The sequence below is a fragment of the Gigantopelta aegis genome, chromosome 12 (genome assembly GCF_016097555.1).
Source record: "Gigantopelta aegis isolate Gae_Host chromosome 12, Gae_host_genome, whole genome shotgun sequence".
NCBI classification, from domain to species: Eukaryota; Metazoa; Mollusca; class Gastropoda; order Neomphalida; family Peltospiridae; genus Gigantopelta; species Gigantopelta aegis.
Window position 1 is genome coordinate 5,432,225 of NC_054710.1, and position 111,890 is coordinate 5,544,114.

Consider the following 111,890-nt stretch of genomic DNA (forward strand, 5'->3'; position numbering starts at 1 on the left):
GGTATTATTGACATTGATATGAGCAAACGATCGATGTAGACTAGGAAACGTGCCAGAACACGGCTATACCCCGAATTAATCTGTATTGTCCACCCGACTTTTATTTTAAGTTAGACACGGCCTTGCAGAAAAACCCCAAACAATCAAACTAGAAATGTTTCTACAGAGCCTAATAGTGTTCATAATATTATATTCGTCCTCATTCATTTATTTTGAGGGAGGGACGTAGTCCAGTAATACAGCGCTTGCTCGATGCGCGGTCGGTGTGGGAACGATCCCCGTCAGTGGGCCCATTGGGCTATTTCTCGTTCAAGCCAGTGCACCACGACTGGTGTAACAAAGGCCGTGGTATGTACTACCCTGTCTGTGGGATGGTGCATATAAAAGATCCCTTGAGTAGCCCACGAAGTGGCGACAGCGGGTTTCATCTCTCAATATCTGTGTGGTCCTTAACCATATGTCTGACGCCATATAACCGTAAAAACTAAATGTGTTGAGTGCGTCGTTGAATAAAACATTCTTTCTTTCATTTAGTTTTGTTTCATCTTTAAACACTATTTAAGTATTAATAGAATGTTCAGAGCTTCTAGGATTTTTATAAACTCCACTAACCATGGGATCAATAATTTAAAACATTTACTAGCCAGGACTAAAAATCCACTAGCCCTACCTTACTTTAAAGTAAATACAATTTTAATAATAGTAGTAATCAGATATGTCACCTAAAGAGTGAGTGAGAGCTTAATAACACTGATTCAAAAAAAAGGTAGGAGTGGGGCCTTAGTTTTCACTAGTCGTTGGGCATGGTAGTTATTTACTAGCCCAACATTGAATATCACTAGCCACGGGAGTGGGGCTACCAAAATATGGAAGCCCTGAATGTGAAGAGCAATGTTTTCTTAATTTAGTTTAATATCTCCATGATTCAGTAATATGTTTGTTTATGTCTGGTTTTGTAAACAATAATTGAAAATTGACATATATCGCGTTTTGGAACGAAACATTAATATAATATGTATCAGAAAATAAGAGGATTAGATTTGTAAAAAAATAATTGGTGTACATTGTAGTTATATTCATACTTGTTATAATAACATACCTTTACGTTATAATTCATACTTGTTATAATAACATACCTTTACGTTATATTCATACTTGTTATAATAACATACCTTTACGTTATAATTCATACTTGTTATAATAACATACCTTTACATTATAATTCATACTTGTTATAATAACATACCTTTACGTTATAATTCATACTTGTTATAATAACATACCTTTACGTTATATTCATACTTGTTATAATAACATACCTTTACGTTATAATTCATACTTGTTATAATAACATACCTTTACGTTATAATAACATACCTTTACGTTATAATTCAATTGGTGTACATTGTAGTTATATTCATACTTGTTATAATAACATACCTTTACGTTATAATAACATACCTTTACGTTATAATTCAATTGGTGTACATTGTAGTTATATTCATACTTGTTATAATAACATACCTTTACGTTATAATTCATACTTGTTATAATAACATACCTTTACGTTATAATAACATACCTTTACGTTATAATTCATACTTGTTATAATAACATACCTTTACGTTATAATAACATACCTTTACGTTATAATTCAATTGGTGTACATTGTAGTTATATTCATACTTGTTATAATAACACACCTTTACGTTATATTCATACTTGTTATAATAACACACATTTACGTTATAATTCATACTTGTTATAATAACATACCTTTACGTTATAATTCATACTTGTTATAATAACATACCTTTACGTTATAATTCAATTGGTGTACATTGTAGTTATATTCATACTTGTTATAATAACACACCTTTACGTTATAATTCAATTGGTGTACATTGTAGTTATATTCATACTTGTTATAATAACATACCTTTACATTATAATTCAATTGGTGTACATTGTAGTTATATTCATACTTGTTATAATAACACACCTTTACGTTATATTCATACTTGTTATAATAACATACCTTTACGTTATAATAACATACCTTTACGTTATAATAACATACCTTTACGTTAAAATACAATTGGTGTACATTGTAGTTATATTCATACTTGTTATAATAACACACCTTTACGTTATATTCATACTTGTTATAATAGCATACCTTTACGTTATAATTCATACTTGTTATAATAACACACCTTTACGTTATAATTCATACTTGTTATAATAACATACCTTTACGTTTTATTCATACTTGTTATAATGACATACCTTTACGTTATAATTCATACTTGTTATAATAACACACCTTTACGTTATATTCATACTTGTTATAATAACACACCTTTACTTTATATTCTTATTTGTTATAATAACATACCTTCACGTTATAATTCATACTTGTTATAATAACATACCTTTACGTTATAATTCAATTGGTGTACATTGTAGTTATATTCATACTTGTTATAACAACATACCTTTACGTTATAGTTCAATTGGTGTACATTGTAGTTATATTCATACTTGTTATAATAACATACCTTTACGTTATAATTCAATTGGTGTACATTGTAGTTATATTCATACTTGTTATAATAACACACCTTTACGTTATATTCATACTTGTTATAATAACATACCTTTACGTTATAATTCATACTTGTTACAATAACACACCTTTACGTTATAATTCATACTTGTTATAATAACATACCTTTACGTTATAATTCATACTTGTTAAAATAACATACCTTTACGTTTTATTCATACTTGTTATAATGACATACCTTTACGTTATAATTCATACTTGTTATAATAACACACCTTTACGTTATATTCATACTTGTTATAATAACACACCTTTACGTTATATTCATACTTGTTATAATAACATACCTTCACGTTATAATTCATACTTGTTATAATAACATACCTTTACGTTATAATTCAATTGGTGTACATTGTAGTTATATTCATACTTGTTATAATAACATACCTTTACGTTATAATTCAATTGGTGTACATTGTAGTTATATTCATACTTGTTATAATAACATACCTTTACGTTATAATTCATACTTGTTATAATAACATACCTTTACGTTATCATTCAATTGGTGTACATTGTAGTTATATTCATACTTGTTATAATAACACACCTTTACGTTATAATTCAATTGGTGTACATTGTAGTTATATTCATACTTGTTATAATAACACACCTTTACGTTATAATTCATACTTGTTATAATAACATACCTTTACGTTATAATTCATACTTGTTATAACATACCTTTACGTTATAATTCAATTGGTGTACATTGTAGTTATATTCATACTTGTTATAATAACACACCTATACGTTACAATTCAATTGGTGTACATTGTAGTTATATTCATACTTGTTATAATAACATACCTTTACGTTATAATTCAATTGGTGTACATTGTAGTTATATTCATACTTGTTATAACACACCTTTACGTTATATTCATACTTGTTATAATAACACACCTTTACGTTATAATTCATACTTGTTATAATAACACACCTTTACGTTATAATTCATACTTGTTATAATAACATACCTTTACGTTATAATTCATACTTGTTATAATAGCATACCTTTACGTTTTATTCATACTTGTTATAATGACATACCTTTACGTTATAATTCATACTTGTTATAATAACACACCTTTACGTTATATTCATACTTGTTATAATAACACACCTTTACGTTATATTCATACTTGTTATAATAACATACCTTCACGTTATAATTCATACTTGTTATAATAACATACCTTTACGTTATAATTCAATTGGTGTACATTGTAGTTATATTCATACTTGTTATAATAACATACCTTTACGTTATAATTCAATTGGTGTACATTGTAGTTATATTCATACTTGTTATAATAACACACCTTTACGTTATATTCATACTTGTTATAATAAGATACCTTTACGTTATAATTCATACTTGTTATAATAACACACCTTTACGTTATATTCATACTTGTTATAATAACACACCTTTACGTTATATTCATACTTGTTATAATAACATACCTTCACGTTATAATTCATACTTGTTATAATAACATACCTTTACGTTATAATTCAATTGGTGTACATTGTAGTTATATTCATACTTGTTATAATAACATACCTTTACGTTATAATTCAATTGGTGTACATTGTAGTTATATTCATACTTGTTATAATAACATACCTTTACGTTATAATTCAATTGGTGTACATTGTAGTTATATTCATACTTGTTATAATAACATACCTTTACGTTATAATTCAATTGGTGTACATTGTAGTTATATTCATACTTGTTATAATAACACACCTTTACGTTATAATTCATACTTGTTATAATAACATACCTTTACGTTATAATTCATACTTGTTATAATAACATACCTTTATGTTATAATTCATACTTGTTATAATAACATACCTTTACGTTATAATTCATACTTGTTATAATAACATACCTTTACGTTATATTCATATTTGTTATAATAACATACCTTTACGTTATAATTCATACTTGTTATAATAACACACCTTTACGTTATATTCATACTTGTTATAATAACATACCTTTACGTTATAATTCATACTTGTTATAATAACACACCTTTACGTTATAATTCATACTTGTTATAATAACACACCTTTACATTATAATAACACACCTTTACGTTATAATTCAATTAAGCAAAAAATAGACACAAAGTTACTTTTACTTAATATTTAAAAAATGAGGATATAACTCTTCATATATATAATAAAACTTCAATAACTAGAACTTGAATTTCGAAATTAATATATAGGAGCTCAAAGTGCTGGATGATTTCGTTTGATATTGTAAGGACCACACATATATTGAGAGAGGAAACCCGCTGTCGCCACTCCGTTACTCTCTGCCCACTCAAAACTATGCATGATCCCCAGGTGAAAATCGAATTAAAATACAACTGTCACCCCCCGCCACACACACATACACACACACACGAGCGCGCACACACATATCCCCCCCCCCCCCCTAGCTGTTATTACCGCGTTACCAGGTCATTGCACGATATGAGATATATCAGGTTTTAACATAACTAAATGGCTGGTAATTGATAAACATAAAAGGCTGGTAGGTACAGGGTTCACAGCCCGGTATCGGCTCCCACCCAAAGTGAGTTTTAACGACTCGGTGGGTAGGTATAAGACCACTACACCCTCTTTCTCTCACTAACCACTACCAAACTAATCACTAACTCACTGTCCTGGAGAGACAGCCCAGATAGCCAGTGTGTGCGCCCAGGACAGCGTGATTGAACCTTAATTGGATATAAGCACGAAAATAATTTAAAAGGAAAAGCACATACATGTGCTCTTTGACGTTAACCAGGCTGTATCTGTAATTATGTATTACGTAGCGAGGCCCTCAGCCACTGTGACGGTACATGCTCTTAATTTTTGTTTTCGCCTGTGGCGATATTAATTGTTTTAGAAGGCCGTGTGCAGTTCCAAATTGCACTTATCCAGGTGGGCAACTTGTTACGTAATACTTCTGCGCGACGGTCCTCGAGCTGTACGCCTAATACACACCCAGAGCAGTGGTGGAGGCCATGTGGCTAGTAGTTACGTAATATCTCCGGTAGTGCTGTTTATGGCAGGGGATTGCTCGCGGGATGGCGACAGCCAGACTGACGATCAGAGAGAAATATACCGACTCTGTGAGAGGTGGAATATCAGATGATAGGCGAGGTACCGCGTTGTACCCCCAGGCAATATTCGCTGTCTCTGAGAGTTTTGAATAAATAGCTAGGGTTTAGAGATATCCAGGAGAACCATAGGAAGGTATCCCGGGGGAACGTTGTCCGTCCGGACTGGTAATTATATATTATTTCTGCTCTGTTGTATAACCTTGATGTGATTGATGTGACTTTACATATTTTAATACTGTATTATACCAATATTCTTTAGACAGTGTCTTCGGTCATCTGACCAAGTAAATCGTAGTCTTACTGTTCTATATTTATACGAGTATTTGGTAATATAAAGCTTAGCCAGTCATCCTAGAAGACCTAGGTAAACTGTAGGTTATTGTCTTTATTGTGATAGGTACCAGTATTAATTCTGTATTACAAGGTTATTGAATGAGTAGTTAGGGTTAATTAAAAATTAATCAGTTAGGAATAGTGTTGTAATTCCTTTATTAATTAAGTTCCCCTAGAAGCGTTTCTCAATTATCACACGTGTGGGTGTTGTGTCACGGTGAAGTGATTAGTATATTGTGTAAACTAGACACCTAGAGATTAACTAATTAAGTGATCAGTTCTGGGTTGTTATTATTGTTGTTATTAATTAACTACTGCGGCTGTACATTTGTCAGCGTAGGTTAATACAGATTCCAAAGTGTATTGTGTTTTGTTGTTTTTTCTAGTGAACTAAACGTGCTATAATAATATATACTTTATATAAGATCGTATCTCTGATCAGACCTAGACGAGCCATACTCGGGGACATACCGCCCGTTACAGAGAGATCTAATAGATATACAGTTAGGAGAGATATTTGGACAATCGTGTTTTATTCAGTTACGGGTATTATAGAATCCCCGTGACAGCCACGTACGAACACCAACAAACAAACACAGGATCAGTTCGTTCCCCTAGTGGGTGATCTATTATTTAATTATCACCTTAATCATCGATAGCCAAGAGCAGCCTAATTGACCTGATTCAGGATTCTTTCCTCTTGAAAATACTATTGTCAACGGCAATTTGATTAATCCACACGTGCCTAGTTTTAGAGGTGCATAACCTACTAAATCTTTATGGCGGGACCAAAGAATGTGGTGTGAGAGATCGAGGATTTCGAGTTTTCGAAAGCCGTTACTAGTTTGTATAACAATTCGACCGTCACTTCAGTTTGAGACATTGAAGTTTGAGTTATCGACGATTGACAGTAGAATGAACCACTATGCATTTGACAATCCTAACGGTATATATGAAAAAAAGAGAGGAGAAACCAAAAAAGAACAAAAACACAACAAACAAAGACATCTATAACACACACACACACCCCCCCCCCCCCCCCCCCCCCCCCCCCCGTCTCTCTGCCTCTCTGCACACATACATACACACACACACGCGCGCTCGCATGCACACACACACAGGCCATTGTAAATATAAGCGTGTTTTGCTTCATTTGTTTTTAAACTTTTTTTGTAGACAGGGTTCTTGTTTGGGTCTTCCTCTCCTGTCAGAGTTGTCAAATTACTTTTTTGTTGCCCACTAGTGTTATCATATTTATTTTTATTCTCTTGTAAGTATAGTATTATACAACAGCCACTTCATTTTCCTGTTTTGCGTTCTCGGTGTCGTCCAACATCACTGTATCGTCTGTGGATTTCGCACTGCGTTTCCATCTGTGAAGGAAAAAATTATTAGACAATACATGTGCTGAATGGTAGAATGGACTTTTGTTACAACTAATTAAAATCCTATTGTGTGTGATACGGGGTATGAATGATTACAAAGTACAACTCCCCAATTAAAGCTCTATTCTTAAGCTGTATCCTAATCGGCCGCGAGCGATTATTTTACAAATAATTGATTTCAATTGCCGCATCCTAATCGCACGCGTGCGATGCGACAGTTGTCGCGTCCCACGCGTCCGGTTAGGATACTGCAATTGAAATCAACGATTTTAAATTAATCGCTCCCATCGCTCACGTCCCGTTAGGATACAGTTTAAACGGCCCCGAGCGACGCGAGCGATGCGAGCGATTAGGATACGGCAATGGATATCAATGATTTCTAAAATAGGATACGGTTAGGATACGGCAATGGATATCAATGATTTCTAAAATAATCGCTCGCGGCCGGTTGGAATACAGCTTTATGGTGCATCCTAACCGGCCGCGTGTGACGCGAGAGACGCGAGCGATTTGTTTTAGAAACCACTGATTTCCATTGCCGCATCCTAACTGCACGCGCGCGACGCGACATATTTACATGTCGCGTCGCACGCGTGCGGTTAGGATACGACAATGGATATCAATGATTTCTAAAATAATCGCTCGCGGCCGGTTAAGCTGTATCCTAACCGGACGCGAGCGACGCGGGTGATGCGAGCGATTATTTTTGGAAATCATTGATTTGAATTGTCGTGTCCTGAACCGCACGCGTACGGCGCGACGGATACATATGTCGCGTCGCTCGCGTCCAGTTAGGATGCGTTAATTCAAATCAATGATTTCTAAAATAATCGCTCGCATCACCCACGTCGCTCGCGTCCGGTTAGGATACAGCTTTAGAATACAGCTTTAGGCGGATAAGACGTGTCTGGACCTTTTTTGGATTGAGGCACGTTAACAGAGTTTACGATACGCTAGGCAAACGTTCATTCATTTGTTTCAACTTATTTACGTGCTTATATCCAATTAAGGTTCAAGCACACTGTCCTGGACGCACACCTCAGCTATCTGAGCTGTCTGTCCATGATAGCTGTTAGTTGTTTTTGGTTAGGGAGAGAGAAGAGGTTGTAGTGGCCTTATACCTATCCATTGAGCCCTTATGAACTCGCTCTGACTTAGAGCCGGTACCAGGCTGCGAACCCTGTACCTAGGCGAACTTATGAACGGACGAATGAAATAACAACGAACAGTTAAAAAAGTATATGTTTTGCTTAACGACACCACAAGAGCATATTGATGTATTAATCATTGGCTATTGGATGTCAAACATTTGGTAATATTGACATATAGTTTTAGAGAGGAAACCCGCTACCTTTTTTCCATTAGTAGCAAAGGATCTTTGATATGCAACATCCCACTGACAGGATAGCACATACCACAGCCTTTGATATAGAATGAACGGACGCATGAAATAAGAACGAATAGATGAATCAGACTACAAGATAAAAAAAACTACAAAACAACCAAAAACAGCAAACAGCAAACAACAAACAACAAAAACAAAACAAAACAAACAAAGAAACAAACAAAACAAAACATCCGGGCAAATGGACGTGAGGGGCCTTGAATGCATGGGCGGAACAACATATACGCAATGTACTCAATTGAGTACACAACGTTTCCGCTTTAACGCGATTATTTGTTTGAGTACACTTTCTCTCAGACGTCTAATACTTGAAACACATTTCAAAATTCTATCGTATAACATCGTTTAGCACTAGAAACACCACTACGTTTGAATAAACCCGTGTACTTTTACTATCAACATGTATTATGGACAACTGCCTTGGCACAACAAGTGGCACTACTGCCGTCCTTTTAATATCATTGCCATGCAGTTGATAAAGTGTCCCGTGTGTTATGTTACACAAAGGTCTACTGTCGGAATCGATTTACTGGAAAGTGTGTCTAGAATGTTCAAGATCTTGTGTTTTGCATTCACCACTCTCGTGTATTTACTTAGCTTAGCTTAGCTTAGTAACTGGTTTAACGTGTCCATATACCACTAGGGTTTCGAACACGCCTATCCCGAGTCCGGCCTCCGATAAGATCGAGGGTCTGACTCGGGACAGGGATAGTGTGTATTTACCATTGGTTGATACCCAATAGCCGATGCATGTTTTCGTGCTGGGGTGTCGTTAAACATCAATTATATTGTATTCTATTGTATTCTATTTTATTCTATTCACTACTCTCGTAGAACACCACCCCGATACTGTGGTCACGTGCATCACGGTTTTTCATTTAATTATGGGATATTACACGAGTTTCCATTTCGTATCGACCATGCTTATATCCCAGGTGAAATAATTGTCAGTTGTCACAAGCTTTAGTGAGTGATACTGGATATTATTTCACGAGGAACATACACATGATACGAAATGGTATCCTATTTATTACCCATAATCGATCTTAATTTATGCATATAGCACACATATATAATATAATCAATGATACACTACATCCATCTCTGAAACCAAACTGAAACTCGCTGAATTTAGTTTTGTCGTCACACCAGTTACTTAATTTGTGAAAACACTTTTGCCAAGGAAATCATAATACTTATGCCTTATGAAATGGGTCTCCGTTTTTTGGTATTGGAACAAGTACTCCACAAGACCAACTTTCGGGATAAACCCCAGAATGAAAACAAAATGTTTGAAGAGTTGTAGTAAAACAGGAGTTAACACATTTTTACAATCAATAAATATTTCATAAATTAATCCATCCAGTCCTGTACATTGGTTCCTTTTCAATGAAAATAGTGATATATATATATATATATATATATATATATATATATATATATATATATATATATATATCCTTTCCCGTTATAGGTTCATCAAATTCATTAATTTTAAAAGAAACACTGTTTTCATTTACATCATTCAGAGTAGTATTTCTGGAGTTGCTGCTTCTTAGTTCATGAGTGATAAATAAATACTACCACCCCTCACCCTTAAAGTGAATCAGAAAAAAATTGGGGGTCAAGCTGGTCATTTCTGAGATATGAATACTCTAGTGCCGCAAAGATTTAAGACACCAACAGAAACACCACACAAAACGCTAAGTGATAGCAGATGTAAAGAGCGCTTAAACTTTATTGTCATCGTTGCCCATGATTAATAGCGTCCATAAATCGTCCTGTTTCCCACGCTAGTTGTATTAATATATAGTATTAACTAATGTTGAACAGTTGTGTATTCAGTAGTCTTAGAACCAAAGAGCGCTATAACTTTATTGTCATCGTTGTTCATGATTAATAGAGTACATAAATCACCCTGTTCCCCACGCTGGTTGTATTAATATATAGTATTAACTAAGGTTGAACAATTGTGTATTCAGTAGTCTTAGAACCAAAGAGCGCTATAACTTTATTGTCATCGTTGCCCATGATTAACAGCGTACATAAATCGTCCTGTTTCCCACGCTAGTTGTATTAATATATAGCATTAACTAAGGTTGAACATTTGTGTATTCAGTAGTCTTAGAACCAAAGAGCGCTATAACTTTATTGTCATCGTTGCCCATGATTAATAGCGTACATAAATCGTCCTGTTTCCCACACTAGTTGTATTAATATATAGTATTAACTAAGGTTGAACAATTGTGTATTCAGTAGTCTTAGAACGAAAGAGCGCTATAATTGTATTGTCATCTTTGCCCATGATTAATAGCGTACATAAATTGCCCTGTTCCCCACGCTAGTTGTATTAATATATAGCATTAACTAAGGTTGAACAATTGTGTATTCAGTAGTCTTAGAACTAAAGAGCGCTATAACTTTATTGTCATCGTTGCCCATGATTAATAGCGTACATAACTCGCCCTGGTCCCCACGCTAGTTGTATTAACCACTGGATACTGAGCCCAACCTTCACCCCATCACGGAGGCGGGACGTAGCTCAGTGGTACATCGCTCGCCTGTTGCGCGATCGATCTAGGATCGATCCCTGTCAGTGGACCCATTGGGCTATTTCTCGTTCCAGCCAGTGTTCCACAACTGGTGCAACAAAGGCCGTGGTATGTGCTATCCTGCCTGTGGGATGGTGCATATAAAAGATCCCTTGCTGCTAATCGAAACGAGTAGCCCATGAAATGACGATAGTGGGTTTCTTCTCCTAATATCTGTGTAGTCCTTAACCATATGTATGACCCCATATAACCGTAAATAAAATTGTTTAAATTCTTAGTGAAAACCTAAATTTATTCTGTGCATTCATTAATTTTAGAAAAGCTTTTAACACTACTATATCTCATACGTTTTTATGGTCTAACATATTAAATTATGGAGTAGGAAATATATTTCTAACGATGTTAAAGTCAATGTAAACTCAATTACAAAATTGTGTCAGACTCTTTTCTTATGTTTCAGACTTTATAGACGTATCACTAGGAGTTAAGCAAGGTGAACCTGTATCACCTATATTATTTCTTATATCCGTTGATATGCAGTATAAATTTTCTGATATTGTCGATCCAATTACTAGATGACGTTTGTTTATTTATGTTTATGTACGCAGACGATACGATTTTATTTTCCAAATCGAAAAATGGTTTGCATATATTATTAAATAAGTCGGCAATTTGCTGTTATAAGTGGGGCCTCGAAGTAAATGGAAACAAAATAAAAATATGTGTGTTTCAAAGTCGTAAATCTACCAATGTGCGCGCACCTTGCAAAAAAAAAAGTAAAGTTTGTTTTATTTAACGACGCCGCTAGAGCACATTGATTTTTAATATTATCATCGGCTATTGGACGTCAAACATATGGTCATTCTGACACTGTTTTTAGAGGAAACCCGCTGTCGCCACATAGGCTACTCTTTTTTACGACAGGCAGCAAGGGATCTTTTATTTGCGCTTCCCACAGGCAGGATAGCACAAACCATGGCCTTTGTTGAACCAGTTATGGATCACTGGTCGGTGCAAGTGGTTTACACCTACCCATTGAGCCTTGCGGAGCACTCACTCAGGGTTTGGAGTCGGTATCTCGATTAAAAATCCCATGCCTCGACTGGGATCCGAACCCAGTACCTACCAGCCTGTATACCGATGGCCTGCCACGACGCCACCGAGGCCGGTATGGTGATAATAGTGATTATCATGATGATGATGGTGGTTTTGGTGTTGGTGATGATGATGATGGTTTTGGTGATGATGATGATTGATGATGGTGTTGGTGATGATAAATCACCTTGCACTCTCCCGGAGAGCCGGAGTACTCCGCACAGCAATGGAGTGCTCCGCACAACAATGGAGTACTCCGCACAGCAATGGAGTGCTCCGCACAGCAATGGAGTGCTCCGCACAGCAATGGAGTGCCTGTTGATGCTGCTACTAATAATAACAACAATAAGAAAAGGAAATGAAGAAGGAAATGTTTTATTTCACGACGCACTCAACACATATTTTGTTACGGTTATATAGCGTCGCACATATGGTTAAGGACCACACAGATATTGAGAGAGGAAACCCGCTGTCGCCACTTCATGGGCTACTCTTTTCGATTAAGGGATGGAGGGTTCTTTTATATGCACCATCCCACAAATAGGATAACACATACCATGGCATTTGATATACCAGTCGTGGTGCACTGGCTAGAGTGAGAAATAGCCCAACGGGTCCACCGACGGGGATCGATCCCAGAACGACCGCGCATCAAGCGAACGCTTTACCACTGGGCTACGTCCCGCCCGAACCTAATTGAGGTTTATTATGGCATAGTCAACATGGTCAGTGATGGACTATCATCATCGTCGTCAGGCATCACGATTGCTGCAGCAGCCACTTCCTCAACAGAAGCAGCATTGTTGATGAAGTATCCTCCTGTTCGAAACTCGTTTCTTTCTTTCTCTGTCCAGGATAGAACAGTTGGAAAATGTCCATAAGAGGCGAAATGAGTGCGCTCAATGTATCTTTGGGATTCTGAGGGTGTATTGTCTGTGTCACCACAAAGCATTAAACAGAGACTTCGAGATCAGTTTATGCAAAACGTGTTTGCTGACATCTCAACGTTTCCACGCTTAAGTAACTATTACAAGTTCAAAACTGATTACCGTTATGAAGCATATCTATGTAGTACCTGTTGTACAACGTATAGGATTGCTTTGTTTAAGTTAACGTGTGGTGTGTTAGATGTCAATATTTAGACTTGACACTATTCCCAGGCAACAACGACTATGCACTCTTTGCAACTGATAAAAGACTGAAGATGAATATCACTGTTTACTTGTTAGCCCTTGTTATGTTATCGTGATATTATTACCCCAGCAGGCACTCATAACGGGGAAAATAAAAATCATAATTTCTCACTGAAAAATTATCATGCATTGGTCTAACGAACAATACTATTGGATAATTTGACGCTTACAAACCAATGACCTTGTCGGTACTAAATATGACGTCATTTTTTTTTTTTTTTTGGCAAACGCACACAATGACGTCATGTAGTTTAAAGAGTTTGCATTTACGGCTGTCTGATTTTGGTGTTAAATTTATAACAAAATGTCATTTTAATGCAATTCATTATAGATTTTGTACCAGAATAAAGAGAACTTTTGTTTTTGAAAATTATCTATGAACGTAATTAAATTACAAAGTTATAAAAATACTCAGAACAGTGCGTAAAGTGGCGTATATCGTTTCTATACATGTACGTGCATGTGTGTGTCGAAAATAAAGGCTTTTAGAGAAAAAAATAGCTCCGGTAATAAATAGAATAACAAACTCGGCACCAGTTATTATCAAATTTATGTCCCTCACGAAATAATTTTAATTTGTCACTCGCTAAAGCTCGTGACAACTGAAAATTATTTCACTCGGGACATAAATTTGATAATAACTGGTAACTCGTTTATTATCCTCTATATAGATCACGATTCGTGAAGAAATATTATTGTTTTTGGTCTTCCTATAACAAGTTGGTAAATTTATTAACATCACATATCAAATAACTTTGTATAAGCTGCAATGCACAGACGCAAAACATTACTGTTAATAGTTCCTCCTCTTCTTCTACTCCTACTACTACTACTACTACTACTACTACTACTACTACTACTACTACTACTACTACTACTACTACTACTACAACATTATTACTAGTTCTAACATTACTATTAATTAATCATTAATTTATCTTGCAATGCACAGACGCAAAACGTTACTGTTAATAGTTGTTTTCTCCTCTACTACTACTGCTACTACTGCTACTACTACTACTACTACTACTGCTGCTGCTGCTGCTGCTGCTGCTGCTACTACTACTACTACTACTACTACTACTACTACTACTACTACTACTACTACTACTACTACTACCACTACTACTACGACGACTACTACTACTACATTATTACTACTACTACTACATTACTACTACTACTACTACTACTACTTCTACTACATCATTACTACTTCTAACATTATTATTAATTAATCGTTAATTTATTATGTATATTTTGTTTTGTTTTGTATTTTCTAATTTTTTATATGTAGTTTGGTAGTATATTTTATTTAGATGTAGATTTGTAACACTATTGTATTAACAACCACGCAATGTATTTTGTATGTTTCAGCCAATGGCTGATTTCAGCTTCGGCAGAATAAACAGATCGATTGAATAAATTATAATGCCTGCACCTAAGCCTCTAGTCTGGGGGACTTGGCAACATGATTGGGACGGTGCGGTAGCGAACAAGCTATAGACAGTGCAGGAAGGATGAGGTAGTCTTGTGTCGTACCCGCTTCGGTCATACTTATTTGACCGATTCATTTATCTTGAAGAAGGATCCTCCAGTGTCTTCTGACGGTGCGTCACATTTTGTGTTTTTATTTAAATCTTTAATTTTTATATTGATGTGATTCAACATTTAATGTTTTTCTTTTACCATAGTGTGACACCCAATAGCCGATGTATTTTTCGTGCTGGGATGTCGTTAAACATTCATTCATTCATTCATTTAGTCTGGAGTTCTGGGTTTGGGCCTGGGATAAATAAAAAATGTACATAAATAAGATAACATGAAATAATGAATGAATGAATGAATGTTTAACGACACCCCAGCATGAAAAATACATCGGCTATTGGGTGTCAAACTATGGTAAAATGAAACAACAGTTTCATGATCATCATCAATATAAAAATTCAACAGTTAAATAAAAACACAGTGTAAAGCACTGTGTAAAAATGCAAATATCACAGATATATATATAAATAATTAAAATTTTGAATAAAATTCAGTATCACGTAAAAATTGTAAAATAAGTTCTGGATAACATGAAATAAGACAAAATAATAAAATAAAATATAAAAAAATAAAATAAAATAAAATAAAGATGTATTAACAACCACGCCATGTATTTTGTATGTTTCAGCCAATGGCTGATTTCAGCTTCGGCAGAATAAACAGATTCATTGAATAAAATAAAATACAATAAAATACAATAAAATAAATGATTAGTGTTTGTAAGTTAGTTAATTTAAATTACCTCTTGCGAATTAACAACGCCGCTGGAATGGCAGCAGCCACCACAACTACAACCGCTATTAGTACTACAAATCCTGCACTGAGGCCTCCAGTCTGCTTCTCTGGAGTTGAACCCGTAGTATCTGGCTTTGGAACTTGTGTAGTATCTGGCTTTGGACCTCGTGTAGTATCTGGCTTTGGACCTCGTGTAGTATCTGGCTTTGGAGCTGTAGTAGTATCTGGCTTCGGAGCTGGACTAGGTTCTGGCCATGGAACAGGACTATATTCTGGTCTTGGACCTGGACTAGGTTCTGGCTTCGGAGCTGGACTAGGTTCTGGTTTCGGAGCTGGACTAGGTTCTGGCCATGGAACAGGACTGTATTCTGTGCTTGGAGCAGGACTGGGAACTAGAATACATAATAAAAAGAAACATTGTTCGAACCTATTGTAAATACGAGATGAAAATAATAACAATTATATATATATATATATATATATATATATATATATATATATATATATATATATATATATATATATATATATATATAGGCTATTTCATGTTTTTTTTCGCTTCGCAATTTGTGAAAATATGGTTATCACACATCAGTCGTTGACATAAAAATCGTATTCGGAAAAACACCATGAAATGGTCTATTTATTATATACACATTTCCTAATTTTTGACAATATCTTTCGCTCTTCGGTAATATCTTTCACTTATCCTATCGAAAACACGTAACGTCATGATATATTTCTTCCTATGGAACTTGGCCAGAAAATGTACTTTACCATAGACTTTTAAAAAGAAATTTGATTAAAATTTATCTTTATTAACATTTATTTAACAATACTGCGGTGCATACATACCTGACAAAGCGATCCTCTAAAAACTCCCACAAAAACAAAACGAGTCGAACACCGTTAAATTCTTACACTTACACTTACACTCGATGACACTACATTGTGTCATCATTATTTAGCTTCGTATTCAATTTGTTTTATATATTTTATCATAATTGCACTTCATATCCCGTTTTTATAGGTACACTTGTTTAAATTACATTTTTTATTTTTCAAATACGATCAGATGCATTGGTAATCATCAAATTTAAATACGAAGAACAGAGACAAAGGGAGATAATTTAATCATGCACTTTTACAAAAAAGTAAATACGACTTCTATATTTTCACTGTAGCTAAAATACAGTGAAAATATGATTTTTTTACAGGATATGACTTTTATGGTTTCCGTAGATCTATATATTTCATTGCTATGTATATAATATATATATATATATATAATATATATATATATATATATATATATATATATATATATAGAATACTATACGAGTTTTCGCTAGATATCATTTTTACGAAACGAGTGAACTTCCCAAACGTATCTGACCGAACGAAAGTGAGGTCAGATACGTTTGGGAAGTTCACGAGTTTCGTAAAAATGATATCTAGCGAACGAGTGAACTTCCCAAACGTATCTGACCGAACGAAAGTGAGGTCAGATACGTTTGGGAAGTTCACGAGTTTCGTAAAAATGATATCTAGCGAAAACGAGTGTGGTATTTTATTTATTACCCTCCTTTAAATGACGCAAATTATGAAAAATAAAAAAAAATCAATCAATCAATTTTGTAGCCTATTTCAAGACCGGATGTTGATTTGCATAACTAGCCGGTGCACGACTACGTACCGCCGTATTGAGAAATAGTTCGTTGTACTTCCGCTACTTCTCAGTGACGTTTTCAGGGGAGGTGTAGACGTACTTCCCCATAAATTTCCATCGGGTTTCTTTTTTTTAATTTAAAGAAAGCTGTAAGGTACATGCATCAATATATGTTTATTTTCATATTGGGTGAAAAATGGGTAAAACTAATGCATAATTCCATATTTTAACAAAAGGCCCCCAAGAAACAAATGTTCTCGTTACCCCACTGGTTATGCTAATAATGATGAATTCACAAATCGCAACTGACAATAACAATTTGTTGACCAAAAATCCAACCAATAAGAGAATAACAAGTGTTTTTGCAGTTAAAAACGTGTAGCTTGCAAAAGCAGCTGAGTTCACGGGAAAACTAGTTATAACTTTAAGGTCGACGACAGTCACTTTTCGCGCCCTTGTTTTGGCTTTCTTTGTACACAATAAATATAGCATATCTTACCGTAATTTCACTTGAAATCAATATTTCGTAAAAGGTACAATTTTTCAATCACAGAATTTTCTTCAAACACATTCAGGTGCTTCAGTAATGTTCGAAAAAAAATAAAATCAATAGGAATTTTGCATTGGATTTTTTCTAGCATTCTTAAAACGGAAACGTCATGTACCCAGTTTGTGGTTATTGTAAGGAGGTGCAAAGTGATGTCATTGGAATTCTGACGTCATTCAAATTCAAAATTAGCTATATTATTACAATGCATCGCCACATTAAAATAAAAACTGGTCTACTAACCTTGACCCCTGTTAAATTTCTACAACAAGCAAAAAACGCTGTTTACAGGTCGGTATATTTAACTTTTTCATAATTCTACAAAAAATATTAAGTTTAAGTTTAAAAAAATAAAAAACTACCTTTTGTCAAATATATCATATGATAAAATTAACGTTGGATATGTTTCATTTATTGTGTACGAAGCCAAAACAAGAGTCCAAAAAGTGACTGTCGTAGACCTTAATAATGATGAATTCACAAATCACAACTGACAATAATAATTTGTAGACCAAAAATCCACATAATAAATAAAATGAATATGTTTAATTATTGTTCTATTCATTCTTTTATTTTTATTTTTTATTTAAAAATATTTCTCGCGCGGTCCAGTTTACATGAACTTTTAATGAATGACATTTGTAGTAAAAGTTGTGGATGTTACTGATCTTGACATTAATTATGAATGAAAAAAATAGTCCCGTTATGCTAATAAGGTCGCTGTCCAACCAATTGAAATTGACTCTGTTCCCTGTTGACAAATCAAAATACAATTTGTAATACGCACCTGGTGGTGGGTACGAAATTTGTACGACACCGCTATATCTTCACCAGGAGGGTAATAAATAGATATATATATATACTATGTCAAAAAAGAAACACATAGGTGATAGGGAAAGATGAAAAGTGTTTGATTTTACAAAACATCGAGGTTTTTTGTAGAATGTTGCTGAATGACCATGTTTGTTGATGCACCCTAAATGAAATTTAACGCACGTTGTGGCACATTGTGCTACAGTTGCAGGAAATCGGCGTATGCACGTGAAACTCGGGGGAAAGATTGCGGTAGTGATGGGTATTTAAAGTTGCAATGCTCGCAATGATGCCTCATTTCCATTTCGACGTAGACGAGTTACAAGATGACAAGACTTAGCCTGCAGAATCGAAACATTGACAGATTCGGTGGAGTGAGTGTCATGATGTGGGGAGCCATCTCATACACATGTAGAAGTGAACTTGTGTTCGTACAAGGCAACCTGACAGCTGTACGTTATCGGGATGAAATTCTTCGCCGTCACATGCTTCCCATTTTGGATCGACAAAGAGAACTCTTTCAGCAGGACAATGCCAGCCCGCATACGGCACGTGTAACAGTGGATTTCCTACAGAATGAGAAAATTAATGTGCTGCCATGGCCACCAAGATCGCCAGATCTCAACCCCACTGAACATCTATGGGACGAACTGGACAGACGTGTACGCCAGCGTGACTCGGAGCCTCAGACACTTCCGCAACTGTCACATACTCTGCAGGAAGAATGGGCTAGGATTCCACATGCTCGGATTCAGAGACTCATTCAGTCTATGCCAAGAAGGTGTCGCGCAGTGATTGCTGCTGCTGGTGACCATCCAAGATACTGATTTAAGTGCCCTCGTGCGACGATGTTTGGTGACGAAAACGCCTCCACTGCCGTCAGTCCATAAAAAGCTATATTTATTTATTTGTCCTGTAACTTACCCATGATATCCATGTCATAAGCCCATGTGATAATTTACTTTATTAACCCGGTTAATAATGGTATGCAAATTTACAAGGTCTCTAGGTAATGTGTTGCTGTGGATGGGTCATTTGCTTACAAGCCAACAAGACCCGTGTACCTGAGCGTAACTTTTCAAAGATTTGTTTAAAATGCGTGACGTCAAACTAATCTGTGCTTATCGATTGCGGCGACTTTAGTACTGTGATTTACTAAACAATTAATTAGAATATTATTTTAGAAGTGTTATAGGATAAATAGAATCCGTACTCGTGTTTTTTAATATGTAAAATATCAACCTCGTCTAGTTAATCGGTATTTGTCTCGGCTAAGCCTCGACAAATACCGATTAACATAGACTCGGTTGATATTTTCCATATTAAAAAATACTCGTGACGCGATCCTCTATATATATAGAGGTTATTACCAAAGTGTTTTACGGTATCGTCAATATCATATAGGCCTATTAGGAATAAAAATAGTATTATGCGAGCCTCTGGCGAGCATAATACATTATTTTTATTCCTAATATATGATATTGACGATACCGAAATACACGAGGGTAATAATCTCTTTATCATATAAGCTCAAGCTTAATACAACGTCTTTTTGTAAACTGTACACGCAACTTTAATTCCAGTCCCCCATTACTAGATACTCAAATGACGTAAGAATATGTGGCGCGGTATTTTTGAATGGAAATGATGTGAAACTCGAATGACGTCATTTTGGATGTCCTTACATCAAAATAAAGTTATGCGTAACGTTTTTTGTTTTCTGAACGCTGGACAGCTTTCAGTGTCAAATTGCCATTGAAATGTTTTTATTTGACGACTATGAATGCATACGTCAATCATGGAGTGTCACCAAAGTATGTTTGCTTAAATGTCAATAAACCTAGTGCCGAGACCTCGACTAATTTACATCTAATTTGCAAAGTTATCAAATTCTCAAAGTATGTGACCTAAAAAATATCACATACTTTGATTGTACTAAAAATGTAAGATATTATATGATACATATATATATTGGTGTTGTTTGATAAAAATTAATTCTAGCAAACATCAAACTTTTGCAAATAAACAAATAAACCATCAACAACATTTGAAATAGTATATTTACCACTCTCAACTACCCATCTCCCCCCCCCCCCCCCCCCCCCCCCCCCCCCCCCCACACACACACATAACAATGATTGTGTTTTGCATCGCTGGGTATTGCAGTATCTTTATTTAGAATTATTCACCTTTAACAAATATTAGCTATTACATTACAATAGTTTTCTTTTTCTTTTTTTCTTCTACTTTTTCTTCTTCTTCGACTGCTCAAACAGGGACACTTCTTCTTTATCTACTTCTTTGAATGCTGAAACAGGTGCCCTAGTAATAGCCAAGACAAATGTGGCTGTACACTGCGGGTATGAGTCTGAATAGTCTCTGATTCAGGTTTTCATCTGAATGTCAAATTGTTTTGTTTGTTGTTGTTGTTGTTTTGTTTTGTTTGGGGGTTTGTTTGTTTTTGTTTTTGTTGTTGTTGTTTTTGTTTTTTTGGGGAGGTGGGTTTGGGGGGGTTGTTGTGTTTTTGTTTAGTTTTTTTGTTGTTGTTGTGTTGTTGTTGTTGGGGGTTTTTTTTTTTGTTTTTTTTTTTTGGGGGGGGGGGTTCGCGGAGGGGGTGGGCGCGGTTCCTGGTAGGTGGCAAATATTGTAAAAATTACCCACAACCATGAGAATCATGCCACAATGAAATGTTCCTGCATCTACCACCCGGAATTCTGTGTACATCAACAGTTACCAGTTTTGCACATAGTCGTCATAACCGGGTCTTCTCTTGAAATTGTGTAACATGCGACATCTGTTTTTGCTCATTTTGGTCCATTTACCCCATTCTTGGCTACTTCATCTTCTTATTTCTTCTTAGACATGTGTAATGTGATGCATCCACTGTAGTGTTGGGGCGGGACCTAGTCCAATGGTAAAACGATCGATTGATGCGCGGTCGGTTTGGGATCGATCCCCATCGGTGGGCCCATTGAGCTATTTCTCGTTCCAGCCAGTGCACCACCACTGGCACATCAAATGCCGTGGTATGTGCTATCATGCCTTTGGGATAGTGCATATAAAAGATCCCTTGCAACTAATGGAAAAATGTAGCAGGTTTCCTCTTCAAAACTATATGTCGAAAATGACCAAATGTTTGACATCCAATAGCCGATGATTAATAAATCAATGTGCTCTAGAGGTGTTGTTAAACAAAACAAACTTTACTTAACTTTACTTTATTGTGGACCATTTAGCTACTTCATGTTCTTGTATGTTTTGAGACATGTTGTGATGTGATGCGTCCACTGTACAGTTGGCTGTTCGATGATGCAGCATAGTACAGATAAAGTAGCCCGAATACTCCGACTGTAACAGAGCAAGACGAACCGTTTTGATGCTCTCATTGTGACATCCAAGAACTAAAGTAGCCCGAATACTCCGACTGTAACAGAGCAAGACGAACCGTTTCGATGCTCTCATTGTGACATCCAAGAACTAAAGTAGCCCGAATACTCCGACTGTAACAGAGCAAGACGAACCGTTTCGATGCTCTCATTGCGACATCCAAGAACTAAAGTAGCCCGAATACTCCGACTTTAACAGAGCAAGACGAACCGTTTCGATGCTCTCATTGTGACATCCAAGAACTAAAGTAGCCCGAATACTCCGACTGTAACAGAGCAAGACGAACCGTTTCGATGCTCTCATTGCGACATCCAAGAACTAAAGTAGCCCGAATACTCCGACTTTAACAGAGCAAGACGAACCGTTTCGATGCTCTCATTGTGACATCCAAGAACTAAAGTAGCCCGAATACTCCGACTGTAACAGAGCAAGACGAACCGTTTCGATGCTCTCATTGTGACATCCAAGAACTAAAGTAGCCCGAATACTCCGACTTTAACAGAGCAAGACGAACCGTTTCGATGCTCTCATTGTGACATCCAAGAACTAAAGTAGCCCGAATACTCCGACTGTAACAGAGCAAGACGAATCGTTTCGATGCTCTCATTGTGACATCCAAGAACTAAAGTAGCCCGAATACTCCGACTGTAACAGAGCAAGACGAACCGTTTCGATGCTCTCATTGTGACATCCAAGAACTAAAGTAGCCCGAATACTCCGACTTTAACAGAGCAAGACGAACCGTTTCGATGCTCTCATTGTGACATCCAAGAACTAAAGTAGCCTTTAAAAACAAAATATAATAAAACAAAATAGGGGCTGGACGTAGCCCAGTGATAAAGCGTTCGCTTGATGCGCGGTCGGACTAGGATCGATCTCCGTCGGTGGGCCCATTGGGCTATTTCTCACTCCAGCCAGTGCACCAAGACTGGTACATCAAAGGTCGTGGTATGTGCTATCCTGTCTATGGGATGGTGGATATAAAACATACATTGCTGGTAATCGGCTTTCCTCCCTCAATATCTGTGTTAAAACCATATGTCCAACGCCATATAATCGTAAATAAAAATGTATTGAGTGCGTCGTTAAATAAAACATTTCCTTCATTCATTCATTTTCTTCCTTCCTTCCTCTCATTTTAACATCCAAGAACTCCCGAATGCCTTCAAAACAAATTATGGCAGCCATTTCACAATATGAACGCATCATTGACAAAAAGTATATTTGATGCAATGCCTTATTGTGACTGTGTACGTGCCTTTTCATCGTTTGTTTTTTGTTGGGGTTTTTTTTGGGGGGAGGGGGGGGGGGGGGGGGGGGGGGGGGGGGGGGGGGGTTGTTGAAAATACAATACATTTCGCCTATGGATTTGATGGCTGTAGTCTGTGCTTATAACGGGTGCCACCGGTGGGGCAGGATAAGCTCATAATTCGCGAACACCTGACATCATCAGATTTTACAGTGATTAATGAGTGCATACCATCTTAGCTGTATATATTCCACTGGGTTCTATCCTGTGCAAGTTGGGTTTTTTTCTCAAGCTAGCCTTTGGAGTGGCAGTCCTTCTACAGGCGGTGCATAGGGGATAAAACATCCTGTTGCTGATCTCCTAGGGGTGACAGTCCTTCTATAGGCGGTGTATAGGGGATACAACATCCTGCTGATCTCCTAGGGGTGGCAGTCCTTCTACAGGCGGTGCATAGGGGATAAAGCGTCCTGTTGCTGATCTATGGCTGACAGTTCTTCTATAGGCGGTGTATAGGGGATAAGCATATTGTTGCTCATCTCCTAGGGGTGGCAGACCTTCTATAGGTGGTGCATAGGGGATAAAACATCCTGTTGCTCATCTCATAGGGGTGGCAGTCCTAATGAAGATAACTTGAAAATGGATCATGGACTGCATTGTGTAGAGATACGATGTTAATAATAAAATATGGTTTTGTCGTTCAGATTTGATGTTTCCTTCTATGACGCGCACAGAAACCCAAGTTGAGATATTATATTTCACCTCTGATGAAATTTTTGCCACGTGTGGAACATACACGCACATAAGTATTTGGTCAGTGATAAGAAAACTGATTGAAAATACTAGTGGCAGATCTTCGTTCTTAACGGGCGCGAGTGCTATCACGCCCGTGAACCCCCGTCAACTCAATCTGACATTATGGCATTCCAGTCCTCAACTGCTGGCGGAAAAACAAATTTCTTATACAGTTCTGTTCCAGTACGAATGTTTTTCAATTCATCAGTATTTCGAAGTGGATAATGTGTCACTGCCATTACTGTCAAGGGCACTACTGGTGACAAATAATTTGGAGTTTAATCATTTAATCTTTTTTCTGTTTTTTAAAGTACGGTACACGTTTTATGAAATTTACGGCGTTGGATTAAAGGAATAAATCCCTTTTTGTTATAGATTTTGTTGTGGTTAGCGCCCCTAACAGCCCCACAAATTGTTCGAAGTGCACCAAAATGAAATTGTTCCAATATTTCTACTTGGCCATCAGTACAGTTACCCCGAGGGCCATATACAGCCACAGTAATCGAACAGCGGTAAAATATATGATTTACAAACCATGGCTAGTCTTTCCCTATGTAAGAGATACTCCAGGCTACGGGAGCAATTTATTGAGCCAACCTTTGTAACCAATTGTTCAACATGACAATGCCACTGCCCATCATTTTGAAATGTTAGACCAAGATGTTATGATTTTAACGTCTTTTATTTTTGAATCACAATTACAAATCTGGTTGGGTACGAAATTGAATTTTCTTTGAAAAGGTAATACAGCCTGTTTTACCGGTAAGAACTTAACCTGTCATTTGTCTGCCCAGTTTGATATCAAGCGTAGATCTGAATTTATCGTACGTTATCCCAAAGCATAATCATCTAAAGTAACACAAAGAGAAGAATCATCGGCGAATAATCTAATATTACAAGTAACATTGTCAACAATATCGTTAATATAAACCAAGAACAGGAGAGGTGCCAATACTGATCCTTGTGGTATCCCTGCCGCGGACATAAACATAAAATATCACAACTTATTATATACATAGCAATGAAATATACAGATCTACGGCAACCATAAAAGTGATACCAGGTGAAAAGTAATATTTTCACTGTATTTTATTTATATTGTAAAACTTCATGATTAAATTATTTCCTTTGGTCTTGTTTCTTCGTATAGTTGTTAAAGGGACAGTCCTGAGTTTGCAGCCATTGTAAGCTGTTTGCGATAACAGAGCCATGTTGGCGACTACTATTTCATACTAAATACATTTTCTTGTTTAGAATACCAGTGTCTGTATATATCGAATGAAAGAAAGAAATGTTTTATTTAACGACGAACTCAGCACATTTTATTTACGGTTATATGGCGTCAGACATATGGTTAAGGACCACACAGATTTTAAGAGGAAACCCGCTGTCGCCACTGCATGGGCTACTCTTCCACTTAGCAGCAAGGGATCTTTTATTTGCGCTTCCCACAGGCAGGATAGCACAAACCATGGCCTTTGTTGAACCAGTTATGGATCACTGGTCGGTGCAAGTGGTTTACACCTACCCAGTGAGCCTTGCGGAGCATTCACTCAGGGTTTGGAGTCGGTATCTGGATTAAAAATCCCATGCCTCGACTGGGATCCGAACCCAGTACCTACCAGCCTGTAGACCGATGGCCTACCACGACGCCACCAAGGCCGGTATATATATCGAATGTGTTTGCGGTCGTATACTAACGTTTGTATCACTCAGTTTTCACTTTAATTCGTCATATATGTTTTTTCGTAGTACGAAATTATTGGGAGGTGAAATCCTATCTGGGCTACTACAAGCATTATGACAACAACAAACATCTTGTGAATACAGACGCTGATATTTTAAATAAGAAAATGTATTTAATTTGCATGTTACGTCGTCAAAAGGGCTCTATTTGTCGGAAACATTTTACAATGGTTGTAAACTCAGGACTGTCCCTTTAATATGCACCAAGAACAGGAGAGGTCCCAAGACTGATCCTTGTGGTACCCCTGCCACGGAAAATAAATACAGTATAAAATATCACAACTTATTGTAATAATAATAACAATAATAATAATAATAACAATAATAACGCATGGATGTAACGAATACAGGGCCCATATATTCGAAGCAATCTTAGTCTACGAAATCGAAAAAAAAAAAAATCAAGACCTATGACGTCACTATGGCGGGTGCTGTGGTGACGTCACAACCAACGATGGTTTTACGATTTTGTAGCGCTACGGACGCTTCGAAAATATGGGCCCAGGCCTTAAATCAGATTTTGTTCAAACCAACAGCGGAAGGCGCGCTCTTACGAGAGTTTTAGGTGGATGATAAAAAAAAGACAAAAAAAACAACAACAAACAAACAAACAAACAAAAAAAAACGCTCCTGAAATGGACACGCAAGGGCGATCGCGCACTTCAAATGTGAAGGATTGACAAAACGATTATATAAATCTTTTAAATCAATAGCTCATCAGTAAAATAGCAGCCAGCTACATCCTGTTTGTCCTAGTTTGTTAAATATACCTCGGGCTAGTGTTGATATCTGTGGGCTAGTAGATTTTTTTTATCTTTACTAGCCCGGCATGTTAATACAATTTGTACAATTTTACAGGCCTATCAATGTAAATTGTAATAATAATAATAATGTTTTCAATACTTCGCCACCCCCAAACCCCCACCCCACCCCAGTAGCGGATCCAGGGGTGCGGACCACCCCCCCCCCCCCCCTTTTTGAAAACCGACCATAATCTTTAAGGGGAAACGTGATTATATTAACTGTTCTGTGTAAAAGGGGATATCAGTCATCACATTTGGAACCCCACTCCTTTCAGAAATCCTGCACCCCCCTCCACACACACACACCACACACACACGATATTTGACGAAAAACAACGCATTCGTAACTTACATAATTGCGAGTTCGTGAAATTCATACCCAGAACCAAGAGTGTACCAACTCCAATGAGTGCACGCAAAAGTATCATACCTCAAGAAAATAGAACGAAAAACTAAAACAGAGGTACATACTAACATAAATAACATATATACAAGTATTGTTTTAAACCAATAATAGCTTCATCTTTACAAACTTTCCCGAACGTTTTTATACGCATATTTCTCATAACTTTTTCACCCTTAGACGGGTAATTTTTTTTTATTGTTTTTTTTTTTTTTTTTTTTTTTTTTTGGGGGGGGGGGGGGGTTGTTCGTCCCACCCACCCAACACCGGTTACTAGCTAGATTAATTTTGTATCATAACAAAATACTTTATATTCAGTTATTCACAGTTGATGTTAATACCTCTATTAGTTATGTTACTACCTCTATCAGTCATGTTACTACCTCTATCAGTTATAACACTACCTCCATCAGTTATGTTACTGCCTCTATCAGTTATGTTAATACCTCTATCAGTTATGTTACTACCTCTATCAGTCATGTTACTACCTCTATCAGTTATATCACTACCTCCATCAGTTATGTTACTGCCTCTATCAGTTATGTTACTACCTCTGTCAGTTATGTTACTACTTATATCAGTTACGTTACTACCTCTGTCGGTTATGTTACTACCTCTATCAGTTATGTCACTACCTCTATCAGTTATGTTACTATCTCTATCAGTTATGTTACTACCTCTATCAGTTATATCACTACCTCCATCAGTTATGTTACTGCCTCTATCAGTTATATCACTACCTCTATCAGTTATGTTACTACCTCTATCAGTCATGTTACTACCTCTATCAGTTATATCACTACCTCCATCAGTTATGTTACTGCCTCTATCAGTTATGTTACTACCTCTGTCAGTTATGTTACTACTTATATCAGTTACGTTACTACCTCTGTCGGTTATGTTACTACCTCTATCAGTTATGTCACTACCTCTATCAGTTATGTTACTATCTCTATCAGTTATGTTACTGCCTCTATCAGTTATGTTACCTCTATCAGTTATGTTACTGCCTCTGTCAGTTATGTTACTATTTCTATCAGTTACGTTACTACCTCTGTCAGTTATGTTACTACCTCTATCAGTCATGTTACTACCTCTATCAGTTGTGTTACTAACTTTATCAGTTACGTTACTACCTCTGTCAGTTATGTTACTACCTCTGTTAGTTATTTTACTACTTCCATCAGTTATGTTACTACCTCTATCAGTTATGTTACTACTTATATCAGTTATGTTACTACTTATATCAGTCATGTTACTACCTCTGTCAGTTATGTTACTACCTCTATCAGTCATGTTACTACCTCTATCAGTCATGTTACTACCTTTATCAGTCATGTTACTACCTCTATCAGTTATATCACTACCTCCATCAGTTATGTTACTGCCTCTGTCAGTTAGGTTACTAACTCTATGAGTTATATATAAGCTACTACCTCTATCAGTCAGGTTACTACCTCTGTCAGTCAGGTTACTACCTCTATCAGTTAGGTTACTAACTCTATGAGTTATATATATGCTACTACCTCTGTCAGTCATGTTACTACCTCTGTCAGTTAGGTTACTAACTCTATGAGTTATATATATGCTACTACCTCTATCAGTTAGGTTACTACCTCTGTCAGTTAGGTTACTAACTCTATGAGTTATATATATATGCTACTACCTCTATCAGTTAGGTTACTACCTCTATCAGTTAGGTTACTAACTCTATGAGTTATATATATGCTACTACCTCTATCAGTTAGGTTACTACCTCTATCAGTTAGGTTACTAACTCTATGAGTTATATATATATGCTACTACCTCTATCAGTTAGGTTACTAACTCTATGAGTTATATATAAGCTACTACTGCCAGTCAACTTGTTTACATGAATGTATCTGTCCACAATAGGGGGCGGTACGTAGCCCAGTGGTAAAACGCTCGCTTGATGCGCGGTCAGTTTGGGATCGATCCCAGTCGGTGGTGGGCTCATTGGACTATTTCTCGTTCCAGTTAAGTGCACCACGACTGGTATATTAAAGGTCGTGGTATGTGCTATATTGACTGTGGGTGGTGCATATAAAAGATCCATTGCTACTAATGGAAAAATGTAGCGGGTTTCCTCTCTAAGACTATATGTCAAAATGACCAGATGTTTGACATCTGTTTGACGTCCTAATAGCCTTATGCCTGTCAACCAATCCGTACCTCAATTTAAAGGACGGAATAAATATTATTTAAAACAAGTCTTACAATGAACACAAAGTAAAGAAATTATTAGTCATTTGCAACTATTTTATTGAAGCCTTTGTAAGACAAAACCACCACACCCACAATACACACACAGTTACGGTGAAATTTGGCGCTTTGAACCTCAATATCGTCACCAATTTGCCCAACTCTAACAATTGTTTTTGCTCATGCTGTTTCTTGTAACTTTCGAACATATACATGTAAGAAATATTGAAGCTGTTTGTATCCGTCCCCTCATAGTCACCAGTAGTGTGTGTGTGTGTGTGTGTGTGTGTGTGTGTGTGTGTGTGTGTGTGTGTGTGTGTGTGTGTGTGTGTGTGTGCATATATATATATATATATATATATATATATTCTGTTAAAAAAAGAAACGCATAGGTGATAGGGAAAGAAGAAAAGTGTTTGATTTTACAAAATATTGGGGGGGGGGGGAGGGGGGGGGGGGGGGTTGTACTGAATGACCATGTTTGTTAATGTTCCTGGAATGGGACAGCATGCCCAAATGCACCCTAAAACAAATTTAACGCACGTTGTGGCACGTTGTGGCACGTTGTGCGACGAGTGCAAGAAATCGGCGTGAAATGGTCAGATTTTGGCGAATGCACGTGAAACTCAGGGAAAAGATTGGAGTAGTGATGGGTATTGAAAGCTACAATGTTCACAATGATGCCTCATTTCCATTTCGACGTAGACGAGTTACAAGATGCCAAGACTAAGCTGCTGAATCGAAACATTGCAATAGGCCGCCTCCAGTTAGATGACTCGCAGTCAGCAGTCGCACGCCACATGAACGTCCATCAGAGCACCATGTCACGTCTCTGGGACAGGTACCAGCAGTCTATGCCAAGGAGATGTCGCGCAGTGATTGCTGCTGCTGGTGGTCACACAAGGTACTGATTTCAGCGCCCTCGTGCGACGCTGTTTGGTAACAAAAACGCCTCCACTACCGTCAGTCCATGGCAAGAACATTGTCACATAATCATGTCAATTTTTACTGTGATATGATCCTAAATAACGAAATTATGCCACTGTGCACTAAAGATATAATTCCATAAATATTTCGCCTATGCGTTTCTTTTTTGACAGAGTATTTATATATATATATATATATATATATATATATATATATATATATATATATATATATATATATATATATGTTTTTCGGTATCGTCAATATCATATACCGGTATTAGGAATAAAATTTGTATAATACATTACTTTTATTCCTAATATATGATACTGACGATACTGAAATACACGAGGGTAATAATCGCTTTATCATATAAGCTCAACCAATAATGAGTGTAGCCGATCGTTTCCAAAAATAAAAGTGACGTCGTCCGCCCAAGGTGTAGTAGAACGTGCTATCGCTGAACAAAGAAGAAAATACATCATTAAACAGAATGCAGGAATCCAGTATGTTACCACCTCAAAAATCGTACGCATGTAGTATGATGTGTGAACGGTCTGCTGAAGCCTCCTGGACCCATGCATCATTTACTAAAACAGTGAACGACTAGGCTATGGACTGCTTCTTGTAAGGGTGGATACAGGATGGTTCACTGACCTGTTTAATTCATGATTTATGGGAAATAATAAATATAGCCTATACACATTGTTGTCTTAAGTTATATATTATGTTTACGTTTCTAGTACAAAAACATACATCAGCAAGTTATGAATGTGTAAATGAATATAATATTTTGAGTATTTATTTGTTTGGCTGTAACCTGTCATGACTGGCAACATAAAATAATTCACGTATGTGCATAAGCCTGGCCATGGTATACATCACATCTTCATGTGGTAGGCTATTGTTGCCGTTGCATCGCAGTTCGGTGATACCGTGTGTTTACTCAAGCCAAACAGTATGGTAATCAAGCAATTAATAGTAAAAGCCATGTTTGTTTTGTTTAACGACTAGAGCACATTGATGTATTAATCATCGGCTATTGGATGTCAAACATTTGGTCCATTGTGACACATAGTCAGAGAAAACCTGCCACAGTTTTCCATTAATAGCAGGGGATTTTTTGTATATGCACTTCCCCCATAAACAGGACACTACATACCACAGCCTTTGGCATACCAGTCGTGGGGTACTGGTTAGAGCGGGAAAAAATTCAATCAGAGACTTGGTCTACCGAGCGGATTCAATAATTCGACCGAAGAACCTCATTGTCTTTAGTTATATATTACGTTTATGTTTCTTGTACAAACATATTGCAGCTAGTTCATTATATATAATATTTTGATTATTTATTTGTTTGGTTGTACCTTGCCACGACTAGCAGCACACTTGGTCAATTCGGATGACTTGTTTAAGTTATACCACCTTTAAATGAGTGTATATAAAAAGACGTATAGTTAGTTAGGCATGGCTTGATTTTTAAATAATTATTTTAACACCATATTAATATAATAGACAGACTGAGAGTGAGACACTCGGGGTCAGTTATTCGCACAACACAGCGTGACCTAGTTAGACCCATGTACACATTCCAGCAGATCACAATAGACCCGGTTTCGCACACGACTGTTTGTATTACAACTTCAGACACAACTAGATACTATCATACATCATAGGAATATAAAAGTGTAAACATACAACTAATAACAGTGACCTCGTTTTCGGCCGATAGCGTGTATTTACTACAGCGTGACCTGTATATGCCAGTGACGCGTGATCTTTATAGCGCGATGGGACATTCCCGCGATTGCACAACACAGCAATACGCTGGGACGTCACGTGATCAATTAGCCAATGAGAGCACCGTCCCTGAGAAAAGTGATGTTCAAATCTCATAATCTCTTCATCAATTTGCACCTCTTCCTAAATATATACTGCATTTTAATTATTAGTAGGCCCTAACTGGATTTTTTTTCTTCTTATAATCATGTATCTAATTTATTTTCATTATGATTTTATATATATATATATATATTATTTTATTTTATTTACAAATAAATATTTATTTTATATATTAATTTTATTTATTTATAAATATCAAATGATACACTGTTCTTTTTGTTTACAAAAGTACATGTAAGCGCAACGTTCGGTTCCAGAATGCCATGCGCGGCGAGGAGTTTCCCCCAATCTAAAAATAACGTCGCCGGGAAGTGAATAAATTTAAACGTGATTACCAATCCGCGTTTAGTTTTATCCGCTCCTCGTGCATACCGGCCCAGACCACTATTATCCTGTTCAATTATTTAGACCCAAAGTTTTTTGCAAATGTTACGTTTATTTCCTATTCGATATTTGTTTTCTTTGCATTTACATGAAAACAAACCCAAAAACCGACAGGTTTTATATACAAATCATCATATAAAATGCACGAAGTTGACTTAATTCCACTTTTTAAAAATCTCTGTGTCTTTTGAATGCACGTTATTTCTCCTATAAATAACTACGGTCATTTGCATATCAAAACATTGGGATCTGAGGCTACGTGAAGGCCATTATAGCTTGTTTCACTAAATCAAGGTTATTATTGTTTTGCAGTGTGTAACAGCATTGTCTAATCTTTCCGTTAAACATAGATGTAAACAAACAGAACATGTAACCCTTTCTTGTAGGTGCATTATATTTAATAAATTTAGCTAATGTATTATGTATTTTTATTTTATTATATCAATTATATATTAGCATACCATACCTAACCTAACACAACTGAGGTGTAGCATAGTAATAAACACAAATCACCTCACACACCGCAGGAATGTGCTTTCCAAATTTATAAATAAATTTAATGCAGGGCCGGACCCAGAAGACCGGGGGGGGGGGGGGGGGGGAGATAAAATGTCAAAGGCCACCAACATCAAATAATAATAAAAATGTTATTTAATTTGCCTCTAAATTGGGAACTCATACGTATATATATCATATATATATATATATATATATATATATATATATATATATATATATATATATAGTATTTATGGTAGGGTGGTGCTAGGGGCTGGGGGTTTGGGGGTTGGGGGTTACATTTGTAATGCGAAAAACCAAAGGGCTATTGTTCGGACTCGTATGGGTTCAACCACTTTTTCATCCCGCAAACAAAGCCCTGAATGTTCAAAATACGATAGCATTGCTTGGTCAATAACATCATTATTTCGATCTATGACTGCACGTGCTATTGTAGCAATGTGTAAACCATGTAAAAATACAAGTTAGGTAGAGTATATAAATTCATTGAAAATGTATTAGTCGACATTCTTGTTATTGTTATTTGAGGAAAAATATGGGTAAATCGAAAAACACTTCAGTTGATGTAAAATCGTGTATTAAGAACGTTTTCGATTATTTTGAAGATGAATATCAGCGCGGTAGACCTAGGTATGCTTCTTATCGAATTGTCGATAGAGTTGCCGCTGCACTTAAAGTTTCGGTTTCAACAGTAAAAAGAACTGTGAAAAATCTAAGCTCTACGAATCCAAGCACAGAAATCACTGTTAAAAAACGCGACCGAAAACTCATCGATTTATTTGATAAAGATGTTATTAGACGACGAGTATACAGATTTTATAGAGAGGGCGAATTACCTACATTACATAAGATTAACGTGGCTTTAAGGGAGGAATGTGGAATCAACATATCCATATCAACTTTACGAAGAACACTCCATGACCTCGATTTTAAATACCAACATATGTCTACAACCGGAAAAGTGATTTTTGAGGACGCCAATATATCAGAGAGAAGACTGTCCTATCTCCATGAAATATCCAGTTTACGAGAACAGGGGTATTTAATAGTGTATCAAGATGAGACCTGGGTGAATGCCAGCCACACAACATCCCACCACTGGACAGATATCCACCCGGGCACAAGTACCGCCAATCACCTGCCGAAATCAGACGCTGCTGATCGAGTTCCTGAACTCTGTTCGGTGACTGGGAAGGGAAAAAGACTTATTATTTGTCATGCTGGCTGTGATAAATATGGATTGATAGATGGCTGTGAATTGATCTTTGAGGCTAAAAAAACAGACGGAGACTACCATGGTGAGATGAATCATGAAAATTTCATCAAATGGTTTGCCTTCTCTACCAGAACCTTCTGTTATCATCATGGATAATGCAAGCTACCACAACAAATTAACTGAGATTACACGATGTCCTGCACTAAACGCTAAAAAGGAAGAAATTCAGTCGTGGCTACGAAACAAAAATATACCTTTTGAGAGTAACATGACAAAGCCAGTTCTTTATGAACTTGTGAAAAGTAACAAATGTGCAAAGCAATTTGTTACTGATGATATTGCTGAACGCCATGGGCACTTGTGTCTAAGACTGCCGCCAAGACATTCTGAACTCAATCCCATGGAACTGATCTGGATTCAAGTCAAAGGGCACATAGCTCGTCATAATGATGGTAAATTGACCACGGTGCGGAGAGAACTTGCACATGCACTGAACTCTGTCACACCTACACACTTCTCTGACGCAGTTAAACATGTAATAAACATGTAATAAAGATCGAAGAAGATTTTAGAAAACAAAATAGTTTTATAAGAAATATAATACCCCCTGTGATAGTCCCCCTTAACGAAGATAGTTATTTCTCCATACCCATCAGGAGTATTACTTTAATGTATGCATGAACTCTTTAACACCAAAAACAATTTATTTCCATATCATTCACTATCAAACAACCTAACAACCTATAAACTAATCGACTAGAAATGCATATAGACTACACATACATACGATAGAAATGTTTATTTAACGACACACTCAACGCATTTGATATACGTGTATGTGGCGTCAGACAAAACGGTTAAGGAGCATTATGATAGTGAGAAAGAAACTCGCTACCGCCACATGGGCCACTGTTTCCGATAAGCAATTTTGATAAGCAATAAGGGACGTTTTATATGCACCATCCCATAGACAGGATAGCACATACCACAGCCTTTATACATCAGTTGTGGTGCACAGGCTGGAACTAGACACAACCCAATGGGTCCACCATGTGGGATCGATCAGTCGACCTACCATGAGCGAACGCTTTACCTCTGAGCTACGTCCCGCTCCATATGCAAAAGAAGCCTTAAGTGGGGTTGGGGTTGTGCAGAGGGTCACACCTCCACCAATCGCATGCATACCATATTCTTCTCTCTCTCTCCCTATAACCATATAACCATAGATTAAAATATGTTGAGTGTGTCGTTACATAAATGACCTCTCTCTCTCTCTCTCTCTCTCTCTCTCTCTCTCTCTCTCTCTCTCTCTCTCTCTGTCTGTCTCTCCCTTCAGCGCGCGCGCTTGTGTATTCCACAATATAATTATAATATTTGATACATTTTTTTTTCTTCAACCTGAGGTTTTGTCACTTGAATCCGCGCCTGCTTCATGTTTACAGATATTTTCTTAAATATAGGTCATACTACGATTTGTGCGGATAGGACGATAGAACCGAACATTAGTTTGAAACGCACTATAGAATGATGCTTTTGTTATGCAAATGACCTTAGTTATTTATAGGAGAAATAACGTGCATTCAAAAGACACAGAGATTTTTAAAAAGTGGAATTAAGTCAACTTCGTGCATTTTATATGATGATTTGTATATAAAACCTGTCGGGGTTTGGGTTTGTTTTCATGTAAATCCAAAGAAAACAAATATCGAATAGGAAATAAACGTAACATTTGCAAAAAACTTTGGGTCTAAATAATTGGACAGGATAATAGCATCAGTTAGTAGTGTCTATCCACTGTTGACATATTTTACAAGAACATTCACTCACCTTTATGTTCTTGTTGTAAGATGTGGAAATCGGCGTTAGCAAAATTAATGACGTTTTAGGAATCCAAACATAATGTGACGTCATCTAAAGTTACCGGCCTCGGTTGCGTCGTGGCAGGCCATCGGTCTACAGGCTGGTAGGTACTGGGTTCGGATCCCAGTCGGGGCATGGAATTTTTAATCCAGATACCGACTCCAAACCCTGAGTGAGTGCTCCGCAAGGCTCAATGGGTAGGTGTAAACCACTTGCACCGACCAGTGATCCATAACTGGTTCAACAAAGGCCATGGTTTGTGCTATCCTGTCTGTGGGAAGCGCAAATAAAAGATCCCTTGCTGCCAATCGGAAGAGTAGCCCATGTAGTGGCGACAGCGGGTTTCCTCTCAAAATCTGTGTGGTCCGTAACCATATCTCTGACGCCATATAACCGTAAATAAAATGTGTTGAGTGCGTCGTTAAATAAAACACTTCTTTCATCTAAAGTTCTGCCTCTGGTCAAGAAAAATTGTCTTGTTTAATAGTGTTCGGTATTCGGCCTGGAAATGGTATTCGAATAGGCCTATTCGATGAAAACGACGAGCGAAAACATTCGAATACCAAGTGACTCATCCAAATAACGCGTTCTTTATATAGTTTGAAATGTGGAAATTACTTTTAATGCCTAACCACCACCCACACACCCACTCCAAAAACAAAACAAATAAGAGAGGAAAAAAAAAAAAGTTGGTGTTTCAGCCAACGCTAGGTTCCGTTTTGTCCAATTTTGGTTCCATTTTTGTTTGGGGCTGTTTTGGCATAGTTCCGTTTTCACTATAACCCGTTTCTTGCGCAGTTCTGAACTCCGAAGTCATCTATTGGCAATGCGGTGCATGTATGACATCCGTTTGATCCGTTTGTTTGTATGGTTTGGAAATATTGCATGTCTGATGCGGAGACGTGGAGTCAATGCAAAATAAATAAATACAATTATAATACAATCAATAAAAAAGAAAAAAAAAGAAAGAAAGAAATGTTTTATTTAACAACGCACTCAACACATTTTATTTACGGTTATATGACGTCAGACATATGGTTAAGGACCACACAGATTTTGAGAGGAAACCCGCTGTCGCCACTTCGTGGGCTACTCTTTCCGATTAGCAGCAAGGGAGCTTTTATTTGCGCTTCCCACAGGCAGGATAGCACAAACCATGGCCTTTGTTGAACCAGTTATGGATCACTGGTCGGTGCAAGTGGTTTACACCAACCCATTGAGCCTTGCGGAGCACTCACTCAGGGTTTGGAGTCGGTATCTGGATTAAAAAACCCATGCCTCGACTTGGATCCGAACCCAGTACCTACCAGCCTGTTGACCGATGTCCTAACCACGATGCCACCGAGGCCGGTTCAAAAAGAAAGATAGATCGCACGTCGAACGGGTAGTTCTATTTTTAAACTCGTCCGTCAGAAGGTTTACTCGCATTTGGCGAGCTGGCAAGTACTTTCTGCACCATTGTAAAACCTACAATTAAATACAACAGGGAGTTACTAGAAAGTAAACAAGTAAATAAACATAGCAATATGGTTTTAGTTTGATATTGGCTACAATTAATTTGCGATACTGCTACAAAAGCAACACACCTCACCCGCCCGTTTTAAAATTTCTAAACACCTCGGCTGATTACGAATACGAATAGGCCCGAAGTGTTCTGAATGATCGGAATATTCCGATAGACAGTACGAATTCCGCTTTTTCTGAACGAAAACCTTTGGTTTCAGTTTCAATTTCTCAAAACTTATATAAGTTAACAGTATAAAATTTTCACCTTGCAAATTTGTTAAGGGGAGCGGTTTTTTGCGCACCGAGATATGATTTACGGGCGCTATACGGACGTGGGCGCGATCGCGCCTGTCAAACAGCAGTTACTGGCCAAACCCCACCACCCTCCCCTAAATGTATTTTCTGAATACTGAATTATAAATATCAAAATAGGAAAAACACTAAAATTGTACGACAAACCGAAATATGTGCCGGAAACTCATACAGAAAACAACCAGACCAGTTAACGTTGTTTATTTTAATTTTTTTTTTTTTTTTTTTTAATGTTTTTTTTTTTTTTTTTTTTTTTTTTTTTTTTTTTTTTTTTTTTTTTTTTTTTTTTTTTTTGGTGGGGTGGGGGTGGGGTGGGGTGGGGGCTAGGAAATGGAGCATTCTGACTGCTCAGCTCTGAACGACTTTATACAATATGTAACAAGAGTAACACAGCGTAGTTTTTCTGATGAATTCTCAAGATGGTGATGTAGGATTCTTGTATTTTACTTTCCAAACATGATTAATAAATTTATATATAAAATATATATTGTCTAAGCTCTTAGGTGAACGACAGAGTTGACACTGCGACTGAGACCTCAGGGGTCTCCCCTTGGGTCCCACCTTCCCGGTCTATCTCTGAGTCTCTATATTCGTCTGTTTCTTTCTGTTTTTTTCTTTTATAAGACTCGGCTAAAATGGTTACGTCTTAATGTTCCTTGGGAATTTATTTCCCGTCAGTAGCATTTCCCTAGGCACATACCCAGAGTAAGACCTCTTTGTGAATTGTGTCACATGATAAATTATAATAGTTAACTGCTGAATAGTTAATTGTTGGCAGACCGGGTATTAGCTGGGGACTTCAATTACAAATCCGCAGTGTCTTGATTGCTGTGATTTAGTTTCGAACTAATTGGTCTGATTGCTAGCCCCTAAGTAAATAAAATCTAAGTTATTGCATAATCGACAGGTGACACCCTAACATATAAATTGAATCGCATATGAACGCTAAAAATATATAAAGTACATTTGAATATAGTTGTAAATCTTCCACTGTGATAAGAGGATAATGCAAATACGTGTGTATGTAGGTATAGCATCTCGTCCGTCACATGTTTTTGTCCCATTAGTTACACTAAACAATTATGCAGTATTAACAAGCGAAAGATATATTTCTCGTTCACGTGTTTTTGTCCCATCAGTTACACTCGTCAATTAAGCAGTATTAACAAGTGAAAGAGATATTTCTCTTTCACGTGTTTTTGTCCCATCAGTTACACTAGACAATTAAGCAGTATTAACAAGTGAAAGAGATATTTCTCTCAAAACTGATCTTAATAGAGAGTTGCAATTTGTAGCTAGTGAAAGGGCTGTAAACAAAACATCATATCATTCAGGATGAGATACTGATTACAACTTCAGTACACTGTCAAAAGACATGGTCCGTAAACGTCGCATACGTCACAATAGGATTGTATGCAGCGGCGGATCCAGAAAATCCATGTAGGGGGGCCCCAATAACATTAGGCGGAATGCCAAGGGAACTTTGGGGCGGGGTGTCTGGAGAAGGGCCCCTGCCCCCCCCCCCCCCCCCATCTCGATCCGCCTCTGGTATGTGTCTTCTTGACAAGACGAATCAAGTTACCATAAGATTTTATAATTTTTAGAAAGATAAACACCTTCCTTTCTATATATATATATTTATTTTTTTGTTCCAAATGTTCGCCTACAATTTGGTAAATGTTGATCAAATGTCTAATGTCACGATGGGAATTCACCAAATAAGTCACCCAAAATTATTTATGTTTGTTTGTTTGTTTCGTTTAACGACACCACTAGTGCACATTGATTAATTAATCATTGGCTATTGGATGTCAAATACTTGGTAATTTTTTTGCATACAGTCTTAGAAAGGAAACCCGTTACATTTTTCCATTTGCAACAAGGGATGTTTTATATGCACCATCGCACAGACAGGATAGCACATACCAAAGCCACCGACGGAGATCAATCCCAAACCGAATGCACATCGATCGAGCGCATTACTACTGGGCTACGTCCCGCCCCCTCCCCTCCCCCCGCCTCAAAAAAAAGAAAAAGAAAAAAAAAAAAAAAGAAAAGTAAAATAAAATAAATAAATAAATAAAGGACATCTTAAGCTTACACTGCAGTGATGTCTCTACTGGCTGATGACATCGCGAGACGTCACCACATCCAAACTTGAGTTTGGTAATCCCGCCAAGTTTGACTTTGAAATTATTAGTTTTATGGGTATGCGGTACCCAAACTAATGAACCAGGTTTGATCTTACCTAGAATTGCTCAACAACCTGATATTTATTTTTTATTATTATTATTATTAGTATTATTTGCTTCAAAATTACCATGCTTTGACAATGAATAACGATGCACATCAGCCAAGAAATAAAGCGGATGATTATGTTGTGTGTGAAGATGATTGTGAGATAAAGCCGACAGTGTACCAGATGATAACTAGTATGTGGATTCGAGGACGATAGTATGCATAACACTGTGTGTTGCAGGGGCGTAGCGTGATCTGGACCTTGGGGGGGGGGGGGGGAGGGCGGGTATGAACCAAGTGGATCCTTTTTCTATTTTGAAACTTCGTATGTATAAACCTGTATGTTTTAGTTCTGAAAGTGGACCATTTGCTTCAGCGCGGGGGGGGGGGGGGGGGGGGGGGGACGACCCCCCCCCACCCCCCCCCCCACCCGCATACGCCCCTGTGTTGTTAAATAAATCCATCCGAAGTCGTTTAGAGCTAAACAGACAGAATGCTCCATTTCCCGGCAAAAACAAAAACAAAAGAAAAACAAACACACACACACACACAATAAAAAATTTAAAAATTTAAAATCAAATCGTTAACTGATCTGGTTCTTTTCTGTATGAGTTTCCGGCGCATATTTGGGTTTGTCGTACTATTTTAATGTTTTTATTATTTTGATATTTATAACTCAGCGTTCAGAAAATCCATTTAGCGTGTGGGAGGGGAGGGGGGCAATGACACATGACCGAAGGGATTCCTCCGATTGTCCAACGTACATGTAAAACATGAAGAAAAAACAAAACAAAACCCACTAAAAATATAACTGTCACAAATTGTAGGTCCGGCACTGGTATTTATAATTTTGAGAAGTCAAAATATATAGCAAGGTTAGCTACCAGTCACTACTATACTATTATTTTTATTTGTAATACGTGTCGCAACTTTATTTTTCTCTCTTTTTTTTTCGGGTGGGTGGTGGTGGTGGTGGTATTTAACGTCATTTACACATTTTAAACTATAAAACGCCCGTTATTCTGTTGTTGTTAGACTACTTGGTATTCGATTTTTTTCACTCGTTGTTTCCATCGAATATGCCTATTCGAATACCATTTCCAGGCCGAATACCGAACACTATTAAAGAAATAGGGCAATTTCCCTTGACCAGAGGCAGAGGGTTCACCACCACCACCCCCCACCCCATTCGCTCCTGCAGATGCGCCTGATTAATTGTTAGTGTTTCTCTGACCGTTTTAAGTGTCCAGGGTCCCGTTCCACGAACAAATTGTAGCTAAGGTTAATTGTAGTGACTAAGGTTAATCTTACGGTTGGCATACGTAAGAATTACAACCGTTCCACGAAGCAACCTTTGATCGATCGTAAATCCTCTTCCCCTACTATCATGACGTAATTTACAATTAAAATCTTTTGTTATTAAATAACAAAAAAATCGATTGTACTCAGCTAGAGTTATGTCTCTTTTCGCATTTGTTTGACAGACGACAGTAATATTATTATCGTCTGTCAACGTCAAGAGTGAGGCAACATGTCAGGAGGTAAACGAGTGAGAAAATCCAACTATACTCATTCCGAATTAGAAATATTAACTGACGAAGTTATGAGTAATCATTCAGTATTATTTTCTTCGTTTTCTTCAACCGTGACGAACAAAAGAAAGATTGACATTTGGGATGGAATAGCAGAAAAGTTCGTGTTTTTAATTTTAAAATAATATTGCTTTTTTTGTATAGAATTACGTAATTTAGGGAACATTAAAAATAACTAAATAATAGTTGGGTGTTATGGGCCCTACACATTGCGGTGAGGCTATATTATATATAGTCCGTGTAATCATTCTGTAAGAAGAAAAAAATTGTAGGCGTAAATGTTACTTTGGTTCAACTTCATTTCCGCATTCTTGTAATACTACGTCACCGAAATCTTTCATTACGTCATGTATCGTTTATGAAACATGTCATCAACCAAATAAGCAATGAAAAGCAATGATTCCCCCCCCCCCCCCCCCCCCCCCTCTCTCCTTCCCTCTCTCTCTCCCGTCCGCTACCTATGGCCCTGAGCTAAATGATACCAACAGTAGAAATAACTAATCTTTTCCAGTTTCATCCAACAGTGTTTAAAGACGACTGCACCACATACATTTTGTAAAGTTGTTTTTTGCTCCACAATTCAATTTCAGGTAGCCATAATTAATGACATTTGCTCGAAAGTACTATCCGCCCCATATCGGTTTATACTGGTGATTATAGACCTAAACACTTGTTGACAACACCATACACACGTTCGTCGAAACTGCGTGTGCTCCTTCCCCTCCAAAACAAGGATTTTTTGGATTCCACATTATCAACTTACTTTCATTTTGTGACGGACTATAGGATGAATGCCAGTACTGCTGGTGGCAGGAATGGGCTACTCGTTCAAGTGAGAAAGAATGGAAGTTACGACTACAAGTAAGTCTGCGAACGTGTACCCTAAAATCTTTAAATTTAATGGATATATATTCATACTCTCTCCTTCCCCCCCCCCCCCCTCTCTCTCTCTCTCTCTCTCTCTCTCTCTCATGAAAGAAATTAATCTCTCTCTCTCTCTCTCTCTCTCTCTCTCTCTCTCTCTCTCTCTCTCTCTCTCTCTCTCTCTCTCTCTCTCATATATGTATCCATATCTCTCTCAAAATTATTTTCTGGTAAAATGCCTGTCTATATGTCTTGCCTTTTCACTTTGTAACTGTAATACCAAAGGCAACATGCATTATCTTGACTGACAATTTAAATGTATGTCTCTTTAGAGGTGAATGTATATGTTAAGTTAATTTTTCAAACACTTTCAGTTTCCTTTAGATAAAATAATGAGAGAAAAAAGAAGAAATGAAACAATAGTGGGAACAATTTTCTAAACATTTCTTGTAGAAAACTGATGTTCAAGTTAAACCGATGTTATTTCGAAATCAACATGCATTTCAATACATTTCATTCAATTCTTAGACAACAACTTGAGCATATCAGTATCAGCAGATGATGTCATCGCATCCAGCAATACGTCTTCGCTTGCACCTGTCGATGAATCTTCACCTGGTAATGATAACAAAAAACATTACGAAATGAAATTTTTAAAAATAATTAAGACATACCTTTGTCAATTATCTAGAATAAATAATTTAGATTTAACATTGCTTACCTTTAATGCTATATTTTGTAAATCATTCAATTGCAAATGAATTAATTTACCACAAGTTTTTACAATTTAATAATTTCTCGAAATTGATATAAGGAAATGTCATTTACAAATTATTAACGCAAATGTTTCTTTTTATAATATAAGTATTATTTTTACTTTTTATTATTTTCAGAACCATTGTCAAATGATGACAGTCACGACCAACAGAAGACACCGTGCAAGGTTTTTTTTACATTTTAGCTTTCACGAAGTAATTGAATTTAATTAATTTTAACTCTTGATTATATGTTGTTTCAAATAACATTACAAATAAGGCTGCAATCAATGGCAAACTATCAGAGACTTTCCGACAGGTGGCGCTCGTGCACTATACACCATTTCATACTGGTTTTGTTTTGTATTTTCTTGTTTTTTTACATGTAAGTAGAAATATAACAATGCTTTTTCATGCACATTTCCTTGAAATTAGAAATGATAGTGGTATTGTTTTGCAATATTTATAATTTGTTAATGTAAATAATTCAGTTTGTGTGTACATAATTACATAATCTGATAAGAAATTTGATTTCACTGAGCCTGTTTTCACATAAAGGTACTTGACATACCAGTATCTAAATATTCTACTGTTTCATGTTCAGTATATGATCACGATTACTTGCTTAGCATGTACAAGTACATAAATAATAACTATCTGGTATTTACATTTTCAGTCCAACAGTGTTTTTTTTTTCATGCCATGCTAGAATTTATCATAATGTAGTCAACATACTCCCCCCAAAAAGTAAAAGTATTATAACTGTTTAGAAAAAGATACCTTCCTTTTTTTAATACAAATGTCTACTACATTATAGCCCATTATTATTATATTATAGGTCTTCTATTATATATTTACAGCAAAGAAAGAAAAAACGTCTGACAAACAACCAGCTGAACATATCGAAATAATGATCGACTTGGAGAGAAAGGAGTTGAATATCCTAGAAAAACTGCTGGATGTCGAAACCAGACGATTAAAAGTGGAGGAAGAACAATTTGCTTTTATGCAAAACCAATCAATCTTGCAAAATATAATTATTTCTAATGAACAAGTATAACTTTAATTAAATCAGCATATGACAAGTTCAAGTTCAAGTTCTTTATTGCTTCAAGTTTGGACATTTTGAATATTTACCAAGAGCCTGATTTTGTGTCATAGTGAATCTTTGGAGGTTTATGTCGATGCAAATGAAAATATTATTTAAAAATAACTTTGTATTAAGTTTTATATAAGTGAAATTGTTAAAAACAAATTGTATTTCTGTAATTGTATAAGGAATTATATAAAAGTATAATTAAAAATTGAATAAAAAGTAAATACAATTTTTTTTTTAACTGTGTGAAGTATTTCAGGTCTTTCATTTCAATAAAAATTGCACACTCAGTCAATTAGTGGGTCGAATTACAGTACTTTCATTCGTTATAGATTTCCATTAAATTTTCAGTGAAATAACCTCTTTGTTGTAGAAATGTATTTATCACATATGTTTTGAGTACCACAATTTTTGAACCATGTGGAAGCGAATGGTATCCTTTATTGTAAATAGCGGAATACAGTATAATTTACATGCACAAACCTCAAGTAGAGAAATATTGCTCTATCAGTTGCCGTCTTATCTGCCGGCCCTCCTGCTGGTCTTGACAAGCATCCTGGTCAACTTGAAATGTGTCTGCATCTACTTCAGGAGGGTTAGGCAGCTTCAAATCCAAACAGAAGTTGTGGAGCTTAAAAGCTGACATGATCACATGGGAACATCTTGTAGGGCTAAAAGGGAGGCATCCCGTACTTTTGTGCAGACATCTGTTGGATTAACAAATGTTTACATACAAATACGGTTATTGTGGGATCGGGGTTTAGAATTTTCAATTTAATAGGAAACAAGCAATATTTTTGTTGGACAATTACTGAATGTGTGTGTATGCGTGCACGCGTGTGCAAAAATGTCTGAATGATATGAAGAACCACTTTGTGATACTATTACAAAAATTATGACTTCTAAGAGCCATTTTAGAGCAATATGGAATTAAAATATAACACAATCATGATTCGTCTGATATTTTGTTCTCAATTGCAGATTTAATCAGTCATAACTTTTGACAAATTGTCACCTAAATCTCGACTTCAGTAAACCAAATGCTCTTTCCACAGTATTCCGTGTCCTGCAGTGTGAGCTGTTGTACTTTTCCTCAGCTCTTGATGATGTTTCTGGTAATGGAGTCATCAGCCAGGGTTTGCAAGGATATCTGTTGTTCAAGGACAAATATGTAATGAAAAAAAAATAATGAGAGAAAAAAGAATAAATGAAACGGTGATAAATGCAATTAAATGAACGATAACACTAGAATTTTGTTTTGTTTAACACATTGATTTATTAATCATCTGCTACTAGATTTCAAACATTTTAGAGAGGAAACCCGCTACATTTTTTCCATTAGTAGGTATTGAACACACAAGCTGATCACATTTGTTCACAAGTCTCATCTGAACTCTCTCTTTTCAGACGAATTAGTAAATTTCTCGCCCAAGATTCAAAATCTCTATTCTATAATGCATATATTCTTCCTATATTTCACTATGGGTCAGTAACATGGGGTCGCTGCAATAAAACATACGTAGACCGATTAATAAAGCTACAGATATCTTTAAGGAATTACAGTGGTTGTGTAGGAGGGGAGGGGGAAGCAAGGGAGACATTTGTCCCCCACTTTGTAGGAGCAGCGATGGTTTTTGTAATTTATACATGTGTATGTGTGTATAAATATATATCAGTGTTTCTGCCAGAAAGAAATTTCTGGGTATGGCGCTAAGGAATTGAATGCAACAACAGTCAACTAGGGGTATGGGGAAACCTTCCCCAGAAAGAAAATGGGTTACGTTTAGGGTTAGGGTTAAGAAAATCATACAGTGATGATACGAGTTAATAATTTTGTCAAAAAGTTGACTTAAAAAAATAACAGCTGCTAAAATATTTCGATATGGCGCCATATCCGCTTTACCCACTGGAAGAAACCATAAATAATACATGCATACATACAAAAACAAACACCCGTCTATGTACACACAAGTGATATTTAAAATAATTGATAATCACCCAGAGTCCCCTAATAAAAATCCATCATCATTTATACCAGTCTCCAGCTCCCTCCCAAGTTCACTGTTGTATAGTATTGTGGAGTCATGTGACGATCCAGGTCATCTTGCAACAACATTAATGAATCTAAAAGAATGTTTAAAAAATAAAATAAATTTTTAATGATACAAATTTCAAATATGTATATATAGACCTACATCATGTCCTTCCTACGTAACGTGTTCAACAGTAGACCACTCCAACACCCTCTGAAAGAACATGAAGCATCCTGATGTATGTGCGAGACAATAGGTGCGTGTGTGGTTGGCGCAGATAATGTAGGTGAGGTCAAAGACGCAAACACACACGCGCACACCGAGAGAGGGAGAGAAAACCCCAAAACAACAATTATATTAACAAATATACACTTCTTAACTATGCTCTCTCTCTCTCTCTCTCTCTCTCTCTCTCTCTCTCTCTCTCTCTCTCTCTCTCTCTCTCTCTCTGCCATAAGATTTAATAAAATGATATTTTGTATTAACAATGTTTGGGGTTGGGGCTATAGCCTCCAGACACATGGGCGTACATAGGATTTTGAAAAGGGGGGTTCCAATACATAGAATTTTGAAAAGGGGGATTCCAATACATAGGATTTTGAAAAGGGGGGGTTCCAATACATAGGATTTTGAAAAGGGGGGTTCCAAAATAGATTGCAGAGATATTGGGCATATATTTCTATGTTGAGTAAATATAATAATGTCAGATATATTAAATTATTAAAAAAGCGATTTCAGGGTGGGGGGGGTTCGGTCGAAACCATCGAACCCCCCCCCCCCATGTACGCCCATGCACACACCACTTCTCCACCGTGCCTACAACACCACCACCACCAATAATAATAATAATACATTTAATTTAAAAAGAAACAAAATATTTACTTTTAAGTGGCCTTAATTCAATATGACGTTATATAAAATAATACAATGTTCACTTCTGACATCACAATACAGGAGAGGACGCCATGTTTTTAATATGTGAAATGTTTGGAGGTTTTTTTAGGCAGGTTTTCTTTTGTGTTTTTCCTTTAAATCTATCAACGATGTTTCAAGGAATTTTATTTACATTTAGCAGTAATGTAAATACACACGAGTGCAGGTAAGTGACTTTCTGAAATATATTTGTCAATTTCAACAGGCCTATAGACTATCACATGCAGGTGCTTTCTAAATTCATCAAGTTAAACAGATGCCGATGATGTGATCTTTGAATAATACAATAATGATACATTTTCAACGAAAAAATGTGGATATAATTAATGGTAATGTTATACCCATGTTACGGGACTCTGGATGATTATCAATGTTACTTTAGTTTTCTTTAATTATTATTTCTTTGTATCAATAACTAACCTAAGTTTGCAGTCACAGATTGCTTGAACGTTCATTGCACGAAACCCTTTCCTACAAACATACACTTCCTCGTCATGTGTTGGCCTTTTTATGGCAATTAATGTCCCATCAATAGCCCCAATTACCCTAGGGAACCGACAGATTTGATAAAAGCCATGTTTGATTTCACGTAGTGCATGGATGTTAAAGTTAATATTATCTAATGTGTCGCAAATGCGACGGACAGTACGGTGCAAACATCGACAAACACTTGACCGTGCCACTCCATGCAGATCCGCAATTTCCGAAAAAAACCCACCCTTACTCAAATAACGCAATGTTATTAATACATGAATCTCCGGTGATACGAGCTGTGAACGCCGAGTCGCCGACTGCAAACTTTCCCTCACCATGTCGGTCAGCGACAAAATAGCAATACGAGGCATTCTGTATCTAGCAATCAATTCATTATCGGAAAGAGTGTCCAGTAGCCTTGTCCTATCCCTAAAAACACGTTCCTTTTTATAAACTTTTTCTGTTTCTTCCGTCAATAGAAAAAACGTAGCCATTTCAGTTTTGCAGCGTTCAGTTTACGGTCGCGATAGTAGCAACTAAGGTTGCTCCTGACCTATTGTTAATTTTCACCGTAACTTACGACGATAGTAAGCTACGCCGCTTCGTGGAACGTGTTGGCCATCGTAGGAAAAGGTTATGGTCGCGATAGTAGGTACTTACGACGATAGTAGTGCTAAGGTCGCTTCGTGGAACGGGGCCTTGCAGTCTACTGATTCGACAAGATGACGTCACAATACGTTTGGATTCGTAGAACGTCATTAATAATTGCTAACGCCAATTTCAACATCCTGCAACTAGCAGAAAGGATAAAGGTGAGTAAGATTAATGTTCTTGCCAATGGAGGATCCAGGACATGTTGGGTTTTTTGTTGTTGTTGTTGTTGTTGTTGTTGTTTTGTGTTTGTTTGTGTGTTTTTTTTTTGGGGGGGGGGTTTGGGGGGGCAAGAAAAAAGGGCACATTGGCTCGTTAAATGGGCATCTTAATAAAAGTTTTAATATTTGCAGTCAATATGAAAAAAAGTTTGTTTTGTTTAACGACACCACTAGAGAACATTGATTTATTAACCATCGGCTATTAACAGTCATAGAGAGGAAACCGGCTACATATTTTTTTCATTAGTAACAAGGGATCTTTTATATGCACCATCTCACAGACAGGATAGCACATACCACGGCCGTTGATATATCAGTCGTGGTGCACTGGCTAGAACGAGACATAGTCCAATAGGCCCACGGACGTGGATCGATCCTAGCCCGACCGCGCATCAGGCGTGCGCCTTGTCACTGGGCTACGTCCCGCCCCGCAGTTAATATGAATGCGTTTGTGTATATATCACAGTGTACGAATGGAGGTGTACACTAAGTGACTAACTGCGGCTTGTGTATATATCACAGTGTACGAATGGAGGTGTACACTAAGTGACTAACTGCGGCTTGTGTATATATCACAGTGTACGAATGGAGGTGTACACTAAGTGACTAACTGCGGCTTGTGTATATATCACAGTGTACGAATGGAGGTGTACACTAAGTGACTAACTGCGGCTTGTGTATATATCACAGTGTACGAATCTTTTATACTGGACTAGTGCACCATGTACACTAAGTGACTAGGGGTTTGTGTATATATCACAGAGTACGAATGGAGACTAACTGCGGTTTGTGTATATATCACAGAGTACGAATGGAAGTGTACACTAAGTGACTAACTGCGGCTTGTGTATATATCACAGTCGAATGGAAGTGTACACTAAGTGACTAACTGCGGTTTGTGTATATATCACAGTGTACGAATGGAAGTGTACACTAAGTGACTAACTGCGGCTTGTGTATATATCACAGTGTACGAATGGAGGTGTACACTAAGTGACTAACTGCGGCTTGTGTATATATCACAGTGTACGAATGGAGGTGTACACTAAGTGACTAACTGCGGCTTGTATATATATCAGTGTACGAATGGAGGTGTACACTAAGTGACTAACTGCGGCTTGTGTATATATCACAGTGTACGAATGGAGGTGTACACTAAGTGACTAACTGCGTTTGTGTATATATCACAGTGTACGAATGGAAGTGTACACTAAGTGACTAACTGCGGCTTGTGTATATATCACAGTGTACGAATGGAAGTGTACACTAAGTGACTAACTGCGGTTTGTGTATATATCACAGAGTACGAATGGAGACTAACTGCGGTTTGTGTATATATCACAGAGTACGAATGGAAGTGTACACTAAGTGACTAACTGCGGCTTGTGTATATATCACAGTGTACGAATGGAAGTGTACACTAAGTGACTAACTGCGGTTTGTGTATATATCACAGAGTACGAATGGAAGTGTACACTAAGTGACTAACTGCGGTTTGTGTATATCACAGAGTACGAATGGAAGTGTACACTAAGTGACTAACTGCGGTTTGTGTATATCACAGAGTACGAATGGAAGTGTACACTAAGTGACTAACTGCGGTTTTCTCTAGCGCTAGCTGCATTAATAAATATTAGCTTTGAGGCTCGTCGCAGCATTGTTTTAAGTGGGGTGGGCTAATGATCAGGATTGTAGTTAAGAACGGCACGAGATATTTAGTGGGGCGGGGGGGGGGGGGGGCATGCTCCCCTGGGGTTAATTTTAAAAACGGATAGCTTTAAACGCCTTTTCTTGGCCTCTGAATAGCAAAATTATCTATTTGTAAACAATCATTCTAAAACTATTTTGAGCATTATTTTGCATAGTGTTATAACCTAAGAATGTGGTGGTGGGGGTTTTTCCCCCTTGGCATCTGATAGCAAAATTGCCAATTTTCAGACAGTGATCATTTCCTCTTTTGAATTTTCATAACCCAAAAATTATTATTTAGAAGCTTTCAAATTCGTTACTAGTACTCATGGCACCTTAGTCTGCGCGGCACAAAAGTCTGCGCACGTTAATGACGTTACATTACGTCTTGAAACAAGTGTCGGGGTGTTTGTAAACAAACAAACACGTTAATTTAATTCACAAAACCGTTGTTAAAACAACACATCTTGATTGTGAATATATGTATAAAACTGGTCGATAACATTTTAATGAAAAAAACTCTGAATTAAGGCACTAAACGTATACTTTTGCCAGCCTCGATCAGCGTGTTTTTCTATCACCTGTCAACACGTGTCTGTCAACGTTGTAATGATCAACCTTGCATATCAACTTACATAAATTTACATAGAAGCTTCAATACATACCTTATTGTAATTTATGAATCCATAAATGAAATGAATGTCTTATTTTATCTGTTGACGTAAACATTCAAGCATACTTTGAATTTCCCTCCGAGTGACACAATGCAAAATGGCTGCACACAGACTTTGAAGATTGCACTTACAGCATGACCTATTTTAGCTATAGTCTGTTTCAAAATTATCAAAGATTGTCCTATATGTCTAACGAACACTATTTGTGCTCATTTACAGTTAATAACAGACAATTTTTGTTGAATAATGATCAAATATTTTTACATTGGCTTTTTTTATATTGTCATTTTGTGTTGTCCAAACTAAGGAGCATGGAACACCATTTATATTTATCTCATTTGCTCAATCTAAATGTTTCTGAAACAGACTATAACAAGTGTTTGTTATTTAGAACTTATAAAAGTCGGATCCATTGTTTGTTGTGTTTTGTGTAAACATTAGCGACAGAAGTGGTTGTTTTAATGTTTGCTGCGCAGACTTATGTGCCGTCATGCAGGCCAGTAAATGCAAGGGGGGGGGGGGGGGGGGGGGGGGGGTCCCACTAAACATGCGCTCATTACTTGAGTTTAAAAAACATTAAAATTAAAATAACTTTAGTTGTAACACGTTTATTGTTCCATTGTACTGTAGCGGTGAAACAAATATTTTTAAAGAAATAGATCTCAATCAATAAATGGTGAATTTTAGCGCTGACCCGGGGCGGGAGAACGGGGACGAGGGCCCGTGGGAAATGCATAGAATTAACTTTGCTGTGTATATAATTAAGTATGACTATCATATATTTCATTGTAATTTGACTTTGACAACTTGTTTTTGAATGGCATTATTCCAGGGACGGATCTGTCTAAAGTCCGAACCAAAATGTTAACAACTACGAAAAACTGCTCTCCTACCTTTATTTTTCGTTAGATTTTACTCACATTTTGTCAAGACAGAAATCTAGGAAAAACCATTGCAATGACACAGATTCCACATACTAGATAATAACCATGTCACCTTTTTCGACTTCGCTGAGTTCGCATATGCTATAGGGCAAAAAGCATGTAATTTTGTGCCGGCTGCCATTTTGACTTTTTATGGTATATTCTCCAAGAGGGGTGAAAGGATATGACTTAATCTAGCAATGTCATAACATGTTATGATATAAAGCAAACGTGATGACGTCATATTAATTTTTAAAATTATTTTTTATTTGTTTAAATATACCACTAAAGATCATTGATTTTATATTAATTATGTCACATACTTTGGAGGCTTTCACACCTCTTGAAGAATATTCCATAAAGAAGCAAAATGGCAGACGGCAGAAAACTGCATGTATTTTGCCCTATGCTATCTCAGCAAACTCGATACTGGCGACATCGTTATAGTCTCATATGTGGAATCTGTGTCACTGTAATGGCTTATGTGTGGACAAAATTTGGGGGAAATGTAACGGTAATTAAACTAAAGGTAGGAGAGTCATTTTCTGCAGTTGTTAACAATTTGGTTCGGACTTCAGGTATGGCAGATATAGCCAAGGAAAATAAACAAACTTGTAAGCACTTGCAAATTAAAACTTTAAAAGGCACTATTCTAGGGATGGCTTTGTCTAGGTAGAGAAGTTACACATAAACAATAAAATAAAATACAAATACAAAGTGGCATTTGTAAAGTATATCTTTAGCTGGAACTATTCTTGGGACGGCTTTGTCTTGGTAGGGCAGTTATACAAAACAACAACAATAACAACAACAAAACAACAACAACGATAAAAGGGGCATTTGTGAAATTATAGCTGTAAAGGGCACTATTCTAGAGACAGCTGTCCAGATATACATAAAAATGACAGAGCCTATTCTTCTTTAGTAATTTCGAAAATCTATACAATTTCAAAGCAAAAACTATTAGGTTATCATTATGCAACTTTGATCAGGCAACTTAAGGCGCTTATTTCTTGCGTTAGACAATATGGTGAACCCCATTGAGACTCGGTAACGGACACACATCTGCAAGGTTGTGCATACACGCACATCTTAACTTCATGCAGCTAAAAATGCGTACATGCAAAACATTTTTTATACAAACAAAAAGGGCACTTGAACATTTTGAGGGCACTTGAAAACATCATCTCTTTTTGCCAAAACATTTGGGGGATTTTCTACATTGACACAAACAAAAATTATAATATATGAAAAATATGCTTTGAAAACTAAAACCAGACTATGGCTATAGCCTATATAGACGAACAGTGTTTTGTTACGTCACTGTCTATGTTTCAGCACTAAACCTGTCTTTAGTGACGTCACGCCATTGTCTTTCTGCCAGTTAACGAGTCTACCGCTGCCAAATATAGTGGCACTGGCGCTGCGTGCGATAATATAATTTACCCTTAAAATATAAATAAGTTATTTTCTATATACATTGAGCCATATTTATTAACAGATTATAATACTAAACGCCCCGTTTTTAAGACGTGTGCTTAAGATCCCAATCTGAATAAATTAAGGGTGGATTTAGTTAGGTCCTGCCCAGAACTGGAGGGGAGAAACTGGTGACCTGGCCCCCGACCCCACCCAAATATATTGATGTGTCATTTTTTTTCAGGCTAAAAAATAAATAAATAAATAAAGTAAAATAAAATCGTCAGGTTTGCGTTTTTACGCATTGGTCTATGTGCCTTTATTCCCTTAGCCCTTCTCCCAAATATTTCCTGGATCCGCCCCTGCGACCAGTTCATGACTGTCCACCCAACTGATGACGAATTGAACTTTTAACAGCATTGTCTCTCGCTCATATTTAGTACCAGTCTTCCAGTTAGCACATGTTCTGAGGCCTCATTTCATAGCCGGTCACCCCTTCCATAAACCGTGTATCCGCCCCTGAAAACAAGTAGGGAAGAATAAAACAAATGGAACTACATTTCTACACGGATAATAATAATAATATCATGATTCCGACTAGTCAGGTCAGGTCATAGGGTTTTACGTGCACATTCAGAGCAAGCTGTTGTAGCGCACGCCTGCCGTGGGCACAAGAGCCGGCCTTGGCCGGCCCCTCTGTCCAAGACAGGATCCGACTAGTGTACGGAGTTCCACTTATATGGCCTTTGTATTCATTGAAGGTTGTAGTCTCCTAGAATGAATGAATGAATGAATGAATGAATGAATGTTTAACAACACCCCAGCACGAAAAATACATTGGCTATTGGGTGTCAAACTATGGTAAATGCAACTCCTAGAATGAATGAATGAATGAATGTTTAACGACACACCAGCACGAAAAATACATCGGCTATTGGGTGTCAAACTATGGTAATGCAAACAAATAAGGTGATGATAACATCAATATAAAAATTCAAGATTTAAATAAAAACAGTGTAAAGAAAGGGCAAAAACAAAATTTCTAAAAAAAAATAAACAATTCCCCAACGCGAATTTTAATGCATTTTGGACATGTTGTTCTACCAGAAAATGCGCTTCAAATGATATCAAATTACTTTCTATACCATTTTTTTCCGGGTCAAACCCTTCAACGACAAGACTGTGTCTGTATGTCTGTGTGTATGTGTATGTGTATGTGTATGTGTGTATATGTATATATATATATACTCTGTCAAAAAAGGAACGCATAGGCGAAATATTCATGGAATTATCTCTTTAATACAAAGTGGCATATTTTCGTTATTTATGATCGTATCACAGTAAAAATTGACATGAGTATGTGACAATGTTCTTGCTATGGACTGACGGCAGTGGAGGCGTTTTAGTCACCAAACAGCGTCGCACGACTGCTCTGAAATCAGTACCTTGTGTGGCCACCAGCAGCAGCAATCACTGCGCGACATCTCCTTGGCATAGACTGAATGAGTCTCTGAATCCAGGCACGTGAAATCCTAGCCCATTCTTCCTGCAGTGCATGCGACAGTTGCGGAAGCGTCTGAGGCTCCGGGTCACGCTGGCGTACACGTCTGTCCAGTTCGTCCCATATATGTTAATGGGGTTGAGATCTGGCTATCTTGATGGTCATGGTAGCACATTAATGTTCTCATTCTGTAGGAAATCCATTGTTACACGTGCCGTATGCGGCCTAGCATTGTCCTGGTAGCGTACAGCTGTCAGGTTTCCTTGTACGAACACAAGTTCACTTCTGTCGGTGTATAAGATGGCTCCCCGCATCATGACACTCCCCCCACCGAATCTGTCAACTTGGGCGACGCAGTTGTTTGCAAAACGTTCATTGCGGCGTCTGTAAACACGTCGTCCATCACGTCGCTGTAGAAGGAAACGTGACTCGTCGCTGAACCATACTCGCCGCCAGTTTCCCAAGTTCCACCCATGTACATTCGTGCACCAGCGAACACGTAAATGTCGATGTTGACGTCGTAGGACGCGGCCAACATACGGTCTCCTAGCCCGTAAACCAACTTCTCGTAGTCAGTTCCGAATGGTTTGTGCAGACACCCTTCTCAAACCAGGTATGCGTCCAGCAGTGTTCGTTGCTGTGGCAGTTCGGTGACGCAAGTGCAAAACCCGCATGTAGCAATCTTGTGCTGCAGTTATGCGAGGTCTTCCATTTCTGGGCCGGTCTTCAGCTGATTGAAACTGCTGGTACCTGTTCCAGAGACATGACATGGTGCTCTGATGGACGTTCATGTGGCGTGCGACTGATAGAGGTAGTAACATGACTGATAGAAGTAGTAACATGACTGATAGAGGTAGTGACATGACTGATAGAGGTAGTAACATGACTGATAGAGGTAGTAACGTGACTGATAAAGGTAGTAACATAACTGATATAGGTAGTAACATATATCAAAAACAATTCACGTGACCTTCCGTAAATAGCGATATTGCCCCGAGACGGTCCCACCGGTCCATCGAAAGTGATATTGGCCTGGGAGATTTAATCAATGAAAATAAAGATGAGACAAAATTCTATCCCATTAATGAGTATGTAACGTAATGCAACGTCAACTGCTACATCTAATGCAAACAAGCACAATCTTTTGACAATGAATTGTAATGCAAACAAGCACAATCTTTTGACAAAACGCTGTGTTGTCCTGCAACCAAAAGATAACATCTTTATTCATACTGTGTTTAATTCCGCAAATACGACAAAGACAAGGTCAGTAATCGTCAAATTGTGTAAGGAATATATCGCAGATTTAGAAATGAACAGACATGGATTACAAAGAAAGAAAGAAATCTTTTATTTAACGACGCACTCAATACATTTTATTTACGGTTGTATGGCGTCAGACCCGCTGTCGCCACTTCATGGGCTACTCTTTTCGATTAGCAGCAAGGGCTCTACAGACAGGATAGCACATACCACGGCCTTTGGTGAAGTAGTAACATAACTGATAGAGGCAGTAACATAACTGATAGAAGTAGTAACCTAACTGACAGAGGTAGTAACATCATTGACAGAGGTAGTAACATAACTGACAGAGGTAGTAACATGACTGATAGAAGTAGTAACATAACTGACAGAGGCAGTAACATAACTGATAGAGGTAGTAACATAACTGGTAGAAGTAGTAACATTACTGATATAAGTAGTAACATAACTGATAGGGGTAGTAACATGACTGATAGAGGTAGTAACATAACTGATAGAGGTAGTAACATCACTGATAGAGGTAGAAACATCACTGATAGAAGTAGTAACATTACTGATAGAAGTAGTAACATAACTGATAGAGGTAGTAACATCAATGATAGAGGTAGTGACGTAACTGATAGAGGTAGTGACAATGTAACATGATAGAGGTAGTTACAATGTAACATAACTGATAGAGGTAGTAACAATGTAAAATGATAGAAGTAGTTACAATGTATCATAACTGATAGAGGTAGTAACATAACTGATAGAGGTAGTTACAATGTAACATAACTGATAGAGGTAGTTACAATGTAACATGATAGAGGTAGTTACAATGTAACATGATAGAGGTAGTTACATCAACTGTGGATAACTGAATATAAAGTAATCAGTTATGATACAAAATTAACCTGGCCCGTCACCGAGGGGGGGGGGGGGGGGTCGTATGTAACACACACACCCCTCCTCGAAGAAAAAAGGTTTACCCTTCTGAAGCGGGAAATATGGGGAAATATCCGTATAAAAAGAAATGTCGGGAATCTTTGTATAAATAAAGCTGTTATTTGTTTGAGACAATACTTGTATAATATATGCGTGTATTTATCTTAGTATGTACCTATGTTGTAGGGTTTTTTTGTTTGTTGTTTTTTTTTCTTGAGGTATGATCCTTTTACGTGCACTTATTGGAGTTGGTACACTCTTGGTTCTGGGTGTGGATTTCACGAACTCTCAACGAAGTAAGTTACTAATGCGTTGTTTTTATTCCAAAATATTTATTGGCCTGTAAAACTGTACAAATTGTATTAACATGCCGGGCTAGTAAAGATAAAAAATCTACTAGCCCACAGATATCAACACTAGCCCGAGGTAACAAACTAGGATAAACAGGAAGCAGCTGGCTGCTATTTTATTGACGAGTTATTAATCTGAAAGATTTGTATAATCGTTTTGGCAGTCCTTCACATTTGAAGTGCGCGATCGCCTTTGCGTGTCACATTCAGGAGCTTTTTTTTTTTTTTTTATATTATCCACCTAAAACTGTTGGTTGGAACAAAATCTGATTTAAACCCAGGGACCACATTTTCGAAGCCACCTAAAACTCTGGTAATTGCGCGCCTTCCGCTCTTGGTTGGAACAAAATCTGATTTAAACCCTGGGACCACATTTTCGAAGGCACGTAAAACTCTGGTAACAGCGCGCCTTCCGCTCTTGGTTGGAACAAAATCTGATTTAAACCCTGGCACCACATTTTCGAAGCCACCTAAAACTCTGGTAACAGCGCGCCTTCCGCTCTTGGTTGGAACAAAATCTGATTTAAACCCTGGGACCACATTTTCGAAGCCACCTAAAACTCTGGTAACAGCGCGCCTTCCGCTCTTGGTTAGAACAAAATCTGATTTAAACCCTGGGACCACATTTTCGAAGCCACCTAAAACTCTGGTAACAGCGCGCCTTCCGCTCTTCGTTGGAACAAAATCTGATTTAAACCCTGGGACCACATTTTCGAAGCCACCTAAAACTCTGGTAACAGCGCGCCTTCCGCTTTTGCTTGGAACAAAATCTGATTTAAACCCTGGGACCACATTTTCGAAGCCACCTAAAAGTCTGGTAACAGCGCGCCTTCCGCTCTTGGTTGGAACCAAATCTGATTTAAACCCTGCCGGCCCAGTATTTGATACATCCTTGAAAACAGGCCTCGGTGGTTCAGTGGTTAAGCCATCGGACTACAGCCTGGTAGGTACAGGGTTCGCAGCTCTTAAGGGCTCAATTGGTACGTGTAAGGCCACTACACCCTCTTCTCTCTCACTAACCATTAACCAACTAACAACTAACCCACCGGCCTGGACAGACACACAGCCCAGATAGATGAGGTGTGTGCCCAGGACAGCGTGCTTGAATCTTAATTGGATATAAGCACGAAAATAAGTTGAAATGAAATAGATCCTTGAGTTATAATTATTACTACTACTATAAATAGCGGCTGTTTCATGGGGGGGGGGGGGGGGGGGGTCGAATATTATACGATTTTTATGTCAATGAGTAATGTGTGAAAACCATATTTTCATGAATTGCGAAGCACCATGAAGTGGACTATTTATTATATACATCTTTCTTAATTTTTGACAATATCTTTCGCTTTTTGGTAATATCTTTCGCTAATACCTGGCGCAGACGAGCGTTTTTTTAACGTATGCGTCTGCGTTACAAAACGCAGACTCAACGCAGACGGATGCGTCTCGTGTGCGCCTACCTACGATGCGTTCCTGCGATCCACTGACGATTTCTTTTATTAATTAATTTATTTATACTTTACTCTAAGAAAAATAACAAAGATTAAATGTAATTTATTAATACATTTTAAAATATAATAAACTTTATTTAAAACATTATGTACAATATACTATTACGATATAAATCTTTCTTATTTCACAATTGTTTGTAATAATTTATATTTTTTAATTTCATCTATTTAGAAATGTCATTAATTATACATGCCTAGTCTTTGTTTCAAAGATGAGCAGTTGGAAATTATCTGTGTTGGAACATTTACATGTTAGTCATTTTTAATGATCGGGTCTCTTTTCACAGTTCTATTCATCGCTGAAACCAATAATTGTTAATTTCGTTATATACAGACAGGGGACTGGGGACTTTGATTTAGGGGGGCTGGAGGGGTTGATTTGCCCGAAATTTTACCCAGATAAATACTGCCCGAATTTTCCCCACTGTTTTGCCCGAATTGGGGGGGGGGGGGGGGGGGGGGGGTGTTTATTCGGATCGGTCTGCGTTCATCCGTTCAATATCATACATGTTTGATTTCTGAAAATGCATCGCAGCGTTAAAAAAACGCAACGCAGCCGCAACACAACACGGTGCGTTTTTACTGCGTTCATCCGATTTTTGCCGGATTGCGATTTTTAACGCACGTCGTTGGGGTTTTTTTTATCGCTCGTGTGCGCCGGCTTTAACGCCGTGATATACTTCTTCCGGTGGAATTTTTCCAGAAAGTTACTGTTAATTTTTTTTTTAAAGGAATGTGAATAAAAATTATCTATATTTAATTTAGGAGATAACCCTACTGTGTTTTCCGATTTGCGGACGTATATCGGTGGTTTTTATTGTCTCAAAGTTAGTTTTATTGGCGACGCGTTAGCGAACAGGCGAAGTTGACGATTCAAGGGTTTACAGTTAGATTGTAGCCAGATCTTTTTTTTTCAAGAAATACTAAATATACAGTTAGTTCCGTAGAAAAACGATTCAGTTTAAAATGGACATAACCATATGGAGTTTTTAGATGTGCGTGTTATTGTCTATTTGATGCCCGCAAATGTTTAATTTTTGACCTGAGGCTAACGCCTTCGGTAAAAAATGGCATTTGCTGGATCAAATACACAATAACACGCGCAAATCTAAAAACTTCATATGGTTATCTCCTAATTTAATAATATTGCTATGCAAACATACCTGACATAGCGATCCTCAAAAACCCTCGCAAAAACATATCCAATCAAACGCCGTTAAATTCTTACACTTATACTCAATGACACTACATTGTGTCATCATTATTTAGCTTCGTATTCAATTCGTTTTAGATATTTTATCGTAATTGCACTTCATATCCTTTTTTATAGGTACAATTGTTTAAACTGCATTTTTTTTTTAGTTTTCAAATACTATCAGATGCATTGGTAATCATCAAACTTAAATACGAATAAACAAGACCAAGGGAAATAATTTAATCATGAAGTGTTACAATTTTTTTTTTTTTTAAATACGATTTCTATATTGTCACTGAAGCTAAAAATACAGTGAAAATATGACTTTTCACCGGGTATCACTTTTATGGTTGCCGTAGATCTATATATTTCATTGCTATGTATATAATAAGTTGTGATATTTTATATTTATGTCCGCGGCAGGGATACCACAAGGATCAGTATTGGCACCTCTCCTGTTCTTGGTTTATATTAACGATATTGTTGACAATGTTACTTGTAATGTTAGATTATTCGCCGATGATTCTTCTCTTTGTGTTACTTTAGATGATTATGCTTTGGGATAACGTACGCTAAATTCAGATCTACGCTTGATATCAAACTGGGCAGACAAATGACAGGTTAAGTTCTTACCGGTAAAACAGGTTGTATTACCTTTTCAAAGAAAATTCAATTTCGTACCCAACCAGATTTGTAATTAGGTGATTGAAAAATAAAAGACGTTAAAATCATAACATCTTGGTCTAACATTTTAAAATGATGGGCAGTGGCGTTGTCATTTTGAACAATTGCTTACAAAGGGAAGGCCCAACGATAAATTGCTTCCCTAGCCTGAAGTATCGCTTACATAGGAAATCACTAGAGATTATTAATTTTATAAATCACATATTTTTTTCCACTGATTATATATGGCCCTTGGGATAACTGTAAAGAAGGTCAAGTAGAAATATTGGAACAATTTCATTTTGATGCACTTCGAACAATTTGTGGTGCTTTTAGGGGCGCTAACCACAACAAAATCTATAACAAAACGGGATTTATTCCTTTAATCCAACGCCGTAAATTTCATAAAACGTGTACTTTTTATAAAATGATTCAATGTATGACTCCTAACTACTTGTCATCATTAGTGCCCCCGACAGTAATGGCAGTGGCACATTAATAATTATCCACTTCGAAATGCTGATGAATTGAAAAACAATCGTACAAGAACAGAACTGTATACGGAATAATTGTCGCCGTCAGAAGTACGGGACCAAAATTAGCAAAAACAAATGTCGCACATTACACAATTTCAAGAGAAGGTAGGAAATGTTTTATTTAACGACGCAATCAACACATTTTATTTACGGTTATATGGCGTCGGACATATGGTTAAGGACCACACAGATATTGAGGGAGGAAACCCGCTGTTGCCACTTCTTTTCGATCAGCAGCAAGGGATCTTTTATATGCACCATCTCACAGACAGGATAGCACATACCACGGCCTTTGGTGTACCAGTCGTGGTGCACTGGCTGGAACGAGAAATAGCTCAATGGGCCCACCGATGGGGATCGATCCCAAACCGACCGCGCATCAAGCGATCGTTTTACCATTGGGCTAGATCCCGTCCCAACACTAGAGTGGATGCATCACATTACACATGTCTAAGAAGAAATAAGAGGATGAAGTAGCCGAGAATGGGGTAAATGGACCAAAATGAGCAAAAACACATGTCCATGTGAATGGACAGAATTTTGAAATTAGCAACTAGTAAAAGAAATTAGTAGGAATGAATGAATGTTTAACGACACCCCAGCACGAAAAATACATCGGCTATTGGGTGTCAAACTATGATAATGCAAATAAATAAAGTGATGATCAACATCAATATAAAAATTCAAGGTTTAAACAAAAACAGTGTAAAGAACTGTGCCAAAAATACAAATACAAATATCACAGAATTTTACGGACACCGAATTTTACTCTAAACTTCAATGTGTGCTGTATTGGCCATTCTCAAAGAGAATGTTACACCCCTGCACCACGGTGAGGTTACAGCACGCGCAGGGGAAATTAGTAGGATTAAAAAAAAAAAAATTACAAGCCAAAAATAAAATGAATTAACTGCTCGGCCGAATATTTATATAATTTGGAGCATTATTGAAGGACAGTCCAAAAATAAATAAGAGAAAGAAGAGAGGATCGGACTATTTAATAATAAATTTTAAAAAAAGAGGTAATTTCGACATACAATTTTGAACGAAGGTCTAAAAGTTTAAAATCCGATCTATGTGTCCACGCGCGTGGCCTCGTTAAGGCCGTTAGGGGAGAGGTTGGCGACTACGGCGAGCCGATGTCCGGAGTTGCAGTCAGCGATGGGATGAGTTGCTTCTTAAGCCTAGATCACATTATACGACGCGACTCAACTGGACAGTCGCGTCGCGTCGTGGGCCACGATCATTGACCAATCGGTCGTGTCTGAAATCCATTCACACTATACGACGCGACTCAACTAAAAAAAAAAAAAGTCTTGTTAATTACCCCTCTTTTAAAAATCTAAGATGGGGAGCTCGGACTGCTGTAGTTGACATGATGTTAAGACGACATCGCCTAAAGTGACATGGTACTTGTGAACGGTGTTTTGTTATACATTAATGTTGCCTGTCCCCAGCGACAATTAATTCATACACGTTCCTGTATATGTTTGAAATCGAAATAATGTACAATTTACATTGTGTGCGAGAGAGAGAGAGAGAGAGAGAGAGAGAGAGAGAGAGAGAGAGAGAGAGAGAGAGAGAGAGAGAGAGAGAGAGAGAGACACACACACACACACACACACACACACACACACAGAGAGACACACAGAGAGGGGAGGGGGAGAGACAGTCAGTCACAGGAGCCTGAAGTGAGTGGCAGGAATCTGAAAATAATAGGAGGGGCAATTAATACATTACTGGCACATCCAATTTTTTGGCATCTTCCGACAGGACTAATTTTCTTCTGACCATGCTGACCAGTGAGGTATTACATTCATGAGACAATACTTTCAAAATGCTTTAAATTCACCACTCGAGATCAATCCAAGTAATAAGAACCCCCAACTATTCACTAGTAGAAAAACGTATTTTAAAAGCTCCTTTTCAGACGACCTCCTCCCATAATCGTCTCGCTCCAGCCAGTGCACCACGACTGGTACATCAAAGGCCGTGGTATGTGCTATCCTGTCTATGGGATGGTGCATATAAAAGATTCGTTGCTGTCAATCGAAAAGAGTAGCCCATGAAGTGGGGACAGCGGGTTTCCTCCTTCAATATCTGTGTGGTCCTTAACCATATGTCTGACGCCATATAACCGTAAATAAAATGTGTTGAGTGCGTCGTTAAATAAAACATTTCCTTCCTTCCCATAATCGTGTGACCTTCTGTAACGCATAGGCCACTACTCGAAAATTATGTAACATTCAATGCATAACCTTTCCCAAAAGACATATTGACTAATATTATAAGATTTTGTATTTATGTTTATTTGGTAATAATACCACTGCATATAAAATCATCAGTTAAAAAACGCAACAGCAATGATTAGCTACATTTTAATTTATAAATAAATATGATAAAATTATTTTTAAAACATGATATATAACTCTTGACAACCACCTCCTCCATTCCCATGTTTCGTAACACTCCCATAAAATCCCTTCCCCTCCCCACTAGAATGTTACATTGCCTAATTCATGAACGGACCCTTGTACGAGGGTCCACTTAATCTAAGAGATGAGACTGCGGAATAAGTAACGAGTTAATATTTACCGGTAAGTATGACTGGGTGTTTGCCATATGCATACTTATCCACAAATAGGTTTACCCCCCCCCCCCACCACCACCACCACCACCACACACACACACACACACAAAATTCCAAACAGAAGAATAGCAAAAAAAAAGATAAGAAAAAGAAAAGACCAAACCAAACCAAACTAAACCTAAAACAAAAAACTAATTAAAAAAACCCCCAAAAAACAACCACCACACACTTACACTGTAAATTGTTTAATATCATGACTTACGGTATTTAAAAAATATATATATAATTCATATAAATGTATTACATGACCTGACATTTAATAGCTGCCTTCTTACATGGGATGGAAATCTGGGGGCTATAGGGAATTTGAGGCATGCTCCCTCAACAAAAGTTCGACTTTCAGGCGTTCTAGTACAGCATTCTCAGCCAGAGAACAATAACGGAGGAAATGCAGGCGAGAGGGCATGGGTCCCGCCCCCTCCCGCGTTCTGCACCCATAACATCTTTTTTTCAAATCTGATGAATTCCTTTATGGTTTCCATGAACGCACAAAATAATGTTTTAATACGGCGTAAATACCAGCCTCAATAGGCCTAAAATGTTATATCTTTAGAAAATGTATAAAAAGCAGTACAGTTCATTTTACGACTCCTCTGGTGACCACAGTTAAAGACAGAACAAATGTTGTGGAGCTCGAAGTGGCTCCCGTCTGGCAGCGGTCTCCAGTCCTGGTTGCAAAACAGGCCCCTCAGCTTCGCCCTGGACGTAGTCCCGGTACTGAGCCTTAAGTTTCCCCAAGGCCAGTTGCCAGGTATCTACGTCCTCCTCCGGGGGTGTTGTCTGTCGGACAGGCTGGCTTGCAGGAGATGTTGCTTTCCTCTTGACGGCCGCCGTCGCCTCAACAACAGCAGGGCGCTTCTCAACGGGAGCGGTCTGTATAGTCGACCGCTTTACCGGAGGCGCTAGAGTGGAAGTGTATCGAGGCGGCGGCGACTGGGCCATAGCAGTGTCCAACAGGTCGCTCGTCACCTCCGCGGTCGATTCCGCCGGTGGCGTCTTCTTCCTCTTCGGTGGTGAAGCAGGGGGCGGCGACGCAGACGGAACTGCCACTGGCGGTTGAGCTGCCAGCTTTGGTTCCCCCCGAGCCGCCCCTGCAGCGCGTTCCTTCCTCCGTCCTCCTCTTTCTCTCCTCTTCTTATTGGAGTCCGCGTCCCCGTACACCAAAGTCACGGTCGCCCGCGACCCGGTATACGCAACGCGGAACTCCAACAACATTCCAAAGCTTGTTGGGGGGGGGGGGGGGGGGGGGAGCAAGTTCAGTGCGCACGTCGACACGTCTAGCTTCATAGCCTTATAGCTTCAGTGGAATCCATAAATAGAGGATATTATATGAGTATCCATGACAGACGATGTTTACGACACGAGTGCCTAAATTATCATATTTCCCGAGCGAGACACGAATGTAATATTATGTTTATTACCGTAGAACTGTACTGCTAAATGAACATTCCAGTCATTTTTACAAAATAACGTTTCCTTAACGGCGGACTAATGTTTGTTCATTACTGTCTTGAAAAACCAAATTACAACCCGTTCTAAAGTGACGTCATATTTATACGCCCATAAGTAAAGAGTACACAACACAACATGTCGTAAACAGCTCGTGACAAGCTTCCACTCGTAGTGAAAATGTATGAATGAAGAAAGTAGTATCTGTGGAGTGTCGTGTCAGCCAATCAGAAATAAATGTACTCTTACAACAGCCAATCGTTAAACGACAATGCCTGGAGGACATACGATTTAGTTATGACATACGAGGGAAATCGTACGATAAATATGACCCTCGTTCAGTCCCTCCTGAATTCCGCGATTCCGCGGACGCGGAAAAATTTGCAGAATTTGCACTCTCGTGCAGAATAGTTGTTCATCCGCGGAAAATCACTTTTCGTGCAGAACACGTGCAGAATTCATAATTTTAGGCCGTGGAATTTGTCTTAAACACCGCAAAATGTTCGATGTTTCTGAATTGTAACATTAAACATGGAATTTTAATAGTGTTTACTTTCCATGCAGTAATAAATAGAAACATAAATCAATTGTTTCTTTTCTTTTAAAGCCGCACACCCTAGTTCCATCCAGCGAAAATAAATTATAATTTGGTTAATCTACAAACCTGTAACACACTTAGATCACGTTTTTATCAAATGGAGTGAAAAAGCAGGTTTTATATCGATAAATACCATGGGAATCCCCATGTCCAAATTGCTTGAAATAATTTTGAAAGTTAGTATTCTGATGTCACCGGTAGAAGCACAACAATGCCTACGTCACGACAAATTTCACAGACTTGGGGTGCGTTCGTTTCACCTCTCCTGGACATGTTCCAACTGTTCTGTCCTGGTTGTATCCCCTCTCCAGATATCGTAAGACTTAGCAAAATTATTGGTTTTAAGGGTTTGTAACGTTTTGTATTGAGACACTTACTTGTCTGAACTTTATTGTTACTGAAAATTTTCACGAACTGTGAAGAAAAATCTCACAAATGAACAACAACAAATCGGATGTTGATTGCGCGAACCGTGCACGAGAAAACAAACCGAACCAAAATGATAACGGTCACGTGATATACCAACGTATGTGACATTAAAAATAGATTGGACCTCGCTTGCTTAACGGTTTTTTCTCGACAACACGTTTTGTGAAAAAATGCATTTCGTGGTTTTACAAACATCAGGATTACCAAAAAGCACTTCAGGTGAATGGAAATGTGTATTCTAAATAATAAAATGTAAGTAAAGTGCAATTTTATTTGTGAAAAATGGGGTTTAATAGCGAAAAACAACGCCGTAATGGTTAACAAATAAACGTAACTAGGGTGTGTCCCTTTAAGTTATTACAGGCTGGACTGGTAACCGCCTCACAGTTACTAGTCTGCGTAACCTGCGTTTGGAACCAGCCTTTAGTTTCTGTCATTGAATTGGAAATTCTCGCAAGATAGAGCGCAATGGATTGTGGCGAGATGTTCCGATCGTTACTCGGTGCGTAGGTTACGGAAACCGACGAAGACGGGTTGTAATTACATTTTGACAGATTTCACAAATACGAAATAGGATTCAGCAATTGCATTCTATTTAATATAAAATAATTATATTAACATATAAGTATCGATTGTTGGAATCGTGATGTTAAGCAACAATATTTAAGTATTTATTAATCACAAATCACATTTAACAAAGAATCCGTAAGCGTAAAAACAGGAGGTTTTTTTTTTCCATATCGTTTCCATTTCAAGTTTTAATGATTCAATCTTCTGGAAGCACCCGTCTGCTTAAAACATAAATCGTCTGCTTTTTCGCGATTTTTAAATAAATCTGTAACATTTTGAACATCTAGTTTTAATTTTAAGTGTTATTTTTCAGTTTTATTTGTTGGAGAATTTTGCTGCAAAATTCGTCAAATTTTACCGCATAATATGTCAAATTTTACCGCGGAATTTTAAAATGTTTGCCGCGGAATTCAGGGGGGAGTGCTCGTTATGCTGTACCTCGTAAGTAATAAAAATGTATTATCACAGGCGGCCAAGTGTTTTTCTATTTATGCAGTTGTTAACTACAAGTAACAAAAAAGAACAATAACCTACGAAAATATCTAGTACAAGCAAACAAAATTAGAGATCAGCTATTACACAGGGTTCGTACGGGTTCTTAAAATCCATAAAAGTCCAAGATTTCTGAATTGTAAAAAAGTACTTAAATATCCATAAATTTCAGGAATCTGTTCAAAAGTCAATAAAAGTCGTTATAAAATCGTGTTTTGTTGTTTATAAAATTTCTGTTTTTGATTTTGCTCGTGTTTCCTACAAAATATTTTGTCAAAACATTTTTGCGGCGGCATGCGTTTAAAGGCGTATTCCCGTCAACCGTTCTATCGTCTAGACATGCTGGTGAGCACAGCCCGAAGTTGGTCACGTGTCTGCATTAGGGTCATCTCGGGGAACCTCGGCCACCATGAATACTGTTAGTAACGTAGCCCGTGTTCTGCTTACGGAAACCCCATTGCTTATGACGTAGTTTGGCCACGCTGGATGATAGGCTAAAATTCATAGAAATTCGGACAATAAGCAGCGATGCCTGGACAGTGCCATTTTCAGGATGCGTGGCTTGTCCATGATCATTACAAAAATTGGTTGAAAAAAGGTAGCTCCCGTTCTGAGGCTGGATGCCGTATATGTCACAAGGAATTTTCGGTCAAGAGCTTGGGTATCTCTGCTGTATCAAGTCACGCCAAAGGAGAAAAACATCTCAAAGGTGGGTGTCATTTCTCTTCTACGCTATGAGTATGAACGATAATTTAAGAATCAGAATCACCCCGCTACCAACCCGATAGTTCGTCAGACGAACCAATGTATTTAACTCGATAATTATATATTTTATTATTACAGGCATGTGAAATGTCAGCGTAAAGGCGGAAATTCGCGGTTTTTAAAATACGTTACCGCGCAAAAAATATGTTTCCGCTCTTTTTTTCTTTCTTCTTTTACTTTATTTATAGAGGGTTACGCGTCATTCTAGATTACCCACGATCCATAGCGGTCGGCCATGTTGGAAGGCATCAACACCTAATAATAGCTAGGCCTACTTGTCGAATCTTTTTGTTAGATTTCATTCGTCCTGAACCAACATAATTAATGCCGACTACTTGTGGCATTGTCATTTGTAATGCCCGCTACGGGAGAGACAAGGATATAATTTTTTTTTTTTTTTTTTGGGGGGGGGGGGGGGGGGCTTCCTAGCATTATCACGCACCAGGGTGAAGAAACTAAAGAAAAAAAGTGAAAGACGAAGGAGGCTTTGGCCCAAACTTTTCATTTTGGCTTAAGTTTCAGCTATAAACCGATCGGACCTAGGACATGTCCTATTGATTATCTTATAACAAAAACTGACAGTTCAAACCCAGTTTTTGAACAAATTGTGTGTGTGTTGTGCCGTTACAAATATGTACCCATCAGTCGTTCCATTTGACTGAAGAATGGAAATGCCATCACACACCTGTAACTATGTTTTATTAGGACATTTATAATTAGCATCTGAACACCCTGGGAAAAAATACATTCAAAACAGATTCACTTGAAAAATAATTATCTCCAAAAAGAACTCTATATATTAACAAAAATAATCCTCCAAACATGTTTGCAGTTTATTACTAGTCACTGTTGAGAATATTGGTAATTTTCAGGCATTGATTAGTGAATAACCCTAGCTGCACTGGTGAGGCCTGGGAGGGGCGAAACATGTTAATGAACTAGGTAATGGTGTAAGAAATATTGGTCGTCTGTGTTCTACCTAGTACTTCTGCGCAAAAAAAATTAAAACAAATTGATTACCATATGAGTGGTATGTGCTGCCCAGTTTTGGAACAGTTTAAAAAAAAAAACCCCTGACTATGTCCTCCACCAAAAATGTACCTCTGTGTATTGTTCAATGCATCTTCATTTTGAACAATCAAAACCAATGTCCATCTACTTGAATAAAACAAACCAGTTATTTGGACAGGTGACAATATTGGTGGACAAGTATATTTCTAGATGTACTTGTCCTGTGGACTAGTAAAACATTGTGCTTATTTCTATCACTGGCAAGGAATATTTTATATGCACCATCCCAGAGACAGGGTAGCACATACCACATCCTTTGATATACCAGCCGTGGTGCACTGGCTGGAACACGGAATTAGCCCAATGTGCCCACAGACAGGGATCGATCCCACACCAGACAAGCAGTTTACCCACTGGACTACGTCCCAGACCCTATGTAACAAAGTAATGACACCTATATAGGTGCTGACAAAATAACTAATCACTAAAAAAGTGTTGTTAAATTATAATCATCATAACTGAATTTAACTTGCAATATTGAGGCCTGTAATTTTTTCCCCCATTTTTTGACTGTGTACACGTTTCGCCCTCCCAGGGCTCATCAGTGCAGCTTGGGTTTCATATCAGTTAGTATTGATAAGAAAACTGCAGACGTGTTTTTTGGTGAGTTCTTTGGTGAGTTTGTCATAGTTCACATAGTTTTATAATTAAATTCAATGTTCATAAATCCATCACCAGTGATACTAAATACCTGTAAATGTGTACAGTAGTTTGTATTTGAAAAGTTATTTTCTTTTAGTTTTATTAAAACATTTCACTTTCTTCACTGCCACTCCCTTCCTATAGCCAATACAATACCACTTTCCAGTGGGTGCTTTCTTTAATTTCATACAAGAAAAATGAAACCATTCAAATGGCTTGTGGGGACAGTCTCATGAATCGCATGCGATCATTGAATCATCGCAAATACAATATAGTGCTGGATCTTCATCTGATTTGTCAAGTGTAGCACCAGAATTGATGGATCAGTAGGCAGTTCTGGTACACAGTCTTTGAGCAAAGTACTCTGAGGATTTTTCATTTTCCACATTAAAACGTGTGTCAAGTGACTGGAACGCAGTTGATAATTTTTTCTTGCTCACCAGCTGGGTTTTTTCTAAAGTTCTAGATGTAGTGAAGTTAATGTTTTTTAAGTGGTGCATAGTCAACAGAAGTTCGTGATGCAGACAACATTCAGTAGGCTGGTTCCTGTTTCACAGTGCTGCTTTCCCTTAACCTTACACTGGCTTCAATATAAAATAAAGTGGATGCCACATAAGAAAATGATTCGCCAAGTCCTGCTTTACAATTACAATGGGCACAAAGAACTTTACCAGCTTTATCGAAAATAATCCACGAATAAAGCGATGTTATTAAGCCGTTGTGAATGCATCACCCTTGCACTTATCACATGGACTGAATCATGGATGTAAACACCAACATTCCTCACCCAACCACACACAAAACGGTCATATGCATCCAAACTTTTATAATTCTGGCAGTCCTTCAGCGTATAAAAAGAGCTTGGCTAAAAATCAGGTAATTTATCAGATCTGCATACGTAAATGATGGATAGAAATGGGGGTCCTGAAGCCATTTTCCACCAGCGATTTTGTAGTATACGAATCCTGCTTCCCAATATATGCAGTTTTTTCCATATCTGCTTTTTGCCGTCTTATCCAGTGCATCAAAATAGTCCTGCATGTTATCAAAATAATGCAGGACTTAAGTTATAAATCTTAAACTGCGAAGCTCGTATTTGTATACAACAATGAAACGCTATTGTTTGCCCTCCACCATGGCTGGCCGCACAGAGGTATGGGTAATATTGCTATTTTTAGCACATCGCGGAACCCTCTATTACCGCGGAATTATAAAGAGCTGGACAATCCTGAAACCGCTTTCCAAACGAATCGAATACAAACCGGAAACGGAAACGGAAATACATAGTGTTACTATTTTCCCGCCATTATATGTTTGTTTTTATGCGTGAGTACTTTTTATAATTTAGATTTTCCTCTTCTTTTTTTTTCAAATTCTTGCTCACATCCCTGAAAGCAACAGACAAAATAAATTTAAAATAACAGTAAATAAATTACCCATTTTAAAAATAGGTGTTTAAAATTTTTGGGCCAGAAACGTTGTAGGACGCAATTGACAAGATGTATCTTTCTACAGTCAGTAAAGAAATAACAGACGCATCGCAAAAAAATGTAGGTGATTTTTATATTGTCTTGCTTCTTACTTTTACAAAATGTCCGACAACACTAAACGGCTCATAAAAAGAGTACGGTAGTGTATTTTTTTTAATAAAATTATTCCAGCCAATCTGAACGGCTAAAGTTGAAAGCGCGCCAATTGAGAGTGACGTCATGTGTGAAACGTGTCCCTGTAACAAGAAGTCTTATTGTAGATGTGTTCGGAAACAGGAAATTTCCGACTTGTCAAACCGTAATTGCCAAGACTAATAATTATACTGTTCATGTATAGCTCGTGAAATTCTTCGTTAACTGTGGTTTCGAATTTCAGTTTATAAATAAATAAATAAATAAATAAAAAGAAAAAACACGAACTTTTCAACATTTCCATTTTTAATTACACTCTTCCTCCCCTCCTTCCACGGGTTATTCGTTTAGGGAGAAGTGATTAAATTTTGAGACGGTCCCTAACTCAAATCTTAATGAAAATGCGAGTGTCCGATGTAAACGTTGATTGTAAAAGGCGGGGAAAATTGTAACATTGAAACACTAGTAGGCTACTGCTAGTCATTAACATAAATGACGTGTTGCGTTCATTGAGTGTGATTCGTGGTTGTGATGTTCAAAATAGTTTTGTTCAGTTTATGTGATCATATTCAGGGTTAGCGACATTAATTAGAACGTTACTGACTAGTAAACACATGCTTGCCCAATCGCAAAAATAATAATATTACAAGTTGGAGCTGACCCACTTTTATGACCCAATGACCTACTTAAAGACTGTTAGAGTTAAAGTAGTCATGTTTGGTATCAAACCAAAGCTTATGAAGCGTAGGTTTGAGCTGACCCACTTTTATGACCTACATGCTTATTACGTACTTCTTTATTTTTCAGCTATGAGGTCTGTGGGGTCAACTTTGGCTAGAATTGGAGCTGATCCATCCTCAGATGCAGAACCAAAGCCAGCACCTGGCCCTGCCCCTCGACCTAGCCCTGCTGCTCATCCAGCGCCAGCTTCCTCTAGACCTGGATGTGGTGGAAAGGAAACTTACGGCAGAAGTGTTGTGGTCCATGAAATGCGTTGAATCACATTATTCTTTTAGTTCATGTGAGGGAATTGCTGCTCTCTTTCAGCAGATGTTTCAAGGGCATCCTGTAGTTGACACGTTCTCCTTTGGTGAAACAAAATGCAAGTATCTCTGCCAATTTGGACTTGCTCCCCACTTCGCTTCTCTTCTAAAGAGTCGCATAAATAAAGACAGTGAATATGTTTTGCTGTTTGATGAAAGCAACAAGACTAAAAATAAACAATTAGACATTCATGGCACCATGACCAAGTACACACTAGATATCTAACATCACAATTCATTGGTCATGCTGCTGCAACTGATTTATTGGAACACTTCAATGCAACAACTTCTGATCTACGTAGAAATGGTTTGTTGCAGGTATCTATGGATGGCCCGTCAGTGAATTGGGTTTTTTATGACAAATTGGGGAAAGAAATAAAGAATGAGTGTGGTATGGGACTGTTGAATATTGGGAGCTGTGGCCTCCATGTCATTCATGGAGGGTTCCAGACCGGTGCTCGTGAGACTGGTTGGGGTCTTGATGATCTTCTCTCCTGTCCATACAACCTGTTTAAAAATACCACAGCCAGGCGAGATGATTTTACTGATATAACTGAGTGTAAAGAATTTCCATTGAAATTTTTTAAACACAGGTGGGTTGAGAATGGTTCTATGTGCAGCAGAGTTCTACTGTGGCCTCACCTGAAGTTATTTGTTGAGGCATGTGAAAGCAAGACGAAGCCAAAACCCACCAGCAACTCTTATAAAACTCTGCGTGATGCCATGAAGGATAAGCTGACTGTGGCAAAACTGTCTTTTTGTCAGGTCATTAGCCAGTGCAGTTGAGCCATTTTTAGCCTTGTACCAAACGGATAAGCCAATGGGTCCCTTTCTTGTTCATGATATTGAGAGACTAGTCCGAAATCTGTTAGAGAGGTGTGTTAGGTCACATGCATTACAGGAGGCTTCTAATGCATATGTCTTGTTAAAGCTGGATCTTGAAAAAGAAAGGGTAGGAAACAAAAAGATAGAAGTTGGTTTCAAGGCTGAAAGTGAACTGAAGTCCCTCCTGAAAACCAAGGCCATCGGTGAACGCCAGGTGTTTGAGTTCAGAGAAGACTGTAGACAATTTGTGATGAAATGTGTCAAGAAAATCTTTGAAAGGTCTCCTCTAATGTATGGCTTAGCAGTAAATATGGCTTGTCTGGATCCCAGGTTGATGGTGAGTAATCAAAAACACTCAGTCAAAATTCAAGCATCTGTTGGAAAACATGGTGAATCTGAACAGGGTTGATGGTGAAGATGTAGATATGTTGGTTGCAAGTTACAAAGAACGACTGCATGATGTAGCAGGGTGTGAACTAAAGTCTACATTCAAGGACTTTAAGGTTGAAGATGACAGGGTAGATGTGTTACTCTATGAATGTATGGATAAGAACAAAAAGTTTGAGAAGTTGTGGAGAGTAGTTCGTAAGTTGTTGCTAGTTTCCCAAGGTCAGGCATCTGTTGAGAGGGGTTTTTCTCTTAACAGACAGATAGAGAAGGACAACCTGGGTGAAGGCATGCTTGTGGCACTGAGGCAGATCATTGATTATTTTGTACTGGTAGGTGGAATCCTCAAAGTTGAAATCACAAAGGAACTGCTACTCTCAGCCTCCACTGCCCGACATAAATACCATCAATATCTTGAAGAAGAGAAAAGAAAGAAAGGGCAAGAAGCCATCCAAAGAAAACGAAAAATGGTTGAAGATGAAGTGGATAATTTGAAAAAGAGAAAGAAGGTGTTAGAATCTGACATAGAAAATCTGACCACACTGTCAGAAAAATATGCAGATGAGGCTGAAGCAAAAGGTGAAAAAGTAACTAGCCACAGTATTCTTGTGAAATCAAATGCTCTCAGGCACTCTGCCAAGGAAAAAAAGGGGAACTCAAGCTTCTAGAAAGAGAAATTGAGGTGAAGGCTAAATCCTTGCCTGCTATGTCCTAAATGGATATTAGCCTAACTGAAGTGAAGTGACTAAGATATGGAAGAGACTAGTGCAAACCCTGACTGTTGAACAATATGTTAAATTTCACATAAAGTGTAACCTATTGTCTTGTGCTGTTTACGCAAAGTTGTGTGTCATTGACTCAAAGCACCTGGTAAGTTTTGTGTTACATTATTAAAATTCATTTGTTACATGCAAACTAGCTTGTATTTGTGATTTCCTATCTTGTTTAAAGGGACACTAACCCCATGGCCAGAACAGCAAACAAACACAATTTCTACACCTCCCAACAGGTATCCCTCTAAACTGATTTTGAGTGGAGGGTCTACTATGAATTCTGTTTGGCTGTGGTGTGGTCATGAAGTTAGTGTCCCTTTAATCTACTTGGCTACACCTTAAAAATGAAAATATTTGAACAAACACGAACTTGTGTATGATCAAACTTTCAATAAAAGTATGACAAGATGGGGAAGTACGGTGATAGTAATATAGGTGTCTTGCCTAATTTGTTAAAACTTGCTGCCTTTTGAATAAGTCCAGTTTGTTCGAAAATGTTCATTTTGGGGTATGTATCACTTGTCCACAGAAGACCACAGACTGAGTAATATCTGATTTTGCCACGTGTGGTTACCTTAGTTTACCTATGGAATTTCTAGGATGTGGTCCTTAAAAAAAGGTTATATTAGACCTTAAAAGTCCTTAAAAAAGACATCTCAAAAAGAGTGGGAACCCTGTTACAGTAAGTAAGGAAAACTTCTCTTTTTTTTCTTTTCTTTTTTTTTAGTATCCCTAATTACTTTTAAGAAAACCATACCCACCATTTTTGTAAATATTTGTTTTGTATTATGTTTTGTATATATGCTGACGAGTTATAAAACTTAAAGGAACATACCCTAGTTTTTAAAGACTAAGGCATATTGTTCACTATTAGAGCCGTTTATGATCACTGAAATCAAAATTACTTATATTTTATTGTTTAGATTATCCATTTCCGTACAACCGTAGTGTTTCTGTAATCTTGGTGTTTCTAATACCACGGAATGCATTTTTCATATTTTTAAAAACGCATGTGCGTCTCAGAACTAATGGTTATAGAGTCGCGTTTTAGTCTATTTTTATTGGCATTTCAACATCACAGATTCTTGTTTCACTCTGTTGTATTCAAATTTGTTACAGGTTTATAAATTAACCAAACTTAGTGTCCATTTTTACGGGTTGAAAGTAGAGTCTAGGTGAAAAATATGCCTTAGTGTTTAAATCTAGGGTCTGTCGGTTTAAACCTAATAAAGAAAGAATAAAGAATTGAATTGTTTCAGCATTCAATGAAAGAAAAAAAGAAAGAAATGTTTTATTTAACGACGCACTCAACACATTTTATTTACGGTTATATGGCGTCAGACATATGGTTAAGGACCACACAGATTTTGAGAGGAAACCCACTGTTGCCACTACATGGGCTATTCTTTCCGATTAGCAGCAAGGGATCTTTTATTTGCGCTTCCATGGCCTTTGTTGAACCAGTTATGGATCACTGGTCGGTGCAAGTGGTTTACTCTTACCCATTGAGCCTTGCGGAGCACTCACTCAGGGTTTGGAGTCGGTATCTGGATTAAAAATCCCATGCCTCGACTGGTATCCGAACCCAGTATCTACCAGCCTGTAGACCGATGGCCTAACCACGACGCCACCGAGGCCGGTGCATTCAATGAAGTGTACAGAGACGAAGCAGTGTCCCTGCTTGAGCATTCGAAGAAGAAGAAGAAGAAAAGAAGAAACAAAACCATTGTAATGTGATAGCTAATATCTATTAAAGTCGCACGCCCTAGTTTCAGCCCGCGAAAATTAATTATAATTTTCCTTAATCTACAAAACTGTAACACACTTAGATCACGTTTTTATAAAATAGAGTGAAAAAGCAGGTTTTATATCGATAAATACCATGGGAATCCCCGTTACCCAATTATTTGAAATAATTTTGAAAGTTAGTATTCTGTCACCGGTAGATGTCGCTCGAAGCACAGAAATGCCTATGTCACAACAAATTTCCCAGAGAGCACACAGACTTGGGGTGCGTTCGTTTCACCTCTCCTGGGCATGTTCCAACTGTTCTGTCCTGGATAGCGAAAGGAATGAGTTTGGAACAGGAAGTTACTTTACCAACATGGGTGCTTCTGTTGAGGAAGTGGCTGCTGCAGCAATCATGATACTTGAATCGGAATAAGACGACAATGATAGTCCGTCACTGACCATGTTGACTATACTAGTGTTTGAAATAATAAATGTTATATATAAACCGCAATTAGCCTACATTTGCTATTCGGCATCGGGTACTAGTGGCTAACCTATTGTTATTAGCAATTAGGTGCACCGTTTATTATTGTTGGTAGTAGTAGTAGTGGTAGTGGTAGTAGTGGTGGTAGTAGTGGTGGTGGTAGTAGTGGTAGTAGTAGTAGTAGTGGTGGTGGTAGTGGTGGTAGTGGTGGTAGTGGTGGTAGTAGTGGTGTAGTGGTGGTAGTAGTAGTACAGTCTGTAGGAACCAGGGGTGGGGAGGCACTTCCCCTCCCCAGGATGAAAATGTAAGGTGTTTTTTGTCCTCTATTTAAAATAATAAAACAATATAGCTTGTGACCCCCCCCCCCCACCCACCCCCAAGGTTGTATCCCCTCTCCAGATTTCGTAAGACTTAGCAAAATTATAGGTTTTAAGGGTTTGTAACGTTTTGTATTGAGATACTTACTTGTCTGAACTTTATTGTTAATCAAAATGTTGGTTGCGCGAGAAAACAAACCGAACCAAAATGATAACGGTCAAGTGGTATACCAACGTCTGTGACGTTGAAACGGGAAGATCCCCTCTAAAAATAGATTAGACCTTGTCTGCTGAACGGTTTTTTTCTCAGACGCGCGTGCGTTTTTAAGAAATACGAAAAATGCATTTTGTGGTATGATAAACACCAGGATTACCAGGATTACCAAAAAACACTTCAGGTGAATGGAAATGTATATTCTAAATAATAAAATGTAAGTAAAGTGCAATTTTATTTGTGAGAAAATGGGTTTAATAGCGAAAAATAACGGCGTAATGGTTAACAACTAGGGCGTGTCCCTTTAAAGATCAATGATAAATAAAGATATTGCAATACCAAGCGATGCAAAAAACACAATTGTTGCTGCTGTTGTTGGCGTTGTTGGTGTTGTTATTGTGTGTGGGGGGAAGGGGGTAATTTAAAAAGAAACTGGGTTGGGGGGGGGGGGGGGTAGTTGAGAGAGTGGTATAAATATACTATTTCAAATGCTGTTGATGGCTTATTTGTTTCTTTGCAAATGTTTCTTCTTCTTCTTCTTCTTCATCTTTTCGTTCGCTTATTGACTACATATCGAGGCCAGCAGTGACTGAACGATACTGTTCTCTGTAGATCACTGCTTGTGCCGTACAGCTTCTTCTGGAGAGTTGTTGTAGTTGTCCAGGTAGCCTCCCCCAGCTGCTGTAGGTTTATGCAGTCTTGGATGACATGTTCGGTCGTCTGTTCTGCTTCTCCACAGGAGCACATGGAAGAAGGTACCAGCCGGAACCTCTTATGCATATGCTGGTTCAGCCTGTTGTGTTCAGTCATTAGTCGGAAATGCACAAATGTTTCATGTGTACTATAACTGATTTTTATCAGACCACACCAAAGCAAAAAAGAAACATTTATTTACACTCTACCCCACCCACCTCACCCCCGACACACATACCCAAAACCCTGCTATGAATACAGCTTCATCAGCATTTGTAAGTAGAGTATTTAAGCTCCTTTTGCTTACTGACTGAAAAATGGGAGTTTAGCCATTCATTTTAGATTATTGTGGAATTGAAAATTGTTATTATTTTCATCTCAGGTTTATACTAGTTTCGCGCCGAATCCAGGCTAAAACCGTGAGCGTTATATTGTCAGATTGGGAGCAGGGATCTTAGCACTACCGGTCCTAATAGTTTCAGTGGCTGCTGCTGCTAAATGTTTATGCATAATGTTTCTTTTTATTATGTATTCTAGTTCCCAGTCCTGCTCCAAACACAGAATACAGTCCTGTTCCATGGCCAGAACCTAGTCCAGGTCCAAGGCCAGAATATAGTCCTGTTTCTTGGCCAGAACCTAGTCCAGCTCCGAAGCCAGATACTACTCCAGCTCCAAAGCCAGATACTACTACAGCTCCAAAGCCAGATACTACTACAGCTCCAAAGCCAGATACTACTACAGCTCCAAAGCCAGATACTACTCCAGCTCCAAAGCCAGATACTACTACAGCTCCAAAGCCAGATACTACTACAGCTCCAAAGCCAGATACTACACGAGGTCCAAAGCCAGATACTAGTTCCGGTCCAAAGCCAAATACTACTACGGGTTCAAATCCAGAGAAGCAGACTGGAGGCTTAAATGCAGGATTTGTAGTGCTAATAGCGGTTGTAGTTGTGGTGGCTGCTGCCATTCCTGCGGCGTTGTTAATTCGCAAGAGGTAATTTAAATTAACTAACTTACAAACACTAATCATTTATTTTATTGTATTTTATTTTATTCAATCAATCTGTTTATTCGGCCGACGCTGAAATCAGCCATTGGCTGAAACATACAAAATACATTGCGTGGTTGTTAATACAATAATGTTACAAATATACATCTAAATAAAATATACTACCAAACTACATATAAAATATTGGAAAATACAAAACAAAACAAAAATATATAATAAATTAATGATTAATTAATAGTAAGGTCTCACTACACAGATGTCATCTGCCATTGAAACCCATGTTAAATTGCCCAGAGTGATCTGTGTAGTGGGACCTAATGTTGGAAGGAGTAATAATGTTGATAATATAGTAGTAGTAGTAGAAGAGGGGGGAAACAAGAATTATTAACATAAATACATTTTGATACAGCTTATACAATTTCTCTTTGATTTTGGTGTTAATAAATTTACAAACTTGTTGCAGGAAGACCAAGAACAATAGTATTTCTTCACGAATCGTGATCTATTATCACGATAGCAAGGACAAACAAGTAAACAGTGATTCAATCTTGTTTAAATTGCAAAGAGTGCATAGTCGTTGTTGCCTGTGAATAGTGTTAAGTCTAAATATTGACATCTAACACACCACACGTTAAATTAAACCAAGCAATCCTATATGTTGTACAACAGATACTGTCTAGATCAGGGGCGTCAGAAGCAAATTAATATTGGGCAGGCGGATGTCGACCGAGCGAAGCGAGGGTCTGTTAGGGGGGTCCGGGGCATGCTGCCCCGAAAACAAATTGAATTCTAGATGCCATTTCCTGCATTCTGCTGCATTTAAGATACAACTTTAGTAGGTATCTCATACATATTTTTGTAGCAAAAGTACTGGTAAAAAAAGCGTATTTCACCGATGGTCTCACCATGTGTACCCTTTTCTTTGACGTATCTGGAAGTGTACAAAATGCAAATACCATTTTACATGTGTGTAAACTGTTTTAGAATGTATTACAAAATAATAAACAAACAACATAGTACAGTCAGTTGTTGCTATTATATGAAGCCAGGGTATTGAATCACCTTATAAAGTGATGAAAACATGGGCCAAGTGATATAACTCAATTTAGCTTTTAAATTATAACTGTCCTCTTACACATCAATACAAGTTACTAAATGATAGCCTATATCATTTAGTAGCTTGGCCTGGGCTTTGACTCAAATTACATCATCTAATTGAAATGTTATTAACAAGATAATCACTACATTGCACAGGGTGCTTGTAATGTTTACCCAAATCATGTCCCGATCCCGACCTCACACCCAAAAATTAAAGGTGTTTTTTTGGGTCCAAATATTGGGGCGACGGTCGCCGCCTCTGCCGCCACAGTTCCGACGCCACTGTAGATATTCTTCATAACAGTAATCAGTTTTGAACTTGTAATAGTTTCTTAAGCATGAACACGTTGAGATGTCGGCAAACACGTTTTGCATAAACTGATCTTCTAAGTCTCTGTTTAAGGTTTTGTAGTGACACAGATGATACATCTTCAGAATCCCAAAGATACAAACTGTAACAAAACTGTAACATACATTGTCCAATTTTTACAATTTATAATAATATTAGCATTTTGTCTAAGTATTCTATACAGTTTGTAGACAAGAGAATCCTTTTTCTTAATTCGTTTTAAGCAATACGTCAATATTCTCTGTTCATATAGGCTATAACACTGGACCCATATAATGGCATATTCACAAAACATCGTAAGCCTAGTTTTACACCTAAACTTACATCTACGACTGAAACAACGAAAACGTAAGTTAGTGTAAAGTTGGACGTAAATATAAGAGTGCCTCCGGTTACAACTAACGCTGCACGTAAGTCGTGTATATATAAATAGATATACAACGTAGATCTATATGCATGTCCAGTTGCTGACAAGGCAAAGGTTTTGATTGATTTAGTTGGGTTTAACGCCATTTTTTCAACAGTATTTCAGTTATATATGGCAGTCAGTGTTCCTGGCAACCCCCAGTACTAACAAGTAAAGGCACAGGTAGATCTACATGTAGATGTACTCCTTTTCATACCTGGACTCAGCTAAAGATATTTTTAAGTGAGATGCAACTCAGACGATGCACTGATGCTATCTGTAGTTCAGACATTTTACAAATTGCCGCATTAAAACTTGCGATTTCCAAGTTTATTTATAGGTATAAAAGTCGCCAGAATGCACCATATGACGTCTAGGTTTCACAACATTTCGGGGGGGGGGGGGGGGGGGGGATGCCCCCAGACACCCTTACAACACTCGCACCTTCGGTTATAACCTATATATATATATAAATAGAGGTTATTACCAGAGTGTTTTTCGGTAGCGTCAATGTCATATATTAGGAATAAAAATTGGCGAGCATAATACATTATTTTTATTCCTAATATATGATAATGACGATACCAAAATATACGAGGGTAATAATCTCTTTATCATATAAGCTCAAGCTTAATACAACGTGTTTTTTGTAAACTGTACACGCAACTTTAATTCCAGTCCGCCATTACTAGATATTCAAATGATGTAAGAATATGTCGCGCGGTGTATTTTTGAATGGAAATGACGTCAAACTCGAATGACGTCATTTTGGATGTCCTTACATCAAAATAAAGTTATGCCTAACGTTTTTTTTGTTTTCTGAACCCTGGACAGCTTTCAGTGTCAAATTGCCATTGGAATGTTTTTATTTGATGACTATGAATGCATACGTCAATCATGGAGTGTCACCCAAGTACGTTTGCTTAAATGTCAATAAACCTAGCGCCGAGACCTCGACTAATTTACATCTAGGCTAATTAGCAAAGTTAGCAAATTCTTAAAGTATGTTGTCTGAAAAATATCACATACTTTGACTGCACTGAAAATGTAAGATATTATATGATAAATAGAGGATTCGTCACGAGTATTTTTTAATATGGGAAATATCACCCGAGGCCTCGTTAATCTGTATTTGTCGAGCCTTTGGCGAGACAAATACAGATTAACAGGCCGAGGTTGATATTTACCATATTAAAAAATACGAGTGACGAATTCTATTTATCATATCACTGTCAATTTTGTTTATTTTTCACTTAAATGATTAATAAACAAAACCCAAACGCTCGGACGTAACAATTTGTTATGACGTATGAATACATGCACATGTCAATCACTCAGCTGATAATCGGTTTGTCAATACACCTTGAAGGTTATCTATGCTTTCTGAAACTAGGTTAAAAGCGGACAGAACGATTGTAGCTATTTAAACATTTTAATACTAATTTAACAGTTTTATATATACACAATGAAATTATAATAAAATAATTGACAATAGCCAAATTTTTCAAAATAACTTTTCGCGGCATTTTGCTGAATACTACGTCATTGTCAGACATTGTCAGACATATAGCAGTCGCCGTCGGAATTACGGTCAAAAATGATTCTTCGTTGTTTTATGGGGACAACAGGACTTTTAGGCTGAGCCAGATTTATTACGATGTTGCCCCCACTGGCATTGCCTCCAAACATGGTGTTCACACCGCCGGAAATATTGATGATCTGTGATTGTTTCGAATTTAAAAGTGTTGTCGGATTTCCTTCGAAGACGAACACACGGGAACCAAACTTGAGGATTTACAAGATGTAGATATCGCGGACAGAATGTGCGACAGTTCTTTGTGTTGGTCGTGATTTATATGGCTGTATGCATTAACTGAATGAATATTTTTGTGTCCTGTTATCTGCATGTTTTAATGAGCAGGAACGTGATTGTCGTTCAGTTTTTGGACCAGATATTTGTGTGCAAAGTGGTTCGTCAGGCGTTTAGTGGTACAAATATTACCACTCGAACACATGTTTTTCATCAGTCCAGCAAGTTTATTTCTACCAATGCATTGACCGAGGAACCACTGTTCTCCTGCTTTCGGCATACCGAGTGTGTGTGTGTGTGTGTGTGTGTGTGTGTGTGTGTGTGTGTGTGTAGCAATGTAGAATGGGTCGTCAGCACAAACGTTTCGCGGTCGTTTTGAAGAATAAAACTTGAAAACTTCAACGGGACATCGAAGGGGATTTTGTGTGTTTGCCCACATTTTTGGAATAACGTCTCTGCAATCGCGGGGATTTTCTCATACTTTGCATACTTGCAAAAGACAACTTCAAAAGACGCCATGTTTGTTCGTCAACAATTTTGACAGGTGAAAATAGTTCCACATTTTGGTATATAATTTGCGTAATAATGTAATTTGCATACTTATGTTCTAAATATTTGCATACTTATGTCTCAAAATATGTGATTTATGTAATGGGCGTGCCCAATGTTATTCCTTAGTAGTGATATGATAAATATGTATATCCTCTAGTAATCTAATTGGATGTACAATATCAGAAAAATCATACTGCATATCATTAACAAACCTAATAAATAATATAGGTGATAAAGGTTCACCTTGCTTAACTCCTAGTGATACGTCTGTAAAGTCTGAAACATTAGCAAACAGTCTGACACAATTTCGTACTCCGTATTTTAATAACTTAGATGATAAAAATAAGACGAGATATAGTATCAAAAGCTTTTTCTAAAATCAATGAATGCACAAAATAATTTTGGTTTTTAAATTAGAATCTTTGTAATTAATGCATATAGCACACATATACAATCAATGGTACTACATCCATTCCTGAAACGAAACTGAAACTCGCTGTATTTATTTTTGTCGTCACACCAATTATTTAATCTGTTAATACTAAAGAAAACACCTTGGCAAAGGAACTCATAATAGTTATGCCTCTGTAGTTGTTAGCCTGATGCGCGATCGATCTAGGATCGATTCCCGTCGGTAGGCCTATTGGGCTATTTCTCGTTTCAGCCAGTGCTCCACAACTGGCATATCAAAGGTCGTGGCATGTACTGTCCTGCATGTAGGATGGTGCATATAAAAGATCCCTTGCTGTTAATCGAAAAGAGAAGCCCAGGAAGTGGACACAGCGGGTTTCCTCTCTTAATATCTGTGTGGTCCTTAACCATATGTCCGACGCCATATAACCATAAATAAAATATGTTGAGTGTATCATTAAATAAAACATGTCCTTCATTCCTATAGTTATTAACATCAAATGGGTCTAACTTTTTTGGCATTGGAACAAGTACTTCACAAGACCAACTTTCGGGATACACCCCAGAATGAAAAAAAAAACCCAAAAGCATTTGAAGAGTTATAGTAAAACGGGAGTTAAAGGCATATTGTCACAGATCAGTAACCTATTTAATGGTCTAACAAAGTATTACCTGAATAAAAATATTTTGATTTGTCCCTAAATGTACTTTATTCAACCATCCTCATAACCACCACTCCATTTATTAATGATATTTTGTAAAAATAATTGAATTATGGCAATGGTCCATAATTCAAAAACTAAAATTGCCAAAAGAGTCGACATGGATTTCATTCCATCATGGTTCAGTTAAGGTGATGCGATAGCTAGATTTGGTTTCCAACAATTAATGTAATTTTCATTTATTACCCATTTTTAGAGAAATAAGGTCCTTAAATCCGTGACGGTGTGCCTTTAAAACATTTTTACAAATCAATAAATATTTCCGAAATTAATCCATCCAGTCCTGTACATTGGTTCCTTTTTAATTAATCTATTGCAGTATATCTCTCCTGTTTCGTTATAGGTTCATAAAAATCTATCCATATCTTCAACCACAAAATACAGGGGCGTAGCGTGATCTGGACCTGGGGGGGGGGGGGGGGGGGGGGGGGGGGGGTCGAACATGAACCAAGTGGACCTTTTTCTATTTTGTTTTTGCACCACCCGAAACTCCATATTTATAAACCTGTATGTTTTAGTACTGAAAGCGGATCATTTGCTTCAGCCTACTCCCCTGAAATACCCTTGTTATCACATTTAATCGCATTAATCCCTTTTTCTAAAGTACTATTAATTTTATTTTATTTTATTTATTTACTTTTTTATTTTTTTATTTTGTTCTTTTACTTTATTTATTTATTTATGTTTATTTCACAATCATATATTTCACTTACAAATTGTTTAATTTATAATAATAATAATAATAGTAATAGTAATAATAATAATAATAATAATGACGACGATGATGATGATGATGATGATGATGCTTTACGATGAGTGGGATAGATTGGTAGCAATTTAATGATAATTAGAGGGAAATACCACTGTGTTTCATTGTTAACTGTAATGATTTTACGGACAATTTGAATTTTAAGATAAGTTGAGTCCCGAAATACAAAGCGTTTGTGTTAAATCGTTATCGTTAACAACGAAACTGTGGCATTATTCCTATTCTAATCCCATATCTATGGGGGAAATTTTATTGTATTTTTTATGTTGTCAATTCCTGTGTTTGAATCGCATATTGAATTATTTGGAGGAATTCGCCTGAATTAATTTATAACAAAAGCCACATTGAGGGACTAGTTATTCAAGTTATAACTTATAATATACTGAATCAAATTAAAACCTTCACAATCTAAAATTTCAATAAACTCAATGAGTGTTGAAAGCAGGTATTTTTCAGGAATAAATATTTTAATGACAATGTCGACACTCTATTTGAAGCCCATCGCAGCCCACGTGACCCGATCCATAGCACGTGCACAGCACCATGGAGGCAAAGGTGGTTTTGCACGTGCTGTTGCTCACGTGACTACAATAGCACACGTGTTTTCATCGTTACTTGCACAAAGTAGTCTGACACAACGAAAAAAACACATTAAAACGATATTTGTTGCGACCTGTTTCGATGCCACGCCTCACAAATGTGCAGCGTGAACGTGTCGTCGGCATGTTGCACGCGGGCATGTCAGTAACTGACTTTGGAAGGGCGTTGTGTTGCAGTCGATGAGCAATTTATGATCTGCGGACACCATAGCTGGTCGCGCCCGAGCGGGTAGACCACGTGTGACGTCACAGGCAGATGACAGTTTCATGACAGCTACAGCAACCAGTAATGAACTTTTCAGATGTCGGGTGTCCGCGCAAAACGATCCGAAATCGGATGCAAACCGCACACCACCACGCACGGCGCTCATATGTTGGAACCATTTTGACCCAATTTCATCGACGTCAACGTCAGCTGTGGGCACAATGCCACTTGCGATGGACTCAGAGGGAATGGAATAGAGTCGTGTTTAGCGATGAATCAAGATTCACACTGCGATTTGCCGATGGCAGGCAAAGGGTTTGGAGACGACGTGGTGAACGTCATGCTTAGTGTTGTGTCAGCGAAGTTGGCAGATTCGGAGGCGGAAGTGTAATGATTTGGGGTGCTTTCTGTGGAAATGGCCGTTCTCGACTTCTTGTCACCCGTGGCAACCTCAACGCTTCTGCATACCGCGACCAGGAACGTGTGCCCTTCATGGCAGTTCGTGGTCCAGGCCTGATCTTTCAGCATGACAATGCCAGACCCCACACGGTCATCTTCACAAGGGAATATATGAGGAACGCGGGCATCAATGTCATGTATTGGCCTTCAAGGTCGCCCGACCAGAATCCCATCGAGCACGTCAGGGATGTACTGGGAAGACGCCTGCTCATTCTCAGGAACCCTCCACAGACTTTGCAGGAAATTAGTGCCTCATTAGTGGAACAATGGCGCCGTATCCCTAATGCAGTCTTTACACGCATCAGGCAGTCAATGAGGAGGCGTTACCTTGCGGTTGTGGGTACACATGGAGGGCATACGCACTTCTGAACCTGTGATTTCATCAGACGACCCTTGCTTGTGAATTACCATTTTGACTGTTTGTGGTTTTGACGAATGCTGTCGGCGCATCGAACTGATTTTTGACTCAACATTTATTCCTTTTCTTTGTTTGGACATCATACACTACATAAAAACCTTATTTAACACGTTCTTTTGTCGTATTTACTAATTAGCCAAGATGAAACGGTTGTGAAGTTCTTAATTTGACTCAGTATACATTAAAATGGTGTACGTCTGATTGCGATACAGTTCTTTTTAATGAACCTGACTAAGCAACAAGTCACTCGATATTGATATTTGCAATCAACAGCGAGTTAACCGGATATTACTTGGGGGTGGGTGGGTCTTCAGTGTAGCTAACCAAATTTTAAAATGTTATGCAAATTATTTGTTTCAACATTTAAACGTAATGAAAGATTTAAGACAATAACAAAAGCACTACACATGAGGTTAAGTGACAGCAGATCTTACGAGCGCTTAAAATATGGTTAGGCCATAAGGTAGTACTAAACCAAATAATTTCAGGCTGGGTCAAAGTTCGAGGTGCACCAAACCTTTGATAGAGAAGTGAACACCACAAGTCCTGTGATTGGTTATAATTGTTGGTTGTAAAAAATAATAGTTTCATCTGGGTAAAAAAAAAAAAATGCAATTTTATTTCATCTAGTACCAATGTGTCAAGTAGCCTTGTGCTTGAAACATGTATGGGGTACCTGTAAAAAAAAGTACTCGAATTTTGTGCGGAACTAGGGTAGTCATAGACGCTACCCGTTATCTCAGAAACGAGCAGCTTGACCCCAATTTTTTCTGATTCACTTTAAGTGTGAGGGGTGGTAGTATTTATATCCGTGGCGTTTATGTCGGTTGATACTTTGCAGGTAGGAGTTTTAGCTACATATGTTACTATTGTCGTCTGTGGGATTTGATTTGGTAGTATACACCCATAACAAAACAAAACACTTGTTTAGCGTCCCCGCCCGATCTGAGAAATATCCCCGACCTCCAAATATTTTTTTTTTTTTTTTATTTAAACATAATAAAGGGTAAAAACTTTCAAAACAACGTTTTCCCACCTATCATATTATTATGCAATCACCGCCGAACTTCATCATAAAAATTAAAACCTCCCTCCCTACCTGGAAAAATTAAAATGGGTGGATGCTAAACAAATGTTCTTTGATGTGGCCTTATCGTTGCCCATTCTTAACAGCGTGCATAAATCGCCCTGTTCCCCACGCTGCTTGTATTAATATATAGTATTAACTAAGGTTGAACAATTGTGTATTCAGTAGTCTTAGAACCAAAGAGCGCTATAACTGTATTGTCATCGTTGCCCATGATTAATAGCGTGCATAAATCGCCCTGTTTCCCACGCTAGTTGTATTAATATATAGTATTAACTAAGGTTGAACAATTGTGTATTCAGTAGTCTTAGAACCAAAGAACGCTATGACTTTATTGTCATCGTTGCCCATGATTAATAGCGTGCATAAATCGCCGTTTCCCACGCTAGTTGTATTAATATATAGTATTAACTAAGGTTGAACAATTGTGTATTCAGTAGTCTTAGAACCAAAGAGCGCTATAACTTTATTGTCATCGTTGCCCATGATTAATAGCGTACATAAATCGCCCTGTTTCCCACGCTGGTTGTATTAATACTGTAAACCGTGAAAAAAATGCGTGCGTATAAATTTCGCGTCGTTCGCGTCCAAACTTATGTCGCGAAATTAATACGCACGCACTATTTTCCAGTTTCAATTGTGCTTAAAGTGATGTCTCGATTTTCTAGTAAACCATAAAGGAAAACACAAACAAAATACAGTCATAATTCAATTTATTGAAAGTTGTATTAGAATATTCATTTTACAAAAGGTAACACAAATAAGTTAATAACTGGTAACATCTTTATTGAACAGCTAACATACACTGCGACTAATTTGTTTTGTTTTGAAATATTTTATTGACAATACAATTCACAAAAAGATTCATTCAACAGGCACAGCCGATACACGAGCTCTTCTTGATGGCGACTAATCGTTAATTGTTTTATGTAACTTCAATCGATGGCGACTAATCGTTTATTGTTTTATCTACCAAAGGGTGTTAACAGTTAACAACTGAAGCTGTGAATTGTGATTCTAATACAGGTGAGGTGGGTAGGGCCTAATCCTCTCTATAGACTCTGTACCAGGCACAATTGCTTGATGTAGGATAACAGAATGTCTGTTATCCACTTTTTTTTTTTTTTGATCTCTCAACGGTCGTTCGCGAAATTTACACGTCGCGAACATGCGCTAAGGTATACATTCGCGAAAAAAATACGTCGCAATATTAATACGGTTTACAGTATATAGTATCAACTAAGGTTGAACAGTTGTGTATTCAGTAGTCTTAGAACCACTGGATACTGAGCCCAACCTTTACCCCAACACTCTAAAACAAAACAAAACAAAAACAATGAAAATACCGTATTTTATTACCCATGTGACGTGTTTAAAAATATCTTGGTACTACATATTAAAGTGATACGTCCCACTAGAACGCCAAGTGCGACGTAACATTCCGTGATCTTTTATATGCACCATCCGACAGACAGGGTAGTACATACCACGGCCTTTGATATACCAGTCGTGGTGCACTGACTGGAACAAGAAATAGCCCAATGGGCCCACCGACGGGGATCGATCCCACTGAACGTTGTAAGCATCCATACTTCGCAGCACACACGGTAGGATTTTAATGAGCTGTAACAAAAGTTTGTTATTCCATTCAGTACATATTGTCTATTTATATTTTTCTTCACAGAAGGAAAAGCCGTGCGAATCGCAAAGACGATACAGTGCCGTTGGACGAAAATGAGAGCGCACAAGTGAAAGATTTTTGATAAAACTGTCTTTACTTACATGGAAATTAGATAACTCTAATGAGACAAGAAAAAGGTAATTTGACAGCACTGATTAGACAGAAGAGGAAAACACGAACAAGAACCCTGTCTACAAAATGTTGAACAAATGAAGCAAAAAACGTTTATATTTACAATTGGCTGTTTGTCTGTCTATATGTGTTCGTGTGTGTGTGCAGAGAGAGAGAGAGAGAGAGAGAGAGAGAGGGGGGGGGGGGGGAGAGGGGGGGGAGAGAGGATGTATCAATATATTGGTTGATTGATTTTATAGATGTCTTTGTTTTGGGGGGTTTTGGGGTTTTTGTTGTTGGTTTTTTGGTTTCTTCTCTTTTTTTTTCATATATACCTTTAGGATTGTCAAATGCATAGTGGGTAATGTACAGTCAGACGTCGATATCTCAAACTTCAATGTCTCGAACTGAAGTGGCGGTCGAATTGCTATACAAGCTAGTAATAACGGCCTTTGGAGACTAAAACTTCGAAACCTCGATCCCTCAAACTACGTTCTTTGGTCCCGCCATAAAGATGTAATAGATTATGCACCTCTAAAACTCGACACGGGTGGATTAATCGAGTTGTCGTTGACAATAGTATTTTCAAGAGGAATCAATCCCATTTTTGGGATAATAATTCAAAATTATCCATTCCTATTCTGTCCCGGACCAGTCCACTGACTATCCAGAGGCCCGGCCCGGGTTAGACGTGCCCGAAACCTTAGTGGTATAGGGGCATGTTAAAAAGGTACTCTCTCTCTCTCTCTCTCTCTCTCTCTCTCTCTCTCTCTCTCTCTCTCTCTCTCTCTCTCTCTCTCTCTCTCTCTCTCTCTCTCTCTCTCTCTCTCTCTCTCTCTGTCTGTCTCTCTCTCTCTCTCTCTCTCTCTCTCTCTCTCTCTCTCTCTCTCTCAGGAGGAATGAATTATAAATCAGGTCAATCAAGCGAAGCGTACCTGTTTTGGCTGCTCTAGGCTGTCGAGGATTAAGATGATAATTATAAAAGTAATAGATCACCCACTGAGCGGAACGAACTGATCCTGTGTTTGGGTGTTCGTACATGGCGGAGGGCCTTGCTACGTAATGCATAATTACAGATACAGTCCGGTTAACGTCAAAGATCACATTTATGTGTCTTTTCCTTTTAACTTATTTCCGTGCTTATATCCAATTAGGGTTCAAGCACGCTGTCCTGGGAACACCTCGGCTATCTGTCCAAAACTGAGTTAGGGGGTTAGTTTGTTAATGGTTAGTGAGAGCGAAGAGGGTGTAGAGGTCTAACACCTACCCATCGAGTCGGTAAACCTCGCTCTGTGTGGGAGCCGGTACCGGGCTGCGAAGCCTGTACCTACTAGCCGATGTCCGATGGCTTAACCACGACGCCAGTTTATGTTTATCAATTACCAGTCATTTAGTTATATTAAAAACTGATACATCTCATAGCGTGCAAGGACCCGGTAACGCGGTACAATCTAATTCTAATTAGCTCCACTGGTTAAAGGGACATTCCTGAGTTTGCTGCTATTTTTAAGATCTTATCGACTAACAAAAACATTTTAACTATTGTAATTACATATCAAATATATTTTTCTGCATAAAATATTAGTGGCTGTATAATAAACGTGTTTCTAATCGTTCTAATATTTGTACTTGGTTAAATTTCATTTTATTTCCTAAAATAAAAAACATTCGTACGTAAGAAATTATTTGAAGACAAAATCCAGTTTTAGCGTCTTACAAATATTAAGTCGACCAGAAACACATTGAATATACAGACACTGATATTCTAAACTAGAAAATATATTTATTATGTACGTTTAATCGTAGAAATATTTTACTAGTCGGAAACATTTTACAATGCAGCAAACTCGGGAATGTCCCTTTAATTACTATTACCTGCAGATCTAACAGCACCCCGTTGGAGCTCATGTCCAGCTGACCTTTCATTCGACCAATCAAAACCTTACTTGCAAAATCATGTCAGTGATTTGAAAAGAATTTGAAAACATTCGGGATTATGCCGAGGGTATACGAAATGATTCGGGTGAATTACGAAGTATGCTGGAAACTAATTTCAATATAAAATTCGTTTCAAGACGTATACAATCCAGAGTTTATCACTGCACTTTTCCCCCTGTGTTTTAATGTTGAAATAGACTAACAAGTTCGTCTATTGCATAAATAGTGTCGCCCGATATTTTTAGAATTTGTATGCTCCCGAATAACGCTATAAAAGACGAAGTGTAATTGGTCGATATTTAAATTGTTATTTATAGATGAAATGTCACCTGGGCATGAGACTCCACGCAATGGTGTTAGATCTACTGGTAGACCAGTAGAGCTAATTTTAATCAGATTGTAACGCGGCAATAACAGCTGGGTTATGGGTTGGGGGGGGGGGGGGGGGGGGGGCTGTTGACAGTTGTATATTAATTCGACTTTAACCTGGCAATGCATAGTTTTGAGTAGGCGGAGACCGACAGAGTGGCGACAGGTGATTTTCTCTCTCGTTTATCCGTGTGGTCCTTAACCATATAACCGTAAATAATGTGTTGAGTGCGTCGTTAAATAAAACATTTCATTCGTTCCTTGTATGAAACTGAAAGAACGTTGATCCAGTATAAACAAAAAACGTTTCGTTAAAGTTTTTAAACACTAAAGCATATTTTTCATTATTAGTGACGTTTTTGATAACTGAAATCATACTTTACTTAGATCTTATTGTTTAGTTTTTGGTCATCTTGGTGTTTTTAATATCACAAAATGCATTTTTTCATATTTTAAAACCGCACGTGCGTCTGAGAGGTAACAGTTATGGAGTCGAGTTTTAGTCTATTTTTAGAGGGCATTTCACCATTTCAACGTCACAGACTTATGTTTCACTCTCTTGTAACTTTATCCCAGTGCGTTACAGGTTTGTCGATAAACTAAACTTAGTGTTAATTTTCATGGGCTGAAACTAGGGTCAGTCCCTTTAACTAAACTTAGTGTTAATTTTCATGGGCTGAAACTAGGGTCGGTCCCTTTAACTAAACTTAGTGTTAATTTTCATGGGCTGAAACTAGGGTCGGTCCCTTTAACTAAACTTAGTGTTAATTTTCATGGGCTGAAACTAGGGTCGGTCCCTTTAACTAAACTTAGTGTTAATTTTCATGGGCTGAAACTAGGGTCGGTCCCTTTAACTAAACTTAGTGTTAATTTTCATGGGCTGAAACTAGGGTCGGTCCCTTTAACTAAACTTAGTGTTAATTTTCATGGGCTGAAACTAGGGTCAGTCCCTTTAACTAAACTTAGTGTTAATTTTCATGGGCTGAAACTAGGGTCTGTCCCTTTAACTAAACTTAGTGTTAATTTTCATGGGCTGAAACTAGGGTCAGTCCCTTTAACTAAACTTAGTGTTAATTTTCATGGGCTGAAACTAGGGTCGGTCCCTTTAACTAAACTTAGTGTTAATTTTCATGGGCTGAAACTAGGGTCGGTCCCTTTAACTAAACTTAGTGTTAATTTTCATGGGCTGAAACTAGGGTCAGTCCCTTTAACTAAACTTAGTGTTAATTTTCATGGGCTGAAACTAGGGTCGGTCCCTTTAACTAAACTTAGTGTTAATTTTCATGGGCTGAAACTAGGGTCGGTCCCTTTAACTAAACTTAGTGTTAATTTTCATGGGCTGAAACTAGGGTCGGTCCCTCCAAGGAAGAATTCTGTGCCCCGATCTGTGATCAAGTTTGTGAATAATAGGTGTATCTAAAAAAACAAATCTCAAAAACTATTTTCTGCTTTCTACAAGCAAAATTAATCAAGCCAACTGTTGGTAAATACAAATATTGCAAATTTAATATGTACAGCTAACCTGCATACACATTAATTAACGTATATAAGTAAAAAAAAAAAATATATAATAATAAATAAATAAATGAGGACTAAATCCACCAAGGGGAAAGGGCCCCCCCCCCCCCCCCACCCCCCACACACCCCTTCCCTTGCCCCCTGCTGCGGACGCTCGTGATTGGGGTGAGTGGTTGGTTATGGTGATCATATAGACCAAAAAGTAGATTCTACTTTTCTATGTGGAAATATTTAGGGAAATGAGCGAGGTAGGGCGTATGGATCTGGCATAAGAGTCGATTCTACTTAGTGCAATTTCGGTTTTTTTTGGTTTTTGGGGTTTTTTTTACAGCCCCTAACATTTGGCGCTCTAGACCTGGGCCTAGTCGGCCTGTGCACCAATACAGCGCTCTAGGCAATAAGGAAATGTTTTATTTAACGACGCACTCAACACATTTTATTTATGGTTATATCGCGTCGGACATATGGCTAAGGACCACACAGATATTGAGGGAGGAAACCCGCTGTCGCCACTTCATAGGCTACTCTTTTCAATTAGCAGCAAGGGATCTTTTATATGCACCATCCCACAGACAGGGTAGTACATACCACGACCTTTGATATACCCAGTCGTGGTGCACTGGCTGGAACGAGAAATAGCCCAATGGGCCCACCACAATCCTTGAAGGATGAGAATAATGATTAGCAGCAAGGGATCCCACACACAGGATAACACATACCACAACCTTTGACATGCCAGTCGTGGTGCACGGTCTGTAGGCAATAAATAACCTCATAATTGTAAACAAGTGTCAGAGTGATTGTGCTGTACATTATACGAACCGGGGGGGGGGGGGGGGGGGGGATGTTTCACGACACCATTAGAGCACATTGATTGATTAATCATTAATTATTGGGTGTCAAGATATGGTCAGTTTGACAGTCATAAAAAGGAAACCCGCTACATTTTTACATTAGCAGCAAGGGATCTTTTTATATGTGCCATCCCACAGACAGGATTGCACATACCATGGCCTTTGATATACCAGTCGTGGTGCAATGGCTGGAGCGAGAAATAGCCCAATGGGGCCACCGACGGGGATCGATCCCAAACCGACCGCGCCTCAAGCGAGCGGTTTCCAATGGGCTACTTCCCGCCCTGCTGAATGATAAAAGGCGAGGGAGGGGGACGTAGCCCTGGGTTGTCATGCGACGACCAGAGGCGGTCAGGCCCTTTATAAGGGCCCTGTGGGCAACCTAGGGAGCTGGTAATAACTTCGTACTTGGTGATGCCTCGACCAGAAGAGGTCAGGCTCTTTATAAGGGCCCTATGGACAACCTAGGGAGACACCACAGCATCGTAGAGGTCTATAATTAACGAGCTACTCTCGATTCACTAATACCAAAACCTATATTAGCTCGGTCATTTACCTTTCGACCGACCGTTCAAAATTGCGCCAAATTCCCCCAATCAAAATTGCGCACCCTTTTCTCTTTGGCATTTAACTGCTCCATTCAAATTCCATAGCACCACCCCCACCCCCACCCGCCTGCTACCGATTTGATCGGGCTGCTGGTGCTCCCTTGCACCTGCCTGTGCAGGCGGTCCCTCCTCTCCCCCCCCCCCCCCCCCCCCCCCCACCTTTCCTGTCATGGACGGAGGAGCCGGCTCTTGTGCCCACGACAGGCGTGCGCTACAACAGCTTGTTCTGAATGTGCACGTAAAACCCTATGACATGACATGACAACTTAGGGAGACACCACAGCATCGTAGAGGTCTATAATTAACGAGCTACTATCGATTCACTAATACCAAAACCTATATTAGCTCGGCCATTTACCTTTCGACCGACCGTTCAAAATTGCGCCAAATTCCCCCAATCAAAATTGCGCACCCTTTTCTCTTTGGCATTTAACTGCTCCATTCAAATTCCATAGCACCACCCCCACCCCCACCCGCCTGCTACCGATTTGATCGGGCTGCTGGTGCTCCCTTGCACCTGCCTGTGCAGGCGGTCCCTCCTCTCCCCTCCCCCCCCCCCCCCACCTTTCCTGTCATGGACGGAGGAGCCGGCTCTTGTGCCCACGACAGGCGTGCGCTACAACAGCTTGTTCTGAATGTGCACGTAAAACCCTACGACCTGACCTGACATGACGTAGCCCAGTCGTGAAGTGTTCGCCTGAAGGACTCCCCGTTGTCAGTGGTTCCATTTCTCATTCCAGCCAGAGGTGAGACGTAGCCCAGCGGTAAAGCGTTCGCTTGATGCGCGGTCAGTTTGAGATCGATCGAGGTGTCTTTTACATGCACCGTCCCACAACAGGATACCGGTCTCCGTGGCGTCGTGGTTAGGCCATCGGTCTACAGGCTGGTAGGTACTGGGTTCGGATCCCAGTCGAGGCATGGGATTTTTAATCCAGATACCGAGTCTAAACCCTGAGTGAGTGCTCCGCAAGACTCAATGGGTAAGTGTAAAACCACTTGCACCGACCAGTGATCCATAACTGGTTCAACAAAGGCCATGGTTTGTGCTATCCTGCCTGTGGGAAGCGCAAATAAAAGATCCCTTGCTGCTAATCGGAAGAGTAGCCCATGAAGTGGCGACAGCGGGTTTCATCTCAAAATCTGTATGGTCCTTAACCATATGTCTGACGCCATATAACCGTAAATAAAATGTGTTGAGTGCGTCGTTAAATAAAACATTTCTTTCTTTTGGTGCACTGGCTGGAAAGAGAAATAGCCCAATGGGCCCACCGACGGGGATCGATCCTAGACAAACCACGCATTAGGCGTACGCTTTACCGCTGGGCTACGTTCCGCCCCTCGATAACAACTAAATATTGGCTGGTTGGTTTTCAATGGAGTCCAATAACTTGTGTGTAAACAAGGCAATATAATCAATATGCAATTTTAAAGGCATATTGTCACAGACCACTGACCTACTACATGGCCTGACAAAGTATTACTTACAAACATATACATTGGATCTGTCCCTAAATGTACTTTATTGTCACAGACCACTGACCTATTACATGCCCTAACAAAGTATTACTTACAAACATATAAATTGGATCTGTCCCTAAATGTACTTTATTCAACCATCTATGTAACCACCATACTCCACTTATTTATATTTTGTAAAAATAATAGAATTATGGCAATGGTCCATAATTCAAAAACTAACATTGCTGAGAGGGTTGACATGGATTTCACTTCACCATGGTTCATTATAGTGATGCAATAGCTAGATTTGGTCTGTAAAAATTAATGTAATTTTGATTTATTATTAATTTTCAGATAAATAAGGTCCTTAAATCTGTGACAGTATGCCTTTAATCATCAAAAAAAGAGAGATTGATTGACGACAAACAAAAAACAGTGAGGAATGATCTTTATTGAAATACGACTGTCGCGAAAAGCACACAGTGAGGAATGGTCCGTTTTAAAAATACGACTGTCGCGAAAAGCACACAGTGACGAATGGTCCGTTTTAAAAATACGACTGTCGCGAGAAGCACACAGTGAGGAATGATCCGTTTTAAAAATACGACTGTCGCGAAAAGCAGACAGTGAGGAATGGTCCGTTTTAAAAATACGACTGTCACTTGAAATAGATGCATAATAAAAGAGAACTATTCTGTTTGTTTTTTCACCATTATCATATAAAACATTTCGTCTTTTGTTGGGCTTCTTTTTTTTTTCAAATTGTAATTCCGTGTAAAACTCTTTTTATTTGCACATATCACACTTGAATCGTTTCCCTCCGGTATAAATCAACATCTGGGCCTAATTCACAAAGCTCTCTTAGGCTCTGCTAGACAACAAAACAGCCCAGGTCGCCAAGTATATTGTATGAATATAGAAGACGGCCTTGTAAGTTGTCAAACTTGTGCCCAATTCTTTTATTCTTTGTACAATAAAATATATTTGCAATCAATCACTCAATCAATCAACAAAACATCCTCTTTGCAAGTCTTTTAACATTGCACTGCGAGATCGCAAAGTTGCGAGTTTGGCGAATTAGGCCTATGATGTTTTAAGGTTGTACTGGCTGTAGACTAGTTTGAGCACAAATCACATTTGATTTAAATTGAAGGGCTTCTCGTCAGTATGAATGCGTTCATGCTTCCTCAAACTGGAACTTTGTCTATAACATTTTGTGCACACATCACATTTGAAAGGCCTCTCATCAGTATGAAGGATTTTATGCTTTTTCAAACTGGATCGGAGTGTAAAACATTTTGTGCACATATCACATTTGAAGGGCCTCTCACCAGTATGAATATACATATGATATTTTAAACCTCCTATAGCTGTAAAACATTTTGTGCACCTATCACATTTGAAAGGTTTCTCACCAGTATGAAGCATTTTGTGACGTTTTAAACTTTCTCTAGCTGTGAAATGTTTCGTGCACATATCACATTTGAAAGGTTTCTCGCCAGTGTGAGTAAACATATGACGTTTTAAGCTTGCTCTAGCTGTAAAATATGTCTTGCAAACATCACACTTGAACGGTTTCTCACCAGCATGACGTATTTTATGCTTCTTCAAATTGGAACCAAGTGTAAAACATTTTTTGCACGTGTCACATTTGAAAGGTTTCTCACCGGTATGAATCAATATATGACGTTTTAAGCGTGTAGTTGTTGTGAAGCATTTTGTGCACATCTCACATTTAAAAGGTTTCTCACCGGTATGAACCATTTTGTGAATTTTCAAAGTGGAACTATGTGGAAAACATTTTGTGCATATATCGCATTTGAAAGGTTTCTCACCAGTGTGAGTTAGCATGTGGTTTTTCAAGTCCCACGCTTTTATATACCATTTTGTGCACACTGCACACTGGAAAGGTTTTTTGCCAGAGTGAAAACGCAAAATATGATCTTTCAAGTTATAGTTCTTTTTGAATGTTTTATTGCACTCACGACATTCGGACTGCTTTTCACGAGTGTGGATTGTCATGTGTTGTATTATGTTACTTTTAGAAGAGAAATCCTTCAAACACATTCCGCATTTGAACGGTCTCTCTCCTGTATGCACGTGCATGTGTCTTTGTAATTTATATTTATCTCTACAACACTTTGAGCAGACTTCACATTTGACACGTTTAACACCGCTGGACGACATGGTGCTTATCAGATGGATGGCTTAAGTTCACGGTCGTCACACACGTCTTTGTGTTTAACAGTCTGGATCAGATGGCAAAGTTTCCTCACAAGCTGCTCTCAAATGTCTCACTCATCTCCAGATGTATACGGAAAACAGCAAACACTGGGGGAAAGAAGAAGAAGAAAGTTGTTTGGGATGTTTTTTTCAATAATAATTTTAAATCCAGTAACAGAATAAATGGAACAGTACGAAATTATTTGAAGACAAAATCCAGTTTGGGCTTCTTACAAACATTAAGACGACCAGAAACACATTGAATATATAGACACTAGTTAATATTCTAAAACATTTATTTAATACGTATTTTCTTTTTATGTTAAAAGATTTTATTGGTCGGAAACATCTTACAGTGCAGGAAACTCCGGACAGTCCAGGGGCAGGACGCAGCCCTGTGGTAAAGCACTCGCTCGATGCGCATTCGGTCTGGGATCGATCCCAGTCGGTGGTCCCATTGGGCCATTTCTCGTTCCAGCCAGTGCACCACGACTGGTATATCAAAGGCCGTGGTATGTACTACCATGTCTGTGGGATGGTGCATATAAAAGATCCCTTGCTGCTAATCGAAAAGAGTAGCCCATGAAGTGGTGACAGCGGGTTTCCTCTCTCAATATCCATGTGGTCCTTAACCATATGTCTGACGCCATATAACCGTAAATAAAATGTGTTGAGTGCGTCGTTAAATAAAACATTTCTTTCTTTCTTTCTTTCTTTCTTTCTTTCAGGACAGTCCCTTTAAAGGTACTATGTCGAAGTTAAAACTACAATATTTCGTTATTTTCACATTTATTTGTAATAAATAACTACAAATTAATCGATCCCATGCACAATCTTTCCATAATTAACAGGGCTCGTGCTGTTGGTAGCCAAATTAGCCATTGGCTAATTTTTACCCCCCCCCCCCCCCCCCCCCCCAGGAAAAAAAAGGCTAATACAATTTGCAAGTGGTTAAAATTTTGGCTAAGCCATTTTCTATCTTCTGATGTGAAAAAACGGTTACATAATCTATCCGACACCTCAAACATAATCCGACGCCATATAACCGTAAATGAAATGTGTTGACGACGCGTTAAATAAAACATTTCCTTCCTTCCTCAAACATAATAATAATACCAAATATTCAATTAGCGTAATAACGATCTCGCGAATGGTAACGAGAAACGGTGTCATCCAAAATACAGCGTAATGATGTTTGCTTATTTTAATAATCATGGTTATTAATTTTAACGGCATGTGTTCAACGTGTGTGAAAGCAAACCCTGGAAGATCTGTAGCTTGTTATTTTAACTTTGTAAAGTCTTTGAACCAAAGAAATTAAAACGGACCGACAATGCGAGTCACCTTCAATGCACATGCTAGTTCAGGGCCGAAAGACATGTATGGTATTCGTGGCCGGTTCCCCTTGGCCGCGTTCAGCCATACCGAGCCAAACAAACGACCGCTAGACTAGTTTATGCGCTTCTGGTTAAATGTATACAGTGCATTGTTATAATATGTACTTTGTAAGGCAGTGACCACGGCTCCCCAACCTGTTCACTGTCTATGTTCTGGGGGGCAATAAATCTTTAAAAAAAAAAAAAAAAAAAAAAAAATGTATACAGTGCTCTTTATTATTTCAGGAATTTAGGGAAGTACAAAAATGGCAAATAAAAGCGATAGTCAAAGCAGGTAATTTTTATTATACTTCGAGAAAAAAAACTAACAAAGTGTACCTAGGGGCACTAAAATGTGCTCGACATAAGCCTGGTACTCGAGGTTAGTGTGCTCGAGATACCAGTGCTCGATTTGGTAATATTACATAGGGAAGATGCCGGGACCGGCAATGGACCTCGAGATAAGTTGGGTACTCAAGGTTACAGAGGTCGAGATACCGACGTTTGACTGTATAACAATGGCTGCGCTTAGAAATTATCTCCCCCTTAGAGGTCGCGTCGTTACTATAGGTTTCTAGACGTTTCGTACCCAAACTCGTTCGTACCATACCGTTTCGTAACCACTAGCATACCAGTTCGTAACCAATTAAATAATGTCATACATTACACCTAACATTAATATATTTTTTAAATACACAATTATAATGTTATATTACAAACATATTGTAACATTTAGCCAAAAATGTGTTGTAATAATCACTCAGTATCTTTTATAAGCATTAAATGAGCAATTATGTGCTGTGCATCACTGAAGCATGCAGTTTCGTAACCAAAAAGCATACCTTTTCGTAACCAAAAAGCATACCTTTTCGTAACCAAAAAGCATACCTTTTCGTAGCCAAAGAGTAATTCTTTTGTCATAAACCCATTTAATATTTGATTGTATTAACCCGTGTAATAACGGTATGCAAATTTCATGTCATATGCAAATTTAAAAGTTCATAATGCTACTTTCACCTGTCAATAATTGAAGGACTCAGTGCTAAATAGGGAATAAGTCACATTTTGAAAGTTTTGAGAAATATACCAACATATAAGTTTTTATTAATTTCACATTTACCTTTACCATAAATACAATTGTATGAATATACTGGGTTTCAATATCTCTATATATAATTATATAATTATGTTAATATTACTATGTTTGTAAATATTAGTATGTTTGTACATAAAATGTTTTTTGTCATGTAAAAAGAAAAATGTTATGTGTTTGAAATATATCAACAAATAAGCTGACTTCGCTTGACATGATTCTTCGTGACAATTTCTAATCGCTAATTATTAAAATGCAGTTGGCTTGGATTTTTGTTGTTTTGTTTTTCATCAAATAACATGTACAAATGTGGGTACGAACTGGTATGCCTTTGGGTACGAACTGGTATGCTTTTGGGTACGAACCGGTATGGTACGAAACGGTATGGTTACGAAACGACCTGATACCGTTACGATACACCTTATAGTCTCGCTTTAAACAGCAGCTGCTCGGTAGTGTGATTTGAAACCACTGTTCGTATAAAATGACTTGTCCACCACTGTATGAACAGGAAAAGTGGTCAATGAGGCATTGCACAAAGAATGTCTGGACTGCATAACGGATTTATTATATGACAAAATACAACAACAAAAAGCAAACAGTGAATCGCTGGAAAACGAGACGTTTGTTACTTGTATGTCATTGCCAAAAACCTATCCATTTCTGTGTGTGTGTATTTTTAAAAAATTTAATTATTGATATATTATTTGAATAAAATCTAGTTGAAATATTATATTTTCTTCCTTTTATGTATGCTGTGTGGACATTTGTTTATTTGTGTGTTTTGTTTACTGCTTTTTGGTGAGGGGGAGGGTTTTGGTAGGTTCGTCCTACCCCCCATGGCATTGATCATGTAACTTGTCGATTATTAATTAATTAATTAATTTATTTATTTATATTTAATCAATAATTTCACAAAACTAAAAGAAAAATATTTTTTAGAAACAACACACTTTTTAAAAATTATGTACAGGGCCAGCGGAGTGTATTTGAAAGTGGGGATGGGGTGGGGGTACTAGGTGTGTGCTATCAGTTAGAAGGTTGTGGTGTGTGTGTGTGTGTGTGTGAGTGAGTGAGTGAGTGAGTGAGTGAGTGAGTGAGTGAGTGAGTGAGTGAGTGAGTGAGTGAGTGAGTGAGTGAGTGAGTGAGTGAGTGAGTGAGTGAGTGAGTGAGTGAGTGAGAGTGAGTGAGTGAGTGAGTGAAGTATATGTATTGAGAGGGTGAGTGTACCTGTTGGTAGTGAGTTCGGAGAGCATGCTCACCCGGAATAAGTTTAAATAGATAGATAGATATGTATAATATATGATTTGGGGCCTATGGCGGATCTCCAGACTTTTCAAGATAACAGGGCCTATGGCATCTCCAGAAAATAACAGGAACAAAAAGAAGAGACCCTCACCTCTTCCGCAGCCCATAATACACAATTTGAAGAAGAAACAAAGTTGTTCGAGACATGCAAATAGCATGGATACAAATATAGACATAGAGTAAAGAAGATATGGTGTGCCCATCAAGGCGTAAAAAAAAAGTTTCTTGAAACCGACCCTACCTAAAAAAAAGGACTTACCCTAATTATTTTTGCCTATTTATTTTTTATTTTTTTTATTTCAAGTTAAAAAAGAGTACAAATGTTTTTTTTTAAAAACTTTTAGACTGGCCATACCTAATATTTTTTATTCATGTTCCCAGAATTGTTTTCAGGCATAAGGCAGAATAAAATTGTATTTTCTTCATTTGTTAAAGTCTATATTTGATTATTCCTTTGCTAATCTGTCTATAGGGGGCCTACTAGTTGGGTATCTCTTTTGTAAGATGTAATTTGTATGTAGGATGACAAGTATTTTCTTTTTATACTAAGCATCTCTGAAATTACTGACAAAAACACTACCAAATGGAACGGGAACTCTGTTTACGTGCCCATATACAATGAAGGTTCAGGCACGCCTACCACGGATCCAGCCTCTGACATAGCCAGTGGGAGGTTCCGGGGCAGGAACACTACCAAAGGATGCTGTGATGGTGGTGTAAATAAATAACTGCAATGAAAGTGAAAACGCTGAAATTAAAGCAATTGGTGGGAGTAGCCTGTGTGGTGGCCATGGGTTTACCTTCTCAATGAGTCAGTATCTATGCCAAGTGTCAAAATTATGAAGGCTGGTTTTTTCTGAAACAACATGTTTAACACCAAATCTGAAATGTGCTGAGATGTTGTAATAAAAATATTCATTTTCTAAAAGAAAGAAAGAAAGAAGTGTTTTATTTAACGATGCACTCAACACATTTTATTTATGGTTATATGGCGTCAGACATATGGTTAAGGACCACACAGATTTTGAGAGGAAACCCGCTGTCGCCACTACATGGGCTACTCTTCCGATTGGCAGCAAGGGATCTTTTATTTGCGCTTCCCACAGGCAGGATAGCACAAACCATGGCCTTTGTTGAACCAGTTTATGGATCACTGGTCAGTGCAAGTGGTTTACACCTACCCATTGAGCCTTGCGGAGCACTCACTCAGGGTTTGGAGTCGGTATCTGGATTAAAAATCCCATGCCTCGACTGGGATCCGAACCAGTACCTACCAGCCTGTAGACCAATGGCCTGCCACGACGCCACCGAGGCCGGTGGTTATTCTAAAGAGACTGCGGAGCTTGTTTAGCAGTGTGAGATTTGATTAAATACTTGAGGCATAACAGAACAAACTGTTTTGTTTTTGCTACTGACCCATAAACAAAGTGACCATAACAAAATACTTTACAAATTATTATCTAGAATTTATTTACATAAATATCCTGAAACTGGAAATTTTAATATTTGTTCAGTTTATTTATTACCTTTTAAAATAAATGTTTTTTGTGCTTTTTTTCTCTCTCTTTTTTTTGTTTGTGTGTTTGTTTGTTTGTTTGGGGTTTTTTGGGGTTTTTAGCCTAACTGGACTATTTTGGAAAAATGTTGCAAAAGCCCAACATTTTATTCTGCAGTGATTGTTAAGCCGTATAACAGTTATAATTCTAGCATGGTACTGAAAAAAAAAAACACACTGTTGGACTAAAAATATAAATACCAGATAGTTATTGTTTATGTACATGCTAAGCAAGTAATTGTGATCATATATTGAACATGAAACAAGCCTAATGTGAATACTCCATGTTATGCATCTCTTGAAATTAACCGGCCTCGGTGGCGTCGTGATAGGCCATCGGTCTACAGGCTGGTAGGTACTGGGTTCGGATCCCAGTCGAGGCATGGGATTTTTAATCCAGATACCGACTCAAAACCCTGAGTGAGTGCTCCGCAAGGCTCAGTGGGTAGGTGTAAACCACTTGCACCGACCAGTGATCCATAACTGGTTCAACAAAGGCCATGGTTTGTCCTATCCTGCCTGTGGGAAGCGCAAATAAAAGATCCCTTGCTGCTAATCGGAAGAGTAGCCCATGTAGTGGCGAAAGCGGGTTTCCTATCAAAATCTGTGTGGTCCTTAACCATATGTCTGACACCATATAACCGTAAATAAAATGTGTTGAGTGCGTCGTTAAATAAAACATTTCTTTCTTGCTTTCTCTTGAAATTAATAAAAGATCCCTTGCTGCTAATCGGAAGAGTAGCCCATGTAGTGGCGAAAGCAGGTTTCCTATCAAAATCTGTGTGGTCCTTAACCATATGTCTGACGCCATATAACCGTAAATAAAATGTGTTGAGTGCGTCGTTAAATAAAACATTTCTTTCTTTCTCTTGAAATTAATGTAATTAGTGTTAAGTTAATTGGTGTTGTACCTATTAAACTACAGTAAATCATAAAGTGTACTTTTATATACAGAGTACACTTGTACAGGTATGTTAAGTGAGTCATAATTATTTCTTGCTGCATCTGGTTTTAGAAATTCACATTTGTAAAATATACCAGTATTTTGTTTCTTTAATTTATAATTTATTACTCTTACAGCCTTTGGAGAGAACAAAAAAGTATAATGTCTAAAGCAGTTTTCCATTGCTGTTAAAATTCATTATCAGTGGAAATCATGGAAAGTCATGAATGTTCTTGGTAAATAAGTGTATGAACCATGATTAAGATAATTTAGAGTGGACTTTTCTTAATATAAGTACTGATAAATAGAATATTTAGATACTGGTATGTCAAATAAATTTATGTTAAAACAGGCTCAGTGAAATCAGGATTCCTATTAAATTATGTCATTTTGTAAAATATTTACATTAACAAATTATAAATATTGCAAAACAATACCACTATCATTTCTAATTTCATGTAAATGTGCATGAAAAAAGCATTGTTATATTTCTACTTACATGTAAAAAAGAAAAAGAAAATTAAGAACAAAAAACAGTATATTTAATATTTTAAATTTCCTATTTATTTTTCATCATTTGAAAAGTTAATATTTATTTCTGTAATTATACATATGTTATTGATTTTTAAAATTTTTATTACATATATATATTTTTATTTTTTTTTATTTTATATACATGTATATCTTCATCAATATATATAAGATTTATTTGTGTTACCATAACTTTAATAATTTTGTTTGGTTTGGATTTGGGGTTTTTGGGATTTTTTATTTCATTGAAATAATTTATTAAAAATAATTATGTTGACAAATTTGGTTGAATTTACACTACTCTGCAAAGAAATAATTTGTGGTTTTAAACACGTTTATCTTCATATTAAATCACGATAACGAAGACTGAATAGCACCCAGAAGTAAACAGCAAAGAATGGAACGTGGCATTTTACAAATTAAAACTTAAATGCTGTCACTGCTTTTTATTGCAAACACTCAAGTATTATCAGTCAAATATGTACACATTTAATGGTTTTGGCATGGTGGATATATGATAGAAAGTTGTAAAAACGGTAGGGAGTAGCCTACGTGGTTGGGGAAAACCCACGATTTGACTGAACATTATTTTGTTAACCACTAAAGTTCTGCGGAATTTCGTAGATTTTTATTATCTACTTTAAGTTTTATCCGTTCTACACTTCAGTCACATACATGCTCTCAATTTGGTCGGGAATAATAGCGTGGATATACCGATCAGTGCGTTACAACAATACAAATTTAGAAACCGGAATGGTGTATAGTGCACAAGCGCCACCTGTCGGAAAGTCTCCGATAGTTTCCTATTAGGAAAGATGTATATAATACAAACAATTTGATGGTGTCTTTTTTAATACAATTTTTATGTCAACCCGTGGTGTACCCGTTTTCGTACATCAGTTAGTATTTTAAATTGAAAATAACATTAAATGCTACTACTACAACTACTACTATTATTATTATTATAAGAGGAAGAGAGGTATAACCAAAAAAGGATAAAAAGAAAAAACAAGAAAAAACAACACCTAAATATAACAACACCTAGTTACTACAAGGGAACGAAAATAATGTGGGTTTTTAAGAAAAGTATTGACTTAACATGCGCCCTACACTAAACAACTTCAAACACAGAAACAACTAAAGAACAAATAATAATAATAATAATAATAACAAATAAATAAATAAATAAAGTTTACTATATATTGTATGTATTTTGAAATTATTTCTTCTCATTATTCTTATTTATAAGCTCATGAGAGAAAGAAAGAAATGTTTTATTTAACGATGCACTCAACACATTTTATTTACGGTTATATGGCGTCAGACATATGGTTAAGGACCACACAGAGTTTGAGAAGAAACCCACTGTCGCCACTACATGGGCTACTCTTTCCGATTAACAGCAAGGGATCTTTGATTTGCGCTTCCCACAGGCAGGATAGCGCAAACCATGGCCTTTGTTGAACCAGTTATGGATCACTGGTCGGTGCAAGTGGTTTACACCTACCCATTGAGCCTTGCGAAGCACTCACTCAGGGTTTGGAATCGGTATCTGGATTAAAAATCCCATGCCTCGACTGGGATCCGAGCCCAGTACCTACCAGCCTGTAGACCGATGGCCTAACCACGACGCCATCGAGGCCGGTATAAGCTCATGAATACAAACTAGAGACTGGAAGAGTCCGGTTCCGTGTTCCACTCCGTTTATTAAATAGGATGATGTGCAGCTATGGCTGTTACCAAAATAAAGATGTTTTGTTAAAAACAGAACGAACAGAGCATCTCCTCACACTTACTTCAAAGTCTCTAAATTGTGGTGCTCAGATCTTTGTTTATAGCCGAAAATCGGAGAGAAATTACACAAAATATACCATAATTTCTACAAATGTCCCACGGTATGAATAGCTTACAACAAAGGAAACGGATATTGGAAAGCTATATCCCAACATCTTGTACGGACTATGCCTGTGTGACAATGTGCGGACTGCGATTATATCCAATGTTCAGAAAGAAAGAAAGAAGTGTTTTATTTAACGACGCACTCAACACATTTTATTTACGGCTATATGGCGTCAGACATATGGTTAAGGACCACACAGATTTTTTTAGAGGAAACCCGCTGTCGCCACATAGGCTACTCTTTTACGACAGGCAGCAAGGGATCTTTTAGTTGCGCTTCCCACAGGCAGGCTAGCACAAACCATGGCCTTTGTTGAACCAGTTATGGATCACTGGTCGGTGCAAATGGTTTACACCTACTCATTGAGCCTTGCGGAGTATTCACTCAGGGTTTGGAGTCGGTATCTGGATTAAAAATCCCATGCCTCGACTGGGATCCGAACCCAGTACCTACCAGCCTGTAGACCGATGGCCTGCCACGACGCCACCGAGGCCGGTTCCAATGTTCAGATACACTCGTGCTCTGTTGTTACTGATGCATTGTATACAAATTGTGTTATACATAATAATGTCTATTTTACGCCTATTCTAGGCCTATGTCTTAATAAAATTACATGCTATTGCGCAATACCGGATATATTGATTGTCATACATCATTTAAAAGTTCAATGCAACCTCTGCAATTAAGAAAATGTCCAAGGCAAAAAAAAACAAAAAAACAACATGCTGTTGAAAAAAAAAAAAATAAAAAAAAATGAATAGTTCCAGGCAAAAAGTGCCGTGGAGAATTGAAAAATCCACAGCTATCTCCACGGCATTGCCGATTGCCGTGGGCAATTGGAGGGGATACCAATGTCAAAGTTAAAACTTCCAAGATTTTGTTATTCTCACATTTATTTATAATCCACAAATTACAAATTAATCGATCCCCACGCACAATCTTTTCATAATTAACTCAATAATAATAAGTTATAAGCCTTGTACTGGGCGACAAGAAGGATTTCCCGAATAATTTGTGACTAATTATAGCATGGTCACCATGTTTGCTTTTGTTTCTTTGTCAAGAATTATGGAGAGAAAAAAACTTAGTGTCTAGAATGTGTACGCATAAAACAGTGACGTCACTAGTTAATGCGTGTGATACATCCTCAAAATTCTCCACTAAAAAACCCCCAACAAACAATTATACTAGTAAATGGAATTAATTGGTTGGAATATTTTATAGCTTTACCATTATGCTACCCCCCCCCCCCCCCCCCCCACACACACACACACACACACTCCAGCATACCAACTATAGTACTGTCGGAAATAGAATAAAAATAATGTTCGTCGATTATTTCTTACATATTAAACAGACAAGTAAATATTATGTAAATATCTAGTTAATGATAGTCTACCTATGATTGCTGTTATAATAATGAGGGACTGTTTCTGATGACAGTTTACCCCTATTCCTCTCCAAAAAAATAATATTTGTAGACATTTATAAGAAACTTTTAAGCAAAACTGTTAAGAACCATTCCTAGTTTGTGATCTATTATACCGGTATTAAAGGTGCTATCTCAAAGTTGCATAATGACAGCTATTGTAAATCATGTTTTTATTACCTTTTGCTTTAACATTTAAAGACTACACCTTTAACTATATGCCCATAAACAAATTCTACTAGTAGAACATACATTTTTATTGGAGAATCTTTATCACAAACAGATGCTCACATATAACTATGATATAGCACCTTTAAGTTGTTGCAACATTGTGTAAATGTCTAATGTACTACTATTGAATTTATATTCACTAAATATGTTGGTCATAATTAATAATTTATGCTGCAATTCAAAATAATCAGTTAACTTAAAGTTATAAATTAAAAGTTTGTTTAAGGGTAAATGAAATTGACACATATCACCAAAATGTGTTATAGTCTGTTCCAATAAAGGTCACAAATATCCTGTTTACTGACATCTTTATTTTAATTTCAAAAGTAAACACCACCTTGTACATCAATGAGAGCCAAAACAAGTAAATGCTAAATCAATTAATATCATTAAAGTATCATTAAATAGGTACATAGGTATTTACAAAATATTTACTTGTCAGTTTAATATGAAAGAAATAATTGACAAAAGTAATTTTTATTTTATTTCCGACATTACTTTAGTAATCAATGTTAACATGAATGGCCATGACACACGTGTTTGAAAATTATTGGATGCATGCACGTGTCATATGTTTGATTGAGCAACACAGCAAATGACTGATGCCCACTAGTGCTGATTTCGAGACATCCGTCCTTCCTTACGAGTAGGCCATCGGTCTAAAGGCTGGTAGGTACTGGGTTCGAATACCAGTCGAGGCATGGGGCTTTTTAATCCAGATACTGACTCCAAACCCTGAGTGAGTGTTCCGCAAGGCTCAATAGGTAGGTGTAAACCACTTGCACCGACCAGTGATCCATACCTGGTTCAACAAAGGCCATGGTTTGTGCTATCCTGCCTGTGGGAAGCGCAAATAAAAGATCCCTTGCTGCCTGTCGTAAAAGAGTAGCCTATGTGGCGACAGCGGGTTTCCTCTAAAAACAGTGTCAGAATGACCATATGTTTGACGTCCAATAGCCGATGATAAGATCAAAAAATCAATGTGCTCTAGTGGCGTCGTTAAATAAAACAAACTTGACTTGACTTTTACGAGTAGGGCCTTCACAAGTCCAAACTATTGGACTCCAGTACTCGAAGGACTCGGATACCCGACACTTACACTAGAAGATGATGAGACTAAGGAATAACGCAAAATAACATTATGCATATTAAATCCAGTGCTAAACAGTGATGCCAAATCGTGCCAGTGTATTGAAACCGGTTGATATGTTCAGTTTTGTGACAGACGGACGGCCAGTTTAAAAAGAGAAACCAGCGCATGGTCATACAACTAATTCGCTTGCTGCGCGGTCGGTGTGGGATCGATCCCCGTCGGTGGGCCCATTGGGGCTATTTCTCGTTTCAGGCAGTGCACCACGACTGGTATATCAAAGGCCATGGTATGTACTACCCTGTCTGTGGGATGGTGCATATAAAAGACCACATGCTGCTAATCGAAAAGAGTAGCCCATGAAGTGGCGACAGCGGGTTTCCTCTCTCAACATCTGTGTGGTCCGTAACCATATGTCCGACACCATATAACCGTAAATAAAATGTGTTGAGTGCGTCATTAAATAAAACGTTTCTTTTATATAAATTATAATTAATTGTGTAACTTATATAATTGATTATCTACTGCTGAAATTATTGTCCTACATTGTCCATTGTATTATAGTTGATCACTGTATTCCACCTTGTACAGGTACTCGAGTCATGTTAACGGACTCTAGTCTTGCTAGACTCGGCCCATGCCCGAGAACTCGAGTACTTGTGGAGACCCTACTTTCGAGAACTATCGGACTGCATAGATATTGACAATCTGAAGCCTTACAAAGACTGCACACGGCACGTGCGTGCATTCTGGCTGTTTCGTCTGATGTATGTACGACTTGCGAGGGCATATATTATATACACCACCTGGCCAAATACAGCCTACAGTCGGAGGTGGGATTCAGCGCAGTCGGTTGAGTGCTCAGCCGAGGTGCTTGCGTCGCAGGATCAAACCACCTCAGTGGATCCATTCAACTGTTTGGGTTTTTTTTCTCGTTCCAACCAGTGCACCACAACTGGTCAAAGGCCGTGGAATGTGCGTGCTTTGCTGTCTGTGGGAAAGTGCATATAAAAGATCCCTTGCTGCATTTGGAAAAATGTAGCGGGTTTCCTCTGATGACTACGAATCAGCATTACCAAATGTTTGACATCCAATAGGCGATGATTAATTAATCAATGTGCTCCAGTGGTGTCTATAGTCCGTCCCATCCTTCTACATGTATAAACATGTTTGTTGTTGTTGTTGTTGGGGGTGGGGGGTGGGGGTGGGGGGGGGGGGTTGTAAATAATTTCAGTTTGGTTTGACGT

General features: G+C 37.9%; 4 protein-coding genes across 5 annotated transcripts; 1 reads left to right on the forward strand and 3 right to left on the reverse strand.

Annotated features, from left to right (window-relative positions):
- Positions 1–6,700: 6,700 nt before the first annotated feature.
- Positions 6,701–36,527, reverse strand: LOC121386422 (protein TsetseEP-like). 2 transcript variants are annotated; one of them, XM_041517309.1, is made up of 4 exons: positions 36,420–36,494; positions 27,371–27,448; positions 16,020–16,404; positions 6,701–7,472 (listed from the first exon to the last, which is right to left on the reverse strand). In XM_041517309.1, the coding sequence occupies exons 2-4, from the start codon at positions 27,444–27,446 to the stop codon at positions 7,382–7,384; spliced, it is 552 nt and encodes a 183-aa protein (XP_041373243.1). In that variant the 5' UTR covers positions 27,447–27,448; positions 36,420–36,494; the 3' UTR covers positions 6,701–7,381. The 2 variants fall into 2 exon arrangements, 1 of the variants encoding a protein (XP_041373243.1); XR_005959650.1 differs by lacking the exon at positions 27,371–27,448 and having other exon boundaries at positions 36,420–36,527.
- A 6,849-nt stretch (positions 36,528–43,376) lies between these two features.
- On the reverse strand, positions 43,377–48,817 carry LOC121386604 (putative nuclease HARBI1). The gene is given in 5 exon segments (XM_041517556.1): positions 43,377–43,579; positions 45,299–45,522; positions 45,831–45,965; positions 46,814–46,939; positions 48,202–48,817. Coding segments are annotated over 4 exon segments (1,032 nt in total). The 5' UTR covers positions 48,750–48,817; the 3' UTR covers positions 43,377–43,579; position 45,299.
- Positions 48,818–48,992: 175 nt separating this feature from the next.
- On the forward strand, positions 48,993–90,345 carry LOC121386421 (protein TsetseEP-like). Its single transcript, XM_041517308.1, has 4 exons — positions 48,993–49,067; positions 57,739–57,816; positions 79,068–79,527; positions 90,112–90,345. The coding sequence occupies exons 2-4, from the start codon at positions 57,741–57,743 to the stop codon at positions 90,188–90,190; spliced, it is 615 nt and encodes a 204-aa protein (XP_041373242.1). The 5' UTR covers positions 48,993–49,067; positions 57,739–57,740; the 3' UTR covers positions 90,191–90,345.
- A 7,050-nt stretch (positions 90,346–97,395) lies between these two features.
- LOC121386416 (gastrula zinc finger protein xLCGF3.1-like) lies at positions 97,396–107,910 on the reverse strand. Its single transcript, XM_041517304.1, has 2 exons — positions 107,790–107,910; positions 97,396–99,295 (listed from the first exon to the last, which is right to left on the reverse strand). The coding sequence occupies exon 2, from the start codon at positions 99,149–99,151 to the stop codon at positions 98,096–98,098; it is 1,056 nt and encodes a 351-aa protein (XP_041373238.1). The 5' UTR covers positions 99,152–99,295; positions 107,790–107,910; the 3' UTR covers positions 97,396–98,095.
- Between the last annotated feature and the right edge of the window lie 3,980 nt (positions 107,911–111,890).

Excerpts from the sequence above, each read along its gene's own strand:
- LOC121386422 (XM_041517309.1), bottom strand. The coding sequence starts at position 27,446 with ATGATACTTTTGCGTGCACTCATTGGAGTTGGTACACTCTTGGTTCTG. Across the intron at positions 16,405-27,370 it reads TTTCACGAACTCGCAATTAT|TTCCCAGTCCTGCTCCAAGC; the intron begins GTAAGTTACGAA and ends TATGTATTCTAG. Across the intron at positions 7,473-16,019 it reads GCGTTGTTAATTCGCAAGAG|ATGGAAACGCAGTGCGAAAT; the intron begins GTAATTTAAATT and ends TTTCCTTCACAG.
- LOC121386421 (XM_041517308.1), top strand. The coding sequence starts at position 57,741 with ATGATCCTTTTACGTGCACTTATTGGAGTTGGTACACTCTTGGTTCTG. Across the intron at positions 57,817-79,067 it reads TTTCACGAACTCTCAACGAA|TTCCCAGTCCTGCTCCAAAC; the intron begins GTAAGTTACTAA and ends TATGTATTCTAG. Across the intron at positions 79,528-90,111 it reads GCGTTGTTAATTCGCAAGAG|AAGGAAAAGCCGTGCGAATC; the intron begins GTAATTTAAATT and ends TTTTCTTCACAG.
- LOC121386416 (XM_041517304.1), bottom strand. The coding sequence starts at position 99,151 with ATGTCGTCCAGCGGTGTTAAACGTGTCAAATGTGAAGTCTGCTCAAAG.